Source organism: Cibotium barometz, chromosome 62 (assembly GCF_041138505.1).
Source record: "Cibotium barometz isolate CiBa-2024 chromosome 62, ASM4113850v1, whole genome shotgun sequence".
In the NCBI taxonomy this organism is placed as follows: Eukaryota; Viridiplantae; Streptophyta; class Polypodiopsida; order Cyatheales; family Cibotiaceae; genus Cibotium; species Cibotium barometz.
In genome coordinates this window covers 33,398,997-33,543,175 of record NC_141107.1, presented here as the reverse complement: position 1 = coordinate 33,543,175, position 144,179 = coordinate 33,398,997, and the positions used below count along the sequence as shown (strand labels likewise).

General features: G+C 41.1%; 2 protein-coding genes across 7 annotated transcripts; both read right to left on the bottom strand.

The window, feature by feature from the left end:
- Window positions 1–18,516: 18,516 nt before the first annotated feature.
- LOC147604389 (uncharacterized) lies at window positions 18,517–24,183 on the bottom strand. Its single transcript, XM_086795394.1, has 7 exons — window positions 23,431–24,183; window positions 22,926–23,325; window positions 22,527–22,729; window positions 19,943–20,115; window positions 19,642–19,725; window positions 19,442–19,523; window positions 18,517–19,345 (listed from the first exon to the last, which is right to left on the bottom strand). The coding sequence occupies exons 2-7, from the start codon at window positions 23,273–23,275 to the stop codon at window positions 18,906–18,908; spliced, it is 1,332 nt and encodes a 443-aa protein (XP_086651520.1). The 5' UTR covers window positions 23,276–23,325; window positions 23,431–24,183; the 3' UTR covers window positions 18,517–18,905.
- A 48,059-nt stretch (window positions 24,184–72,242) lies between these two features.
- LOC147604388 (magnesium transporter MRS2-I-like) lies at window positions 72,243–139,502 on the bottom strand. 6 transcript variants are annotated; one of them, XM_086795076.1, is made up of 12 exons: window positions 138,615–139,502; window positions 138,019–138,293; window positions 92,515–92,544; window positions 92,244–92,430; window positions 91,947–92,068; window positions 74,326–74,400; window positions 73,426–73,650; window positions 73,240–73,284; window positions 73,007–73,051; window positions 72,878–72,907; window positions 72,627–72,746; window positions 72,243–72,499 (listed from the first exon to the last, which is right to left on the bottom strand). In XM_086795076.1, exons 2-12 carry the CDS (start codon window positions 138,259–138,261, stop codon window positions 72,323–72,325), a joined length of 1,299 nt encoding a protein of 432 aa, XP_086651202.1. In that variant the 5' UTR covers window positions 138,262–138,293; window positions 138,615–139,502; the 3' UTR covers window positions 72,243–72,322. The 6 variants fall into 6 exon arrangements, with proteins under 6 accessions (XP_086651202.1, XP_086651206.1, XP_086651204.1 ...); XM_086795080.1 differs by having other exon boundaries at window positions 72,243–72,489; XM_086795078.1 differs by having other exon boundaries at window positions 138,621–139,262.
- Window positions 139,503–144,179: the final 4,677 nt, after the last annotated feature.

The following is a 144,179-nucleotide window of genomic DNA, read 5'->3' as shown; positions in this document are numbered from 1 at the left end:
GCCTTGCTGCTGAAATGGAATGGTCACCTTCATGGAGATATGTAGTTTTAGGACTTTAAATATGTCGATTTGGAATTAGTTCTTTCTTTGTGGATATGATTGATTTAGATATTTCATCATAAAGGATCTTCGATGGAGAGGATGGGTCTTCAACAGGAGTGGCTCTCCTAATGTGTAGAATCCAGTTATCTCTTTCGAACAAGGTCATACAGAGTGTTGAGTGCTATTTCTTCCATGTCGCATAATGGCACCACCACTTCTTCTTCTTCATGGCACATGTCCAACTGATGAAGTTTGGTATAGCTTGTACCAATGTAGCCCAATGCCTTCCTAGGATAAAATCCTCTTCCAACACATATTCTAACACATAAATCTTACATTTCAAGGGGTTAGACTCCATATAAGTTGTACCAATGTAGCCCAATCCCTTCCTACGATAAAATCTGCTTCCAGCACAATCTAACACACAAATCTTGCATTTCAAGGGGTTAGACTCCACATATAAACTATGCATTCAAGAGATCCTAGACATGGCATGCTTTGGGTGTCAATCCATGGAATCTATTCATGAGCCTACAAGCTTGGCTCTCCTACACAATGCCATCACTCATATGTCATGAGATTATTTTGTCGGTAAGGATAGATTTGAGATTGGATGGTTTGGACTCCCAAGACTCCCAAGCTCATTTCAAAGACAATTTCTATTCTAGGGATCCATTGTAATGGTTCGGGTTCTAGAACCATAGGATATGAAGATTCAAGTTGTTGAGCTTTTAGCTATTTTGACTCTGGCAAGACATATTCAGACTCTACAGTCTCACTTTCAAGTAAGGACTCCTTTGGTTGTAGGATCAATGTAAAGGATGTTTCAGAGGTTTCCAAGAGGATGGTTTGCTTGTTTTCATCAATCGAGTACCATGTGTTGACTAATCGTCGCTACCAAGGACAACCTCTTCTAGTTCCTTAGAAGTAACTTGAAATTCACATTTAATGCTATCATCTTGAGTAAGAATTGTGTGTGAGAAATAACCCTAGACTTTAAGGTCTTGGCCATCGGTATCTCGCGCATTCATTTGTGTAGGAGTGAGCATGGGTTACCCTAAAGATGCCCAAATTTGTCTTGAAACAATATTGTGAGTAGCATTAAGGCTAATCACGGCTTGTTTTGGATGAATATTTCTAGGAAATCTAGCCCAACATTGATTGGATCCTCAAGAGGTAGCATAAATGTTTTGGTGGATGTACCCATTCACTTCTAGATTCATTCATTTAAACTTTAGCTCTCAAGTCATATTCTCCTAGAGCACTTTCTCACTTACATTTATTCGTCGAAGATTGATCAAGAGTTTGAAAGTCATTACCTTGGTCCAAAACACTAATTATGTACAAACACTTATCACCATGCTCTCCCACATTCCACTCTTAGTTGGGTCAATTCTTCTTAAAAGGGCACACGTGCTTCTAATCCCTTGTTTTCCCGGGTGGTGGCAGAGGATAAAGTTTTATTTTGGGCTTTTATTTGTGTCCCTCCATGTAGCACTTGCATCCTAGTCTCTTTGAAAGAAGCTTGTTTTTTGCTGTCAACATCAATAGTTTCACATGCAAGTTCTAATGTTTCTTGTGCAAACGGATGTTCCTGCATTGAGAATTTTCTTGAGTCCCTTTGGTGAGAGCGTTTTGATTTTCTTGCTCTCATTTGAGCTTATTTTGTCCTCTACATTTTGCTTGTTCTTGTTCTTGTTCTTGTTTGGTTTTCCAGGTTCTAAATCCCTTTTTTGTGTGGAGTTGAGCTTTTGGTTGGTTCAAGGCTTGTTTGTCTCCGTTTAGTTTTTATTTTGATTTTTCAGATTCATCCTTCAACTTTGGATCCTTGTTAGTCTTATGTGTCACAACATTTTCTTCGAACCATTTTCAAGTTTTAGCATTGATAGATTTTGTTTTAGTTTGCACCTTGGCTCATAACTGTATTAACACATTGAATGGTGCAGTGGTTAACCATCCACCATTATACACACTAAAAATGTTGTGTGGTAATGATTTTGTTGTGTTTGGAATGTCAGTGTTTAGTTTTGGACATTCTTTGAACAAGTGGTGTAACGCACATTGCTCATATAGGGGTTTCAAAGTGTTGGCAGGGTATTCCAGATGGGGCAATCTATTGTCTTGTGTGGTCCACGATAGTAAAAGCACTGGAGTGACGATCTTGTCACATCCTTAATAATTTCTATCCCTTGTTTGTCTCAACCCTAACAGCCGTGATTTGCAAGGAATCACGGTCATGCTCACGGGTCGTCTCATCACGAGCATGATTCTATAGTAAGCAGAATCACAGCCATTGACTCTGCAAGTTTTGATTTTTAGCTTATATTTGGGGAGTGCAAATGTGAGTATTTCCTGCTCAAATGATCAAACATGGATCCATGCACTTTGAATTTTATGGGAAATTATACCATGGGATCCAACGGCTTCTATTTTTTCTAATTTTCTAGTTTTTTTAAAGGTGTAAAATATGGAAAAAATCTTGCATATCACAACGTGATTTCACAAGTCTTGCAATGTCGTAAATTATATTTTTTTGGTTTTCTTAGCTTGTTTAATACATACAAATAAAAAAACAACAATAAAAAGTGCAAAAATTGTTAGTTTTCTCTTCCTTTTCTCCTTCCTTTTCAAACTATCCACTTCTCTACCACACACATTGCTTCAAGAAGCCATGCTTCTAGGAAAAGGGGCTTGAGGTGGTAGTACGGACTCAAAAAGGAGTAGAAAAAGAAATGGTTGCCTCCCCGCCCGCAGAAGTGGTGCCAAAAATATTATGGCTTGCACCACTCCTTGTGAGATTGCTCAAGCATCGTCATGCTTACCTTAACCTATCATGGAAAATTATCGATTCTTCCCGAGCTCGTATCTCTTGAAGACTCTAACTTCCACTAGTTATTGCTTCTTCTCCTTCGAATTTCACTCCTTATTGCCACCCGTAAGGAGCTCCATATACAACTCAAAGGGCTCTCACTTCTCTCACTCTTACTCACTCTCACAAAATGGACAAAAGGCACATGCATAAAGAATCATGCACACTGCTCTCAACTCTCTCCCTCTCTTATAAGACCAGAGAACAAGAAAGCAAGTAGACAACAAGACTCAATTAACACAAAGGGGGATTGTCCCTTGATTATGAGAAAAAGTTATTTATATACATATGGCCCTTGATTAGCACAAAGGGAGAATTATCCCTTGTTTATGAGAAAAGGTTACTTGTATACATATAGCCCTTAATTTTAGCACAAAGGGAGGATTATCCCTTGTTTATGAGAAAAAGTTACTTATATACATCTGGCCCTTGTTCACACTTGGGCACCCAAATTCTTATAGTGAGCTTCATCATTAGCCAGTTTTTCTCATTATACAACATTTTATAGTGTCGTTTATGACACTTATTATGACAAGCCATCTCTCATGTGTGGAGAAGAGATGTTTTGTTAAACCAAAATGGGCCTACACCAAGTTCTCATACTATTTATTTTTCTTAGAGTAAAATTGACCTTAAATCTAGATATCATCAAAGTAATAATGGTTGAGATGTGGATATCATCAAGTCAGAATGGAGAAGGAAGATATATACAAGACTTCTTTTAGGACATAGACCATTCATTATGAGTTCTTGGTTATGCCCTTAGGACTAACCATTCTATGATGAATCAGATCTTTCTCAAGCATCAAAACTTTGTGGTTGTTTTCTTTAACGGTATATTAGTCTTCAAAAAAAATGTAGAAGAGCATAAAAAAGCATTTGGAGTTAGTACTCTCTTCTGAAAGAAAACCAACTCTTCCTCAATCCTGAGAAGAGTAGTTTATTTCAAGATCAACCTAAGTATCTGGGCCACATTATTTTAGAATGAATCCAAGTTGATCCTAAGAAAGTTGAGAGTATGGTTACTTGGCCTCGGCCTCATAACATACACAATGTTTGATCATTCTTGGATTTGTGTAGTTACTATAGGAAGTTTGTAAATAATTATGTGTATATATTACATAACCACTTATGAAACTCTTAAAGAAACTTAAACCTTCAGTTGGTCCGAGCGATAAAAGAAATCCTATTAAGCTTTGAAATCTCTTATAAATGCACCTGTGTTACAACTACCTGACTTTGGTATACCCTTCTTTGTAGTTGTAACCCGTGCTAGTGCTCATGGCATTGGGATAGTTCTTATGACTAGTACCCTAGAGTCTATGAGAGCTATAAGTTAAAACCAGCAGCATTTACAATACTTATGATAAAGAGTTGATTGTTGTAGTGCATACTCTAAAGATTTGGAAACACTATTTGATGGGATCAAAATTTCTAATTAAGACAAATTAGGTGTAAGATCCTTGTCCCCACCGTGCAACGGATTCGGGGTGCTAGCAGCAGAAGTAGCACATCTTGCGCGCGGGGCAGGGTCCCACACTCGGGGCCTCGCCCACGGATATCCGAACAGGTGACTAATTTCTCGATTCTTCCAAACCGAACTCGGAAAAACTTCACTTGCACGAAAAGCACGGGCAATTCCACCAGGATAACTTTTCCCTAACGTAGACAAAAGCCTTAACTAACTGAGCTCATCTGACCGAACCCGTAAGTCCCATAGTCAGATCAGGGAAAAAGACTGTACTTGGATCATAGAGACCAACGCTTTTTTCCTCATTGAGAGGCAAAGCCGTTGATTCTTTTCCATAAAACAATTTTTGTACGGGATTTACTTCATCTATCGAACTAAACAGAATTTGAGTCTCAATTTACGGATCCATCAGTCCAGCCTAACCCCATCCAGTCCCATGGGTTAGCCAACTACCCAACCACTGTAGTGATGGGATCCAATTAGGAATTTGGTTAGGTTTTGTCCTGGGTACCAGGGAAAAGAGTTCCCAAGCCCCCTAACCGGATTTTCAAGCAAATTTAACTCCAGTCACACCACTTACACACCCAATATGAAATTGCCTTTTTCCTAGATTCAAATGTATTTAATTTAGTCATTTAATGAAATCATAGTGTTATTGATCATAAACTTCCAAGTATCCGGTTGAATCTTAATTTCCAATCATTCTTTCATCGGAGTATCTATGGCATCATTGGCAACCAGAACGCTCACCACCTGTTCACTCAGGGGCCTTTTCTATAGTTCCTAGCTCATAGTACCCGGCAGATAATCACTTATAAAAATCAAGATGGAATCCTCATTGAAGATCAGCAAGATCAACCAACAAATCCATATAAGAGAGCTATGGACTCATCAGTTGAGGACCAGCAAGGTCAATCAACTAGATCCATACTCGGTTTCAGAAAACAACTCTTACTCCTTGTTCCAATATCTTCCACGAAGCACGTGTGGGTATCTTCGGCGACCCAGATCCCGAGCACCGTATGGTCAACACCCTTTAGGATCCTTCGCAGGTCACCTAGCGCTTCACTCATAGGCCGCTTCCTTGGTCCCTCATCCACCGTACTGGAAGCTCACCATTTAAATCGAACCGAGGCTAGTCAAGACCTCGACCGACCTTGCTACCCAAGACGTCCTCCGTTGACTCTCCATCAGCTGTTGCAACTTTATCAGGTAGGTCTCCACGACCACATTCTCAAGACAGTGAAAATGCTTCCCCAGCATTCTTGACATAAAACAGTCATTTACAAACAGTTCACAAATACAGTTTCTATAATGAACTCACATCTTTCCAGATTGTTCCACATCAATCCATATGACTTAATCCAAATCCAAATCATATGTGTATCCATTCTTGACCAGATACATCATTTTCCATCCCATCACATCAGATTCATTCACTTCACATAACATCCATTCCTATATTTCTTAATTTACATTACGTCTCATTCGTTCAGATCTTATATTATTCATTCACATTCTGATTCACATGACATCTCATCTCATCCATTCGCTCATATCGACTTCATATCCATTCACATTCATATTTGTATTCATTATTCCACCTACACATCCACATTCGTACATCCACATTCACATCTACATCCATACATCCACATTCACATTCACACCCATATATCCATATCCACATTCCACATTCATACATCCATATCCACATTCCACATTCACCCATCCACATCCACATTCACATTCATACATTCATATCCACATTCCACATTCATACATCCACATCCACATTCACATTCATACATCCATTTTCACATCTTCATTCATACATCCACATCCGCATCTACATCCATACATCCACATCCACATCCACATTCACATCCATACATCTATATCATACATTCACATCCGCGTTCACATTCATACATCCACATCCACATTCACATCCAAACATCTATATCATACATTCACATCCGCGTTCACATTCATACATCCACATCCATACATGCACATCCACATTCACATCCATACGTCTATATCATACATTCACATCCGCGTTCACATTCATACATCCATATCCACATTCCACATTCATACATCTCCATCTATTCCTCGTTCATTTTCATCTATCTGATTCGTTTCACACCCTCATATCTATTTATAGAATACAAGAGAATTCTTATTTTTGATATAAGATTTCTTCACGCATCTATTTATGCATAAATTCCATTTTAAGGAGAATAACACTTTCGAAATAAAAATCAATCTTTTATGCATCTTCCTATGCATAAATTCATTTTAAATGAGAATGACACTTTTGGATTAAAATAAATTCTTTATGCATCTTTCCATGCATAATTTCAATTTAGTAGAAATTACACTTTTAGAATAAAAGAATTTCTCTTATGCATCTAATTTATGCATAAAATCCATTTATGATGAAAATCACATTTTTAATATTAAAAAAATATCTTCTATGCACCCATTTATGCGTAAAAATCATTTATGATGAAAATCACACTTTTAATATAAAAAAATATCTTCTATGCATATGTTTATGCATAAAAATCTTTTATGATGAAAATCATACTTTTAATATAAAAAAATATCTTCAATACATATGTCTATGCATAAAAATCTTTTATGATGAAAATCACACTTTTAATATAAAAAAATCTTCTATGCATATGTTTATGCATAAAAATCTTTTATGATAAAAATCACACTTTTAATATAAAAAACATATCTTCTATGCATATGTTTATGCATAAAAATCTTTTATGATGAAAATCACACTTTTAATATTAAAAAAATATCTTCTATGCATATGTTTATGCATATGATGAAAATCACACTTTTAATATAAAAAAATATCTTCTATGCATATATTTATGCATAAAAATCTTTTATGATGAAAATCACACTTTTAATATAAAAAAATATCTTCTATGCATATGTTTATGCATAAAAATCTTTTATGATGAAAATCACACTTTTAATATAAAAAAATATCTTCTATGCATATGTTTATGCATAAAAATCTTTTATGATGAAAATCACACTTTTAATATAAAAAAATATCTTCTATGCACCCATTTATGCATAAAAATCATTTATTATAAAAGTAACACTTTTCTAATAATAAAATAATCTTTTATGCATAAATAATACTTATTTTTAAATTTTTAAAAAATTTCGCTATAACCTCCTTTGTATGGCTGACCATTTTTCAATTTTAAGTCTCTAAAATTAATTAGAAATGCATCAAGAGTATTTAAATCATTCTAAAGTAACATTTTTCTACTTATCTAAGAGAAACATTATGAAAAACTTGATTTTATTCATTAATCATTCACGTAGGATAAAGAATGGTTGGATTTACTAGAGAAGAGAGGGGAATGCCTTTTGCAATGAGGCATAACATCATTCGCAATGTAGAGAAGACAAAAATCATTTAAAAAAAACCATAAAATGAATGGGAAAGAGAAGAATCTCCAACTTACATAGATAATTTGAGAGCTTTCCTTTGGCTTGATGGTTTGAAGGTTCAACTCTTGTTTGAAACAAGAGTGGCCACCAATCTTTTGGAAGAGGGAAGGTCAAAAACTGATGAATTATGAGTAAAATTCACTGTTTTTGGCACTTGGGAGAGGCAAGGTAACAGTGCAAAACACTATTAAGTTTCAACAAAGTGGAGAGCTTCTATTTATAGGAAAAAGTGAGCCTCTAACCAAGCAAACTGATTCTAGAATTTTTTGGATCAGTTTGGTCACTTTTTGACCATTTTTAGGTCAGTTTTGCTCACTTTTTGGATCTAGTTGAAACAGGAGAGAGGAGAGATAAAAATATCTCATTATTTGGGAGTTTAAAACTCATTCAAGCATGTGAAATAGGTGCCTCCTTCATGAGGGGAATTCCCCCATACTGTGGTGTCAAAAATGCATCATTTCACCTAAATATCTCTCTTTTTTAATTATTAACCTTGTCCTTAGTCAACTCTTCATCTTATGTGAGTATTTACTCATTTTTGGGGGATTTTCCTTTTATTCTTCTATTTATCTCCTCCCTACATTTGGATGAATCTTATTGGTCCATAGGAACCTTAATTTAAAATTTTGAAAAAAATCTTCACCCCCAGGAGGATAATGCCTCTTGAACAGATTATACTTAATTTCTAATGCACCTTCTGAAAATCTTTTTTAACTTCTATTTCAGGGGAACTTATTTTAATAAGATGAGATATTTTTCTATCCAAAAATATTTAAAAACTGAATTACCACTCTCTAGAAGATTCTCTCTCTAGGCCAAAACTGGTACAAACAAAATCTTTTATATTTCTGAAGAGGGATTTGACTACAGGGGAAGATACTGGACATCCTGAGAGGCTGGGGGAGGAATCTTACATTCTACCCCACTTAAAAAACGCGAGATGTCCTCATCTCGTAGGTGGAGTATGATCTCTTTCATCTTCTTCTTCTTCTTCAATCACTTCCAGCGTTACTGCCTTGGAAGTGGACGGTAGATTTGGGAACAACTCTCTTTGACTTCCCCTATTCTGAGATGGAGGTCTTGCATTACTTTGGATTGAAACTGCAGGTTTGATAGAGGGTCTACCTCTGGGATTTCCCTGATTTTAGCGGATAGAACCCTGATTACTCTGGAAGGAAGGGGCTGGAGTCTAGAATCTTGACCCCTGATTTCCTTGCCCTGAAAACCTTGATCCAAAAGGAGTTGGGAATCCATACTGCGATGTCGAAATCCTTGACAGTTATAGCATTTCACTCTCTTGTTCAAGGGTGGAATTTCTGAAGTTGAAATCCAGGGGGGGATTGAGTTTCGAGAAAAGGACATTTCTTCCATTTTGGAACTTCCCATAACCTGGGTTTGACCCTGATATCTCTTAGGTGGAGGAAGATTGGAATCACTCTGGGAATAAAAACCTTTTGAAAGGTAATGGTGCTTGCTTTGGCGGGACTTTGACATCAAAGACTTTGGCGAATCCTTCGCCATTCTTACTGCTTCGGCCATTGAGATAGGTTTTGCATTCTTGACTAAAGTATCCAATGGCTCGTTCATTCCCCGAATGAACCTGGCGATCAGCTGCTCTTCATCCAATTGAGGGGAATATTTAAGGAGAAGGGCAAAAGCCTGATGGTACTCTTCAATTGACCGGTTTTCCTGCTTTAGTTCCAAGAACTCATTCATCTTAGTTTCAAGAAAGCCTGGGGGACAAAACCTCTTTTTGAGGTAAGCCTTGAGATCGGTCCAGGTTTGGGTATTTCGGTCGAGACGGTTTGTCTTGCAGTGGTTTCTCCACGCCACTCTAGCTGTCTCCACTATCTTCAGCCTTGCAAGAGCCATTTTGCTCTTCTCATTGTACCCGGTGACATCGAAGTATTCTTCCATTGATTCGATCCACTTCTCCATAGCCTCGCCCAAGTTTTCCCCTTCACCCTTGAAAGGTCCACGCTGCGAACTATGAAGAGTTTTACAAACATCCAAGTCGAGCTCTTCTTCATCGAGTTGGGGGTTAACATTTCTACCACGATGACCTCGATCCATGTTCCTATCAATACAAAAATTCTTGTTAAGCTTTATTTATGATTCAATCTGATTTTTGATTCAACTAATTCTGGGGTTCTTTAAATAGGTCGGCTTCCCACGTAATCATGGGGAAAGATACTCATATAGAATGTATTATCAGTTAACAATTCATTCAGAATTATCTCATTCATATCTTTAACACAATAATGGTCCATCAGACTGAATTTTTCTATCTAAACAATCCTCCATGGGGATTTCAATTTTTCATATTTTCAATTTATAACTTGATCCACTGATCAAAAGTTAATAGTAATAATCTGCCAGCACAATCCACTAATCTCATAGTGATTGGCTGAAGTCATTAATGTCATTCTAGTTAAGAACATCATCACAGGGACTCATCCCATTCATCCTCATTGTGGTTTCGCTCAGCTTATTACATTTCAACCAATTTTCAGGGATCATCATTTTTCAATCAGAATCCAAATCAACTCATCAGTTCTCAACCAGAATTTAAAAATCATATCAATCACATTCGAATTCATCATCTGGATAGCATTAATGCTTATAATTCCAAGTCTTAGATTTACACGAATATAGTGCCAGTAAAGAGCTGCAGTTATACCCTCGGTATATACGGGTAGTCATGGTCCTTGGAATTATAAGGTAAAGACCATCATGTCTAGGCCTCAAGCAAGTCAGGGATTTCATACAATTTTGGTACTTCCATCTGAAGACCCAATTACCAATTTACAAATTTCAGTTTGAATATCAAATTGTATGAATTTTATCACACAATTACAACCTTTTAGTGCTTCTTGATAAATTTTTGACATATTTGGCTTCTCGGTTGATCCTCATTAGCCAATTGGCTCTGATACCAACTGTAAGATCCCTGTCCCCACCGCGCAACAGATTCGGGGTGCTAGTAGCAGAAGTAGCACATCTTGCGCGGGGCAGGGTCCCACACTCCGGGCCTCGCCCACGGATATCCGAACACGTGACTAATTCCTCGATTCTTCCAAACCAAACTCGGAAAAACTTCTCTTGCCCGGAAAGCACGGGCGATTCCACCAGGATAACTTTTCCCTAACGTAGACAAAAGCCTTAACTAACTGAGCTCATCTGACCGAACCCGTAAGTCCCATAGTCAGATCAGGGAAAAAGACTGTACTTGGATCGTAGAGACCAACGCTTTTTTCCTCATTGAGAGGCACAGCCGTTGATTCTTTTCCATAGAACAATTTTTGTCCGGGATTTACTTCATCTATCGAACTAAACAGAATTTGAGTCTCAATTTACGGATCCATCAGTCCAGCCTAACCCCATCCAGTCCCATGGGTTAGCCAACCGCCCAACCACTATAGTGATGGGATCCAATTAGGAATTTGGTTAGGTTTTGTCTCGGGTACCAGGGAAAAGAGTTTCCAGCTCCCCTAGCCGGATATTCATGCAAACTTAAAGCTAATCACACCACTTACACACCCAATATGAAAGTGCCTTTTTCAGATAACTTTAAAATAATCTTTTAATGAAACCATAGTATCACTGATCATAATCCTCCAAAATATTCGGTTGAATCCTAATTTCCAATTGCTCCTTCATCGGTGTATCTATGGCATCATTGGCAACTAGAACCACTGTAGTAATGGGATCCAATTAGGAATTTGGTTAGGTTTTGTCCCGGGTACCAGGGAAAAGAGTTCCCAGGTCCCCTAACCGGATTTTCAAGCAAATTTAACTCCAGTCACACCACTTACACACCCAATATGAAATTGCCTTTTTCCTAGATTCAAATGTATTTAATTCAGTCATTTAATGAAATCATAGTGTTACTGATCATAAATTTCCAAGTATCCAGTTGAATCTTAATTTCCAATCATTCCTTCACATCGGAGTATCTATGGCATCATTGGCAACCAGAACGCTCACCACCTGTTCACTCAGGGGCCTTTTCTATAGTTCCTAGCTCATAGTACCCGGCAGATAATCACTTATAAAAATCAAGATGGAATTCTCGTTGAAGATCAGCAAGATCAACCAACAGATCCATATAAGAGAGCTATGGACTCATCAGTTGAGGACCAGTAAGGTCAATCAACTAGATCCATACTCGGTTTCAGAAAACAACTCGTACTACTTGTTCCAATATCTTCCACGACGCACGTGTGGGTATCTTCGGCGACCCAGAGCCCGAGCACCATATGGTCAGCACCCTCTAGGATCCTTCATTCACATTCACACCCATATATCCATATCCACATTCCACATTCATACATCCATATCCACATTTCACATTCACCCATCCACATCCACATTCACATTCATACATCCATATCCACATTCCACATTCACACATCCATATCCACATTCCACATTCATACATCCACATCCACATTCACATTCATACATCCATTTTCACATCTTCATTCATACATCCACATCCGCATCTACATCCATACATCCACATTCACATCCATACATCTATATCATACATTCACATCCGCATTCACATTCATACATCCACATCCACATCCACATCCACATTCACATCCAAACATCTATATCATACATTCACATCCGCATCCACTTTCATACATCCACATCCATACATCTATATCATAGATTCACATCCGCGTTCACATTCATACATCCACATCCATACATCCATATCCACATTCCATATTCATACATCTCCATCTATTCCTCGTTCATTTTCATCTATCTGATTCATTTCACATCCTCATATCTATTTATAGAATACAAGAGAATTCTTATTTTTGATATAAGATTTCTTTACGCATCTATTTATGCATAAATTCCATTTTAAGGAGAATAACACTTTCGAAATAAAAATCAATCTTTTATGCATCTTCCTATGCATAAATTCATTTTAAATGAGAATGACACTTTTGGATTAAAATAAATTCTTTATGCATCTTTCCATGCATAAATCCAATTTAGAAGGAATTACACTTTTAGAATAAAAGAATTTCTCTTATGCATCTAATTTATGCATAAAATCCATTTACGATGAAAATCACATTTTTAATATAAAAAATATATCTTCTATGCACCCATTTATGCATAAAAATCATTTATGATGAAAATCACACTTTTAATATATAAAAAATATCTTCTATGCATATGTTTATGCATAAAAATCTTTTATGATGAAAATCACACTTTTAATATAAAAAATATATCTTCTATGCATATGTTTATGCATAAAAATCTTTTATGATGAAAATCATACTTTTAATATATAAAAAATATCTTCTATGCATATGTTTATGCATAAAAATCTTGTATGATGAAAATCACACTTTTAATATATAAAAAATATCTTCTATGCATATGTTTATGCATAAAAATCTTTTATGATGAAAATCACACTTTTAATATAAAAAAATATCTTCTATGCATATGTTTATGCATAAAAATCTTTTATGATAAAAATCACACTTTTAATATAAAACAATATCTTCTATGCACCCATTTATGCATAAAAATCATTTATGATAAAAGTAACACTTTTTTAATAAAAAATAATCGTTTATGCATACTTTTATGCATAAAAATCAAATATGATAAAAGTAACACTTTTATAATAAAAATTTAATCTTTTATGCATACTTTTATGCATAAAAATCAAATATGATAAAAGTAACACTTTTATAATAAAAAAATAATCTTTTATACATACTTTTATGCATAAAAATCAATAATAATGAAAGTAATACTTTTATAATAAAACTAAATTTCTTTCATCAAAATGCATCTTCTATGCATGAAAATGACACTTTAGAATATAGAAATCATAAGGATTATGCTTTTAGAATAATGAAAGATAATACTTATTTCCAAATTTTTTAAAAATTTCACCATAACCTCCTTTGTATGGCTGACCATTTTTCAATTTTAAGTCTCTAAAATTAATTAGAAATGCATCAAGAGTATTTAAATCATTCTAAAGTAACCTTTTTCTACTTATTTAAGAGAAACATTATGAAAAACTTGATTTTATTCATTAATCATTCACCTAGGATAAAGAATGGTTGGATTTACTAGAGAAGAGAGGGGAACGCCTTTTGCAATGAGGCATAACATCATTTGCAATGTAGAGAAGACAAAAATCATAAAAAAAACCATAAAATGAATGGGAAAGAGAAGAATCTCCAACTTACATAGATAATTTGAGAGCTTTCCTTTGGCTTGATGGTTAGAGGGTTCAACTCTTGTTTGAAACAAGAGTGGCCACCAATCTTTTCGAAGAGGGAAGGTCAAAAACTAATGAATTATGAGTAAAATTCGCTGTTTTTGGCACTTGGGACAGGCAGGGTAGTAGTGCAAAACACTATTAAGTTTCAACAAAAGGGAGGGCTTCTATTTATAGGAAAAAGTGAGCCTCTAACCAAGCAAATTGATTCTAGAATTTTTTGGATCAGTTTGGTCAATTTTTGACCATTTTTAGGTCAATTTTGCTCACTTTTTGGATCTAGTTGAAACAGGAAAGAGGAGAGATAAAAATATCTCATTATTTGGGAGTTTAAAACTCATTCAAGCATGTGAAATAGGTGCCTCCTTCATGAGGGAAATTCCCCCATACTGAGGTGTCAAAAATGCATCATTTCACCTAAATATCTCTCTTTTTTAACTATTAACCTTGTCCTTAGTCAACTCTTCATCTTATGTGAGTATTTACTCATTTTTGAGGGATTTTCCTTTTATTCTTCTATTTATCTCCTCCCTACATTTGGATGAATCTTATTGGTCCATAGGAACCTTAATTTAAAATTTCGAAAAAATCTTCACCCCCCCAGGATAATGCCTCTTGAACATATTATACTTGATTTCTAATGCACCTTCTGAAAATCTTTTTGAACTTCTGTTTCAGGGGAACTTATTTTAATAAGATGAGATATTTTTTTATCCAAAAATATTTAAAAACTGAATTATCACTCTCTAGAAGATTTTCTCTCTCTAAGCCAAAACTAGTAGAAACAAAATCTTTTATATTTCTGAAGAGGGATTTGACTACAGGGGAAGATATTGGACATCCTGAGAGGCTGGGGGAGGAATCTTACATTAGGAGAGTATCAAGCACTTGCTCTCTTAGTCCATATCAAATGGGTATCATTTATTTAGAGTTTTTTAGCCCATGATACAATATCAACCTAGAAAAGAAAATGTAGTGGCTGACAATCTTAGTAGTAGGCTTAGAATTAATCATATTTTTACAATTGAGAGTGAACTATTTAAAGCTATGAAAGACATATGAGAATGATCCAGATTTCCTTGAGATTTGGATTAGTATGTGTGATAATTGTTGGAATTTTTCTCAACATGAAGCTTATCACTTTTATGAAGAGTAATTATGCGTGATGCAACCATTTAGACATGTGACATTGAAGAGATGCATCAACCTCTGTGCATGGGAAATAAAGGTGTTTCCTCCTCTTGTCAAGTTGTTGGAAAAAGAATTTGATTAGCCTTCTACAAAGAAAGATAATGCTCAATTTGTAGCCAAATGCATGGTATGCCAAAATATTAAGAGCTACAAGGGTAAGACTCAAGGACTTTTAATGCCTCTACCAATACCTATTGAGTTGAGCAAATATCTATAGATTTTATTATAGGCTTATCTACCATAGCTAGTCAAAATGAAATAATTTGGACTATAGTGGACCACCTAAATAAGCAAGCCTATTTTATTCCATACAAGAAGACTGTAAAACTCCCAAACAAGCTACGAATATGTTCATTAAATACATTTTTTATAGCACAACTTGCCAAAAAAGATTATATCACAAAGAGATTCTTAATTTTGTAGTCTTTTTTAGAGAACCTTGTTTGAGAATTCAAGCACTAAGTCGTATTTCACAACTACTTTCCATCCGAAAGCCAATGGTCAAACTGAAGTGACCAATAGCATCATACTAGATTTACTTAAAGCTTATATGTCATCTCAACCAAAACTTTGGGATCATTATACTCACCTTCTATAGTTTGCTTATAATAACACACCTCACACAGCCTGTGGATGAGCACCATTTGAGATTATTTACAAAAAATCCTTACCCATTTTGACTACGAGGCTTTTGATTTTGATTATATTCTCTAAGAGGTATGTGCAGCTATTCATTCCGCATAAGAACATTACGCCAAATAAGAAAACAAGGAACATAAAGACATTTCCTTTAAAGAAAATGATCATTTACTTTTGAGGATAGAAAAGAGATGCTTAATAAAGTGTAGAGAAACACCCAATTGTGAAATTGTCACCGAGGTTACTTGTGAGAGTTGATTTGTTAAAGCGAGTCCAAACAATTTCATATTCACATGAAAGTAATTAGTTTTGTGATGAGTGAATGGTACCACATGTTAGTATTATTTTGTTGAGTGATTCCAATATAATTGTGACCTAACATTGTGGATTCTATGAGTATAGACTATGAGTATGAGGATGACAATGATGGTGGACACTAGAGGTGAACACCTGCCTAGGTGTCTCAATTATTTTTTTCTAAGTGCACATCTGTGCACCATTTTCATTTATTATGGTTAGGCCCATTGTACATAATCATTGGGCAAAGGTTACATTATTTTAATTCCTTAGATATTCAACAAAGGTTACTTTTTATACAAGATCAATTCTAATTTATTATGTTTAGGCCCATTGTCCATAATTGTTGGGCAAAGGTTATGCTATTTTGCTACGTTAGATATTGGACAAAGGTTAATTTTATACAAGAAAAAGCCCAATTTTGGAAAAGCGTACCGCATGTGGGAGAAGGAGCCACACACGTCGGGGGGATGGGGGTGGAGATTGTACCCAATCTTGTGTATTTGATTATTATCTTATGTGTTTGTTCTATGTGTTTATGATTGGTGCAAGGTTGGATGTTTCGTTCGTAGTATTCTTTCATTTACTTGGTTAATATGGGCAAAGGCAAATCTCCATGTACAAGATCCTTTGACAACTCCACCTCTCCTACACAATAGGTTGAGGTGTCTTGATAAATGGAGATTCAAGGCATATAGGAGAGCCACCCAGCCCTAACACTAGAACTTTAGATTGAGACCTTTATCTAATAATCCTCTAACGAGTAATGTGACCTTACATCATAAGGTATAGATGTAGATCACCCAAATTAAATGTGAAATCTAAGAACACGAGTGATTTTGCATAGTAAAGAATAATGAAATTTAAATGGCTTTTTAGTGACAGCTTTTTTAAAGGTGGTTTTATGATTTATGCAATCACCAACTTCATTTACCTTGGGCATTTTTCCACATATCCACTAAGGTTTTCAACGTTAAAGATATAAAGCCTCTTATCACTATAGTTAACTTCAAAGGTTACTACCTACGATGCTTGGAGCTGCCTCGATGTGACAACCTGAGAAGCAACCTTCTGCACACGAAGGTGAAGCTCCATTGACAGCTTGGTAAGTCCTCGATGACTCTTGCACACATGAGGCTAAACACACACACTCTCTCTCTCTCTCTCTCTCTCTCTCTCTCTCTGCACATGATGCATCTAGAGTGTATGAATTTGTCCTTTTACTTCCTTCAACAACCATGCCGGTCAAGCACACATAATGATCCGATCATTGACAAAGAACATGTTTCAAGCCATTTTTGTACATGCATTAGTGCTATAACATGCAATTCCCTTATGTTTTAACATTGACAAGCCTTAGCTTAGTTATAACACGAAGTTCTGGTTATAATTTTGCCTATGTTAAGTACTTAGGCTCTAGAAGTTGGTGTACAGTATGGTATATCCATGGCAATGGCATAGATAGCTATCCCATGGGCTAAGGGCGTGTCACGTTAATATGCATATTAAATGACTTTGGGAGTCATTTAAGGATCTCCACAATTACTTTGTAATCAGGTTCTTATGCAAAAGAAGTGATCTTGGAGAGGTTAACTGTCACTTGAAGGTATTTACTGCATGGGTTACGCAAAGGTTGTGCATTGCCCCTTTTTAAGGAACATTTCAGCTCAAGAGAAGTGAACGCTTGATACTAGTCATAGTGTTTCAAACCATGAAAATTCTCTTTTGAGGGAGGAAATATAAGGGGGAAAGTGAAACCAAAATCAATGGTCTCTGTATTGGGGATAGCGATCTTATTGTCCTCGTTAGCTAACCATCAGACTCATCAAGGTAATGGAGATTGCCTAAATCAAGTGCGGACAAGAGGTTCTCTGAAATAACTACCATAAAAAGATAAGTGATATGGTATTCACTAACCACTGAAGGGCCTTTGTTATGGTTCATGAGGAATGCTCATAAGTCATTGGTTGAGTGTAACTTCAGTGGGTCTGAATCTAGACTGACCCTGATGTAGGTCAACAGCCTACCAACCTTTCAGGCTGGTAACACGGTTGCATGGGACACATCATCTGGTGGCCCAACGCTCTGAAGGAGTAGGTGCACATGTCTCTCTCCCACGCTCAGGGGTGCGGGGTACTCTCCCTTCATTTACTAGCAGTTCTTTCAGCACATAGTAAGAAGCAGATATTGCTGAAGAATTCTGGCTGCACAGCAGCTAAGAAAGATTATAAACTGCACAAAAAAAAAATGGCAAATACTCTATTGAGGGGAATGAATATGTCTCAAGTTGACTCGCTCCACAGGCCTTTCCTACAGGTCAATGAGTTCAAAAGCAGGAAATCTGCTTGCACCAAGCATGCTCAGCACCCCTTCCCTACATGTCAATTCAAAATCAGGAAACCTGCTTGCACGGAACAAAATACATGTCACTACAGAAACACACTTCTTATTGGCATGAAGTGATCAATTGACCAATTAACCTGAAGACCTCCACACAAGGCCACTGCGTGAATTCCAACATGTGAACCAGCTCTGCCTGCTACACAGATTTAAGCATTGCAATTCCCCTGTGGTGGTCCCTGTGGCGGAAAAGCTTGGATAAAATAAATCTCAAAGAAACTGGATTGTCACAATCTTCTACCAAGCTTGCTAAGCCTTCTGGCCACACCAAAGACTATGACTCTCCCCACAACTCCCCTGTCCAACCCACAAGCAAGGACAACAGCTCCACCAACTACGAGCCACTTCCAACCTTTCACATGCTGGTGCCTTCCAGAATCCTCATTCAATTCACTTTTCCGCACAGTTGCAGCAGTCACACCAGAATCCTCGAAAAAGCTCTCGGGTACGCTCGTGACCAGCTGTGCCATAGAAGCACTGTAAGAAAGAGTACATGAAGACTTGCGATGCGCCTGATATTTTCGAAGCCCCGGTTCCATCTTCTTCACACAGTTCCACATCCCTTGTCGCACCCCAAGCTTTGCAATGTCCCTTTGAATGCCCATATCTTCCAAATGCAAAAAGGTAACCTCACATGCTGTCATTTGCCCTGTCTGTGGGGACTCAACTGCATGCCAAATAAAAATAAAAAATAAAAAAATTAGCCATACCAAGAAAGTTGCACACAACTTAAAGCCCCTATCAGCAAGAAGATATGCCAAACCTGCTCGAACACACCAACTTGAAGAGTAAACATCAACTCTTCGAGGCTTCTTTTGCCGAGGAACTGCAGAATAAGGTACACCCTGCATTCACATCAACAATACACAAGTTTAGGCATTAAAAAAGGCAGGCAGCCACATTCTTCCACAATAACGAGGAGCAAACAAAGTGGAGCTTCAAGAGATGTCTTCGAAGGTTCACCTTAGTAATACAAAAGAAAGTGCCCCCAGACTCATAAATTCTTCGGCCAATCAGATACTCTCGATCGCTACAAAAAAAGGGAAACTGCAAGAACACCACAATAAATCATTAAACCCCAAGTGGTACAAAAAATAGGTCAAGGGTGGAATTCACAGACAGATCCCGTGCCCATGGGGGGGAGAAAGGGGGGGAGGGTTGATCTCCCCTGCCCATGATGGACATAAGGAGATCTCCCCTTTTTGTGGGCAGGGGATTATATCTGTAAAGACCCTAAATCTTAAGGAGATTATTTAAATCTTACCTTCCTGATCCAATGTGCAATTTCTGCTCCTGTCTCAGTACATCCTTCCAACGATTTCATATATATAATCATATCATCCCATTCATGCCGAAACTCATCATCCCAATAGAAGTCTTTCACCATTTCTGGAGTGGCATCCTCAAACACAGTGCGGCTCCTATACTCTGTGGGACCTCCCTGCAAAACAAACTTCCCGTGAGCCAATCAAAGAGCACATTTCCTCAGAAATGCTGCATGTTTACTGATTAGAAAGCTTGTCAACAACACCTCAGATCAATAGACAGAAGATTACTGCTGCTAAATGATCCTAGGAAAAAAGCAAAGATAACAAAGCAAAACATGAGTAGGTGCCACACAGTCCATAGAGGCTAGTTGTGCAAACTCGAGCAGTGCTCAGGAGGATTGAATGTGTAGGACTTGAGTCAAAGACCCTAACTGCTAAACCTACATGCACTCATCACACTGATAGAAAACAAAAAACGTAAGCTCCGGGGTTCGCATTTATACCCAACCTTACTTCCATCTATGGGCACCCGAAGCTCGGGTCCAATCCCTCCCTCTGAAGGTACCTCACATGGAAGCTTGTATTAACTTACGCATGAATGGCCCACACAAAAGCTTATAAGAGCTTGAAATTTTGAGGGGAAAGAAAACCTATAAGAGAATTTGAATAAGGCCTTACACTTTGAGAAACAAAAAAAAAAAGAACCTTTAAGAAATGACAAAAAGGTCCTACTCTTTCAGAAGACTCTCTCACCAATCCTTGAGACATTGCCCAGCAAGAGAACTACCCGTCTTTCCACAGCATTCTTTGTCAGGATTCAGACTCCGACTTCCCTCACATTTAACAGAGGGACAGATCTCCTCGCTTGGCATTTATCCAAGGAGTTTCTTCTTTGCAATAGGGCATATAGTAATATACCCTTTTGGCCAACTAGGGCAAGGGCACCGGTGTACATGAACACCATGACTAGGTGCACCATTATTATATAGTCCAACCCCCTGCTTTTTTCTCCAAAAGGACAAAATTTCACTCAATTATCTTTCGATCAAATATATTTTAAAAAATTGCTGCTCAATTGCGTCCCTCCTTCCTTGTGCCTTCTTAAGCCCATTTGCGGCCCAATTTTGCACACCATTTCATCCCGATCTCATGCTTGAGGAGCCCTCCCTCCATACTCCTTCCATTTTGCTCATCTCCTTGCTTCTACCTTATTCTTTACTTCTTTGCTCTCCTTTTCTAATGTTTCTCCATTCTGTTTTCTTCTTTGCCTTCGCTCCTCTTTCCTTTTCTTCCTTTTCTCCCTTCAATTTCCTCTTACTTCTACAGACATTCCCATACCCCGTTTTCAACAAATCTCCATAATTTTCCCAATTCCCCACATTGCCTTACCAAAATCTGAGTGAGTGTACTTGCAATGTAAGGGACGACACCGTTTTCATTCATGAATATGGTACTTCACATAGAAAATGCACGGTTTGCAAGTACTGCAACGACACATCGCAAAAGCACTGCACCTGAGAGGGTACACAAGGAGCACATGAATGCTTTTGCATCAATGAGCGCATCTTTCCCACACATGGTGGTTCAGAGTAAAGATTCCATAAAGTGCAAGCTCTGTTACACCCTCTGTTTCCCTTGATGTCATGGTGAAGGCATGAACACATAGCAGAGGCTAACAGGACTGAGAGGGGAGTTGCACCTACACCTAGCTCACCACCAAGACTCAAAAGCAACACTTCCCAATGCAATACCAGCCCAGGAACTGGACAAGTCTTTTCTCCTCCAAACACATAAATTTCACCTTGGATCTCTCCTTTTTCGCAGCAAGTTTCTGCACCTGATCAGGGCAGGAAGTCTCCTGGGGAATTCTGTAACTTAGGAGAGGGGCTTTAGTGAAGATGATTGCAATAAGGGGGAACCCTTTTGGTGCCCAGCCCCTGGTGGGGGGGCTTGAGCGCCTGATCGGGGCTGGTCTCAGGCTGCTTGCGGCTCCAAACCTGAAAATAACATATGCTGATAATTGCCCCAAATCCAAGGTCCCATGACGCATTCCACCTATCTGGCATGTTAATGTCTTAGGTCTCTGCCTCCCTTCGTAGGCGTACTGACAGACTGCCAGTCAGCATCCCTAAACCTTACATATGCTATATGGCCTCTGTCCCTTAATCAATTAAGGGTCACAAATGACCATCAGCTACATGATTACACGTATAGTTCCTTGTAGTATGACACATGCATCCATGCTATGGATGATGTAACAAGAGAGATGAGACAGCAAACGAGAATGCAGACCAAGGCAAATTCCATCCATTACGAGGAATCAAACAACTGTCAACAGTCGTATATACATACGAGTATGTGCGTGTGCCCCTAACACACATTGTATATTCGCTTTCCATTGTTGAGGTATACAGTATTGTGAGCATAATAGCAATCTAAAACACAAAAGATAGAAACTTAGAGAGAGCCTGAGTAAACCAAACACAATTAATCAATTGGAACTTCCTAAAACCAAAGACTAGACCAAGTGAGTCGCAATCATTTTTGGACTACACAGAATGTCAATCATGGAGTAAATACATGCCTGTGGATCTCTACGCCAGGCTTGATAAAACATTCCAGGAATTGAGTGTTCCATCATCGGCTCCCAAGGAAGGCCTCCATCCTTGTAATGAAACCTGCGATAAAGATCCCGCAAATCCTCGTCTCCGACCCCAAAACGAGCAAAATTAACTGTAATGGAATTCCCATTCTCCAAGGCTTGAGGTGAGGGAACTGCACCTCTGCAAATCAACAAGTACCTCCATGACTGGAAAGCTAAAATCTCCAACGAAGTTTGGTTGCACAAAAACACAAGCAATAATTTCACGCCATGTCTCTACAACTCTGAAGGTGCTAGTAGAGATTACCATATGCAGCATTCAAATCTTGCTGGAGTTCATTTTTTTCACATTAAGTCAATGACAAAGAAGAACCTACCTTTCCTGGCTTGCATGCTCAAGCTGTGTCTGCTGAGGATATCTCCATGCTTTAAATTTCAACCAACATTCCTTCAACATTTGAACTGCAGTAACTGAGGCAGTCAAGGCAAACCAAAAGCGCCGAACACCTAATCCAGGAGGGCTAGTCCAGACCAGTCTGGGTCTGCTTCTGATCCCTAAAAACAGCAGGCTTACCCATCTTGGCTTCCAAATCCATCCCACAAAAAGGCCCACCAGCACAGCCACCCACAAGGGCACCAAACTTGCAGAAAGTTCCAGCAATGTCTCCAGTAGGGAAGGTGACTTGTCTGTAAAGAAAGGGAAGTAGTCTCTGCTCTTCAATTCCATCTTTCAATGTGGTGGTGGGCACCTACGTTAACCCTCCAAGGCAGCGCAGCCTGCCCACATGTATTGGAAGTCATTCAAACTAAACCTGATGTGCAGGATAAGGTTACAAAGATGCAGAAAGGCAGGCATATGCAAAATAATGCAAAGATCCAAACCTGCTAGGAGAAAGGCGATGCTGAGATGCTCCCCAGGTACAAGTCCGTCCAACAGAAAGCTTTCTTTTCCACAGATACGGCTCGCCCAGAACACAGACCAAGGATACAGACAGCGCCCAAATGTGATAGGCTACAAAACACACAAAATGGAAGATCGCCCAGCACAGGTCAAGGAAACAAACACAGGCATGGGGATCGCCCTATAGGTAATTCTGCTAAAATCAGGGGGGCGGCATGTGAGGGCAGAGCGCCCACATCCAAAGAGGAAGCCCTGGCGACAAGCAACCCTCCCCTCAACACACCACAAAACCTACAGGCGGACAGCAAAGGGGATAATCGTTCTCTCTTGCGCTGGATGCGGCGAAAAAACTATCGCACCATCTCTTGATTTTACGGGTAAACCCACCGTCCACCCGCAGAGGTTCTTACCGACACGAATTTTTCCAAATGCACATGTCACATGTGTGTTCCAGGACTGTTTGCTTTGCGGCCAAGCGTTTTTACGCCAAGCTCGACAATCCCAGCAACCCACCATAGCCACATATGCTTGAATGAGCCAGGTCGGATTCCAGTAAGATTTAACCACACAAATTCGAGTGATCCATCAGATTACATTCAATTCTTGCCAATTTGGATAAGACCCATGTAAGCTTCAATCCCTTGGATCTGTCAGCCCTATCCTTGCCTCATCTTTTAGTAGCCCTCTCATTGGAGCTTGAAAGTTGAAAGTTGGATCTTTCTCTCTCTCTCATGAATTTTGCAAATGATTTGATTATAAGTCAAAGTGAAAACTCTAGCTCAAAGAATTTCCAAATGTGTGGGGTGAGGAGTTAGCCTACTAGTGGAGTATTAGGCCCTTTATAGACCGCGTGGTGCCCATGCAGGTGTGGTGCACTGGGCCAATGAGGGACACCGCCATACAACCCATCTTTACACACCGCCATGTCTCCCCCTCTCCGCTGGGCCACGCTGGCCTCCACGCCATGCCCGCATTTCACCTGTGTGTGGGCAGCGGGACCTGGCTGCCCAAACTTGGGCACAACTCCCTCCACCCAATCCTGTGGATTGGCGCGTCTTCGTTGCTAGGCTTCCCTCCAAAGAGCAAGGATAAAAGCGGACTGACGATTTTCCAACATCAACATCTCTGCATTTCTTTTGCAAATCAATATCTAGAGGTAAGCCTGCTTTTCTTCTGCAGTTCGATTTACGTGATAAGCCTGCGTTTTTTTTGGGCGAGCTCTTTGTATTTTCTGCAAATCAACATCTCTACATGCTGTTTTTGTATTTTCTACATCATAAACATGTGCATGTTCTGCTTATCTATATTTTCTGCTCTCTGCATGCTGTTTTTTTTGCTACATTTTTTTACAAAATAAGATATGCAGAGAGCAAAAAAAATTGAGGTCTTTGAATCAAATTGATGTATTTACATGTTAAAACTTGATGCTGCTCATTATTTTTTGCTCCATGCTTATCTGTTTTTGCTGCATGTTCTGCTTATCTGTATTTTCTGCTCTCTGTTTTTGCATGTTGTCCCTCATTGGCCTAGCGCACCATGTATGAAGCATCAAACCTTTGAAACCCATTTGATGCTGTTTTTACTGAATGTTGTCCCTCATTGACCCTTTTCAAACCGCTCTACCATGGGTGCTCATCAGTGTGTAGTGCTCTTTCTTTAATACCTTGATCACACACACATTTTTCCCCTCACACTCACTACAATACATTCCATACTTCTTGCTACAATACAAGCAACATCTGCTCTCTGTTTTTGCTGCATGTTGTGATTGCATGCTGTTTTTTTTGCAACATGTAAAAACAGCATGCAATCCAAGATAACAAAATAGAGCCTGCAATGTTTTGTGCAGTGAAGGTACAGCTTGATTAGAGTGATAAATTGTGTGTTATGTAGCGTGATTATGTGTTATACATGACGATGTCCCTCATTGGCCCAGCGCACCACTAATGGCATGGGCTCTGCATTATGTGGCTCTACAGTGAAGGTACAGCTTCATTAGAGTGATAAATTGTATGTTATGTAGCTTGATTATGTGTTATGCATTATGTGGCTCTACCATGGGTGCTCAGTGTGTAGTGCTCTTGCTTTAATACTTTGTAGGCTACTTGACTAGCATCTAATTGACCCCTTTATTTTGACGTTCCAGTAATCCCCCAATGGATTCCCAGGACTCGCAAGACAGCGAGTACACGCCCTTATACTCCCAATATTCTTAGGCATCCTACTTTCCGTTGTCCGCATTCGATGGTTCACCGTTTGTGTTTACACCATACCAATGGCCCAACCCAATCAGCTACCAGTCTCTGCATCAAAGTCTGTAACCCTCACAAGCAGAGAGACGGACATCTCATCTTTGACTCCGGAAGGGAAAAGTGATGTGGATGGGGTTTCTGCTCCAAAAAAACTTCCAGTAAAGCGTAGAGTCCAACAATCAGATGATGCAGAGGTGCAGGAGGTTGAAGTTTCCAACAAAGCCCCCGTGACCAAGAGAGGTAGAAAGGCCTCTACACCAAAGACCAATGTAGATGAACAAACATGGAAAAGGGAGGTTTGGAAGGATGCATGGGTTGTTCAGCTCATTCACATTCGGGGTTCAATGCACGATGAGTTTGGAAAAACTCGTAAGCAAGGGGTTGATCTATGGTCTAAAGTTGCCACTCAACTTGCAGGGCTATTCCCAAAGTGTGACAAAGACTCTGAAGGTTGCAGAAAGAAATGGGGTCGTATGTATGCAGACTACAAGAAGGACAAGGCCCATAATTCGATCTCTGGAAATGATCGTAAGGTAACATGTCAATGGTTTGAAATCATTGATGAGTACATGCACAATCAGGCAAACGTGGTTAGCTTCACCCATGCGTCAGCTGTGGGTGGTAACACCGACGGCCCAATTGGGGAAGTACACGAAGGAGAGGGCACACAATCCTCTATGAAAACAGAAGCGCCCCAGAGCAATGTCCCCAACCTACGACCACAAAAAGATCAGAAGATTGAGGATTCCCTTCTTGACATGGCCAGCACGGCCAAAGTCATGGCAGATCAGCACAAAGACTCTCTTGCGGATCGGCAAAAGCAAAAGCCCAAAAGTTGCAAATGCTTGGCCAGCTTACTTCAGTTGTGACTGGCCTTTTGGATGTAGTGAAAAGTTTTAAAAAGGAGTGATTTCACTTTGTTATCTCTGCAAATTATGGTGTTTTAACATGTTTACTATAAGTGAATTTTCCATCAAGTTTTTAGCTAATTTCAAGTTTTAACATGTAAACACACTAATGTTATGTAATCATAGGAATTTAGCCATTCTTCCATGTATTGCAGGGGATGGAAGACGAGTTAATTCTTGTACTTTGTATCATCTCAATCATCATTTCTTTGATTGCAATGATTGAGATGATGGATTCATATTATGATGAGGAAGATTTACGCATGCAACATGTATCCATACTGAGTCAGTGCATGGCTCGAGTTTGGCCTACACGGCAGTCTCGGATTGCTAGAAGGAGACATGAGCGGCGGTCATGTTGGGCTTATCCTAGACCCCAAACTTTTATGGAGCATGGTTTGCTTGGAACCTACTAAGACAGAATGTTCAAGAGTAGGCTCCGCCTAAGCAAGGAAACATTTCACTTCTTGACTGCACGGCTTGCTCCTCGCTTGCAACGGTCTAACACTAACTATGGAAAGGCAATTACTGTGGAGAAGCGTGTATGTGTGGCTTTGCACCGTCTAGCTATAGGATCGAACTTACAAGTAATAGCAGATTTGTATGGGTTTCCACGTCTTCATGCCAGAAGATCATTCTGGAGTTTTGTCACATGCAATCTCCACATCAGGTCTTCATGACCTGTGCATTAAATGGCATTCTTCTTATAGAATGTGTATCATGGCTAAAGGATTTCAGGCAATACATGGCATTCCGTTTGTTATTGGTGCAGTGGATATGGTAGCCATGTTCCAATTATTGCCCCTCATGTGCACCATGAGGACTACTTTAATCGGAAGGGGTTTCATTCTATAATTTTATAGATGACCGTTGCTTCTAACTGCTTGGTTTGGGATTATGACATTGGTTGGGCAGGTTCTATGCAGTTTTTTCTTTGTGAATAGAGCAAGTAAGAAAATCTTAAAGCACACAAGCAAGCAATCCATTAGCAGAAGTAGGGGAAGAAGAGGTGCATAGGAATAAGTTTCTCTTGGGAATTTCAGATCTTTCTAATTTGGCTAACTTTTTCTTCTTATTTGTTGGGTCTTCTTCAGCATAAAGGCTTTAATTCCATGAGCTCGTCTTTTGAGCATTAGGAGTGATTGATTCTTCTTAAGCAACAAGTGTGAGAACAAGCTTCAAAGCGGAGACTGAGAGCTTACGCATGAGCTCTTGTGCATTAGCATTTACGTATAAGCTCTTGTATGTATGTAAGAGCTCGCGGTGTTCTTAGCGCATAATCTCATGATGCTCATAGCTCATAAGCTCTTAAACTCATGAGTCTATGTGTAAGCTCTTATGAATTATTCACAAAAGCTTAACTAGCCAAAAAAACGGTGACTAGCTATGAGGTGTCAATGCAATAGTCTCACAAATGCCCTTACAAAACTTGCAAGGGTTATTGTGAGGGGGAAAAATTAACTAAGCCTCATTAATTACGAGCCTTATTAGCATAGGATCCATAGTGAGGCTTACTATCAAACTTTTGAAGTTGACATAATTTTTATTCCAAGTGTATTACCCTTGTTATAAGCCTCGCACTGCCCATGTACTATCATAGTGTAGAACTTTTCCATTGAGTAGCTTGGGACTTGATAACATTACATTTTGGTGCAAGTTATTGTAACACTACAATCTATATTGTGTTGTCTTTTTATTATTCTTTCATTGTTACTACTATTAGAAATTTGATCTCATAATTTTATATGGATGAAGGGGAACATAACTCTTTATATTTGTGGGTGTATGTTTGAAAACTTAAGAGGTCTAAATGGCCTTGGTTCAAAGGTTATCTTGTTAAGTTTAGTGAATGTAAGTTGGTGAGAAAAAATTAATAGTTGTAGAGATTCTATAAGTCATAGACGATGTAAAGGGTTTACATGGAAAGTGCTAGTCTCACAACATGAATTATCTTAGCCACAGAAAGTGTGTTTGTGGTTCATGCTCCTTGAGCTACAAATGGACACACTTAGACTCATATTTGAAAAAAGAAAATCGAAAGGAATTATAGATTGATGTGTTCTATATTAGGTTTATCTTGATAAGTTTCTTATTAAGTATCTTGATTATCTTATTGTGAGGTTTATTATTTACTTTCATTCTCCCTAGCTATTAGGATTTCCTAGTTGGTATTGGTGTCACCTAGGGTAGGATTTGGCTAAGGCTTTTTCTCCTCTTTCTCCTATTCCATGTGATTAGGGCATATTCTCCTATGTGAGACTATCTAAGAGCAAGGTGCAAAGTCTCTTCCACCCAAATAATATGTAATCCCCCTTAGTTTATCAAGGTTTCTTATGGCCCTTTGGACTTCCACCATAGATATTACTTTGATCACATATTACCTTAATCACCACCCACTTCAAGGATCCAAATTGTGGCCGGATCATGGTTTCACTTCATTGCTTTAAGCATGACATCAACACCAACCTTTTTATATAAGCCTTGTAAAGCACCAAAAAGCTTTAGCAACTTTCTTAGTAGTATTTTGTTTTATGCTCAAGTGTAATGATGGTGGTTTGAATGTTGATAAGCCAAGTCATTTTGTAAGATTATAGCGATTTTGGTGGTAGAGCAATAAATCAATCGTTTATAATTCTTGAAGCTTCACACCTATTCACTGTGAGGAGTAGTTTATTGGACATTACTAAGGTCAAGTGCAAAGCTCAAGGTGTGTGGATAGAGGCTAGAATTAAAAATATATTTGATATAGATAACTAGTATAATTTGATATAGATAACTAGTATAATTTGATACTCTAGTCAAAGAGGTAAAACTGTTGATATAATTTGGTACTCAAGGTAACGATAAAAATAACTAGAAGAATCACACAAGTCTTAGCTATTTTGGGCTAATACTTTGTAAATGAAGCGGAGTTTCCCTTACCATGGCATACATCCGTTTGCCTTAGAGCTTGTCTTCTTATTGATCTTAATTAAGATTTAATCATGTTCTTACTTATTGCATAATCCTCCACTCCACGGCTACTTTTAGGCTTTTTTATTTTGGTTAGCCTCCAAATTTCAACACTTAGAGTGTATAAAATGTATATAAAATGGTGGCACCTACAACTATCGTCTTTAGTACCTACCGTCTCTTTATATGCATGCACTTTGTCTATTGCCAATAGCATAATAGTGGGGACCTTGAGCACTTTGTCTATTGCTAATAGCATAATAGTGGCGACCTTTAGAACTTTTTCTATTGCCAATATCATATAGTAAGAATTGATATTGCAACATTCCACTTTGATGCTACAACCTACGTTGTGTCAAGTAATCAAAAGTAGGGATGATCAAAATTTATGTGTGATTTGTGAAAAATGGATGGATGAATATAGTAATGTTCAAGTATGTATATTAAAATGTGAGTAAAATGTATCTTAAAGTGCATTGTGGTCTTGACTAAAATTTTACTTTTTTTTAACTTTCTTATTTTAATGACATAAATGTGTTTTTTATATCCTTTTCCATTGATTACATAATCCTATATGGATGAAAAGGGAGTATAACTCTTTGTATATGGGTGTGTATGGTTAAGAATTCAAAGGTTTAAATTGTTAGAATTAATGAGGTCAATCTAATGTGCACAATGCACAATGGACATTAATAAATGTATGGACATGAATAAGTGGTACAAAACCTTTGTAAGTGGTTATGACTTTTTATTGATAATAATAATATATGCATGAAGGGAATCGTGGGATTTCACATCCCTACGGTTTTCATTTCTCAACCGCTCTCTTCCTTCTCTCTCACGTGTGATCCTCATGCACATTTCAGCACTTAATCTTTGCACAATTTCATGGTATCAGAGCAAAACGTGTAGAGGAGAAGAAGGGGGTTCCAGGGATAGCAAAAACGCAGGAAAGAGAGAGCATGGAGAAAAACGATTTCTGTCCAGGGGTGACCAGCATTGATTTAGAGGGTTCAAATCCCTAATTCAAGTCCCATGCAATCCCAGGAAAGAGGCGATTTGAAGGAGCAAGCACCATAGAAGCAAAGCGACCTGTTTTGATGCAAATCGATGGAGAATTGGGCCCCAAATCAGAGGCGATTTCTTGCATGAAGAATTGGAGATGATTCAGCCCTCAAAGGTGAGCAAATCAGTCCCAAAACGAAGCCAATTTGATCAATGGAAGGTATGAAAATCTGAAATTAGGGTTTCAGCCCTGTTTTTCTTCCAAAATTTGATGGAAAACTTGCCCAAATTGGGGCAAATGAATGATTAATTGATGGCCCTATCAATGGGTTTCCAAATCATGGAGAAAGTTGAGGCAAATGTTGCCCAAGTTGCTGTCCAAGAAGAAATTACTGCTCCAGCCATGCATGTGATGTTCAAGGGACCACATACTTGCTGATTTTTCAAGCCAAAGTGGAGCATTTCATGTTTGAAGTGTCAAACTTGAAGTTAGGACCTGATTTTATGTCAAAAATGGAAGTAAAGTGCTGCTGTCCACAACCCATGTGTTTGGGCATGTCAAGGCCCTTGAAGACTTGAAGAATTTTGCATTCAAAGGATTGCCCGGGAAGAGGGCTAATGGCATGTATGACCAGCAAAGAGCAAGGTCAAAGATCAACCATGAAGCTGATGGAAAGCTGCAACATGTTGGTAATGTATGTAGCATTTAAATTATGACAAATTAAAGGTCATTTGTGGAAGAGTGGTGCTGTCCATTGTGTGGTTATTGAACCACATTAATCTCCATTGTGTGGAGAAGATTTCCTCACTAAGTGTGTGCTGTCCAAAAGCCTACATGGCAGAGGCAAAGCTTGATATGCTGATCCTACCGGAGAGTGGGAAGTTGGATGGGAAAAATTATCCCATTTGGAAGTTCAAGTTAAAGAATATTCTCAAGGTGAAGGACTTGTGGGACATCACGAATGGCAAGGAAGAAAGACCAACCGTGAGAAGACCCATGATCACCGAGGTTCTTGAAGAGAATCAAAGACAGCTTGAAGAGGAAAGATATGAAAGAGAACTCCTTCAAAGGGAGAAGTATGATAGGAGAGCACAAATGGCTCTTGTCTACATCAACATGAATGTGAAGGACAGCATTATTCCACAAATAAGTAGTGCTTCAACCTCAAATGAAGCATGGGGCATACTTCAAGGCCTTTATGAATCGGTAAACACAACAAGGTTGCTGTTTTTAAAGCAAAAGTTACACACATTTAAGAAGGAATCTAGTGAGTCAATCACATCTTATTTGACTCGTTTAAAGGATATTACTGATCAGCTTGTGTCGGTGGATGAGATGGTGAGTGATGTAGATATGGTGAGCATTGCAATGAATGGGCTCACAATGAATGAGCCTAACTCCCCATGGCAACAACTAGTTACTTCTCTCATGGTGAGAGAATCTACACCATCATTTGAAGAGCTGAGTGCTTTTCTTCTCCAAGAAGAGCTAAGAAGACAAGGGAATAGCACAAAAAGTGTCAAAGCAAAGGATGAAGCTTTCAATGTCAAAGGCAAACCATGGCGTGGCCGTGGTAGAGGAGGAACTTGGAGAAACAATGAAAGGCAAAATCAGACCAGCAATGAAGAAGGGGGAGATTCAAGCTCTTCCCATGATGATAGAAGAGGCTACACCTCTCGTGGAAGAGGTAATTATAGAGGCAATTCAAGAGGAAACTTTAGAGGAGGCTCAAGAGGAGGCTTCAACAACAATCCAAGAGGTAAAGGTCCCTGTTTTTATTGTGGTAAAGATGGCCATATTGAAAGTGAATGTAGAATCAAACAACATGCACAAAGCATGAGAGGTAGGGGGAGAGGCTTCTCCAACTACTCAAGAAAGCAAAACAGCAATTATGTGGAAGAAGATAGCCCACATGATGGAAGACAAAGCAAAGATGAGTTCCTTTTGATGGTTGAATCAACTCACTCTCATTACAAAGGAGAATGGTATGTTGATTCGGGAGCTACAGCCCATATGACGGGCAATGGTGATTGGTTTTCTTCTTATGTTGATGAAGGCAACAAAAACAAAGTGGTTTTGGGTGATGATAGCACTCAAAGCATTGAAGGACATGGTGATATACCAATCAAGCTCAGAAATGGTGACACAGGTATGCTTAAAGATGTGCTTTGGATTCCTAATCTTGCACGAAATTTGCTTTCCGTTGGCTGTATTACAGACCAGCACATGTCCGTGGAGTTCTTTAAGGACCATTTTATCATAAAAGACCTTGAGAAGCATGGTGAAGAGGTGGCCCGTGGCATACGAAGCAATGACAAGCTGTATAAGCTGATTACAATGGGTGGACAGCAAGTTCTGATGACTCAAAAAGCTGAATTATCTCATTTATGGCATAGGAGGTATGGTCACTTGCATATTGAAGCATTGAAGTATCTTCATGACAAAGGCTTGGTGACGGGCTTACCCAAGATTGAAGGAATACCGGGAGTATGTGAGCCTTGTGTTCTTGGCAAGCATGCAAGGGCTCCATTTCCAAAAGCAAGCTCATTTAGAGCAAGGAGGCCACTTGTATTGGTTCATAGTGACTTATGGGGACCAGCCCAAAGACCTTCATTGGGTGGTTCACGGTATTTCCTCTCCCTTATTGATGATTACTCAAGGAAGTGTTGGCTGTTTTTTCTCAAACATAAGTCAGATGTACTTGAAGTCTTCAAAGAATGGAAAGCTCAAGCTGAAAATGAAGCAAGACAAAGGATAAAGATACTCCGGACTGATCGGGGAGGTGAGTTTAACTCGGAGGCTTTTGATTCTCATTGTATGGAGCATGGCATCTTTAGGCAATTAACCGCAGCATATAGTGCACAACAAAATGGAGTGGCTGAGAGAAAGAACCGCACTCTTGTGGAAGCGGCAAGATGCATGTTGAAGGATGCAAATATTGGATCAAATTTTTGGGCCGAAGCTGTCCAAACAGCCGTGTACCTCCAAAATAGATCACCAACTAAAGTGTTGGATGGAAAGACACCCGAAGAGGTATATTCCGGATATAAACCCAATGTTTCTCACTTGAGGGTTTTTGGTTGTGTTGCATATGCACATGTTCCCAAAGAAAGGAGGCAAAAGCTTGATGATAAGTCAAGAAAGTGTATCTTCATAGGATACTCTACACACTCCAAAGCATATAAGTTGTATGATCCGGTTGCAAGGAAGATCATAATCAGCCGGGATGTGATCTTCAATGAAGGTACCTTTGCTGTCCATAATGATGAAATTCATGAAGTTGATGATCAACTAATCTTTTATGAGATTGATGAAGACACAGGTGCTCGTGTTCTTGATGAAAATCAGCAAAAGCATAAGGGACCAGCCACTAATGATGATATGGGACATCCTCAAAGTCCTCAAGGGGCTGTCTCAAACAGTCCAAGGAGAATCTCACATGATGGGGGAGGTGAGACAGCACCTACCCACGTTAAAAAGCTTCCAAAATGGTACATAAAGACCATAGAAGATGGTCAAATGAAGGAGCAGCCAGAATCTAGTATTGAAGGTGAAAGACGAAGCCAAAGATTGAAGAGCAAACATTCAGCCAATGTCAATTTAGCACTCATGGCAAGAGTGTTAAGTGAAGAAGAGCCAGATTCTTTTGAAGAAGCCAACAAGAGCAAAGAGTGGAGGACAGCCATGGAAGAAGAATATAATTCCATTATGAAGAATGATACGTGGAGTCTTGTTGATCTTCCACATGGGAAGAAAGCCATAGGAACAAAATGGGTATATAAGATCAAATACAAAGCTGATGGTACTCTTGAAAAATACAAAGCAAGGCTGGTTGCAAAAGGCTATGTGCAACAAGAAGGTATAGATTATGAAGAAACCTTTGCTCCCGTGGCAAAGATGAATACTATAAGAGTTGTTTTGGCTGTAGCAACTCATCATGATTGGGAGATTGCTCAAATGGATGTCAAGAGTGCCTTCCTCAACGGCATTCTTGAAGAGGAGGTATATGTGTCGCAGCCAAAAGGATTTGAAGTCAAAGGCAAAGAAAAGCTGGTATGCAAGCTCAAGAAAGCATTGTATGGATTAAAGCAAGCTCCACGTGCATGGTACTCAAGGATTGATGAGTATTTGCTGTCCAATGGCTTCATGAGAAGTAAAAGTGATCCAAACTTATATATATTTCAGCATAATGAAGATCTTTTGCTTCTAATAGTGTATGTTGATGATCTAGTTATCACAGGAAGTAATAGCTCTCTTATTGACAAGATAAAGAGGAGCTTATCCATGGAATATGATATGAAAGATTTGGGCCAACTTCATTATTGTCTTGGTATTGAAGTATGGCGTCAAGAGAATAGCATGTTTCTCACACAATCAAAGTATATCAAAGATGTGCTTGAGAAGTTTGATATGGCTGATTCAAAAGCTCTTTCTACTCCAATGGAAGTCAATGAAAAGCTCACATCAAGTGGAGATCAAAGAAAGGTGGATCCTACCGCTTATAGGCAGCTTGTGGGCAGCCTTATATATGCAACAATAACTCGGCCAGATTTATCATATGCAGTTAGTATGCTCAGCCAATACATGGCTGATCCAAGAGAACCTCATTTAAAATCAGCAAAGCGGGTGTTGAGATATCTTAAAGGTACATTCAACTATGGTATTGAATATAATTCAGCATGTACTCTCACTTTGGCTGGCTACTGTGACTCAGATTGGGCCAGCAGTGTTGAAGATAGAAGATCTACTTCAGGTTATTGTTTTTCTCTTGGAAGTGGAGCAATATCATGGAAAAGTAAGAAGCAACCCACCGTTGCTTTATCATCTACTGAAGCTGAGTATATTTCAGCAAAGAGTGCAACATGTGAAGCTATATGGCTGAGAAGAATCATGGAAGAAATCAAAGTGAAGCAGGCTGATCCAACAATAATATATTGTGACAATCAAAGTTGCATACAAATAGCAAAGAATCCAGTGTTTCATGCACGTACAAAGCATATTGAAATACAATATCATTTTGTACGGGAAAAGGTGCAATCAAAGGAGATAGAGCTGATTTATTGCTCTACTGAAGACCAAGCAGCGGATATACTCACAAAAGCTCTCTCAAAGGATAAGTTTGAAAAGTTTTAGAAATATGTTGGGTGTAAAAGAAAATAGATTGATCATTAAGGGGGAGTGTTAGAATTAATGAGGTCAATCTAATGTGCACAATGCACAATGGACATTAATAAATGTATGGACATGAATAAGTGGTACAAAACCTTTGTAAGTGGTTATGACTTTTTATTGATAATAATAATATATGCATGAAGGGAATCGTGGGATTTCACATCCCTACGGTTTTCATTTCTCAACCGCTCTCTTCCTTCTCTCTCACGTGTGATCCTCATGCACATTTCAGCACTTAATCTTTGCACAATTTCATAAATGGCCTTTGGTTCAAAGGTTATGCCATTGGGTTTATAAGTTGATGAGAAAAAGGCTAAAAGGTATAGAGATTCCATAGGTCATGGATGATGTAAAGGGTTCACATGGAATTGTACTAGTCACATGGACTATGTATGTGGTTAATGCTCCTTTAGCTATAATTGGATGTACTTAATTGGAATCACATTTTAAGAGAGGATAATGGAATAGATTGATGTGATTTGCGATGGACATATCTTGCTAAGTCTATTATTAATAAAGTTATTAGATATTTTCATTATCTAATGATGAGGTTGATTATTTGCTTTAATTATCTTGGAGCTATGAGGATTTCCAAGTTGGGCATTGTTCACATGGAGATTCCATATGTCATGGATGATGTAAAGGGTTCACATGGAAAGTACTAGTTACATGAATTGTACTAGTCACATGGAGTGTGTTTGTGGTTAATGGATTGTACTAGTCAGATGGAGTGTGTTTGTGGTTAATGCTCCTTTAGCTACAACAATTGGATGTACTTGGAATCACATTGTAATAAGAGAGAAAATTTAATGGAATAGATTGATGTGATTTGTGTTGGACTTATCTTGCTAAGCCTATTATCAACAAAGTTCTTAGATACCTTCATTGTAGGTTGATTATTTGCTTTTTTATCAATAAAGTGCTTAGATACCTTCATTGTGTAATTAGGAGGTTGATTATTTGCTTTATGATAAATAAAGTGGTTAGATAGCACCTTCATTATCTAATTATAGGAGGTTATTTGCTTTGGTTATGAGCCCGAGCTATGAGGATTTCCAAGTTGGTGTTTCAACAGAGTGTGGGCAGCGTCTACTATTGTCGTCTGGAGCTCCTCTCCACGCACATGCACTGTGTCTATAGAAAGCATACTGCGCCATTGCTGGCACAGCTCTCCTCCTAAGCTCGCCAGCAAACATCAGAAGCACGACGGGTTTCTTTCCGAGCAAGCAAATGCACTGCAACTCTCGACATTAGCATTCAACAGCAGCTCCAACGCTCACAATTGTCGTTGCCTGCACTCGAAGGCAAGCGACCTGCAGCAACTTTTACCTTCGTGTATCTCCCCCAGTAGCTGCTGCTGGCACAGCAACTCCCTCCACTTGTAGCATCAATACTGTGGCGCGTCGCCAGACATGCCCAATAACTCCATCCTACGCAGAACGCAGGCGCATCTTCCATCGGCGGCTTCGCCTTCAAGCAAAGTAGCGCCTCCTCCAGCAGTACACGTTTCTTCTTCTTTTTAAAATTGCGCAACTAATTCCTAGTTTACAAACTAACCTAATTCCTTGTACATGACTATACTTAACCTCTATATTAATTATAGATAAATTAATTATAGGTTATGGCTGTACTTAACCTATAAATATAATTATATTTATGTTTCAAAAAAAGAAGAAGAAAACACCACACCCAACACACACCTGCGGGCGGGGGCAACATTACAAGATAGCATCATTTAGGACACCCAGCAGGGTTTGACCGCATAACCTTGAGCATATCAACCAAACTGAGCTACCACTCGATGAAATGTTATGGGAATATATTTTAAGCCCATTTAAAAATATTATTCTACCCTCTTACAAGATAGCATCATTCGAGGTAGCCAGCACAAAACCTCGAGCATATCAACCAAACTCAGCTACCACCCGATGAAATGTTGTGGGAATATATTTTAAGCATTCTACCCTCTTAGATAATTCGGAGATGCTTGTATTATCTTTGCATCGAGCCAAATCATGTTAATATCATGGGTGATGTCATTTTAAATATTAATACATTTGGTGTATATTGACGTATGGTTGGGGCCTCCAATGTTTGTTACAGTTTGGTTTATATGGAAGGGTGACTCTTGGGTTACTTACACCTAGCAAACATATGTGTGGTTATAGTTTGTACACTTATGAAATATTTATTTGCCAATTTATTGTTGGTTATTTTATAGGTGAAGAGGATTCTAAAGATTGAGGAGAATTCGCACATTATTATTACTTGGCACACATTTTTGTAAACAAGCTTTGTATATACATGTGCTAGCTTCTGCACATTTTGATTTATTTTGCAAAGCCTTGGCTTATCAAGCTTGGACTTAAACCGTGATATGCCTTAGCCCTAGCCTCAATTTATGGACACTCTATTTTGAGCATAAGAGAGTGTAGTGCAAGAAAAAGCACCTTTTATATTTGTTAATCCCAGCTAGGATTAACAATTATGCTCCTCCATTTGAAGACATTAATAAGTGTCATGTAAATGCACTATAAAGGTTGTAACATTATGAGAGATTGGCCATCCAAGGCCTTATTTAGTAAGTTTTGGGTGCCCAAGTGTGAATATAAGGACCAATTGTATATAAGGTATTTTCTCATAATGAAAAGACGCAATCCCCCTTTGTGCTACCAGAGTTCTTGCTTTTGTTTTGAGAGAGAGTGTGTGAGTACTCTAGCACATGTGCCTTCTCTATACTAGTATGCTTGCATGCTTGTGTGTTGAAGTGAGAGAGAGAGATTGCCTTGTGTGGTGGTGTGAGCGACTCTACGGTGACAGCTTGGAGGATTGGAGATTCTCAAATGGGCTTGGAGACCTCAAGGGACACGAGCTCAAAGCATTGGTAAGTTCCCTTACGACAGTTGTGTTCTATTGCTTCTTCCAAAGGTGAATGCATAGAGTTAGCTCTCGTTACACAAGTTCCATCATTGCCTTTGCATTCTGGTATTGCATTATGTATGGAATGAATGGATAAGGTTTGAGTGGAAGTGAAGGTTGGTGAGAAATTGGTCGTTTTTGTTGTGTGGGTGTGTACTTAGGTGACCTTAGAGGAAAGCTCCACTATTTTTTCCTTTTAATTTTGATGTTTGTATCACCAAATTCGTGAATGTGAACGAGCAGGGTGATACTCTGTTTTTGTTTCTTTAAAAAAATCCACAAAAATCATAAAAATAAGGAGCCATTGGTTGTGTTTTGAACTCTCATTACATTCCTTATGTCTAGCACAATTATTTTGGAGTATTTGGATAGGTAATTTATACCCAAACTCCTGTCTATCGACGTGGGAACTTCACACGGTGAAAGTGCGGGAAAACAATTCATGACGTGAACTACTTCCTGCTATCTCGCGGCGTGAACCGCTCCCGATCAGCACCATAATTAGCATCGCAAATCACGAGATTACCTTGCTAAAAATAGGTCAACTTATCCTCACATCTCTAACACAACGGGTCCAACAAAATTGTAATCCGTGAACTAGTAGAGAATGCTTCATAACATGAAACACTATATAGTTCACGACGTGAACAATTTAGATCTCACGACATGAACGGTTCTTGGACATCTCACGACGTGAACCAATTGGATCTCACGAATATAGTTTCACGACGTAACCAGATCTAGTTTACGAACCTAGTATTGTCAGATTAAGGTTAGAAGTGCCTTAATTGAACACATTGAGACCAATAAAATTAGATCAAAGTAAATGCTGGTTTGTGAATCCGAAGTAATTATTGGAGCACGTGAGAGTACAAAAATTAGTTCACGACGTGAACTACTTACCATTTCACGACGTGAACGATTCTCTGACATCTCACGATATGAACTGTTATCTGCAATCTCATGACCACATAAAACAAAGAAAATCAGATCGATAGTACCTTACCAAAATTCAATTAGGGTAGCAAATTAGCTTATCAAATCACATTCACTTGCACTTGAGGTCTGAAAATCTCATCGGAGACGACCTCACTCCCGATGGCGACAGTGCATCAAATCACCCAAGATCTTCCTATCAAAAGAGTGTTGGTTTAGGCCACTCAGTGTGAGCACTCAATTAAGTGTCTTAAGGAATCTAAGTACCGTCGAGACAAGTAGTGAAGAATCCATGGAAGAAGGACTACGACTCTCTGGGTTTGGGGAAGAGGAGAAACCACCCTCCCCTACAAGATCTAGTGGTATCATTGATATAGCTCGGGATTTTTCGGTCTCCAATCCAGCAACGATGAGGAAGCGCAATATGTGGGCCACGGGTCCGTCAACTAGCATTGGACTAGGTCCAAGGCAAGAATTACCAACCTAACCTTCAAGTTCTAGGTTGTCTAACACTGGCACCCCCAAAATGAGAAGAGACTTGGAAAGCACAGCCAAGACATGTTAAGTATTCTTCCCAACCTCATAGGAAGTGGAATTAGATTTCAAAAGGGTTGAAGTAGAATGACAACTGCAAGAATTGAGCTTAAGGAAACAAGAGCTCGATACTTGAAGGTCTAGGGCTAAACAAAAGGAAATGGAAAATGTGAATCTATTTCAATCACGTGGCAAAGAACCAGAAATAGTTATGGGCAGGATTGAGGGAGACATTCCAAATTTAGAGCCCATTAATGAAGAGCCAAGAGCAGAGGAAGGGTTTGTGACCCACGATAAAGGGGATAACCTACCGAGGGAAACTGGTGAAGTAGAGGACCGCATGTACTTCAAGAAGGACATCGAGCAAATGATCAATCATCCCACGTTCTTCAGGACACGGAGCTCTTAATTCTACAAAGGCGTACAAAGGCTACTAATGATGAGCCAGTCCTCCATAATAAAGTGGCCGAACTGACCTATAGACCAGAAATGCCTAGAAGAGCCAATGTTGAAAGAGGACGAGGTCTAGGTAGGGGGGGAGTAGGGTAGATCCAAATGTAGATCTTAATGCAGCCACAAGGACAGGTTTGTTCAATATGGTTGCAAAAATGAGCCAAGGAATGGTCAAGGAACTAGGCACTACTCTAGAATCCATACCATCCCAAATGAAGCCACACATCATTTCAAAGCTCATACAAAAGTTATCAGGGATGGAAACCCAATCCAACATGTGGAGATCTTTGAGTCCACATGTGAAACCCGTGGGGGCCAGAAAGTGATGTAACCATGATTCATGCCTTCTCACTGACCCTAGAAGGAAAAGCTCATCAATGGTTTTGAACCCTCAAGCCAAAAGATAAGATCAATTTCACTCGGCTCAAGAATGTGTTTATGCCAAGATTTTTCCAAAGTGGAAACAAATGGAGTCTTGTGGCACAACTACATAACATCAAACAGAAAGAAAATGAGTCGATGCGAGACTATGTGTCCCGGCTAAAGCACTTTCAAGAATTCAAGATGTAAACTACAGGAGAGGCTAACTGATGTGATCAGTTATTGCCATGCTTCCGGAGAGAACTCCGAGATCACAAAATGCATGATTATCTAGTATTAACCTGACCGGCTACTTTGGATGCATGTTGTCAGTTGGCAATCGAATATGAGGACAATATGCTAGAATTGCCACAACGTGAAGATGTCAAAATATCTTCGACAGCAATGACTTCGTGAGTTTCGAGTCACCAAGAAACAGGAACTCGGAGGCAAGCAAGTTGGGAACATGATTGTGGACGAACTCAGTAATGCCATACTAGACAAATTGAAGGTGAAGGATGGAAGAGAAACATCTGGGCATGGGCATACCCATCTTTATCCTTGTAGAGATTTGGTATGGTGTTCAATGGTGATTACTATGAGGAAGCTGCGGAGATTGCACCAAAATTTTTTGTCTTACAAAATAGACGATTGAATGAGAATGCATTAGCCGAAAGGCTAGTTGACTTAGAGAAACTTGATGAAAACCGACTAATTACATCACATGGTCTTATGGTTGAAAAATTACAAAGAAAACATTGGGTTGATAATAACTTGAAACAAAAGGAACTAGAAATGGGGTCCTTGTCCTCATGTATGGTGCGGGAGGCACCAGGAAAAAGAAACTCAAGTACAGAGGATTAGGACCTTTCCGAGTGTCTGAAATCACACCTCAAGGGTCGGTTAGAATTGAAACAATTAAGGGCGTACAAATGGAGGGTTACGTCAATGGAAGCAAGATTTAAAAATATTATGGACCACTGACCCAAGAGATGCTCGTGCAAAAGCATCTTTTAAAACAATGGAAGGAGCTAGCAAAAGAAAAAAATTAAGCAAGCTCAGGAAGAAGGTAAGGCAAGAGAGGCCAAAGCCAAACACATACTCCAAAAAAGAGTATTGCACGTAAACATGGCTTTACTAACCCTCCTTGATGAGGATGAGTTGGTGGACATTGAGCCAGCATGGCTCGTGGTGAAAGTCTTTATGACTAAAAGTCATACGACAAGCATTGCATTAGATACGGGATCAAGTCATAATCTGATCTCTTATGAGACATGGGTAGCTCCAGACAAACCACACCTTGAGGCCACCAATGCACAAGTACAAAGTGTCCACTTGTCAACTACGAAATCTGAGGGACCTCTAAGTGTTAATGTTTCCATATCAGAAATAGTCCCTTGGTTAGAAAGATATTTATTATGCCTACACGATCTATGGAGGAAGAAACGATCCTCGGACGATCTTAGATTTGCACCAGTAATTATAATATCCAGTGGGAAAAGAGGACGGCACAACTGGACAAGGGCAACAATGTCATTACCGTGTCCTTATGGAGCCTAATAAACAAGGGGAAGCAGGCTATGACTCATCGTATGGAAACACCAAGAGCGATAACAGCAACTCTCGTATCATAGAAGACATCAACCCCACAATCCATATGCAAAAAATAGCCAGTCACTAGGTATTCAGCAGTGGGTGCTTTCTTTTTGTTTATTTCCATGGAAACCAAGGTGATACTTTGGCACTTCTGGGCATTTGTTGTTGCAATCATTTTAACTTCGTGTGAGAGTGCTTGATCTTTCCTTCCATCCAACTGAAGAGTGCCTCTACTGAATCTTGCTGTGATTGGGATTTGTCTCTGTCTCCATTTGTTGCACCTTTTCTTTTTTCTTCTTGGTGGGTGCAATTGGCGGGATTGTTATCTTTAGTTCATCATGTTGAATTGGCTTCTTTCTCCACACCAATGTTTGTGCATTCCTAGCATTTGTTTTAGCCGAGAATTGGCTTTAGTTGCTCTTACTATCCCTTTCTTTGTTTCTGAAGGTATTTGCAACGATGTACTTTGGGTGGGATTTTGGCACCCATATTGTTGTATTGCCATGGTAATAGCCTTGTGCCGCTAGCAAATCCCTTCGAATCCATTTCTTATGAGTGCCTTGTGGATTGCGGCTTTGTTTGGAATACTGGTAGCAGCAGAGCTAAAATTTGAAGGCCATCTCTGTCCCTTGTCTGTAATTTGAACTTTTTTCCCTGATTCCTTTATTACTCTCTTCGCATCATTGTATAGCAGGTTTAAGTGGATACAAGGTAAAAACGGTTTAAAATGAAACATGATCATTCACTTCATTCAATTGCATAATCGAGTGTTTGAGCATGAAAGGAATGTAGGGTATCAACCTTGCACGCACTCTATACAAAACAGTTCACATCATGAACTGGTTCTAAAACAATTCACACCATGAACTGGTTCTAAATGGTTCATGGCATGAAATGATCACCTTTCCTTCGACCAATCGCCATACTTCATTAAGGCAACCGCCTAGTCCAACGGCCGTGCCATAAAATCAAATTCCTTCCTTTTTTGTGCATTTGAGATTCTTCATCGTGTGACATCCCCAAGCATTGCATCTCCCCACGCTTGATTTCCAACTCATCGTCTTCTTGCATATTCCACGTCCTCAAGTTGGGCTACGATCTTGTGCCTTGCTTTTGTATTCTTTTCGTTTTTCCATTTCCTTCCTTCTTTTACATAATCAAATTGCATGGTAGGATTAAATAATGTAAAAACCTAAGTGTGATTGACTGCATGCGCATGTTTGCGTCCCTTGTCTACACAAACCTACACTCTTATGGTTTCAGGAAACCTTGCAATCACAATGTAGCTCATCAAAAAATAAAATAGAACTGGGTGTGTGCACCTACTATCTCACGAGTTTCGCTCACAGTTCTAACCGTTTCACGAATTATGATTGCTGCATGTGCATGTTTGATCCTTTGCTCCACACACAAGCCATAAATCTACACTCATCAAGTACATCTTTAAAAATGATCAAAAAATGCAAAAAAAATATGGGTATCCTGCACTTTCACAGTTCCAAACTGACTCACGGGTTTCGTACCCTGCACTTTCACGGCTTTAACCTATCTCATGGAATAACTGTTTCACGGTTTTAGCCCATCCCACGATTTTAGCCCATCTCGCAGTTTTAGCCCATCTCACGCCTTCAACCTATATCACGGGTTTAACCGTTTCACGGTTTTAGCCCATCTCACGGCTTTAACCTATATCACAGAATAACCGTCTCATGATTTTAGCCCATCTCATGACTTTAACCCATCTCCACGGCTTTAACATATCTCAAGGAATAACTATTTCACGGTTTTGGCCCATCTCACGAAATAACTGTTTCACGGTTTAGCAGGAAGAAAAGACCCACAAGAGGCCCAAAATTAAGCTATTTAGGTCATTATGCACAAGCATTTGATGGATCAATCATAAGCAAGGAAGTCCAAACTACCTATGGGAAGATAACTCTGTAGTACCAGAGCCCAAAATGCTTGCAGATCTTGGAAGAATCAGAAGTCAAAGACAAACTAGAGAAAGTTGGCCTAGGACGAATGGCAGAATGTCTCCCCCAGACCATCAATATAGAATTGTGTGCATAGTACCTCAAGTCTTATGACAAGGCCACTAAGAGAGGAAATGTGACCAAAGCAGATGGAACAACAGAACATATACTAGTCTCAGAGGATTTGATATAGGAAGCTCTATAGTTACCACCACTTATCAAAATCCGCTCACAACTTTGAGAAGATGCCCCTGGACGCCACGCTGAAGAAAAGCTCTTACAACTCCAAAATGGGGCTGAATATGACAATATCAGAGATGAGGTGACAAAGAAATCTTGCAGAGCCATGTCCCTCATAATGCAGGTGAAACCAGTGGATAGGTACAACAGGGTCTCCCTAACAGAATCGCCAAAGTACATGAAGAAAAAGAGGATGATTGGGCATGGTACATCTATAGGGAAATGGAAAACTATGTGAAGGCACACCAGTCAAAGGTCTGCAATCCATAACGATAAAAGTTTTGAATCATGTGGCACAACTGCCTCTTCCAAGTCCAGAACAACAAGAAGAATAGATGTAGCAAGCAACACAGATAGAACCACCATCACTTACCTCTGGAGAGTAGTTAGAAGGACAAGAATTATTGAAGGACACCAAGGAAATCATGAAGGAACTCAATAAAAGTAGAAGGAAGAAAACAGACAAGAAGATGTGGGGAATAATGCCTGGTGTCACGGAGGAATCACAGCAACTAGAGGCAGAGCTAGCCCAAGAGATAGCATCTTATCAAGAATTATTGGAGCAACAAGAAGCAAAAAGATTAACTTTATCGGAAACTCTAGTCAGCACAGTAGTAGAAACACATCAACAAACCTCACCTCCTAGCCCAACACGAATTATTTTCAAAAACCTTTCCTCTCTTCAAAATTCTATCATATCAGATGCACCTGCATCCAATGAGTTGGGTACAAAGAGAGAAACAGAACATGAAAAGTTACAAGAAGAAGGGCGCCAAAGCCAAGAAGAAGCAACCTCATTACAGGTAGAAATCCCCGAAGAACGATTGGATACAGGGAAGAGAAAGAGAAGTGAGGAGGCGACCAGCCCCAACAAACATCAACGACTAGATGATGCAGAGAAAATTCCAAAAAAGTATTTTCTTCATAGCCTGGATTACGAGAAGTTCCTCAATGAGGACCTGGACAGTGTCTTACAGTTACCACACTCCGAATTGGAAGGAGCAGCTAGAACAAGTGTTTCTATTCGGGAACAAGAGCAGAGGGTGTAGCGATGCCATCTTTTGACCACTCACATGCTTCAAGACAGGAATACAACACTGTGGAAACAGGTCCAGGACACCATCAACCAAGTTCAGATGCTCCAGGAGCATTTAACAGCAACAGAAGCAACTCACCAAGATGTAATCTTGAAAAGCTTAAAGGCTACTGAAGAGCAAGAAGTAAGGTATCAAACACTCAAAAGTAATAATCTCGTTCTCAACCAAACATTGGTACAAATAATTAAGGAGAATATAGACTTAAAGGCACAACTACAGCAGGCTAAAGAACAGATTCAAAGAGAGGCACACAATAAGGAACAGGCCAGCATCCAGGCTCAACAGCTTTAGGAGGACCAAAATGCAATCCGTGCTAAAGAAGAGTTACAAAACAACTTGACATCAATATCCACAGCTCTTAAGGATGCTGATCACAAAGTGCTCCAACTTCAAAATAGAAAGGGAACAAATCAACAAAGCCAATGTAGAAAAAGTACGGGCACTGAATGAGAGCATCAATGCCAAATCCTTGGAGATATAAAAGTTGATGGACACCCACAAATAGGAAATGCTACAGATTATCCAGCAGCTCCAAGCTAGTCAAGCTTTGGTCGCTGAAAGGCTTCAAAAGATTGCAGAGACTCAAGAAATGGAAACTGTGGCCATCTGAGCATAGGAAGTTGTCACAACATGCTTTGAAGAATTAGATGCAACAAGAATGGTATGAGAAACAGCCATCTCCAATCTTTTAACAACCAAGGATTCTCGGATATAGGAATTGGAGCGGCAACTAGCGATCCGGGAACGTAGCGAAAGACAAGAGCCTACTGATGAGTTGTGTGTACTTCTTGAGTGAGCCTTGGAGATACGATCGTTTCCAGTAACTCCTCGGGCCCCTCCTCAAACTTTGACTCTCTAACACTCTCTTTACTACAATATAAAATCAATCTATCTGATGACTTGAGCCTAGGATATTTAACACTCATTAAATAAAATACTGAGCGTGATCTGCGTGCTGACCCTACTATTATCATGGAGATTTTCTGGGGGGACCTAGTACTAACTGATCAAAAGGATATTTTATTCTATCCATTATACCCTATTGTGCTCAACCTTCGTAGTTGGTGTCGAGTGTTACAAAACTCAAACATCCTGGTGGACAACAATGTCGACAAATTAGACCTATTTATACCAGATGATATTCCTGAAACATCGGCCAATTATACGAGGTTGTAGCTCATAATTACCAATGGATCATCAGTCATGGGTGGTTAGAAGTGTATAATACCCATCAACATTTTAATCTCTGTGAGTCTACACTCTATCATCCTTTTGGTATTCTTAAACTTTATCACAATATACACAAGCATCTAGAAGCCATGCTGACTATAGTACTCTATAATTTTGATAAAATACACATTGAATATCCTACAATATCTCTTGAGGATATCCTGGAGCTACAAGAATTTATGAAACTCAACAAACCCACCCATCCACCCCCTAGTTCTGGAGAGGGTAAAGAGGAGGAAGATACCAAGCTCATCTAATCTTCCTACTTATCGTGTGTTTTCATCCATAGCGAGTGAGTTACTAAATCCATACCCTAATATTCCTCCTACTGATAAATCTCAGGAAGATTGTATTTTCTCATGTCTTCCTTCTCTTCCATTAGAATTTCCCACTAACACTCTTGCCCCCCGAGGAGTTATCGGCACCCAACCCATCTCCACCACAACCAACTCAAGAGGTTAGTCACACTCTACCCCAAGATACTCTTGAGCTGTTTATTGATGATACTATTCTTGAGTCATTGTCTGTCTACAGAGTACAAAGGCTTCATCAGAGTAGGGAATCCTCTCCTAAAGCCAAAGTTAATGTTCAAAGTGTTAATGTAAATAACACCTTTTGAACCTATCTAGAGGATCCTACCGAAGGCATATTCTAATGTGACTTCCACAAAGCAACCATATGTACCATACCCTCTCCGAGCACCAAAGCTAGAATTAGAAGAATTATTACCCTTGGCTGGAGAGGGCCCTTTATGGTCAAATGTGGTGCGCCATACAAAGCTCACTAGCCTGCACTTGGTAGATTTACTTGACATCAGAATTGTTACATTCATGATCAGCTTCCACAGGTGGAGAAAGGCGAATCCAGTCCATACACAAGGGGGATATACAACCATGGTCACAGACGATGCCAACCCCAAACTTGAAGATTTTGGTATACAACCAGCATGGCGGCAGGAGTACCTGACTATTCTAGAATATAGTCATCAGTGTATGTGTGTCCCACCCACACTAGGAGTAGACCCTTTGTATATGCCAATGAAAAGAAGATGGACACCATTGGAATTCCCTGAGGCCAAGTAAAAGGATTCACATGTCTGCTACAACTTTTCTTTATTCTTGCTAGCAACATTTTCAGATATAGGACAACAAAGGAAGCAATTGCTGACTTGGGTACATGCATGGCGTCGAATCCCAGACCCTGCTCTATTGTAGCCAGTGTCCAATTTTTGAAGTTGATTGTGGTCCTAATTGATCAACCTAAAGAGAGAAATGATGGATTTGATGCCTATCAACTATAATTCGACATGAATCAAGGCCCTACTGATAGAGGCATGATGTTATCATCGCCTAAGGTGTTTACCAACATATATGCATGTCACATTTGAAGATATGGTAGACACCGGGTTCTAGAGATCACACTCTGCATTCAAAAGAACTTGAAAAAGCTTCAATCACGCCATAACTTCTATCGTCACATGAGTTCAACGACCAAGTCTTTAGGCCTCGGTGGACAAGTTGTGAGGACAGAACCTACATCAGGTAGGGGGGATGTTAATCCCAGTTAGGATTAACAATTATGCTCCTCTATTTGAGGACATGGGATGTTAATCCCAGTTAGGGGGGATGTTAATCCCAGTTTGTTTAACAATTATGCTCCTCTATTTGAGGACATTAATAAGTGTCGTGTAAAGGTACTCTAAAGGTTACATTATGAGAGATTGGCCACCCAAGGCCTTAGTTAGTAAGTTTTGGGTGCCCAAGTGTGAATAAGGGCAAATTGTATATAAGGTATTTTCTCATAATGAATAGACACAATTCCCCTTTATGCTATGAGAGTTCTTGCTTTTGTTTTGAGAGAGAGAGAGTCTGAGAGAGTACTCTAGCACATGTGCCTTCTCTATACTAGTATGCTTGCATGCTTGTGTGTTGAAGTGAGAGAAAGAGATTCCCTTGTGTGGTGGTGTGAGCGACTCTACGATGACAATGTGGAGGTGAAGCTTGGAGGATTGGAGCTTCTCAAGTGAGCTTGGAGACCTCAAGGGACACGAGCTTGAAGCATTGGTAAGTTCCACCAAAACTGTGTTCTATTGCTTCTTCCAAAGGTGAATACATAGAGTTCCTTCTTGGAGGTGTGGTAGCCCATAACAGTATTTTTGGAGACTATGGCCTATTTTGGAATAAAGTATTATGTAAATACTCATGTGTGGGGAGAGGCCACACACATGAGGGGGATGATTGCACCCAATGTTGGAGTCGTGATTTTTTAGCTAAGTCTTATTTGTTATTCACTCAAATATTAAATATGTTGAGTTTGAGATCTTTTGATATGTTATTTGGCTTGAATAATCAAATTTCTTGCAAGTTACTTTTTACTCTATTTTTCTAGAATTGGATCCGTGTTAGTTTTATTCAAGCTTGGGTATAGGAAGATGGAGGCAAGATTTGAAAGCTTAATTCAAAGGTTTGAAGAATTACAGTCTATTAACCAAAGGGGCAAAGACCAAGGGATAAAGGGGGTGACAAACCACTCTGCAGAGCAGAAAACCACTAAACCACCTTTCTCTTGAAAAATGGTTTCTCCAAATTCATAGCCTCTCATGGATCTAACTGTAAGTCACTTCTGAAGAAGGTTTAGGCCCAATAATCGAATTGCTAAACCACTGCAAGATGAGCAAATCCATAATGGAGGGTCAATGATTATCTACAAATCAACTCTTGTGAAAATGTATTAAAACGCAACTTGTAGGGAGATTCTCTTTTTAGAGAAAAAATAAATAAAAAGGGGAGCTTAAAATTGGCTTTCTCTCTTCTTCTCCACAGCGGCAGCGCCTACTACAAGAAAATTTCATGTCTTTTCCTCTTTCTACACGTTGCATGGATTTGCTGAAAAAAGAGAATCGTTGTTTACTTAAAAGATTTTTAAGCTTTAATACAAGCTCAATGTTATAAGCTTACAAACATTAAAAAAACCTCATAATATTAATAAACTTAATTTCAAAGGAAAAGGATTTCAAGGATCTCAAAGGAGAAAGGGCCACAACTGAAGAAAATTTTAGATTTTCCAGGCTGGAAGAAAATCTGCAAGAAAAATTACATAAAAGATTTTATCTCTCTTTCAAAAAATTGTGGGCATCAAAGAGCATCAAAAATTGGAAATTTTTGGAAGGTGTTATTTTTTGCTCTGATTCCTTCATCACATCAAGTTTCGGCACGATTCTTAAGTGACTTTAAAATTTTGCCAAAGTCGATGGAAACTCAAGCTTCTTGACCACGATCGGATTTTATTCAGAATTGGACTAAAAGGACAGTGTCAAGATCAACCATTTGAGGACTTCAAACCCAAATTCAACACGGTTCAAGAGCTAAGTTTTCATATTTATTTATTTATCTACATTATTAAATTGCACCTTCTTTATTTATTTATTTATTTACAATGGCCACTCCACCTACACAACCCACTATAAAAGAGCAAATTTTAGCACTTCAAGAGAGAATTGCAAGTGAGCGTGAACTCCGACGCGAGTTAGAGCATCAGGTGAAGCATTCTAAAGCGTGACTCTTCTGACTCTAACGAGGAGGAAAGTGATCATGTTAGGCGCACTATCAAAGCTACCTTGCATGCACAGAGTTCTCGAAAAGATTCACGGATTAGCCGAAAGGCGTTCGCTTAAGTCCGAACATGGTCAAGAAAGGACAAGATTAAATCCGAGCATGGTCAAGAAAGGACAAGATTAAATCTGAGCATGGTCAAGAAAGGACAAGATTTAAATCCGAGCACGGTCAAGAAGCTTGAGTTTTGCTTGAATTTGGTGAAATTTTTAAAGCCACTCAAGAATCCTATCAAAACTTGATGTGATGAAGGAACTGGAGCTAAAAATAACACCTTTCAAAAATCTCCAATTTTTTATGCCCTTTGATGCCTAAAATTTTTGGTTGAATAAGCCTTCCAATTTTTCTAAAGAGATATAAAATCTTTTCTATAATGTTTCTTGCAGATTTTCTTCAAACCTCGAAAATCTGAATTATCCTTCAGTTGTGGCCCTTTCTCCTTTAACATCCCTGAAATCCTTTGAAATTAAGCTTATATAAGCTTAACAATATTATAAGCTTTCTTTATGTTTATAAGCTTATAACATTAAGCTTGTATTAAAGCTTTTAGGTAAACAAAAATTCTCTTTTTTCAGCAAAGGCATGTAGTGCGTAGAAGGGAAAAGACATGAAATCCGCCTGTAGCCATTGCCGCCACCATGGAGAAGAAGAGAGAGAGAGAAAAATAGGAAACTCTGGATGCTTGCGCTATTGCTGCCATGGAGAAGAAGAGAGAAATCCAAATTTAAGCTCCCTTTTTTTAAAAAAAAAAATCCAAAAAGAGAATCTCCCTGCAAGCTACGTTTCAACACTTTTTCACAAGAGTTGATTTATAGATAATCATTGACCCTCCATTATGGATTTTCTCATCTTGCAATTGTTTAGCAATTTGATTTTTAGGCTTAAACCTCCTTCAAAAGCAGATTACATAGAGGCTATGAATTTGGGAAAACCATTTTTCAAGAAAAAGGTGGTTTGGTGGTTTTCTGCTGAGTGCTTTGCCACCCCCTTTATCCCTTGGTCTTTGCCCTTTGGTTAATAGACTGCTACTCTTCAAACCTTTAAATTAAGCTTTCAAGCTTTTAAATCTTGCCTCCATCTTCCTAGACCCAAGCTCTAATACCACTGACACAGATCCAATTCTAGGAAAGTAGAGTAAAAAGCAACTTATAAGAAATTTGATTATTCAAGCCAAATAACTCATCAAAAGATATCAAATTCAACATATTCAATATTTGAGTGAGTAACAAATGATGCTTAGCTCAAAAATCACTACAACATTGGGTGAAATCATCCCACACACATGAGTATTTACATAATACTTTATTCCAAAATAGGCCATAGCCTCTAGAAATACAAAAAGGTGCTTTTTCTTGCACGACACTCTCTTATGCTCAAAATAGAGTGTCCATAAATTGAGGCTAGGGTTAAAGCATATCATGCTTTACAAAATATTAAAGTTCAGGTCTAAGCTTGATAAACCAAGATAAATCAAAATGTGCACAAGCTAGCACATGTATATACAAATCTTATTTACAAAAATGTGTGCCAAGTAATAATAATATGTGAATTCTCCTCATTGTTTGGAATCCTCTACACCTATAAAATAACCAACAATAAATTTGTAAACAAATATTTCATAAGTGTACAAACCATAACCACATGTTTGCCAAGTGTAATTAACCCAATCACCCTTCCATACAAACCAAACTGTAAAAAACATTGGAAGACCCAACCATATGTCAATATACACCAAACGTATTAATATTTATAGTGGCATTACCCATTATATTAACATGATTGTATTGATGCAAAGATAACCCAAGCGTCCCCTAACTGAAGCGGTAGTTCAATTTAGTTGATATGCTCAAGGTTATGGGTTCAAACCCTGTTGGCTACCCTAAATGATGCTATCTCGTAATGTTTCCCGCGCAGGTGGTTGTTGGGTGTGGTGTTTTTTTCTTCTTTTTTGGAACATAAATATAATTGTATTTATAGGTTAAGTATAGCCATAACCTATAATTAATTTATATGTTAAGTACAACCATGTTCAAAAGTTCTCTTCTTACAATTGTCACTTACTCCTCCTAAACAAAATATGAGTGTTCTCAACTGCATACATGCCACAAGTAAGGACTGATTAATATTAGTATATCCTTCTAACATGTGGCAAGCTTAATTGCTTCTTCTCACTAGTGGCATGATGGCAAGAGATATCCTTGCATGCATAAAAACACGCATACATGCCTACATCGTCAACACATAGATACACAAACATTAATTAATTGAATTGAATGAGACACTCTATAAGCAGTATAGTTGTTTTCCTATATCAACTGCTCATCTTTCAACACTTGAGTAAGAATAACCTCCATAACAAAATTTATACTCAATAGTCATATATTTGCTATCCCTCTGTCTCACTAATTATGATTACTCAAATAAATCGCCCCCAAAAAAATGTAGCCAAAAAAGTATTCATAAACCAAAAATATCCTTCCACCTAAGCCACATTAAAATGCCAATAGTGTCAAGTTCTTAAATAGCACAAGACACTCTATAGAGCTCTATTATCATTGAGATGTACATAAATAACTTTATAAGTCATATATATACTATACTTTATTTTTGTTAATCTTGTTAAGAGAAGTGTTGTAAAACGAACTTTCAAAAGAGTCTTTGAGCAAGCAAATTCCTTCTCCTTGGAGGCGTTAATCATCATGTGCACCTACCCAGCCAATATTCTTAAAAAAATATTGTTAACGATTGTAAGACTTCAATGCTTAAGAAGGAAAAATTTACTGAAATTAAAACCTTACTTCAAGCAAAGGGAGGTGTATGTATAGGTGACATGATAGGCCTATAAATCTTGAATCCAAAGGGACCATATTGTCCAGAGCCCTTACAATGAAGATCAAAGCCCTCGGTAGTCCATAAATGTGATAATAACATGGAGCTGATTAGCAATGATCTGCAGGCCCAAATTGTAGAGTCCAAGGATGCCAAATCTTTCTATCCAGAGGTTTTATCCATACAAGTCTAGCAACACTCTTGGCTCAAAAAAATAAAGATATAGCATGTTCCAAAAATAAGTTACTCAAAAAAATACACAAAAAATGTTGACATATACCACATACACTTGTACACTCATGGTGAACTAGAAAATCCCCAGGTCCAATCGTAAGAGATCAATCAATAGTGATGCACTTGCTTGTCCTTCCCACATAGGAGGATCTATATTATATAAACAATAAGGATTATTAGCTTATAGAAAACAATGAGAACCATATTGGCAAATAATATGAAATAATGATTAATTGGATTAATTAATACCTTGGATCATGCCAAATATAAATGTCAACGTTCTCCTTAGATCTGTTGTCCCTCGCCAAATATAAATGTGAATGTTCTCCTTGTCGATGATATCCTTAGTGCTCTTTAAATAGAAAACCCTCTTAAATTTCTCCTATATGTCAATCAACACATAGAAAACTCTCTCGCTCTCTCTCTCTCTCTCTCTCTCTCTCTCTCTCTCTCTCTCTCTCTAAGTTCATAAGTAAGTGCATATATATATTACACTTTACTTCTTTTCAGCAATAGAGGTGCACTTCAACACAATTCACAAACATCACATCATGTGTTAAACATCTTAACATAAATTCATTGAATATATCAAAATATTTTCACCTTCATAGAGACAAAATACCAACATACCATTTTGTGTAGTCCAAAGCAATTATGAGAAAATTTATCAATATCGCATTCACTACCTTTTGGGTGCATGCCATTTGTATTCATCTTTGTACACAACATTAACTATATATACTCCATCCAAAATTACATATTACTACTTTCATTGTCCACATTATCTCACATACACTTTCACTACATTTGATGATCTGGCACGTGACATAGCAACATATAACTGTCCATACGTAAAAACTTGGGTAGCTAAGTAAAGCCTCAAGACACTCAATGTCTATCCTTGAGACTTATTAGTAGTCATACCAAATGCTAGCCTCACTAGAAATCGTTTTCTCCTCATATCAAAAGGAAGCTGAAGCGTAGTTGGTATGAACATTATCCTTGGGATAAAGACCCTATCACCAATGTGAGTGTTGTGATAATTTTTTCTTCGTGTGAAATTGTTTGCATATTAGTCTGGTCCCATTACACGGTCCTCGTCGAGGATCCAAATTGTGCAGCAAGATAATAGGGGCATTTATCTTCAAAATTAAGTGATGGGGAGGATAACCACCACCCAAATTTAAATTATTTAGGTACTCAAATGTATATAAAAGACTATTATGTGTAGAAGAAGCCATTGAATTAGCATTAAGATAGCATTAAGATACTCCCTTTCTTGTCCAACCATTACACTCAAGTCAAGATTATTGATCTCTTCAACTGCTTGGTTTTGGGGTGCAAGGATAGCACAGTCTTTGAAGAATCGTGCATAATCTTGCACTCTTTGAAGATATCTATAAATCCATTCAATCAAACTCTATAAAGAGCTTCTAGCATGAAACATTCATTGTGGAATTACCACCATAGCTTCATTATTCGGCCTGTCTATTGTACCATTTCCAATTTCTAGAATCCATTTACTTAATTCTTATTCAATGTGATCAAAAGCACTCTGATAGATATGCATATTTTTGGTGAGCTTTAGAACATTAATGTATCTCCATATATATGAGCAGCACAATGTTGCACCTAATATATCATCACGTGATCCATAACGCACAACTAATAAGATTTCCCCCTGAAGTCACCACCTAGAGCATGATTTTTCCACCACCCAAAATCCTATTATTTTGCATTGTCTTTAAGTGTCTTGTCTAGCACTTCAAATGTATGACAATATGTCATAAGGACCTCATCCCAAATTATTAATTTAGCGAATTTTAGTACAGCTACTAATGGGTTGTTCACCTTGATACTTTACATGTTAGATAAATTCAAAACCAATGGAATTTGAAATGTGAGTGAGCAGTACGTTCATTTAATAGTAGAGCAATGCAACTATACCAAAAGATGTGCATGCCAAAGCAACATGATTCTCTCCATGTAGTCGAGATATTGAGGCATGAAAAAGATAGGTTTTTCAAGAACCACCAGGACCATCATGGAAAAAACACCACCACTATTCCTAGAAACACCCTCAAGATTACTATCATATGCCTTTTTGTTGATAATTGTTAAGACTTCTTGCCATTAAAAGAGCGATATCAACATGTTTGTACCTGTAGGCTCAAACAACATCTCTTTCATCATCAATAACCATTGGTAACTGTGGGGGGGCAACACTGGATCTATTCGCATCCCTTGAAAGTCATTAAGACATATTCCGTGCTGGGGCGAAGGAGGTCTTGGAAGTGTAACAAACCTTTATTTTTACTAGAGTTTAGCAAGCATTGACATTATTAAATCTTCACTGTAAACCATGAAAGAAATCCTAAAAAGTTCAATAGAAAACTTGTTCCAAAGTTAACCAGGATATATAGGCTCATAAAACATTAAAATAACCACAAATAACTAACGCAGTTGAGATCCCATTTTTTGGAATGCAACCTCTTGAGGACAGGTATACCACTCCTCATCACTCTCCAACAAACCTCTAGCTTCACATGTCACCTTGAAATTAGGATATAAATGCCCATTAATTGTCTGTAACTCTTTAAATGACTTGCAACCCTTACACACAGTGAGTAAAAAGTGTAAGAAGTATTGCTCTCCTATATACGGGGCTCACATTCTACATCTGACCAATAGTATTTTCCCTTTTTCTTCTAGTCCAAGTTCTTGACCTTTTGTTCCACATCCTATTTTGCAAGGAAGATCAATGTATAGCAATCTATTTACATCAACATGCAATTGGTTTGTAGTAAACCATTATGTGAGCATAGTTTTTTGGTTTTTTTCTCGATTAATTACATCACACAGATCATCATGGTAATTGAATGTGACATTATTTTGCATAGGAAGATGAACTTAGAACCTTTGTATACCTAACTTTTCTTTGTGCATAGCATATTGGTATATACACCAACATGCCTCTGATGTGGACACATACCGAGCATCTAAGTACTAACTAACCTCATCAATAACCCCATTTGTATCTGGCAATTGAATAGTAGCTCTATCATGAACCTTGTATACATACTTATATAAATATTTCACATCTATAATGATAGAGCGTACTTCAATGTAGCCTTGTACCTCATTGACAAAAAAGGATTGTATGGTATAACCCAACTGCTATCCACTCTATGTCCCTTCACTTGTATGCGGGTATTTACACCTTCCAACCATCTTCAAATTCCTTTAAAATAGAAAAAGAAAGGCAAGGAGATAGAAAAAAAAAGCATTGATAAGTGCTACACATTGTTTTGTGCCTTAAGCAAAGGTTTCTCTTTTGAAGCTACAAAGCTACAAAATAAAGTGCCATAGCACATGTTATGTAGGCTACGGGCACCCCAACAATCTCATATATATTTTCTTAATCATATATATTTATTCTACTTATTTCTTTTAAAATTTCTTTAACTTTTTAACACTTCAGTATTTACATTAAGAAATTTAAAAAAAGACCAAAAAGTAAGTTTGTTTCTCTAAATTTTTTATTTAAATGTGTATGTTTTTTAGTTGCATTTCAATCGCCATCATGCCTACCCATTCTTTTTACTTCTATTTATCTATTTACTCTCTATTTATTGTACTTCTTTCTTTAAAATTTTCTTTAATGTTTTTTAATGCTTTAGTACTTATAATCTATAATCTATAACTAATATAAGATAAGAATAATCTAATTTCATTCTATTCTACTATAATATTTAATAATCTCAATAATAATTCTATAATCTATAACTAAGATTACTATAATTCTTTTTTAAACTTAATCTCTTATCTAATCTTTAATCTATTTTGAATGCTCTTCCAAAAGAGCATATTCTTCACATCAGATGCATGCTCTAATTATAGCACAATTATATAAGAGACACACGTGATGCATCTAAAATTTGAAGATGAACAGCTCGACTTAGGGATTTACATTTCAATATTTCTTACACTTTGAAAATATTAAATAAAATCTTTTTTTTTCATGAAAGATAGAGACCAAAAAAAAAAAGATGCACTAGAACTTCCACATAATAAGTGCTAAACATACTTTTGTGCCTTGAGCAAAGGCATTGCTTTTGAAGCTACAAAATAAAGTGCTATAGCACGTTCAAGTTAAGTAGTCCACACACATTTCAATAATGTTATCTCCAGGAAGAGGTCCTTGAGGCTAACAAATGACTCATTTTTTTTAGTATGGCATTGAGCCAATTAATGAAAATCCTTAGATTCATTACCTCTGAACCTAGAATATGTACCTACTCTTTGAGAGCATCAAGTTGTTTACATTCTTCACCGCCACGCCTAGATGAATGTTCATCAATTTCGACATGCAAATTTTCCATAATGGAAATTGAGTCCGTTTGATTCAGCTCCATGCAAGCATTACCATCAAGGAGGCAGAGAAGCAGTTAACTCATCTCTTAGCATAATGTGACTTTTGTCGCCACTTCCATGAATTTTTCCCACAAAACATTTAAGTATTCCTTGCAAGTATTTTGGTTTTGCTTAGTGCGCTCACACATATCTTTAATTGTTTCAAGATACTTCGAGCTCTATTCTCCCGATGGTGACCTTGACCAAGCAAGGTTTTAGCAGCTCAAAGGTTAATGAGCTTCGGAGGGGTTGAGAGAGTTACATCAGAATTAGAAGCAATGGCATGTGAACCATTGTTAATATTCCCGTTCTCCATTGTTACACTCCAAAATAACATCTTAAGGCTCTAAAAATCTATATAAAATATTAGTGAGTATAAAATAATCATAATAAATTAGAAATCGCATCTACTTTTTGGTTTATCTACCTATTATAACTAAAATTACTATTCATTTATAGATACATCCTTAAATTCAAAGTTGCATAATAAATTTCTCATAGGCCTACCTTATCCTCTCTCTAAAACTTTCAAAGGGAAAGCACTAACATAGCATACGCTTCTTGCTATCACATGTTACTATTACCTTAAGGCTAATATGTCTTTTTGTTTTATACATTCATTAGCATTATGTAATATGAGAAAATCACTTTAAAAGAAAAGAGATGAGAGAGAGAGAGAGAGAGAGAGAGAGAGAGAGAGATCTCATGTCTTGCACTCTCTTTCTCTCATTGTTGATTTTTGCTAACATTATTTAAATATTCTCTCTTAATAAATTTTAAATATTGAAGTGTTAGAAAACATTAAGAAATTCTAAAGAAAGATGTAGAATAAATAGAAGTATGAAAAAATTTAGAGAAAAAAACTTCCCTTTAAAAAAACTAAAAAATGTAAATATTGAAGTGCTAGATAAAATAAAGAGATTTTACACAAACTTTACCTTTTACAATTTAAAGGTAAATATTGAAGTGTTAAAAAACATAAAGATATTTTAATGTAGATAATTAATGTATTTTTTTAATTAAATTAGATTATTAGATTATAAGAAATATTAGATTAGATATTCCAATATATATATACATATATTTCTTCTTACAAGGGCGTTAGTAAAGATAGATAGAGAAAAGGTTGAGTAGATAAGATGTTTATATAAATTTGTTCTTACTCTCTCTCTCTATATATAGGGGCGTGAGGGCACGGCACCGGGGTGTTCGGGCACGGCTCCGCGGGGGCCGGGGTGGGGTGTTCGGGCACGGCACCGCGGGGGCCGGGGGGCGTGAGGGCACGGCACCGGGGTGTTCGGGCACACGGCTCTTCGGCGGGGGCCGGGGTGGGGTGTTCGGGCACGGCACCGCGGTGTTCGGGCACACGGCTCCGCAGGGGCCGGGGTGGGGTGTTCGGGCATGGCACCGCGGTGTTCGGGCACACGGCTCCGCGGGGGCCGAGGTGGGGTGTTCGGGCACGGCACCGCGGCGGTTTCTGGAATTGCCATTCAGAGCCCCCGGGGCAGCCACTTCCGCCGCCTCTCGGGGGAGGCACAAACTCTTTCAGTTGTGCCTCTTTCTCATGTGCTATTTTTAACTGCTGCTTCAACTCTGCATTCAGGTCCTTTAACAAGTGTAGCTGGTTCATCTTTTACTTGTGAGTGTTTTCGCCTGGGGCTGCTGGCTAGTAGCTTTCCTCTTATGGGCCCTTGTTCTCGTTTTCTCTATCTATCTTTACTAACGCGAAATATATGTATATATATATTGGAATATCTAATCTAATATTTCTTATAATCTAATAATTTAATTTAATTAAAAAATACATTAATTATCTACATTAAAATCTCTTTATGTTTTTTAACACTTCAATATTTACCTTTAAATTGTAAAAGGTAAGGTTTGTGTAAAATCTCTTTATTTTATCTAGCACTTCAATATTTACATTTTTTAGTTTTTTTAAAGGGAAGTTTTTTTCTCTAAATTTTTTCATATTTCTATTTATTCTACTTCTTTCTTTAGAATTTCTTAATGTTTTTTAACACTTCAATATTTAAAATATATTATATTTTATATATGTAATGTACACATAATTTTGTATCTATATGTATAATATAAGTACATACATATAAGATCTCTATCTCGAATTATTAATTGTCAACATGTAATGCTCTCTCTCTCTCTCTCTCTCTCTCTCTCTCTCTCTCTCTCTCTCTCTCTCTCTCTCTCTCTCTCTCTCTCTCTCTCAAGCTATTCACGTGCCTACAATAATTACATGTATTTGTGCTCGTAGAATTTTTAAGATATTAGTTATTTCATTCATAACTCTATGTGTGTGCGTGTGTGTGTGCCTATGTCGAATCTCCATCCATTGTCTAAAAATCATTAAAACTACTTTGAGATCCTATGTCTAATCTCCATACAGTCTAAAAATCATTAAAATTACTGAGAGAGAGAGAGAGAGAGAGAGAGAGAGAGAGAGAGAGAGAGAGAGAGAGAGAGTTATTGAGAGATGTTTTTGCAAGCTTTAAAAGGTTTTTTATTGCCCCTTGCCACATGAAAATAAATGTTTCTAGATTTTGATTTCTATTAGAATACTTGAGAGAGAGAGAGAGAGAGAGAGAGAGAGAGAGAGAGAGAGAGAGAGAGAACTAACCAAAAAATTTGAGAAACGGGAGGAGGAAGAGACCACCAACTTTGAGGAGGGGAGGGAGAGAACAATAAACAAGCTCCCTACCTAACACACATGTGATTATATATATATATATGTATATGTATATATATATATATATATGTATGTATGTATATATATATATATATATATATATATATATATATATATATATATGCTACCTCTCTCTCTCTCTCTCTCTCTCTCTCTCTCTCTCTCTCTCTCACACACACACACACACACACCATCTCCAACTACCAAACAATTGTAAATATATAGCCATTGGTTATAGATTGGTAAACACCATCTAAAGCTACCCTCACTATGGTAAACAACTACCAATCTATAGCCATTATTATTTTGAAAAAAAAGTGTACATTAAAACTAAACCTGCATCTCGCAAGATGTATGTGACTCCCACAGGTACCCCCACAATATGCAATATGTGTGGTCCGACAACAAGTCTTAAGTAAGTATGTACACAATGCCCAACCACTATTCCTAGTCTTAGCATGTATGTATACAAAGCCCTTAAACTTTCCCTATTTGACATTAAGCTCATGTTAAGGCTAGTTTATATGTTCCAACATTGTCTTACAAAAGGTAAGTGCCCGTGCAAGTGAGTAACATGACAAAGCGCCTCTTATGGATACAAGTCCTATTGGAGATTAGCTTTGGGTAGCCTCATACGACTTGCTAAGGCTACATGAAAGGCATGTGCGGTGTCAAAGTTCTTCATGTGAGTCCTTCTATTTTGTGAAAATGGTTTGGGCCCTGCAAATGTAGCCAGGTGGTGGAAGCGCTCTTGACCTTCTTGGCATGATAGGATAATATGCCGAGACCTCACAACGTGATGCTTAAAGAGTGGGCTTCTTCATGGTTAATACGTCGTCCAAGGCATTGTTGGGTTGTGTGGAGTTGAAGTGGTTACTTGCATCAAACCTCTTAGAGGTACCAACAAGGTCAATGGTTTTCTAGGCGATGGTTGAACCATGGGCCAAGCTTCTTATGCCATGGTTCCCTTATCCAAAGATATATCTGGAGGGTTGGCATTGACGTTAGTCACAGGTGCATGTGTCCAAGTGCTCTGTGAGGTGCAAGATGTGAAAACAAAAACGTTATGCCATGCATGGGAAATGGACGAAAGGTCTACCGTCTTTGTGTACTTTCTTTGACTCTCTTTAATGCTTTCCTTGACAACCCTTTTCTTAGGGAATCAAGATAATGAGATGTTAATGCATGGCAACGAGCTTTTCCCCTAGCAACAGAGCTGGGCGGTATCTCTTGCTAGGGGAATTTGGCGTTATCAAGCATTGGGGATATAGGCTGTTTGGAACAACAATTAGTGTGGTAAAAGAAGAGGCCATGGAAGGTTCTTGTTGATTTGAGGAAGGTCCATGCGATGAGTTGTACCATAAGCCAGGCTTATGCCCGTGATGTTCCCCTATCCAAAATTATACATAGACAGTTGTTGTCGACGATGAGGCTTAATGTAAGTGCTTTAACTAGCGGTGCCTATTCTTGCTAGATGTGTCTACTAAATGGAGAGCCCATGTGTGTATTAAAGGTGTCATTATGCATGGGCATAGGGCTAAAGGTGTGCATGTGTAGAAGCTAAGCTCCTTCTAGTGAAAATTCTAGCATTGCCTTCTTGTTGATTTGAGGAGGAAGGTCCATGCGATGAGTTGTACCATAAGCCAGGCTTATCCCCGCCATGTTCCCCTATCCAAAATTATTCATAGACAGTTGTTGTCGACGATGAGGCTTAATGTAGGTGCTTAAACTAGCGGTGCCTATTCTTGCTAGATGTGTCTACTAAATGAAGAGCCCATGTGTGTATTGAAAGGTGTCATTGTGCATGGGCATAGGGCTAAAGGTGTGCGTGTGTAGTAGAAGCTAATCTCCTTCTAGTGAAAATTCTAGCACTGCCTTCTTCAACTCAAAGTCTTTTACTTTCTTTGACTCATAGTTTTTTGCTTTCTTTGACTCTTTTCCATGTAGCTTGTTTGGGACACCCCTAGATGATGGTTTTGTACCAACTTTTAGCCCATAAACAGTAGATGGGGCTACACATGGAGTTAAATACACCTCCAGTCTCAGAGAAGGATGCAATCAAGGGCCTATAGGAAAGCCAATTGGGCTAGACTGCTAATGATATCAAAGGGTTTCTAGAGCCCGATATTAATCATATCTTTGAAAGTGACCACCCTGTGGCTATGGAAGTGTTGAACTATGTCATAAAAACATATGTGCTAGCAAAGGTTGGGACCTTCTTTGAGTTCAAAGACTAGCTACTTTTTTCTTGTCCATTGATGAGCACCTTTTCAAGGATGAGGATGATGAGATGGAAGAACCGGCACGTGTGGCTACTCTATATTAGTAGGGTCAAGGAGCTTGGTGTAGTAGAGGTTCCTCATTCAAAGTTGCATCCATGGTGGTGTGGTGTGGCTTTTTCAATGTATGGGAAGCTCTAGATGGTCCCTTTTCATTCCATTCCTATGAACTTACACTAGGACCACCTGCTTTTGATGGGTATGAACTTGGGGTTAATGCGGACTTCTCTGGGTGCATCCATATACTCTTGCCACATTTGGTGGTCATTTGTGCAAATAAGGCATGCTCCACTCAAGTTGAACTCCAGTATGACTTTTCACTAAGTATTCCCTAGGATCAACAAAGTGCCAGCCTCCTCTAGTGGCCAATCTTCCACAGGGCAAATAGTTTATCCATGTGTTGATTCACCATACAGATTTTAGCCATGTCAAAGGGTGTATCAAGGTTGTTATGGAAGTTTCCTTGGAATGTGAGATCTTGCACTTTGGGGGCAAGGATGTGAGGTGTTATTCATGGATAGGTAGGGACACCCCTAGGTCCTTCCCATCATCTTCATTGGCTTCTTAAGACCTAAGTAGTTGATGTTGGTGCCACATTCAAATGATCCACCCCCTCATGGAATGATTTGATGATGGGAGGCTCATGGATACATTGATGAAGTGGTTAAGTTGGGGGAGAGCTCTAGGATGGGGGGGTTTGAGCTATGACAAAGTAGGTAATCTCATGGTGGATGTTGTAAATGGATATGATGAGATGTAGAGTTGGACCAGGTGGAGTAGCTTCGAAATCATTCAGGCGGGGTTAGGTTTGTTGGCTCTTGGGAATTTGCTTTATCGCCCAAACTACAAGAAGAGTGTGCCTCATCGGTTTGCAGATCGTCTTCTCTCTGGAAGGTTGAATCTCATCATGTTTTCCTTCAAAGAAATCTTAAAGGTCATCCTCTTCACATCTATAGTCTTGCCCCTAAGAGGCAACCTCAAGGCTAACCCATCCAGTTCCACCTACACTCATTTCCACAGAGAGATATGGTTTGGTATGCAATTTGCCCACCAACATCATACAAGTATAGAGTGTCAAATGCTAAGGCCTAGACAATAACAAATTTGTGCCCATTGCCAATGTTATGAGAACCGTGACACATTTCATTGTTGGTACCAAGGAAACCTACTATATCAAGGTGGACTTCAGCAGCACAACGATGGATGCTCCCTGTGTGCTAAGGTAACCATTAGCATTGCCAAGCCCACCAATCATTCCTTAACTGGAAAAATCTCTAATGCCTACCTACAAAAACCCCTTGTCAAGAGATAGACCCCATATCCACCCCTCCGATACGACCACCTCAACTGGTTCCTCTAAGAATTGCACATGTACATTCTGCACCATAGAAACCCAAGAACAAGAGAGCTATGAGTCTTATGAACAACAAGACCCATGTGAGCACCATGAACCCTATGGGTATCTTCAACAAGCTCAACCATAGGAGCACCATCAGTATGATTCCTATGGGTATCCTGAACATCTCAACCATAGAACATGTCTCTCTCTTTGAAGCCATGGTGCAACAAAGACCAAAAGACCTCGTTAATATCCTATGTAGGGGCCATTGATGCAATGCTTCCAATGCAAAGAACCACACCATATTGTAGAGTGTCATCACAAAGACCCTGCACCAAATCATCCGAGTGCTTTAAGCACTCCAAATCCCATGCCAAACCCCAAGATCATTCCATATGGAGGCACATCTTACAAGTGTGGACTTGACCATGCTTCTTACAAGGATTGTCCCAAAGAGATAGACACTTTCCCCACCAGTAGTGGTAGAAGCATTACCCACCACATCGATGAGCCTTAATTTGTTGCGTATACAAGAAGGACTTATTCATAAAAAATCCCCCCTTAATGGCAAAACAAGGCTCCAAGCCAAGACAAGGTTAGCAGCCAAGGGAAGACTTAAGGTTGCCATAAGAGCTACGTAGGCAGCTTGGGTATTGGCTTATTTGCATTCTTGTAATGCAGGTAAAGCCACTAGCTTCAACTTCGAAGCAAACTACAAAAGACATGGAGGCATAAGCCCCAAACGCTAATGAACTTAAATGAACCTGAACGAGAGGTCCAAAAGATTAAGACCTCAAAGAGCACACAAAGACATAATATGTAATCAGAGGCGACGGCAACCTCAATATCAAAAGTAGTTTGGATGAGAGATCTAAAGCTGTCTCCCTCGCCTCATCATGTTAGAGAAAGGGAGAATGAAACAAGCACAAGATCTTGGAAGGAAGGTGCAAGCTAAACCAAAACTAATACTTGATTAAGTGGTCAAGTACAAACCATTGTCCCTTACTAATACTTGAGCAAGTGGTCAAGTACAAACCATTGTCCCTTATCCTATTCAGGAACCAATCACATCATAGACCCAATGAAGGAACCTCAAAGCATGCCAAAGGTCTTGTCTGAACCCATAACCATTCTCAAGAGCCATAAAAAGAGCCAATTCTAGAGCCTCTCCCTCTAGAATTCACCTAGACCCCACATTACAAGACGCAACAAAGGAGAACTAAATGGGAGGCTTTCCATGGGTCATCATAGTCACCGTAAAATTTTCTACAAAATTCAATTTGTCCCCTTGAGAGGCACCGCCAAGTCCAAGCCCACCTCAAAGTGAGTATGAATTAAGCGAGTGCAAATATCTTCCCACAGGACATAGCATGCCTCACATCCTTCTTGTCATCAAAGTTCGAGTTCTGATAAGTTTTCCCTTGCAAGGAAACTCTCAACTTTTGAGAGATTTATCTAAATTTATAAATGAGAACCTAAGAGCTCACATAATTGTACCTAAAGAGGAGGATGAGCCATGCCACATTGAGCACCCTTCCTCCATAACCAAAAACAAAAGATATTCAAAAGTGTCCATGAACAAGTTGGGGTACTATTTTGAAAGCGAACAATCGCCATGTTACATGTTGTGTACAAAGGAATGATGGTCTCCATGACCTTGGAAGGTTGTGCTAGTGTCAGCATAATCACCAAGCATTGCTAGGAGGCTTGGGGAAGCCCATCACTCATAAGCACAAGCCTCCTGGTCAAGCTTGCTAATGAAAACACAACAAAAACCTTAGGTATATTGCTAGATGAAAAGATTAAGACCTTCGGGCTAAGTTTCTCAGGGTGATGGATTTTCAGAGAAGAGAGTCATACACAATAGTCCTTAGAAGGCCTTACATGAGAGAAGCAAGATTGGTTTTTCATCATTGGGAAACCAATCACATTTACATATGCAAAAGTAACCAGTCCTTGAAAGTTATTTTGAAGAAAGTGAAGACTCCTATGGGCGAGTCATTCTTGCCAATGAGTCTGACACAATTGTCTGAACCACTTCGGTCTTAACATTTCGGTCTTAACATGTGCAAAGGTGGTTATTGCCTAATGAAAATGAGAACTAGGAAAATCAGCCTCTTTTACATCCTCACAACTTTGAGGATTGGCTTCATGTCTAAGCAACCATGGACACTCTTCCACAAAAGCGTGGAGCAAAGTTTCTAAGACTAAATGAGATGAAAATAGCCTCTCTATTCATGCTTAGTGTAGCGTCCCTTTTAGAAGAAAACATTGACTTTAAACTAGGAGTAAGCCTAAGAAGTATCTCCTCATCCCCATGGAGTGAGCAGGGACTCCTCCATGGACGGATCAATTTATGGACAATCACTCGGCCAAGAGGGAGAAAACCACATAGAAAACCTAAGAAGTATCTCATCCCCATGGAGACATTTTCATTGGCTTCAGTACGTTGAGGGCCGTGGATTCACATTATACGTACTCCAAACAATGTTGGGAAGATAGCCTAAACAAGATCACTCTTTAGCCAAGACTATGGCCAATAATGGTGATGAGGAGCCTATGAGCTCCAAGCAAGCCAAGCTCTCTCTAAGCTGCCAACAATAGACGCAATCTCAATAAAGTCAAGGCTGAGGCTTAGCGGAAAACCAAACTCAAAGCTCCTCGAGCCTCAAGAGGAGGCAAGGAGGATTTGAGGAGGCAAGTGCCCAAGTACTTTAAGTCCTACAGCATCGAGGATAGAGTGGTACACACGACAAGAGAGCTCAAAAAAGCCCGGGCGGAGAGTTGCATGCCTATTATCCCACATAGAGGCCAAAGAAGTAAATCTCAGTGGCCCTAGTGAAGAAACTAAGTCAATCTTTATTTTCAAATACCTCACCCCTCATTGATAGCCTTGCTCAATGCTTTTACCTAGGAACACATTGGCATGAAAGGAATGCCTCTAAAAGTGGGAACACACGATCCCTCTCCATGTGACACAAAATCGTCCAAACAAAGAGCCTATCACCACATGAATCCAAATGGTCCAAAAAGAGTTAGAGAACTCATCACGCGGGATTTGTGTATGAAATTGAGCACATTGAGTGGTTGTTGCCAATAGTGATCATTCCCAATAAAAGAATAGAAAGCCTAGAGTGTCTGTTAACCACCTCAAAAACGTCAATGCCACCATAATTTATGATCACTACCCCTCGACCATATGCTGGAAAGAGTCATTGGAGCCAAAGATGTGACCTTCTTGCATGGCTTCTCGGGCTATAACTAAGTGACAGTCAATCCATTCCATCAATATAAGACAAAATTTTATATGGAATGGGGAACCTACACTTATCATGTCATAACATCTCTTTTTATGAGGGTCAGGGAGCTTGCCTTGTACTTTCACAAGCATGATAGGTTAATTGGTAGAGCTTATTTCAACTCCATATATGCATTTAAAAAGCTAGCAAGTACCTACTCAAATAGCTATTTGGATATGGCATTGTACTTACCTCTAGATTTATAAATGAACCAACAAAGTCCACCAATACCAAAATTCCTAGTTCATGAATACTAACTCACAAAAACTAGATTGTTGGCTTATAATTTTGATTACCACATTATATCCTTTTTCAATAAACAATTACTATAACTCTAAAATTATAATCTTAGAAAAGCTAACACTATTTCACTAATGCAAAGTAGATAGCTTAAGTGGAAGTATTCCACCAAGCGGTGTTTCTAAATGGATGAACTAGAAAAGCTAACTCACAAGCTGACTCCTTCACCACTACTAGTATGTTGGCTCACCGATGGCAACATGTTAGCCCTACAACATATTGGCTTTGAAGTGATACTCGACCAGATATAGTATTTGATTGTTTATAAATTTGGCATCACTGTGTAATCACTAGCGTGTTCTAGGTTGCTAGAATCATCCCTACAATATAGTATCACATAGTGATATCTTTACTAATATAAATTTCCTATATTACCGAATGTCATTTGAGTATGTATTCTCTTAATTTGTTATTTACTGCTCCCCTTCTTTACACTAAGGAGGTAAGATACCATCCATTCCTATTGTATTTTGTTTCTCTTCCCTACTGCTGATCGTGGGTCCTGTGGGATGGCCATGAGCGGAGCAGGTGAAGCATCCAGGGGGACATGACTATTCACGAGGTGGATGCCCTTGATTTATGTTATTCAGATGATGTGTTTCAGTTGGCAGGACAAAGCTTTCTCGTTGCTCTCTTAGCTTCTGTTTCAATTGGCAAATCCTTTGAATGAACAATCGAGGACGATTGCTTTGTTTTAAGAGGGAGGTGTGTTACAGGACAGAGTTTTTTACCTTTTTATCTTAAGCATTGTAATCATGTTTTAAACTTGTTTAACATTCACTAATCATGTTTACTTGTAAATGCATGTGTAAGTTTGTACACGTGTTTACTTGTAAATGCATGTGTAAGTTTGTACACGTGTTTTTTTATTTCCATTCTTTCTTATTAGATTTTGATACTCTTTCCACTTTCTTTTTCTTCCTTCTAATTGGATTTTTGGTACTTGTGTTATATACTACTTTTTTTTCTCTCTTTTTAAAAGGATGTGTTTTTGTTTAAGAGGGATCTTCAACAACACTTTATTAGTTTGTAAGTTGGTCTATTCTTGTTTTTTTGTTTTCAATATTGTTTTTCCACTCCTCTTTTTCTTGTTTACATAATTATCATTTATCTCAAGATTTAGCATGAAAATCACAATTTTGTTTCACTTACACAATTTATTTTTTATGGTTAAAAATCTAGATAACAGTCCACAAAAGTAAAAGCAAGGTTTCCTTTTGTTGAGGCATGGAGCTAAAGCAAACTCCTCAAGTTTACTAATCCTTATATTCTAGCAACTCTTCTCAACTAAGTCCACTAAACCTTATTCCTTCTTCTTCTTTTTTAACTATTGAGACTTAAGGAAAATTAACAAGGAGACTAAAGAAAGAAGCATGGATTCTTCTTCACTGCCATCACAAGAATTCTTCTTCTTCATAAGCTTGTGAAGAAGATGGAGACCTCTTTCTTCCTTCTCCTCCTCCTCCTAAAGACGAGGAAGAAAAAGAAGGCAAAGAAACATGTCTTGTTCTTCATCACCTTCTACCAAGAGGCTTAGAAGAATAAGAAGAGGAAGAACAACAAGAAGACTACAACTCCATCAAGTATATTTACTAGTGACTCAAAGTAAAATATGAGGTGCATTTGGAGGAAGAGATAAACACACAAAGGCAAATGCAATGGAGGGAGGTGTGTGAGCTTTAATTATGTATTTGATTGATTTTTTTAATTAGAACCAAATTATCACTGATTATAACAGACCCTACAAGTCGTCTAATCCACAATTTTGAGACAATCGCATAAGTAAACTAATTTGTTGAGAAAACCCCCAAAAGATGAATAGGTCATAAAATTCTTTTGATAAAATTGATTATTTCAAATAAACTCTCCTCTCTCTCTCTCCTCTCTCTCTCTCTCTCAAATTGTTGGCTCTTTGACACTATAATATGACCAACAAAGCTATGCATGGTTCAACTGTCAAGAGGCCAAGCCTAGTGAAGGATAAGTGGAGTATAGAGAGGGTACATGTGATAATGTTGTCACACGTGATCAAAAGTAGGCCACCCGTACCACATGAAATTAAATGTGCACAGTTTAGGTAGCCCCATTAGTTGTAGATGTCCTCTTTTAAACCGTCACTCAAGACTCTCCGAGGATGAATTCATGCAGATCATGTGAAACATACAAATACACGTCCTATTATACCTATGGCGATTAGCCAACTCGGGTATCCTCCCACTGCCTCGATAGTTATCATTTGAACCGAGAATATCCCACCAGAGGTGAGGATTTGCATAGTACGCACCACAAAAGCAGTAGAAGATGAGGACCCTTATATGTTTAGATTATGTCTTACTACAAGATACGAGGGAGATTCCAATGTCCTTAAAGGATGTAGGGCACTTGCACGAGTGATACAATGTGAGGTTCAAAGACGCATGGACATGTACTTACTTGATGGAGCTCAAATGACACAAGAAAGTAGTGTTGCAACATGCTAAGAGACAAGCCCAACCCCGACAGAGGACACCTCAAAGAGCCATCACACATTTCTTTGTTATACACAAGTCCACATCAAAGTACCACCACCCTTAACAATACCTCTACTCCGACTTCAAAGCCCACTATCCTTGCTCCTACTCCGACTTCAAAGCCCACTATCCTTACTCTACTCCAACTTCACACCTCAGAGGAGTTCTTAGAAAGAAATCCCAAGCCATTCTATGAGCCGATTGCCCTATCCATTTTATGACCCAGAGCATCAAGAAAATCCACCACATGGAGACCGGTCCCAAATTCTCTGTTGACCTTAAATGCTCCCATTAGAGAGGCTTGACCGTCTTTCTACCATCATAATTATCTGCTATTAGGATGGTATATTTTCCATTTTTTCATGTACTTCTCAACTCATTCATGGTTCAATATATAACGATGGCACCATTGTATTAATATGGTCTCATTGACCCCTAGGGTCTTTCCCATAGACATTATTACTTTCTTTCCCCCTCTTGCAAGGATACAGGCACCTAACATTTAGTCGGCTCATCAAAAACTGAAATTGAAGTTTCTTGGAGTGTAATAACACTCTCCCTTGCCCGACAGATTTTAGGGATTGAGACCTCATTAATATTTTATTTAATTACTTAAAGGGAATGGTGAAAGTAAGAATAACTAATGTTCATTATCATGGTGGTCCTCCATGGGTCCTTCGAGGAAAGGGACCAGCTTATGACCACGGCCTGACATTTTCACCAGGATAATATACTATAATTTGGAGGTACTTCTATACCTCACCTGTAATATGGAGGGCCTCTCAATTAGGCATTATTCATACAAGCAGCTATCGCTGACCACCGAGAACCTGTGTGTCAAATGCTACCCACGATTGAACTTCAGAGCTGAGGGCACAGCACTTACGTAGCCCGAGGCTGTCACTAGTGTTCATGTAGCGCCCACTCAAATTAAAAATGGCAGACATGTGGAGCATAAACACATGCCATGAACTCCTGTAGAATAGGAATAATGGATTCTAGTGCGCATTCAAATGAAAAGTGATGGCTCATTTTGGAACATAACTTGAAGGCGTGTCATGAAAACTAGTGTACAATAGGAATAATGACAGGTTCTATTGCACATGATATGCATTTACATTAACAGGAGAGTGCAACAGCTAATTTTATGGGAAAACAAAAAACCATATGATTTAAACGTCTTACCTATCCACAGTGGCTGCATGTACAAGATGGAAAGGTTTACAACTAAAAACAAGCAGCCTGAATACGAACCGTGCAGTTGTTCAGGTGTTCAGTCTTGTTTCCTAGATTATGTAAAGCTGATTTCATCGATGCGGTCCAAAGGGCCTATCACGTGCAACAATACCTTCTAGAACAGAGTCGCACTAGCATCTAGTGTACCATTTAAAAACGGATACATTGAAGCTACGGTACTACCATACTCATGCAAATATTTCCCTTACTCGAATCGTCATTGGTGATGTCTGGATATGAAATAGAATGTGAAAAGTTCCTTATTGAAACTCTGTACATGCACATGTCATAGGTTTGTTGAAAACATAACATAAGTAGATATCTAGAAATATTCTCAATTAATGCGTCTACATGGGAAAATGCTAATGTGCTTATGTGCACAAACGGGCAGGCTCTTAAATGCACTTCAAATTGTGTGCAATATATTTCCGAAACTGCATTGAAAGATTTCCTTTCGGAAAGGCACTAAATATAAAAAAAATCTAAAAATCTCAAACTACATACAAAAACGTGGAAACCAGAATCCCCTCTACAAAAACAAATTTCCAAGGGGATTGAATGGCATAAGTTCTTAATTTCCAATAAGTCCCTTGTAGCGAGCATAGAACAAGATCGTGGAAAAAATAATAAGACAAACTACCCCAGTGAGAAGAACCACCTGCACGACACTGTAAACTCTTCAGTGAAGAGAAATAAATGATAAGAGGCACAGATGTAATTAGCAGGAAATGTGCTGGCCTACACAGACAGGTTACTGCACATTCACATATAAAAATACAGAGGGAAACAAGTTACCCATTTGAACACATAGTTATATCCCTTGTTCCAAGTATAGGGGACATTCATGCCAAAAATTCCAGCAACTGCTGCATAGATAGCCATGACCACAGTTCCTGCGCTGAGGACTAGCTCCAGCTGAAACAACTTCCATTATTAGATGAGGAATGCCCCACCCACCCCATGCACCTAACCACCACCGCTTCCGTTAAGCTAAGAGCACTACAATGCTAGAAGACTATACTTCACAAGCTGGTTGATGGTCTCACCTGGATCAGTTGATTTCGGTGATTATCAAGCTGCAAACATGCAGTTAAACTTAGTAAAACCATGCTTCACCACAATCGACAAATACAAACATTATAGACTTTGAGAGGGAGCTCTTTCAGTTAGCTGACCTGGATATTAATGTAATCCTCTGTGTCATCTATGTACTCTCGAAGCTGGATAACCAAAAAAAAAAAAAAGTTTTGGTAGCAAAATCGGAGACAAAAAAGACATGCACTTCCTTACATCTATACAGGTTGGAAATTTACACTTAATTGTTGTCAGTAGCTAAGGTGAATTACTATTCTCACATCAAACCTACGCTTCTTAAGGGGCCATGTCGACGTGCAAACATATACTTAACTGTTATGAGTTTATTCAGAGTTCCATCAATCTGCATGAAGTATGCCTGCAATACGGTCTCACTTCAAAATATGTCAACTGTACACTACACAAATTCAGCAAACAGTACTCACACACAACTGCATTACCTAAACCTTGCACATAGTGGAATTGGAATTAGTCAAGGAAATAAAAAGTTTACACTCACCTCCAGAAGCATTTCAAGCTGTTCAACGTCATTATCTGAGCCACATGTTCCAGCACTAGCTCTGCTAGCTCGAGAGATTCGTGAGCCAATAGTAGGAGACGCAACCGCCCAATTTGGGAGCACAGAACCACCTCCAGGTGAAGATGAGCTTGCTAGTTTCCTTGTAAGGAAAAGATCAGCCATATCGCCATCATCATCCAAAAGCTGTTCCAACTCATCCCGAACCTGAACCCGCAAACCCACTCTTTCTGAGTCCACCAACCAGGCAACGAAAAAAGAGCACAACATATACCTTAAACAAGATACTGAAACAAACCGACGTCACACCCAAAAAGAGGCACTACTCCTTTTGACAAGAAATGAACCAAAAAAACAGTGCAAAAGTATGTCTTATACAAATAATAACACAAAATCTATTTAACAAGCTGGTGTCTTTTTTAAAAGCATGTTCCTGCTGCTGTAATCAGAACATTATAAGTTCCCACCTGCACAGGAACACACACTAGGATTTGAACTCAGAATCTCTGGGATGAGAAACCCATCAGTTGAGATACATCTTAACTGTGTTGTTGTGCACCCTTGCTAGTGCATGATACCTCCATCTCACAGTGGCTCCGAACATACTCGAACAAGGCTCACAATCATGTTATATATATATACCATCTCCTTAAAAACTATTATTTATACCAATATGCAAATTGGTTATTTTTCTAAATCACTTTGTATCTCTGTATATCCAACTCACATATACTTTACAGAACTAATCTCTTGGAAGATTACACCATTCAAGCACTAGAAGCCATTTCAAGCTCAAAAAATATCAGAAGCACAGCAGCCCTACATGTACTTCATAACTTCATGAACACCATTTGAAGAACTCAAATTTCTAATGTTGTTTACCTTTTGCACTCGCGCTGTGAGCCTTGTCATCCCACTCTTCAGCTTTCGAACATGATCCAAATTGCGGCTACTTATCTGTCAGCATAAATCATTCAGCCATGTATGAACTCAAACAATCAGCATCCAGAAGAAAAAATTTTGACAATAAATTAAATGTGAATCTACATGATGTTTCTACTTCTAAACATTCCTCAGGAAAAAGCAAAGCTAACCAACATGCTGATTCTGCTAAGGAAAAAACTTGGCAAAAGAGCAAGGCTAATCAAATGATTCCAAAAAGATGGAAAGTTTTTTAGTCGAAACAACCAAGAGTTTGAATATTTGGATCATCATGGCTTCACTCATGCATAGCCTACCCACTACAACTCACTTCCTAGCATTGAAAGTTGAAACCCAGAATAACTAAACAGGCTGTACATAATACAAATCAGTAATTTAGGACTCTTGTGTGCGTCGTCGTGTGTGGATGATTCCACCATGCTCTTCTTTCTATCTCTGGAAAACCCAGCACATTGGCAAAAATGTAGGCAAAGTGAACAGTAGGTCACAGGGCTGTGATTTATTCTCGGCCACATCTTGTACATGAAATTCAATTGTATTACTTCTTGTACATGATACAAAGCCACAGTTTAGGACTCGTGTGTGTGCATGGGCACAAGTGTTCGACAGTTGGTATTAGAGCCTAGAGAACTTGCAAATATCATTTCTTCTTTGGCACCTGTGTGCGTTCGGATTTGGAAGAAGTGAATATTTGGGTTCTCTTCGTTGCACCTGGGTTATTTGGGTTACATTGTGCTTCCCTGCCTCACCAAACCCTTACCTCATCATGAGGGGCTGAAATCCTTCACCTGGTCCTTGATCACTAGATATTTCTCATGGATTCACAACTCACGGATTTGCTTCTCAGCATGAAGACATCCATGAAAGCGGGTAAAATGGAGGCTATATCTTCCCGTCTCGATAGGATGGAGTCGCACCTAGTATTTAGGATCTAGAATCTACGACGGCCCGTGCTTTGAAGCAAGTTTTGGACGATTCTGAGGACAAAGTGGCAAAACTTTTTGAGGGATGAATTTTCACTCCTTTGGATGCAGGTAAGGTGTACTGGATAAGCTGAGGACAAAGTGGAAAACTTTTTCGGGGATGACTTTTCACTCCTTTGGATGCAAGTAAGGATGTACTGGATAAGCTTCGCTCCCAATCAGGGAGTCAGCATTGTGCATCGTGCACCTAAACGTAGTCAGCAGGAGAGACGTCGTTCACATCACCGACAATCTTCTTCATGAAGTCCCTCTCCACTGGATTCTCCGTACAATTTCCGCTCGCCTTCATCGGCTCGACGTTGGAGGACTACCGGTTTGCCGAGTTCTTCCACCATGCTTAAGAAAGAGCTCAATTAATGAAACTTCAAAAGCCTCCCAAGTTCAGCGGGACGATGGATGGAGAAGTCGTAACCAACCGGACCCACAAGATGGCTGCCACGTTGGCAATAGCAGCTGGTTCAAATATTTTTCAGCTCCATTTGGTGCATACAACCTTGACAGGTGCCTCTCTTGTGGTGGGATGACCACCTTGAGCACCACTCCATGACTTGCTAGGATGACTACCACAAGTCGGTCTTGAAGCAATTTATTCCCATCGATTACCAACGTAAATTGAAGAAACAGTGGGAGAGTTTTACCCAAAAACATGGCGAATCGATAACCAACTATCTCGCTCGTTTCTGGAAGCTTTTGCTCATGCTCCCAAGGACCGCCTGACTGTCAGGGCAAGATAAGCGATTTCTGGATGGTAATCGCAAATATTATGGTGGCTGGTGGAGAGCATCACTTTTGGTTGATTGAGAGGTTTTAGCTTTTGGGACGCTCGCTATGTGATCGCGCCATCTACGATTGCTCATAAGGGTCAAGGTCTTTTTATTGCACATGATTTACATGTCCCAGTTCACTCTAAGGTCACTCTTATGACATTTTGTGGACCTATGTATTCATGGGGTCTATAGCATCAGCTTCTTCACTACATCAAGAGTATGACCACATATGGGCTATGTGCTTATGAAACCTCCAATTACAGATGCAATCCCAATAACATCTTTAGAGAATAACCTAAAAATTTGGGAATCTTAGAAGAACAAAAAGGTCCTTTTATGGGATGAGAGCAAGACTAAAATGATGTACAAGGGGTTGATCCTGTATGTGTTTCCAAACAATTGTGTCAACTATGAGCAACTTGGTGAGGACTGTGTGGGTGTGGTTATTAAAAGGACAGGATCGTATTTGTCAATCGAACCTGGACTCTCTCTCAATTTTCACTTGCATCATCTAGCTAAGATTTTGAATAGTTGTGTTTGATAGCCCATCCTTCAGCATCCAAGGTGGACAGATCAAGAAATTCGGGCCTCCTCTTCTTCATGGTTACTTTTGAGCTTGCTACAGAGCTTTCGTGAGCCATGGTAGAGCATCTTTGCATACGGATGTGTACCGAGAGGTACTTGTCAAGTGGAAGGACAAAGAAGAAGCGTCCACTAGGGAATGTTTAAGTACACATACCAAAAACTATCCTCAATTTGTTTTTACGAACAAAAACTCTTCTTAAGGGAAAGGTAATGTGTCATGTAGCTTGTAATCGGCTACGTAGGGCTCAATCAAACATAGAGCCCGATCGCCGGAGAACGATCAGCGATGGTGTCCGAGATTCAAGGGTGAGGTGCTCGAGTTGGAGGACCGCAGACGGCCGGGCAAGTGTGGACAGCCAAGCCACTACATAAGCCCGGTAGTGTGTATTCTTATCCACACTCCTCTATGGTTGGATGAAACAAGCCTTCATAAGGATTGTGGCACGGGTACTTGGCTTATCTTCAAGAAAACAACAATTTCACACGTAAAACTTTGAGAAAATCTGAAAATAAACAAAAGAGAGTAGAGAGAGGAGGCACCACACTAGGGGCAACCCCTCGCCTCCTCCAGGTAATATTGGATAAAACTCCTTGGAGAAGTCTTGAGTACAAGATCTGAGAGCTAAAGAGCTCTCTTGTCTTTCAACATGTCTCAACAATGAGAGAATAACTGAATTTATAGTTCTTGCCCAAAAGCACTCAGAAAAGCGCTTTAAAACTCACTTTTAGTCCAAAAAGCATCTTTTTAATAATAAAAACTTCTCTTTTTTTAGTTTTTATAAAGTTTTTACCTCTTGCTTTCCAAAAGCTAGTCCCATCATTCCAAGCATGTAGGGTGAGCTTGTGTTGCTTTCCTACCATGTGTCAGTGCCAAGTCACCTTCACCACGTCATCAATGCCACGACATTTTTTCCCAAAAGGTGACGTGTCAATGCCACATCACCTTCACCACATCATCAATGCCATGACATTTTTTCTCCAAAAAAAATCGAGCTTCTTTTTTTTTTCAAACCGCACGGACATTGTGTTTTTGCATATCACAACTTGTATTTTAATGCTTTGGTGACATCCCCCAAACTTATTAAACAGTTGTCCTCACCGGTTAGGTGTTGCTTTTCTATGCGTTTTTTTTTTGTGGGCTTAGCTCTTTTCTCTTTGGCTCTTGAGACGTGGTTCTTCGTGCGGAATGTTCTCTTCTCTTGTGCTAGGCTTTGGGGAGCATCTTACCCTCATGGTTTTCACCCTTCACATAGAGTGATCTTGGGTTTGACTTCTCTAGCAGATACTCCTACCCCTTGCACCTCTAGAGTCGCCCTTAAGCAGGAGTTTCCCAGCATGATTCTCTTCCTGTGAAGATCAACACACACTTGTTATATGTCAGAAGACACAAAACACGTACACACATGCTCGTCCTTGGGTTTAACCGGGAATCCCCGACCCTTGGCACACATACACAAATATGCTTACAAGCATAAATCAAATAAACAAATCAATGCACAAACAGGTCCTTGGTTTTGACACCAATTTCTTGGTTTTTACACCAGTTTCTACTGTAATCATACTATCCATGTTAGTGTTTGACTATGGTAGACTAACAATATTCATATCCGTGTACTTGGTTCTAATTTCCTTCACTAATAAGCAATGCCGCCATGAGATGACTAGTCCCATGACTCTTGTGCAAAAGATTTAGTGTTGTTCAATCTCAAAGTTGCTCCTTTTGGATACAACTTGGACAACAACCCTAGAGTTCTAGAATACTCAATTCCCTACAGTGGAATATAAACCTTGAGCATTCTCCTTTGTTCCTGGTTCCTTGGATGTTAAAATACAAAGACCACTGACATCCCCTCCACTGCAAATCAATTGTCGTCCAATTGAAAAGCTTCCTAATATGCCTGTAAAACCTATGGATACTCCGCAAAGAAGTTCTCATCCACCCACTTGGCATCCATAGCCGAATAATTCTTGAACTTGACAAGATACTTTCGAGTAACCTTGCCATGTGATCCCCTTCTTTTCTTATGAAAGACAATCTTCTTTGGTTGAAGAACTTCCTCTAGTTCGCCAAGTGGATCCCCGTTCATTGGTTCCAAAGGTTCGTGACTCTTATAAACTCTTAGGAGACTCAAATGAAAAGCATTATGAATCCTCCAATGATCGAGTTGTGGTGTCCTAGATAGAGCATCTGCAACCACATTCTCCTTTGTGGATATAATCTAGAAATGAAACATGCACAAAAAATTTGCCCACCTCATATGCTTCTCGGAAAGCTTAGTTTGGGTCAGAAAATATATATACCTAGATGAATCCAAGAGCATGCCCAAATTCATCTTTTAGGAACGTGCATGTTATATACTCATGGTAGTCAACCCACAAGACTATATAACTAAGCTTCTCGGAAAGCTTAGTTTGGGTCAAAAAATATCTCAAACTTTGATGATCCGTCTTCACCATGAAATCAGCCCCAAGCAAATAACGCTTCCATTACGTAAGAGCATGAATCACGGCTTGAAGTTCTTTCTCATAAACTTGCAAGTGTTTCTAGGCATGTTGCAACCTTCGGCTCTCAAAGGCAACCACTATAACCATTTAGTCCCTTCACCAGTCTTGACCAGTGTTTCACACACTGAGAGGAGCCAAGGTGTGAACGGGGATTTCTACAGATGTAGAGATTGGAAAAGGAACACAAAGTGGCAAACACCCGTGTAAAGCCAAGGTTTGGCACAAAATGTTCTTGAAAGGCTTACACACCTTTTTTGAGCTTAAAGATTGACCACGTAAATTAATTCTATGGATTTTATTCATTTATATGGATTTATAAGGTTTATAAGCATGTGTATCCACTCACTGAAGTTGGTCCGACAAATTTATAAGTGAGTACACACCAGAACTGCACTATTTTAATGATAACCAGCCAAAACCCAGACTTTGAACGCCTGGATGCATGGAAAAGCTACATGAGTTGCTGTTATGAGCAAGATAGGGCCAAAAAAGCTATGCGAGTTGCTAAACGCTAGAACTCATATTTTTGAGAGGACAAGGTTATTTTCTGGTGGGAACTGGCTTGATCCATACACTCCTCTATGGAAAAGTTAGCGCATCTCTTTTGGGGCTGTCTTTTCAGCAGACCAACTTGCTACAAGTGCTCCTCAAGGCTGGTCACAAGGGTCTGTGCATGAACAAGGCAGAGGCATTTCCTTCTCTGGTGCCTGCTCCCTCTGGTGCTGATTTGGGCCTCTTTTGTGTGATGTTTTCTCTGTCCGACAGCGTACGAACAGGCTGTACAGCAGTACCTATGGCGGACGCATGGTCTAGCAACCTCGGGGTACGTGCTACAAGCATAGGCGACCTTTTGGAGAGTCATCTGTAGGGCTGAAAACAGAGATTCGGGGCTGGACAGCATGGATTTTCCCAATGAAAGTGTGTTCTTTTGGGTGCAGAGGTGTTTCTCAAGTGGCCCATGCATAGACGGTGATACCGTGGATGATTTTTGAAGGGCATGGCAAAATGTTTTGTGGCTATGTATTCTGCTTACCTTATATTTGCACGTTTGCAACATAGTTGGCTCTTGTGCATGTGTCTAATTATTATTAGAGTTGTTGACTCAGCATATGATTAACGTTTGTTCTCGATACAGTTGGCTCTTGTGGCTATATCTGCCTTCAGATTATTGATCTGGATTTATGGCTTTAACGTCGGAATTATGAAATACTACTGATTGCAAGTGCACCTGCTATACTTGAAGGGGCAGTTGCGACAACTGCTTTATAAGGCGGAGGAAATGTCACCATTTGGTCCCTTCACCAATCTTGACCAATGTTTCACACACTGAGCGGAGCCAAGGTGTGAATGGGGATTTCCACAAATGCAAGGAAGATTTGGAAAAGGAACACAGAGTGGCAGACACCTGTGTAAGCCCAAGGTTTGGCACAAGATATTCTTGGAAGGCTTGCACATCTTTTCTCGGCTCAAAGGTTAACTTAAAGGTTAACCACGGAACATTAATTCTATGGACTTTATTCATTTATATGGATTTATAAGGTTTATAAGCATGTGTCTCCACACTCACTAAAGTTGGTCGGCCAAATTTAATAGTGAGTACACCAAAACTGGAGTATTTTAATGATAACCAGCCAAAACTTAGACTTTGGGCGGCTGGTTGCATGGAAAAGCTACATCAGCTGCTATTATGAGCAGGATAGGGCCAGAAAAGATACACCAGTGCTATACAACGCTAGAATTGATATTTTTGAGAGGATAGGGTTATTTCCTAGTGGAAATTGGCTTGATCCATACACACCTCCTCTATGGAAAAGCTAGCGCATCTCTTCTGGGGCTGTCTTTTCAGCAGACCGACTTGCTACACGTGCTCCTTAAGGCTGGTCACAAGGTTCTGTGCATGAACAGAGCAGAGGCACTTCCTTCTCTGGTGCCTGCTCCCTCTAGCACTGATTTGGGCCTCTTTTGTGCGCTGTTTTCTCTGTTCGACAGCGTACAAACAGGCTGTACAGCAGTACGTATCGTGGACGCATGGTCTAGCATGTAAAGCTATTAAAGCTTTATTAACATTATTAAGACTTAATTAATGAACATAAGACAAATACTGCAAGAAAAGACTGCATTGTTTGCATTGTGACAGGGGTCTTTCTTAAATAGAGGCCGAAAGGTTACAAGTGAAGAGACACATCCCTAGGAAGGGGGGTGGCTCTTGAATCAATGGTTATGTCCTTTGGACTTAAGGGTGTGTCTTTTAATGAATAGACATGTCCTTTGATAGTGACCCATGTGTAAGGGTGTGACCCTTCACAGGTGTCCTTTCAATTAATAAGGAATTAAGGAGTAATTAAGGAGACATTAAGAGAGTTCGTCACAATCGTGGCATTCCCTCCCACTTAAAATAAGACTCCGGCTAAGAAGAGATGGTTGTTTTTGAAAGAATTCCCGAAGAAGTTCAGGATATTCCTGTAAGTCTTCATCACTTTGCCAACAAGTAGGGTCGGAATCATCAAGATCTCTCCATTTAACCAAAAGTTTTGTAGTCAGCTTATGTTGTGTTTCTTTCTGTCTGACATCAAGAATTGTCTCTGGAATTAGGAGTATGTGTTCATCTTCGATTTCTGGAACATAATCCAAAATATCTAAAGTGAAAAATCACCGTCCATAAACTTCTTGAGCCAAGAAATATGGAAAGTTGGATGAATTCTACCCCAAGAAGGCGGTAACTCCAACTTATAACTGTGAGATGAGTTCTTAATAATACGAAAGGGTCCATAATATCTTGAGCGAAGCTTTGGGAAAACTGATTTCACTGTCTTGTATCGATGAGGGGCAATATATAATAATACCAAGTCTCCTCCTTGAAATTCAATGTGACGACGATGCTTATTAGCTGTGCACTGATATTGCTCTTGGACGCTGACCATCTTATCCTTAATCTGTAATAGAATATCTTGCATTTCCTAAATGAGTTGGTCTGCTAAAAAGCCACTTTATGTTGAAGCACAAAGTTGGCAAGAACAAGGAGAGTATGGCCATAACCTGCTTGAAAAGGTGTCATTCCAATAGCTGAATGATAAGAATTATTATAAGCAAATTCCACCAAAGGTAAATATTCTTCCCATGAAGCTAATCGAGACTAAACATAATGACGCAACATTTCTTCCAGAATCTGATTAACTTGTTCCGTTTGTCCATCTGTTTATTGATGATAAGCAGAGCTAAAGAGTAAATTTGTACCAAGAGACTTGAATATCGAAGTCCAAAAATGTCCTGTAAACTTTGGATCTCGATCAGAAACTACTACAGATTTTGGCAATCCATGAAGTTTGAAGATATAATGTATGAGCAGTACCGCAATATCTGAAGCCTGGGCTGCTTTCTTGCACGCAATAAAATGTGCCATTTTAGAAAATCTGTCAACCACCACAAGAATCTGTGTATTGTCTTTAGAAGAACATGGCAATGAAGTGATAAAATCCAAACTAATACTTTCCCCGCGTTCATTGGGAACTGGAAGTGGTTGAAGAAGACCAACTCGAACTTGTCTGCTAGCTTTCATACGTTGGCATGAGAGACATGCTGTAACAAACTTAATAACATCTTGCTTCATTTGAGGCCAATAGTATGTAGCTATCAAAAGACGATATGTCTTGTTGATACCTGGGTGTGCAGCATAAGTGACCTCGTGATGTTCTTTCACCAATACTCTTCGAACATGAGTATCATGAGATACACAAATACGGTCCTGATTATATAATAAACCATCCACTATTGTATATGCTCCATAAATCTTCAAGTCGAAAGGAGTTACATTTTGAGAATTGAGAATTCGAAATGCATTTTCAAAATCACGATCCTTTGAATAACGGTCCTTGAAACTTTGAGGTATATCCATTTCAACTGTAGAAATAGCCAAGACCGAAGCTGGCTGCATATGACTGAGGGCATCCGCAACCATATTGATAAGACTAGAAACGTACTCAATTGTCATATGAAAAATGGCTAAGAATTCGACCCAATGCGCTTGCCTAGCATTCATAACTGACTGCGTGAAGATATATTTCAAAGAATGATGATCTGTTTTCACCACTAAATCCGCACCAAGGAGATAATGTTTCCATGCACAATAGACATGAACAATAGCCAAAAATTCCTTGTCATATACCGGGTATCTTACTTGAATTTGTTGCCATATATATATGGCAGTGATGTGTGTGAACACACTTAGGACCGCCGGGACACTTTTTCCCTCTTTAGGAGGTTTTTTCCCCTGGCTTGTATATACGCCCATCATTCTAGGGCTAACTTATCTTTTGTACATTGACACAATCTAATACATTGAGTGTTGTGTGCATTCTCACTTCTTCTGCTCCAAGCTTTGTGTGCTTTCCTGCAACCCTAATTCCAACAATTGGTATCAGAGCAAGCATCGGCTCCCAGGGCTACGCCGCCAGCACCCTCCGACTCACGTTCTTCGATTGAGGTGAGCTTTCACGAGCGCTTGGAGGTCCCTATACTCTGCAAATAAGCCCGTTGGGCATTGCATTCTCAAAAATTGCATCTAGCTGGTTTGTATGCAGGTCGTATAACGAGACAAAAATCTCTTACCTGCGTAAAGAGCTAGAATCGAAGATTATGCAAGAAGATGATGACATGAATGTTTTTCTTGCTGAGATTAAAGATCTCAAGGAACAGTTGATTTCTGCAGGTACTCGCATCGTGATATGTTCACTTGTCTTGAGGTTGTCCCTAATGGGAATACTGTCACATGTGCCAATAATGCTTCTCACCCAGTGAAGGACATTGGTAAAATTATGCTTATTGCTGCAAATGGCAGCGCTTTCACACTTTCAGATGCTTTGTATGTGCCAGGGATAAAGAAGAATCTATTGTCTGTCTCTGCGCTTGCTAGACTTGGACTTGTAGTCAAATTTGTGGATGACAGATGTATTGTTCATGATTTGACTTCTGGTGATACGATTATTGTATCTGGCACCTTGTTTCGTAGGCTGTATAGGCTCAATTCTTATGACAAGTGTGTGGAAGATTCAGCAAATGCAGTTTCGAATGAAAAGGCGGTTTCAGATGCAAAACTATGGCATGCTCGTTTTTGGTCATCTGAACTTTGCTAGTTTGCTGCGTTTACAGAAATTTGATATGGTTGCTTCATTGCCCCCTCTTGAGGCACCATTGAAACATGTTTGTGAAGGCTGTATTTTGGGCAAAATGCAACGTTCTGTGTTTCCAAAGGATGGTTCTGTGCGGGCCACTCGCAAATTGCAACTTGTATATAGTGATGTATGTGGGCCTATGCAAACTCCGTCATTTGGTAAACACTTGTACTTCGTGACTTTCATTGATGATTACTCAAGGCATGCATGGGTATATCCACTGAAGGCAAAGTCCGAAGTGTTTTTGTGCTTCAAACAGTTTATGCTTATGGTTGAAAATGTATCCAATTGTACTGTGGGCACCCTCCGTTCTGATCGAGGAGAGGAGTACATGTCTAAAGAGTTTGATGCATTTCTGGCTAGTCGTGGGATAAAACACCAATGTACAGTGCCGTATACCCCTCAGCAAAATGGTGTTGCTGAGAGGAAAAACAGGTCACTTATGGAGATGACACGATGTATGGTCAAGAGCAAAGCTTTGCCACATGCCTTTTGGCTTGAGGCTGTCATGTGTGCTGCATATGTACTCAACAGGCCTTGTAGTCTATCACTTCATACGAAGCTTGTCATGGCAGAAAGCCTTCTATTGGTCACTTGCGTATCTTTGGTAGCTTGGCCTATGCTTTGTGTGCCTGTGCAACAACGCAAAAAAATGGATGATAAGGCTGTCAAATGCATTTTTGTACAGTGCTGAGAGCAAGGATTACAGATTGTATTATCCGCAGTCAAAGCGTATCTTGATTAGTCGAAATGTTGTTTTTGTGGAAGATGCTGTGCAGCCTTTGTTATCATATACCAAAGAGACAGGTGTGAGCTCACGGGATGTATTTGATACGTTGTTGCCTCTATTTACAGGTGGGAATTCAAATGTAAGTCCTAATGAGGCAAATACTCAACCTATGCAAATTTCAAACAACATCATAGATCAGCCTATTTCTGATGCAGATTTACAGAATGTAAGTCATGAGGATAGGGCTGAAAATGAGCAAGCTAGAGGTATGCCTAAATGGCTGGTGCAAACCTTGCGTGATAGTAAAATTGATACACCTATATCTAGTCGTACTCGTTCAGGTTTTCAACATGCCTCTTATACATCAGATTGTTATGCTTTGGCTGTGTCTAGTATATGTGAAGAGAAAGAACCTCTTTCATTTAATGAGGCACAAAAATAAAAAAATTGGTTGGCTGCAATGCAAAGTGAATATGATGCTATAATGAAGAATGGTACATGGTCTTTGTGTGATTTGCCTATTGGTAAAAAGGCCATTGGATGTAAGTGGGTTTTTAAGTTGAAACGAAAGCCAGATGACAGTGTTGATCGCTATAAAGCTAGACTTGTTGCAAAGGGTTATGCTCAAGAAAAGGGCATTGATTTTGATGAGACCTTTGCTCCCACTTGTCGTATAACTACCATTCGTAGCATTTGTGCATTGGCAGCTCATAATGGTTGGAATGTACATCAATTGGACATAAAGACTGCGTTCTTGAATGGAGATTTGCATGAGGAGGTGTATGTATCGCAGCCTCGTGGTTTTGTTCAAAGAGGGCAGGAAAACAAAGTGTGCAGGTTGAAAAAGGCTTTATATGGTTTAAAGCAAGCTCCACGAGCTTGGTATGAAAAGATACATGCATATTTGACTGCACATGGTTTTCAGAATAGTCCAACAGAAAGCACTTTGTATGCTAAACGTGTGGATGATGTACATCCAATCATTGCTCTCTATATCGATGACATGCTGCTCACAGGACCAAATGAGAGTCATATTGCTGATTTTAAGGCTGATTTGAATGCCTCTTTTGAGATGTCAGATTTGGGACATTTGCATCATTATTTGGGGATACAATTTAAGCAGTGTGATGGAGGTATTGCTTTGTGTCAGACAAAGTATATTGAGACATTGTTGCGGAGATTTGGCCTTGAAGACTGCAAGCCTATTGCTACTCCAATGGAGACAGGTTTGAAGTTGAGTCTTCATGATGCTGGAGATCACTTTGATGTCACACTCTATCAGACAGCTGTTGGTTGCCTCATTTATGTATGCATTACAAGGCCGGACATTCAGTTTGCAGTCTCACAGGTGAGCAGGTTTATGCATAGCCCAGGGTCTCAGCATTGGAAGGCAGTTAAACGCATCTTTCGCTACTTGAGTGACACCATACATCTTGGGTTGTTTTATCCCAAGGAGGGATCATTGCCGCTAGATTTACATGCTTTTTCGAACTCAGATTGGGCTGGTTTCTATGACACAAGAGTGTCCACAAGTGGTTTTTGTTTCATGCTCGATAGCTCATGCATATCTTGGTTGAGCAAGAAGCAACCTACTGTGGCCACTTCTAGTTGTGAAGCTGTTTACAAGGCAGCTTTCACAGCTACGGTTGAGTGTGTGTGGCTCAGACGGCTTATGGCTGACTTGGGTGTTGGACAGGAGTCTGCCACCTCTATCTACACTGATAGTCAGAGCGCATTGGGAGTTGCGAGAAACCCAGTTTTTCATGCTCGCACAAAGCACATTGAGGTGCATTATCACTATGTCAGGGAGAGACTCTCAGCAGGAGAGATCAGCTTGGTCTAGGTGCCAACACAGGACAACCTCGCCGATCTTTTCACAAAGGCGCTTCCTCGTGAGAAGTTCGAAGCTTTCCGCAAAGCTTTGGGCTTGCTCCCCTTTGTGGACTGATCTACTTCGGGCATGGCACTTCCCTATACATGAGTGCCAGCTCTCGTTCACACCATCACTCCCAGGGGGGATTTGTTGCCATATATATAGGCAGTGATGTGTGTGAACACACTTAGGACCGCCGGGCACTTTTTCCCTCTTTAGGAGGTTTTTTTCCCCAGCTTGTATATACGCTTATCATTCTAGGGCTAACTTATCTTTTGTACATTGACACAATCTAATACATTGTATGTTGTGTGCATTCTTGCTTCTTCTTCTCCAAGCTTTGTGTGCTTTCTTGCGACCCTAATTCCAACATAATTGCAGAGTGCTTATGATTGTCAAACGCAATAGCATGTCCTTATTGCATCAAGACGGCACCAGCTATTTCGGAAAATCGATGAACCTTTGTGTGATAGAAGTTGGCAAGTCCCAAGAAAGAACGAACATCATGGATGTTTGTGGGAGTTGGCCAATTGACAATAACCTATATTTTCTTTGGATCCACGAAAATACCGTCTACTGAAACAACATGTCCAAGGTACTCCAAGGATGTCTTGAAGAATTCACTTTTGCCTGGATTAATATAAAGAGCATTGTCACGAAGCACCTGGAAAACGATCTTAAAAGATATGCCTTCTGTTCTTCCATATTACGACTGAACACCAGGATGTCGTCAAGATAGATAATGATGAACTTGTCCAGAAAAGGACGAAAAAGATCATTCATCAGACTCATAAATGTTGCAGGGACATTGGTTAACCCGAATGGCATGACCAAGTACTCGTAATGACCATATTTTGTGTGAAAAGCTATCTTATATTCATCACCTTCGCGAATGTGAATCTGATGATATCCAAACTTAAGATCAATTTTGGAGAAGACCTTTGCATGGAGCAATTGATCAAACAATTCATCAATGTGCGGAAGAGGATACTTATTCTTGATTGTCAACTTATTAAGGACACGATAGTCGATGCAAGCAAAGACGCATAGACTTATCCTTCTTTTTCACCAAAAGTACTGGAGCTCCAAGAGGGCTTTTGCTTGGTCGAATATGTCCTTTCTCCAAAAGTTCAGTAAGTTGTCGTTGTATCTCCTGAGATTTCGTAAAAGAAACTCGATATGGAGCACGAGTAGGTGGATCACTGCCAGGAAGGAGACCAATAGCATGGTCGACTTGTCGCCGAGGTGGGAGAACCGCGAGAAGCTCCTGAGGAAAAAGATCCAAGTATGGAGCAAAGAAAGGTTGCCTTAGATACATCACCTTTGTATCTATGTCCTCGGGAGGATCGTTGGCTGAATAGACCCTTAAAAGTGCTGAGGAACAACCACTCTTGAAGACCCACCATTTCACTTGAACAGCTGAAAGGGTTGGTGTAAAAGGTTGGTCTTTGATTCATTCTAGTGCCACGAGCATATCATTTTGAGCAAATTGTATGGAATGGCTCTGGAAACTGATCATGGCCATCTCCTCGGGTTTGATACCCAGTTGTTCTACAAGCTCTATGGAAATGAAATTATATATGGCTTCCATGACAAACAACACTAGAGCATTCTTGTCCCGCACTTTGTCCCAAGAGACATAATCGGATTCTGAAGTGTTTCCCAATACATTGGGAATCCCACCAACCATAGGCTTAGAGTTTTCCTTGGACTTTACTTGCTCTCAAGGTCCCTTAGGACGATCGGGACATCGGGCCGACATGTGTCCCTCTTTGCCACATCTAAAGCATTTCCCTTCCTCGTGGTAGACCTCTATTTGCCCTTCCTTGTGGTAGACCTCTATTTGCTCATCGGTGAAGTTGTGCTTTCCTTAGGAGGAGTTTGGAATGCCTCTCGGCTTCATAGGTTGAAACCTACTCTTGGAGTTATGATTCTTCTCAAGTACCGAAGATTTTTTTCTCCAATACTTGTCTTTTTCTTTGGTTCGTCTTCCATCTAGACCCTGTTAGCAATTGAAGCTGAATGCATCAAATCTTGGATGGTATCATTCAGACATAAATTCACAAAATCTCAAATAGAGTCGTGCAAACCAGCCCGATACTTTCTTAACTTAGACTTCTCAGAAATCTCTTTAAAAGGAATAATCTTGAGATATGCATCCCGAAATTTCTTGTTGTAATGATCAACTATCTCACCTGTTTCCATCCGCAATCTTTCCCATGCAAGGTGCACATCATCTTCAAACTTCTTAGATAAAAACTGATCATAAAATTGCTTTTTGAAGTCTTTCCATTTCTCGGGAGAGGTTCCCGAGACCATGAGTGCACCCCACCATGCATTGACTCTCTCCGTAAGATGTAAAGTAGCCATGCGAATCTTGGATGACTCCGAATAGTTTTCAAAACCAAAAGCAATACCAAATCCGCGGATAAAAGTGAGGGCTCTGTTTCTGTAACCATAAGCTCCATCATATGGTGTAAACCGCACCGTCCTTTCTCCTCCTCTGAATTCCTTAGCTTTGCGCTTACCTTTCATCCCTTTCTTTCCATGCCATGGAGAGGGTGACCTAGAAGAAAAAGAAGAAAAAGAAGAAGAAGAAGATGAGGAAGATGAAAGGCTTGATGAAGAAGACGGGCTCCTGGACCTTTTCCAACCATGTCAACTCTTCCCACGATGAGATTGGGCTGATTTGGAATGGCTCCTCTTCCTTCCACGAGATGGTGGAGGACTGGGTGATCTCTTTGAGAGAGATCTCTTTGATGCAGACTATTTATTTTCAACCGCATCCTGCTTTGTTAGTTGCTCATCTCCTTTCTTCATTTGCTCAATCATCTTAGATAGTTTCTCAAAAATTCTCATCAAGTCAAGATCTTGGAACATAGTGGTTGAGTACTTAAGGTACGGTGCGGTATGGTACTCAATCATCTTAGATAGTTGCTCAAAAATTCTCATCAAGTCAAGATCTTGGAACATAGTGGTTGAGTACTTAAGGTACGGTGCGGTATGGTACGTGTCCGATACGAGTACATAAAGTACACATCAAGATAAGTACTTTAAGTACGTTCACATTTTCTATTATATATATATATGTATATATGTATGTATGTATGTATGTATGTATGTATGTACGTATGTATGTATATCTGTATGTATGTATGTATGTATGTATGTATGTATGTACGTATGTATGTATATCTGTATGTATGTATGTATGTATGTATGTATGTATGTAGATATACATATACATATATATATATATATATATATATATACATATACATATATACATACATGTACACACACACACACACACACACACACACACACATACATACATACATACATACATACATACATACACACACACACACACATATATATATACATATATATGTATATGTATGTATGTATGTATGTATGTATGTATAAAATAAGGTATATCTAGCATTCATACAAAAATAGCATAAAAGACAATGGTAATACTAAAATGAAAACTAATCTATAAACTTCTGAGCAATGACCGCGGACTAAGATAATTTAAAAACGGGCCAAATAAGTGTTGTACATTGAACCTCTTATTTGGTACGAAGACCTTATCCGTACAAGGTACGGTACATATGGAGTGGTACGAAAAGTACTGAAGGTACACATCAGATGAGTACAGGTACGGAATGCAACTATATCTTGGAGAATAGTGTCCAAATTGGTCATAGTTTCTTTTGACCATGTGGGTTCTTGGATCTTATTGGGATTGCTTCCCATTTTTGGTGGCTTGGTCATCTTCTTGGTGCTGAGTGCTTCCCATTGCTTGAAGAACAAGCAAAAAGCACAATGTATAAAGATCATTATCCCTCCTAGAAGAGAGATATAACCTTCGCTCTAATACCGATGAAACAAGGCCTCGTAAGGGTTGTGGCACGGGTACTTAGCTTATCTTCAAGAAAACAACAATTTCACGCATAAAACCTTGAGAAATTTTGAAAATAAACAAAAGAGAGCGTAGAGAGAGAGGACACCACACTAGGGGTCGAAATAGCCTTGGGCCGAACCCCCCGTCCGAGTTATATATTAGATAAAACTCCTTGGAGGAGCCTTAAGTACAAGTTCTTAGAGCTAAAGAGCTCTCGTCTTTTTACATGTCTCAACAATGAGAGAATAGCTAAATTTATAGTTCTTGCCCAAAAGCACTTGAGAAAAGCGCTTTAAAACTCATTTATAGTCCAAAAAGCATCTTTTTAATAATAGAAACTCTTCTCTTTTTAGTTTTTAAAAATATTTTAATCTTTTCCAAAAGCTAGTCGCATCATTCCAAGCCTGTAAGGTGACTTTGCGGTACTTTCCTGCCCCATGTCAGTGCCACATCACCTTCGCCAAGTCATCAACGCCACACTACTTTTTTTCCCATTTTTTCCGAACTTTTTTTTTTTTTTGCATATCAGCAACCTATATTTTGATGCTTCGATGACACTGAGTGGTGAACAAGAGTCCTTCTCTCCTCCCCATCTTGATGGCTATGGTGACTTCTTATGGGAAACGCAACACATGGTGTATTGAGATTGACGGTGAATATTTTTTGCACTTTGATGAGGATTTCCAAAGGAGTTGATACTTTTGTACTTCAATGAGGATTCTCGAAGGGGTTTTGGGACTGTGCCAAGGTGGTTATCAAGATTTGTCATGATTCCAAGTAATATCCACAGTACTTGTACTCCAACTATGTTTGTGTACACTAGGTGTGTGAGGATTCCGCGCCATGTGCACAATTATTGGAGACACATTTGTGTCGGGATTTATATGTTTGTCTCATTGATATCCACTAGAAGCTTAGCTTAGAAGGTGTTCAAGATAGAACACAATATTATGCTAATCAAAAGCGCTCTCCAACACTTTGTCTAAGAGACGATGGGTTGCTTGTTAGACAGCTTATAAACTGGAATGTTGACTTCTTACCTTTGATGTAAGCTCATCAAGAGCTGGATAGGCGGCAGTCTCGAGCTCGGTTGTGCGAGCATCCAAAAAACTGCAAATAGCTTCTAGTGCCACCTCCAAAGCTCGAAACTCAAATGGAGGTTCTGCAACAGAAAGAGATATGAGACAGCATTCTTCCCTGCATGAACAATCAAAGCTAAGCACAAAAACACCTAACTGCAACTCTTTACTAAATCCATCATCTGACCAGATTGCTACATGAGAACAGGGCACAAACCCCCCCCCCCTAATAGACACATTTGATACATATTGTCTCACCATCTTCTATATCCTGATTCCCTGACAATCGTGATTTAGAGGGCACCCTCAATTTTCTTGATTCCACAGCATTGTCTTCAGCACTGTTATTGCTAACTATTCCCACCTCACGTTTCATCGGTAGGCGGCGACAGAGCTCCTCCACAATTGGTATCACATTCTCATCAGTTGGATTGCGCAGAAATACCTGTACTGGTTTTGGCTTTTATCAAATAACAAAACGTGGTCCATGTTCAAGGGAAAACTAGTGAGTGAAAAACAGCAAAGGTACCTCTTCTGCCGTAATTATCGCCTTGATATGCTGCATTCATTTAGTTAGATTAAGCCACAAATCCACTGCACTATCAAAATCTATCACTAATCAAGCCCAAAAAACTAATATAGAGAAGGCCTTTAAGTGCGATACATACAAATTAATCAAAGCACCTTGAAGTCTTCCTAATATTTCAAACGAGTATGTACAATTCTGGTTACAGCATTTAGCCTAGCTAGGTATGACCACATGAACATTCTCGTGATTATTGTGAATGAACTGAGAGAGAATTGGTCTAGATTCAGAAAGGCACATCGGAGTGCTTAGCCGGAAAGGGGGTCTGTACAGGCTATTAATAATGGGAGATTGTCCAAAACAACTAGTGCATTGCATCATCCATGTTTTTCTAATGTTTGGAAATGATTCAAATGAGTAAATTATTTTCTGATATGTACGTTACTGGGCTTTTACTGCCTGTTTGAAAAAACAAGTTTCAAAAACGTTTTGTAAATTTGAACCTTTTTGAAGCATTTCATAAGAAATTTTGTACTGGAGTAGGGTAAAAAGAATGCAGCCTAGCCCTTGTATATATAAAAATGTGATGTAGTAAACACATAGATGATACCAAAATAAGCGTTCAAAGCATGCAAAACATTCATTATCATGTTTGAGAATTGAAATCATCGTTGAACCATAATACCATTTTGGGAACAAAGAATTTCAGGAATAAGTAAAGTTAGGCAATTAATTGAGAGATCCTACATCAGTGAAGTTTTTTCCCCGCCCCCCATAGGCACGTAAAGAGCCCCCAACCATAGGTGGTCTAGAATCCTGTTTGTGGACGGTTTGGTGCCTTTGTGTAAGCATTGGGGAGGCTCGAACCCAAGACCCCCGAACCACACCCCCCCCCCCCAAGCGCCCCCGGCCGGGGTCCCAGGTGAGACGGCCAACCACTTGGCTAAAAGTCCATCGGCAATCAATCCCAATTTTATGAATGCATTGCAAAACTTTTGTGGGAATAAAACTGGAATCAGTCTTCAAAGAATTAAAAATTAGGAAGCCTTGGTGAAGCGCAGAGGATGGAGAATGCAGCTACAAAGATATAGAAGGAAGTAAAGGCAAGTACTCGCAACTCTTGCATGGGCTCGAGCAACTTCAAGGAGCGCAAATCAGCCTCACATCAAAAGTACATTTTCTTTAATGCCTTAAAATAAAAACATTGCCAAAAAAAAAAAGAATGGAAAACAAACGCATTTGAAATGGCAAAACGTTTCGTACGACTTCCTCTTGAATGAAACGTGTTTCAATGCAACTATGATCCCAAGATACCTTGGATTGCCCCATGGACACATGCGCATGAATTGTCTAAATCTAATTAGCTTCTCACGTGCATTTTTTGGTAATATGGCTCAAAACTCATGATTTTACACTAAAATATTTTATATTTAAAGTGACTTTTGTGAGTTCAGACAGTGGGTGAACAGTTTCTAAGTTGGATGCCCGACTCATTAAGGGGTGTGGATACCCCCAAGAGGGTGGCCACACACTTGTGTGGAAAACCCATGCCAACTGTAGCGTGGCCACCCAACACTTGGCAGTAAGGTGGTGGCTACGGTGCATGACCACCCTCTTCCACAACAAGGGCAACCCTTCTCCATTTTTAGGCATCAAAGCAAGGGCACACACATACTTATCATGGCCACCTTCCACCATTGCACTCCCCAACAAACCTTGTATTTCTCATGCTCCACCATTGCACCACATATGCAACACACCCACTCCGCCCTACAAAACTCTACTCCACCATGCTCCCCATGTACAATGCCCAACTGCGCATCTCTCCCACCTAGAAATTCGGATGGTGACATCTCATCATCCTCAATATGATGGGCAGACGGAGAGGGTGAACCAAGTTCTAGAGGATATGTTTCGTGCATATGTAAGAGGGTGGGACGTGAGTGAGTGAGTGTGGGTGGACATAGTGGCTAGTTGGGAGGACACACTTTATGGACATGGATAAGTGACTATATAAGACAACTTTTGGTAGTGTGTACGCATCTTTTGGACATATAATACACTTTTGGAGCTTTGAACTCCTTCCTCCTTCAAGCTTTCATAGCTTTCTTCATGGACATGTGCACGGACATGTGCACGCTACCTACTCGAGTATTGAACTATGTGGTACCTCGTGTGGACTATGTTTTGAGTTTGAATCTTCTTCCTCCCAAACAATTGGTATTAGAGCGATGCTTTTGATCCAATTTTCAATTTTTGCATAATCTTTGCTTCAGATTTCAGCCCTAATTTCTATGCAAGAACTCCATGGCTCAATTTTTTGCTGCTAGTTGGAACAATTGTTGATTGCTTGCATTTCTTGCTCAGTTGGCTGAGAAGGAAATGGTGCAAATCTGGTTTTTTTTTAATTTCCAACACGTTTTAAATTTTGTTTTTGATCTGCTACTCTAATCTATCGTTTTGATCTATCGTTTGGATCTTTATAGTTGGCTTTGACTACAATGCAGTCCCGTTCAAGCCATTATTCTGGCTGTATATCATCCTCAACGGGCACGATGTTGTAAAATTGCAGAACCGACGGACGTGCCATTTGAATTATTTTACCTTCTCGCACCCATGTGCAATCTGTCATGGGGCATGGGTGCAATCTGTCATGGGGCGGTGTTTCCACTTAACATAGAATTCTGGCATGCCCTGCCCTTACCGAGATTTCAATATGAGTTCTGGTTCAAAAGGCATAGCGGCGGGGGTGGCACCATCGGCAAGTATCGGTACATGGCAGCCAAAACAGGTATCGGGTACAAACCTCTTGAGTAGGCTGATATGAAATGCATTATGAATGTGCACAGTTGCAAGCAAATCTATTTTGTAGGTAGCGCCATTATAAGATTTAAGAACTTTGTTTGGACCATAGAAGCGATGGTTGAATTTCGGCGTGAGCTTTGCAGGTAGTGCAATGTTTTGGGCACTAACAAGGACCAAGTCCCCCTCATGAAACTCATCATCACGTCTCTTTTTGTTTGCATGCTTTACGTATCTGACTTTACTCTTTTTCACGTTTTGCTGTGCAACCTACATTCTCTTCTGCCATTTCTGCAAGAAATCCTCTGCATCTGTATCTTCGGCATGCACATCTCCTATAGCAATTGCTAGAGGCGTAATGACCTCTTCCGGTGGCCAACTCAAACGGCCTATACCCGGAATGAAATGAGCCTGCTTACTGAACCTTTATATGATAGTCCAAATACCATCATTCCCCGTTTATGTCCGTGGAAGATCAAATATAAAATCCATGGCAATGCTCTCCAATGGTCTATCTGGAATAGGTAAAGGCTGAAGTAACCCTGGTGTCTTTTGACGGTCAAACTTCACCTTCTGACATACGATGCATTGCCTAACGAAAGCATCAACATCTCTTCTCAAGGTTGGCCAATAAAAGAAAGTCTCAACTGCTTTTACCGTGGCGTCAATACCTCTATGACCTGCATACGGTGGAGCATGACTTTCAATCATAACCTTGAGTCATGATTGCCTGGTAACACACAATCTACCATGCATCAACAAAAAACCATCTCTGAGAGTATAATGATCATGCCGCTGACCCTCAGACATCTAATCATAGAGCCTTCCAAAATCCTCATCATGGGCATACTGCTCTTTCATTTCATCAAGCTCATGATGATAAGCAAGTGAAACTGCTGAGACCTGTGGCTTGCGTGACAAAGCATCTGCCACAACATTCTTTTGCCTTCCACATGCACAATCTGGAAGTGGAACATAGACAAAAAATTCGCCCATCGCATATGTTTCTCAGAAAGTTTAGTTTGCGTGAGGAAATATCGCAAGGTCTAATGATCTGTCTGCACAGTGAAATCAGCCCCAAGCAAATAGTGTTTCCATGTAGAAAGAGCATGAATTACAGCCATCTCTTTCTCATAAACCTGCAAATGCTTCTCGACATTCTGTAATATACAACTCTCATAGGCTATCACATGTCCTTCCTGCATGAGAACTGCCCCAATGCTGTTTCCACATGCATCACACTGGACAACAAAAGCCTTTCGGAGATCCGGTAATACCAATACGGGATCCGAAGTAAGCTTTTCTTTAAGCTTTTTAAAGGCTGTAATTTCCTGATCAGCCCATCTAAATGGAGTTGCCTTCTTTGTTAAGGCATGAAGGGGCGAAGCAATCTCAGCAAAATACCGTATGTACCGCGTGTAATAGGAACACAATCCCAAAAAGCTGCGTACATCATGCACGGTCCTCAAATCTGGCCAATTAAGAATTGCTTCCACTTTCGAAGGATCCATATGGACTCCATGCTTAGACACAATATGCCCCAAGAAGTGAATCTCTTCCAAAAAGAACTCACTCTTCTTACCATTAATGACCAACCTATGCTTCCGGAGTTCTTCAAACACAATGGCCAAATGCTTCCTATGCTCCTCCTCAGTGTGTGAATGCACAATCATATCAGCATAACTAAGAACTCATAGTAGCTCTACCTTCACCTGGGCTTCACCTGTTGGACCCGAAGGTACCTTCTCTTCGGCGTTTTTCCTCATATGAGGTGTGGAAGCTGGTCGGCCTGTATTTTGAGGTTTGCAGCCCCCTGGTTGGCTGTGTTTTCTTCTCCAATGGACACATATCACTTATAGAGGGGGTCTTGTGTGGATTGTGGCTTTGGTGGCAGTTCGGTACCTGAGGTGGACACTGAATTTCTGATTTCAGTCAACGTTTTGCTGATTTCTGGAGCATCTATACCTGTGTTTTGTTCCTGGCCTACACAAATCCCTCGTTTCTTCATGTTCCTTGCCTTTTGTTGGCGGTGGAGTGCTGTTTTTTGCTGGACAGCAATGTTTTGGCTGCATTTTGCTTCCCAAAGGCGTTTTCTACACTCAAAGGGGACCATCTCCAGCTACTTCACTTGAGGATCGTTTTCAAGAGCTGTTTTGTATCTGTGGAGACTTTCTTCTGTTGCTCGAGTTTACAGATTTTTCGGAGAGTAGTTCTTTCATGACAAGGGTCGTGATCTTTTCAGAGATCACGAGCAGAGTTTATTTTGTCCAAGCCTATGTTCTTTGCAATGTTTGCAGAGAAAGGAGGGTGTTTTGACTGCGAGATGTGATCCTTTCACAAGTGTCAAACCCCCAAAGCATCACCTCGTAGAACGCTCCTGGTTCGAGACTCGAAACCTGCAAACAAACGAATAAACTAGAAGGGGGTGCAGGCCTGACTCACCTCCCAACCACGACAGCCGTGGACAAGCCCACAGTCTTGGCTGTCCCCACCGAGCCACGAGCTGAGCTAGCTAGGTTGACGTACCGACCAATCTCTACCTCGCGACGTCCCATACTGCCACGAAGCTACCCTCGCGGGTTACGAGATTGCTATCGGCCTCGACTACATAAAGCAGGTGCACGTCTGCACTTGATCCGGGCTCCAGACCATAGAGCTCTCACAAATCACGCGAGACTCTATATCACTAATGACTAGCCTTGGCCACCCTTTTATAGGCTCTTGGCTGGTCATCGGACGTCCACACTTGGGTGGCCGCCCGTCCATACTTGGATGCCCGCCCGTTAGTCTATCCCTAACTGAGCTCGCCAATCAACCTACCTAGCTCCAAGCTTCCCCAAACCTCGAAGCTAGTCTTGCGTGCATGTAGTATATGATAGATACACACTGTGCACATGACATACTCCCCTTCCTCTTGAAGGGAGCTAAAGAAGCTCAGCTGAAACAGTTAGGGTTTCATGTGGGAGACACACACAGAGAAGAAGGGAGAGAGAGAGAGAGAGAGAGAGAGAGAGAGAGAGAGAGAGACATGTGGGGATAAGTCAACTCACCAAGTATGAGTGTGTGACTCCCCTATCACACATGTATATTTGCTCTAGTACACATAGTGCACTTAGTACATTTAAAGTACTAAGTGTACTATGTACTATAAAACTTATGGGCTTGTACACACTATAAGGGTGGGCATAATGTCTTTACCCCAACAACCTCCCACTTAAAGGCAGTGTGCCCTTAAGTGAAGGAAAAGAAAAAATCAGCATGTACATGATAATATACAAGGCCATATCAAGGCTGAAACTGGCCTCATCCAATGCCCATCAAGTGTCTGCAATGAGCAAACCGCTATGGAGGCAAACTCTTTGTCAACAGATCAGCCGGGTTGTCATCCGTATGAATCTTGACAAGCTGAATCAACTTGTCCTCTATCACCTCTCTGATGAAGTGATACTTCACATCCACATGCTTCGTCTTTGCATGAAAGACAGGGTTCTTTGCCAACTGGATGGCACTCTGACTGTCACAATGCGACAATGGAATATCCCCTGTATAACCCAAATCAACCACTAACCGAGATAGCCATAATGCCTCCTTGCAAGCCTCTGTGGCTGCAATATACTCGGCCTCTGTAGTAGATAAGGCAGTGCACTTCTGCATCCTGGATATCCATGACACAGCACCTCCTGTGAATGTAAACAAATAACCGGTAGTAGACTTCCGGTTATCTGGATGACCGGCATAATCTGAATCCGTGTAACCATGCACTAATGCATCCTGTTTGCCAAATGAGATGCACATACCCTGTGTGCCCTTCAAGTATCTCATGACACCTTTTACTGCTTCCCAATGCTTCTTGCCAAGGTTGGCCATGTATCTAGTAACCACTCCCACTGCAAATGCAATGTCCGGCCTGGTAGCAAGCATGGCATACATGAGACTGCCACAAGCTGAAGTATACAGAATCTTGGCCATATCAGCCCTGTCGCTATCCGACTGTGGGCTGTCCATAGCACTGAGTTTCACATATGGAGGCAAAGGAGTACTAGTCTTCTTCCCCCCCTCCATATTGAACCTCTGCAAAACTTTGCCAATGTATTCCTTCTGAGACAAATACAACACATGCTGATTTCTGTCCCGAAGTATCCGCATACCCAAAATGTGATTTGCATCACCCAAATCCTTCATATCAAAGGTCTGATGCAGCCTCTTCTTCAAGGCATCCATCTCTTTACGAGATTTCCCGGCAATCAACATATCATCAACATACAAGATGAGGATTAATAGACTGCCATCCAAAGCTTTCTTGGTGTATAAGCAATGATCCATGTCACTCCTCTTGAAATCCTGGGATTTCATGAATGTATCAAATTTATGATACCATTCCCTTGGTGCCTGTTTGAGCCCATAAAGACTCTTTTTCAGCTTGCATACAAGCTTCTCCTTTCCATTCACTGCATAACCCTCTGGCTGTTGCATATATATCTCCTCATGGAGATCACCGTGAAGAAAAGCAGTCTTCACATCCATCTGAATCAAATCCAGATCATCATGAGCAACCAAAGCTAATACAGCTCTAAGTGTGGTCATTTTGACCACTGGAGAGAAGATCTCATCAAAATCCACACCATATTCCTGCTTGAAGCCCTTAGCCACTAACCTGGCTTTGTATCTTGGCTTTGCATCAGGTGCAACTTTGAGCCTGTAAACCCACTTGCATGGAAAAACCTTCTTGCCTGTAGGCAAATGCACCAACTTCCATGTTCCATTTTTGTGCAGAGAATCCATCTCTGACTTCATAGCACGCTCCCAAAGAGCCTTGTCTGCCCTCTGTAAAGCCTCCTTATAACAAGAGGGCTCCCCACAGTCAGTGAGCATTAAGTAGTCAACCCCTGGAACAAACCTGTCAGGGGGTCTGGAGGGTCTTGTGGACCTTCGTACCCAATGACCATCATTTGCAGGTTGCTGTCCAGCCTGCATATCACCCATTGGTGGCTCCTGTTCCATGCCATAAGGCTGAAAAATCATGCCCAGTATCTCCTCTAACTGTGGTATATCCATAGGGATATCTTCTGCCATCTCTGGCTGTCCATTTGGACCATTTTCAGCACCATTTAAGGGCTGGTTTTCCTGCTGTAATGGCTGATTTACAGCCCTTGGTTGTTGTCCATGATGTCCATCATCATCAAAGATGACTCTGCCAGGCTCCTGTTGCCTTGCAGGCTCCTTATACATGCATGTTTCATCAAAAATGACATCATTGCTACGTATAATCTTTCTATTCACTGGATCCCAAAGTCTATACCCCATTTCACCTCTGTCACCATATCCTAGGAATATGCATTTGTGAGACTTAGGATCAAGTTTGGTGCGTATTTCCCTGCGTATGTGCACGTACGCAACACAACCAAACACTCTCAAGTGCTTGTAGGACAGAGGCTTCCCTGTCCATACTTCCTCTGGCACTTTCCCACCAAGCCTCGTGTTAGGTGACCTGTGAACAGCTGTCATAACAGCTTCAGCCCAAAAACCATGAGGTAACGCAGCATGTGACAACATAGAACGGACCTTTTCCTGAATGATCCTGTTCATCCTCTCTGCTGTCCCGTTTTGTGAAGGATCATAAGGAGCAGAGAGCTCCCTCTTGATGCCTTTAGCATCACAAAAGTCCTGAAACTGTTTAGACATATACTCTCCACCATTGTCGGAACGCAAAGCCTTCAGTGCTTTGCCAGTTTGATTCTCAACATGAGCAACAAACTTCTCAAACACTGAGAATGTATCACTCTTCAAACGAAGAGGATAAACCCACACCTTGCGTGTGGCATCATCAATAAAAGACACAAAATATTTTGCCCCTCCCAAAGAAAGCTGAGGCATCTCACATACATCTGTATGCACAAGCTCTAACTGAGCTTCTTTCTGTCCAAGAGCTTTCTTGTGGGGGCACTGGATTTGCCTGCCATATATACAATGCTCACAAAACTGAAAACTTGAGAACTTTAGAGAAGGCAAGTAACCAAAACGAGACAATTGCTCCATTCCTTTGACACTCATGTGTCCCAACCGGCTATGCCACACAGAGATTTCCGGCAGCTCGGTTGCATTTACATTAGCATGGTGACAAACACCAGCATGCATGAAGTAAAGAGTGTCCACCTTAGAGCCTCTGGCAACAACCAGTGAGCCCTTACTAATCTTCCACTTTCCACTACCAAATGTGGTAACATAATCAGCATCATCAAGCTGTCCAGTAGAAGACAGGTTCTTCTTGATCTCAGGCACATGCCTGACATCATGGAGCATAAGCTGTGAGCCATCTGAAAACACAAGCCTCACATCACCTCTGCCAAGAATCTGGCATGCATGGTTGTCACCCAAATAAACTACTCCTTCATTGCCAGCAGTATACCTGACAAACAAGTCTCTACAACCTGTGACATGAAAGGAGGCACCTGAATCAATGATCCACGAGTACATACCATGACCATGTCCTGCATGGAGTGAATGGGCATCAAGTGAAGACATGAATAGGACTTCATCCTCACTGTCACCTGCATGTCACACATTGACTTCTTCAATCTTGACTCCACTTTTGCCCTTTGGCTTTGCATCTTTGGCTTCATCTTTGTCTTTGTCTTTGTCTTTGCCCTTTTCCTTTTGATCATTCTTCCATTTGTAGCATTGCTTTTTGAAATGTCCCTTCTTGCCACAATAATGGCATTCCAAGTCCTTTTTGGAGCGGGACTTGCTCCTTTCCCGTTCTTGGCTTTTACCCCTTTGCTGGGATCTCCCACGTGCATTCATTGCATTGGACTTTCCAACAGAGCTGTTCTTCCTGTTCATCTCCTCTTGAAGGAGAGCACCCTCCACATCTGCATATGACAGCATAGCATTTGAATTGCTAGTGGCTGTCCTGAATGTGTCCCAACTCTCTGGCAAAGTGCATAAGAGAAAGGTGGCTTTGAACTCATCGTCCATTGCCAACTTTTGATTGATGACCTGGCTGACAACACCATTAAACTCATTTAGATGCGCTGTCATAGACGCCCCTTCCTTCATTTGAAGACCTATGAGTTTCTTCAACCAATACACTTTGCTTGAGGCACTTTGCTGGGCATACAAGTCCTGCAATCTTTGCCACATTCCCCAAGCTGTCTTCTCTTCACGTATGAAGAAAAGTAAAGAGTCTGACACAGACAACATGATGGTGGATCTTGCCAGCTCATCCATATCTTCCCATTCTTCAGCAGTAAGAGAAGCGAGCATTACACCCCTTTCTTTGATAGGCTTGTGCTGCTTCTTTTGGAGCAACACATTATAGCACTGGGTTTGCCAAATGTCATAATTATGTGAGCCTTCAAGCTTCTTGATGTGAAGCAATGAAGAGCTCTCACCTGTGGTTGCCATAGCAATATGCAACCTTTGACACAGTCAATGCCTGACTCCCTGCAAGATGTGCAAACACTGCACCAAAAGCACACAAAGTGCTCACAGTTGTTCTCCCAAAGTTTATCTCCCACTACGAAAGCACGAAGGCAACTCTCCTCCCACTGAATGAAAATCACCAAAATCTGGTTGCTGCAGATTTATGACAGCACCTTAGATGTGCTCTGTTCCCCTTCCAAAATACTGTACAACAGTACTAAGTGCTCACCAATGATGTACCAAATCTGTACCGGCAAGTACAGCAGCTGAAAATGAGCCTTTTCCTCACTCAAATCAATGTACAGCCATGCCAAAATTTGTACAAAGTTGTACCAAATCTGTACCAACAAGTACAGTAGCAATAAATGCTCTCCTGGCTGTCCAAAAGAGTGAAAATCAGACCTTGACAGTCCCCACCACTGCATACAACAGTCCCAGACAGAAATTGGGCAAAAGCCCCTTGACTGCAAGTGAATTTCTGAGGGTTCAAGGCATAAAAGTCTTCCCTGCTGCTTTGCCAAGCTCAACAAGCACAAAATCTTGAAAAGCCCCTTGTTTCAAGATCAATTTCTGATCATGAATGGTACACCCCTGGCCACATATACATCCAATACATAAAAGCCCCTTGATTTACTGGCACATTGAGTGCTTGACAGGCATCAACACATTGCCCAAAGCATCAAAATGCCAGTGCCTGCATGCAAATCAACCCAATTGGCACAAAAGCCCTTTGATTTGCACTCCAATTTCCTGCAATTTAGCCCCGAATGTGAGATTGCTCACATCATACAGCATGTATGAATGCCCAATGGCACAATTACATCAAAAGCCCCAAATGTTAACACCCAATTTCTTGCCAATTGAACCGGAATGTGACCAATGTCACCCAATGTTGCCAAATGTGCTCAAATCTGAGCCATTAGGACCTGTACCTGCTCAATTGATGATAATGGACATGCAAATCCCAAAATTGAAGCAAATACCTCTGAAATTTCTGATTTCTGTTGCAGAAAGGGGGGGGGGGCATCGTATTTGCGGACTCCTGTGATGATGTTGCTGCTGCTGTGCAGGTACGGATGCTCCTGTGTTCGTGCAGGTGGGCGATAGCTGAGGAGCTCTACAGCAATCACGCCATGGCGGCAATTTGTTGCAATTCTTCGTTGGATGCACAAGGGCATTAAGCGGTGGCTGCTCCGTCTAATAAACAGAAAGCGAGAGCGGACGTCTTGTGCACGGGCGTCTTCTGTCGTACCCATGCATGATGCCGTTGTTGTTGCACTTCATCGACGTGGGCACTGCGTGTGGCGCTGCTGGGCGAATCTATGTCGCGGCTGCAAGTGACAATGGTGGCGAACCTTGCTTGTTTAAGCGCAGACAAGCTGGCGCACTTCTCCAATATCTACAGCGTTCAACAGTTGAGGACATATGGCTCTGATACCAGTTAAAGGGAGCTAAAGAAGCTCAGCTGAAACAGTTAGGGTTTCATGTGGGAGACACACACAGAGAAGAAGGGAGAGAGAGAGAGAGAGAGAGAGAGAGAGAGAGAGAGAGATGTGGGGATAAGTCAACTCACCAAGTATGAGTGTGTGACTCCCCTATCACACATGTATATTTGCTCTAGTACACATAGTGCACTTAGTACATTAAAAGTACTAAGTGTACTATGTACTATAAAACTTATGGGCTTATACACACTATAAGGGTGGGCATAATGCCTTTATCCCAACACCTCTGAGAGCTCACTCCTGAGCTCACTAAAAAGCCAAGGTAATCTCTCTGAGGAGTAGTGAATGTCTCCTATGTAGCGTCCTCCTCAACACGATCTCTCCACTTGATCTTGTATTCCGTGATAGGCGTATTACGCAATCTTCTTTCACGAAATCCAAGAATCTTTTCAGGTTCGTGTGGAACAAATGTCATGTCCTCGACATCTATGAGTTCTTGAGGAGTAACTAACTGGTCTGTTCCACCCAATACTTCCTTAAGTCTACAGACATAAAATAGAGGATGAACTTTCACATGGGAAGGCAAATCCAGTTCATAAGCAACTGAACCAATCCTTCGTGTAATACGAAATGGTCCACAGTATCTAGGGGGTAATTTCGGAGATCGACCTGTCCGTAAAGTCTCGGAATCTTTCAGAACTCGCAAATACACCATCGTTCCTTCAAAGAACTCTCTGGGTGAACTATGTCTATTAGAATAAAATCTGTCTCGATCTTGAGCACTTCTAATAGATTCCTTCGCAACTTGTAACATTTCTTGCATATCTTGCAAAAAATTACGTGCTGCATCATGCTGTAGTCCTGAGAATCCCATTGTAACAAGTGATCTAGGTTGAAAACCATACATAAGCATGAAAGGACTAAAACCTGTACTCATATGCTTAGTACTATTATATGCAAATTCTAACATAAAAAGATAATCCTCCCATAAACTCTGTCTTTTGGATACATATGCTCGAAGCATATCCTCCAAAATTTGATTCACTCTTTCTGTCTCGCCATCAGATTGAGGATGATATGAGGAACTCAAATTCAAAGTTGTTTTCAACTTCTCAAAAACAAGTTTCCAAAGATCACTCGTAAACTTAGAGTCCCTATCACTGACTATGTCTTGCGGTAACCCGTACAGTCTAAACAATTGCTCGATAAACTGCTGTGCTAATGCGTAGCTGTAATAGTCTTCCGGATCGGTAAAAATCTAGCCAATTTCGTCAAGCGATCTACCACAACCCAAATAGAATCGTGGCCTTGATACGTTCTTGGCAATCCGATAACGAATCTCAAAATCAAAATCTTGCATTAACTCAACCCAACGAGCTTTCCTTCCTCTTAAATCATCCGCATCACACACATACTTGATTGACTGATGATCAGTCAATACCACAAACTTGGAGCCATATAAATAATGTCTCCAAATCTTGAGAGCATGAATCACAACATAAAGCTCCTTCTCAAGGGTTGACCAACGAGCTTTCCTTCCTCTCAAATCATCCGCATCACACACATACTTGATTGACTGTTGACTGATGATCAGTCAATACCACAAACTTGCAGCCATATAAATAATGTCTCCAAATCTTGAGAGCATGAATCACAACATAAAGCTCCTTCTCAAGGGTTGACCAACGAGATTGAGTATCGTCTAGCTTTTTACTTTCAAAAGCAACAGGTCTACCATCTTCAAATAAAGCAACCCCGATGGCATAGTCACTAGCATCAATTTCAAGAACATAAGGCCGACTAGGATCAAGTAATGCTAAGATAGGTGCTTCCTTGACTTTTGACCTTTCAACAAGTCGGTCATCGGTAGTGTGAGGTAAGAGTACTCCCGCACAGATTTCCGAAGAAAAACAACAAAACCGAGAAAAGAACGAAGTTGTTTCACTGTTCGAGGTATAGGCCAGTCCATAACCTTCTGAACTCGATCATATGCTCAATCCATCTCTAGTGATCTTGTGTCCCAAGTAAATGATGTCTGTCAATAAAAAACTCACATTTACTTAACTTCGCATATAGTCGATTCTGTCTTAAAATAGATAAGACAATCGTGAGGTGTCGAACATGATCCTCAAGAGTACGACTATGTATCAAAATATCATCCAGGAACACCACCACAAATTTTCCCGAATGTTCACGAAAAAGATCGTTCATCATTTGCTGGAAAGGAACTGGAACATTGGTTAACCCAAAAGATAATACGAGAAACTCGTAATGGTACATAGTCCGAAAGGCGCTTCTTTCGACATGCCTTTCATGAATACGTATCTGGTGATAGCCAGTACGTAAATCTATCTTCGTGAAATATTTCGCTCTTGCTAACCGGTCAATCAGGTCATCTGATCTAGGGAGAGGATAACGGTTCTTAATTGTCAGCTTGTTCAATCTCTTGTAATCTATACACATTCTCCAAGTAATGTCCTTTCTCCTAAGCGACACAGGTACACCCCAAGGTGATTTACTTTGACGAATCTGGCCCATCCTCAAATAATCTTCAAGGTTGTTTAGCCAACTCATCTTACTCAGCTTGGCTCATCCTGTAAGGTGAAATACTGACAAGATGAGCACCAGGGATGAAGTCAATACGATGATCTACTGCCCTTTCAAGTGGTAAACCCGATGGCAGTTTCTTAGGAAATACGTCTCGAAACGAATTAAGTATCTTCTGTAATTCGTTGCTTTCAAACACACTTAATTCATTGACATCCATGGAAGGTATGAGAAATGAAGAAAGTGGAATCAATACACAATGGAAAGCGGTATACAAAAAAGAATCCATTATATTTGCAAAATCAACTGTATTTACAAGTGGTCCCTGAGAGAGATGTATATACAATCACCTAAAATACTATACTGGGTGTTCCTATGCTGAAAAGAAAAAATATGACTAGACCAATCTATCTGGACTTGAATCTTAAACCACTCAATTCCTAATAACAAGTTTACATGTTCTAGGTGCATAATATAGCATTCAAGAATATCTTTGTAGTCCTGAATCTGTATTGGTAGCATCTCCACCTTTCGATCCTGTACTTGCCGACCCACAGGTAGGCGTACCTCATAGGTATGATCGCTGGCTGTCGTATCAAGACTCAATTTTTGCACAAGTTTATAGTTAACAAAATTGTGTGAGCTACCAGGGTCTAAAAGAATGTGGATTCTATGGCCATTCACTTCTCCATAAACTCGGAGAAGATCATGCAAGCCAAAAACTTTAGAGTTGAACAAACAATCAAAACATGTACGAGGACGAGGAAGTACAGTAGCTGACGTACTTGTCAAAGACAACTGGTTAGCTGCCTTTGGCTTGGGTCCTGCGTTGATCTTTGCACCCTTTTGCTTCGGACACTCGTTACGCATGTGTTCTTTTTCTTCGCAGATAAAACGTGCTCTCTCCTTCTTGAACTTAAAAGCCTTAAGGAGCCGTTTCTTCTTCGCTAGGTGTCGAACTGAAATTCTTCGAAGGTTGATCCAAAGACTTTCCTTCAGTCGTGTTAGCCATTGGTGCGGAGAACTTCCTTTTGTGCTTGTTTCCTGCTCGGTAACGGGTTTAGCCTTGGAAGAGACCATTGTATCATCATAGATACGAGCTGAATGAATGGCCTCGTCCAAAGTTTTGCATTTGTTATTTTTAACCTGTAAACGGTATGAGTCTGGTAAACCGGCTACGAAGAACCCCAAAAGAGTAATGGGATCCATCTTTGTAGCTTTCATCTGCAAGTCCCTAAATTTCTGGAGGTAGACCTCATAGGTGAGGTGCTATGAGATCATGGTCAAAGCGGTAAACCGAGCAACATCATCATAATCATCCTCTTTCTTCAGGGATTCCTTCTTGAAAAGAGTTTATATAATCTTCCTCAAAAGCAACTTGAGCTTTTTTGCTTTTGTGTTTTTATATATATATATTTATTTATTTATTTATTTATTTTTATTCTATTTTCTTTTTAAAAAAGAAAATAAAATAAATAAATAAATATATTTATATTTATTTATTTATATTTATATTTATATATATTTTGTTTTCTTTTAAAAAAACACCTTTAAAGCTTAGGGAGCCTTTAAACTCTTTTTTTTTAATTAATCTTTTAAATTAAAAAAAACGAAAGCAATGAATTTAGTGTCAATGCTGTTACTGGTTTGTTTTTCCACCCCCCTGAAATTAGCGCCGCCGGCCTATCTTCTGTCATCACCTGCGCTGCTACCGTCACCGACCATGCTACCAGCACTTTCGTTTCTGTCGGCACCGCCTGCGCTCAGGTGATCGCGGTTGCTTGCTGTCGTCGCCGACCGTGGCTGCCGACGCTTTCGTTTCTACCTTCGCCTGCGCCTGCACGAGCCTGCCTGCGTAGACGTGGCCGACTGCCAGCCTGGCCACCTGCATAGACCTGGCTACCTACACGCCTTCGCCTACGACAGCCGGTAGCAACGCTTGTATCCGGCCAAAAGTACTCGACCAACACTCGCAATCAACATCGCCAATAATCACTTCTTGCGCTCTCTCTCTCTCTCTCTCTCTCGTTCAACCAAAAGTAAACTTGCTTTTTCTTTGTTTTCTCTCTCAAAACTGTTCATGCAACTGCACAAACACCTTCAGCCTTCTTGCAGAGCAAAGAACCTTGCTAACCACCTACACCCTCATCACAGGTTTCTTTGATGAAAAAAGCAAATACTAATCTGAAAAAACAGCACTATGCATAAACAAAACAGCAAGCTTCTTGAACACGTACCTTTCTTCGATCTCATCTTCTATACCTACTGACTTGCTCGTTCACGAGGCACGCTCTGATACCACTGTCAAAACCCCAAAGGATCACCTCGTAGAACGCTCCTGGTTCGAGACTCGAAACCTGCAATCAAACAAATAAACAAGAAGGGGGTGCAGGCCTGACTCACCTCCCAACCACGACAGCCGTGGGCAAGCCCACAATCTTGGCTGTCCCCACCGAGCCACGAGCTGAGCTAACTAGGTTGACATACCGACCAATCTCTACCTCGCAACGTCCCATACCGCCACGAAGCTACCCTCGCGGGCCACGAGATTACTGTCGGCCTCGGCTGCGTAAAGCAGATGCACGTCTGCACTAGATCCAGGCTCAAGACCATAGAGCTCTCACAAATCACGCGAGACTCTATATCACTAATGACTAACCTTGGCCACCCTTTTATAGGCTCTTGGCCAGTCATCGAGCGTCCACACTTGGGCGCCCGCCCGTCCATACTTGGGTGCCCGCCCGTTAGTCTATCCCTAACTCAGCTCGCCAATCAGTCTACCTAGCTCCAAGCTTCCCCAAACCTCGAAGCTAGTCTTCGTTGCATGTAGCACGCGATAGATACACACTATGCACATGACAACAAGGATCATTTGTTTGTTACTGATTCTTGGGATCTAATTCTATGGAAGAGTCTTCTACTCTCAATGATGCTTTTGAGGACTTTGTTACCACTGCAGTTAATATTCCTCCTTTCCTTCCTCATTGTGAGGTGTCTACCTCTGCCTCTCTCTGTGATCCTTCTCAGGCTGCTCCTCCCCTTGCTAGTTTTTCATTAGGTTTGATGCGGTGTGCAGGGTTGTTGTTTTGGAGGATGGACTTTTGGACCCGGTGGGATGCTTTGGATCCGTGGTTGCTAGCGGTGCCTAGGGCACAGTGGTACTTCCAAAGTTTTTTGGATTTGGATCAGAATCGGGTTGGGCTTGTTCCAGTCCGACGACCTTTTTTTTTTTGAGAGAGGGATGTGGAGTCCTTTCATATGGCGATGCCCACCTCAGTGGAGTGTGCTTGTGTACAACATGGGCAACTCATGGTACGGAGTTTGAGTAGATGTACCCCATCTTTTCTACAGAGTCTTTACATCTTGCGATGCCGACCTTTTTAGAGGACGCTTCTTGTCAACGTTTGGCAACTCTTGTTACATAGTTTGAGGAGATGGACTCAGAGGGTTCCAATGCAGAGCAACCTGCTTCTCCCATAATTGATTATCTACAGGATCTGATCTTGGTTGCTTATGAGGTTTTACAAACCTTCTCCAGGCTAGAAACACAACATTCGACTTCGAGGAGTGTTCTTACACTTGGGAGTGGAACCATTATTTGGAGCGGCACGTTGCAACCTAACATGTGAGAGGGGGCATTAGACATCATCATCCCCTTGCTGCTGGCTTCCTTTGTGGTGTCCTATTTTAGCCTTTAGGGCTGACCATGTTAGCTAGAGGGACTGGTCACCCCTCACATTATATTCCCATTTTTTCCATTTTATGGCGTCTTGCCTTTTTTCCCTAGTCATGAGAGAGCTAGTCAGCTGTCCCTACTTTGGCATATATATAGCCGGGCCAATCGGGCCAATCCCTCCTCACACCTGACTTGGGTATTTGTTTCTTGCATGCCTTAGTGACTCTGCATATTGGCAGTCCCTCACATACGAGGTCTTATTCCCCTCTTGCTCGCTTGCTGCAATCCCTCACATACGAGGTCGTCTTCTTCCCCTCTTGCTCGGAACTTGTATTCTTGTTTGGTAATACTGAGAGCAAGTATACACATCTGTTCTCTCTCTCTCTCTCTCTCTCTCTCTCTCTCTCTCTCTCTCTCTCTCTCTCTCTCTCTCTTCCACTTTCCCATCTTCCGTTGTGCATTCTATCACTTGATTATCCAGTTCCTTGGGAGTTGGGAAAACAGAAAAAGCACGTTGCTTTTGGGTGAACGTGAACGAGTGAGAGAGAGAGAGCACGCGTGTGAGAAGGTGGACACGCTGCCGAGTGGGCATGCTGGCCGGGTGCTGCTGGTCACGTGCAGTTGGCCGGGTGCAGTTTGATGCTGCGGGTGGTTGAAGGCGCAAGTGAATAGGCGGCCAGGGCCAGTAGGCTGGCAGGTGCCTAGGCCTACGTAGCTAGGCAGCCAGGCCTACGCAGGCGCCTCGGCCAGGCGGACAGGTGCCCAGGCCAAGCCAGGCCGGCGCTCAGGACAGGCAAGGCAAGCGCCCAGGGCCACGCAGCCTTGTGGCCAGGCCTATGCGAGGCTGGCACAGGCGCAGGTTGGCGCAAAAAGCACCGACAGTAGCAGGTGACGGCAACAACACGCTGGTGGGTTAATCCAGGAGGGAAAAAAAACATGGAAAGCACTCGCCGATTGGGCCTGCTTTCGTTTTTTTTTTTCAGTTTAAATTTTTTTAAAAAGTTTAAAAGTTCCCTCCTCCAAGGTTTCAAGGTGTTTTATTTTTTTTAAGAAAATAGAATATATATATCCATATATATGTTGGGTGTTGGACTCACACACACACACACAAACCTGCACGTTAGGGTTAGGTGCAAGGTAGAGAAGCTCACACACAGAAATGAGAGAGAGAGAGAGAGAGAGAGCCAAAAGTGCGGTATCCACAAAATGCAAGTCAACCCTTGCATGTGTGCCACATCCATATAATATAGAAGTACAAAATATATATTGTGTCCTTTCACACTTGATGTCCAAGGGGAAAAACCACATGGGAAAAAGTGCCCTTGGTTAAGCCCTGTTCACACATAGCACTACCATAAGTGTTCACACATAGCACTACCATAAGTGAGCAGCCCTGTTCACACATAGCACTACCATAAGTGAGCATATGCCTTCAAATCCCCCCTGTAGTGGAAGTGTGAACCTATACAAGATAGCAGATCACTCTCTGTATGAGAGTAAGCCCAAAGCTTTGCGGAAAGCTTCAAAATTTTCTCGAGGTAAAGCCTTTGTGAATAGATCTGCAACATTATCCTGTGTAGGGCAATAAGATAAACTGATCTCCCTTGCATGTAGCCTCTCTCTGACATAGTGATAATGAATCTCTATGTGCTTGGTACGTGCATGAAATACTGGATTTCGTGCCACGGCCATAGCACTCTGGCTATCAGTGAGAATGGTGGTGGGTGTCTGCTGACACTCACGAAGATCAGCCCATAGTCTCCTCAACCATACACAATCTACTGTAGCTGTAAAGACTGCCCTGTACTCAGCCTCACAAGTAGATGTAGCAGCAGTGGGTTGCTTTTTACTCAACCAAGATATGCATGAACTGCTAAGAAAAAAACAATTCCCACTGGTGGATTGCCTGGTATCATAATCACCAGCCCAATCTGAATCGCTGTATGCATAAAGCTACAAGCTGCCCCCCCGGGATAGAACAAACCAAGATCCAGGGTACCCTTAAAATAACGAAAAATGCGTTTGACTGCTTGCCAATGCTTTGTGCTTGGGCTGTGCATGAATTTGCTCAACAAAGACACCCCAAAAGATATGTCTGGCCTCGTGTTACACAAGTAAATGAGGCATCCCACTGCCTGGCTGTAAATGCCGGCCTCAAAAGGCTCTCCAATATCATGCATAGTAAGCCGTACACCTGGTTCTACCGGAGTAGAAATGGACTTACATTCATCCATGTGAAACCTTTTTAGCAAACTTTTTATGTACTTAGTTTGCTGCATTACAATGCTATCATCTGTATGCATAAACTGTATGCCGAGATAGTAGTGTAAAGGCCCCAAATCTGACATATCAAATTCAGCTTTCAAATCAGCTCTGAAATTTGTGCTTTGCTAGTACCTGTAATGAGCATGTCATCTACATTGACTATGAGAATATCGGCATCGGTTTTCTTCACATACAATGTGCTTTTAGCCGGACTATCCTCATAACCTTGGCTGGTTAGATGAGCATGTATCTTATCATACCAAGCTCTTGGAGCTTGCTTTAACCCATACAATGCTTTGTGTAACCTGCATACTTTATGTTCCTCACCAAGAACTACGAAAGCAATGGGATGATTTACATATACTTCCTCTTGTAAATCCCCATTTAAGAATGCAGTTTTGATGTCCAATTGATGCACTTTCCATCCTGTATGTGCAACCAATGCAATCACTGATCTTATTGTGGTCATTCTCGAAGTAGGAGCAAAAGTCTCTCTCTGAGTGGAGCTGCAAGTTTGCTTTCTTGCAAAGTTTTCAGCAACCATCTTGGCACTGACTTGGCTGTGTCTATGGCTGTTTGCTCTTCCCTGACAAGATCTTCCACTTTTTCCATAGAAGGGGGCTGAATGGCTGGCTGTTCCACATGTTCTACATGAGGATTTTCTTGTGTAGGGGCTGGCTGATTTGAATCCCTCCTAATTGCAATGGATAAAAGTCCATGTCCTGTATGCCTGTATCATTGCTTTTATACAAGCTGTACATGGGCTGTTCTGAATTTTCAGCAAATACCACATCCCTACTGACAAAAATCCTTCGTGTAGTTGGATTATAAAGACGGTATCCTTTGCTTTCATTGCTGTAGCCCACAAAAATGCATTTAATTGCTTTGTCATCTAGCTTTGTTCGGAGTTGTTCTGGCACATGTGCATATGCCAAACACCCAAATGTACGCATATAATCCACTGTTGGCTTTCGGCTATACCAAGCCTCAAATGGTGTTATGGTTTTCAAAGCTTTTGTTGGATACCTGTTCAACACATGAGCTGCACACATTATAGCTTCCATCCAAAATTTGTGAGGCAACTTTTGTGCTTTCACCATGCATTTTGCCATGTCCATGAGAGATCTATTTTTCCTTTCAGCTACACCATTCTGCTGCGGTGTATAAGGCACAATACATTGGTGTTTGATGCCCTTTTGAAACATATAATCCTTGAATGCATTTGACATGTATTCTCCACCTCTATCTGAGCGGAGTGTTTGGACTTTACATCCACACATATTTTCAACCATTGCTACAAAGTGTCGAAAGCATGTAAACACATTTGCTTTCGCTTTCAAGGGGTAAGCCCAAGCAAACCTGGAGTAGTCATCAATGAATGTGACGAAGTAAAGATGCCCCCCTATGGATGGTGTCCGCATTGGAATGTTAAAATGTAGTATCTCATGTGGAAACGAGTCGTAACAAAGGGCATAAGTTATTATGCTACATGAGTCGGCCATTCACAGCATGAGGGTATAAATACCCATGCCCACCATTGTAATAATCATCTATTCATTGCTAAATAGTTCAAGCGCTGTTCGCCAACCCCTCTCTCTCTCTCTCTGTGCGTCAACTTCTCTCTCTCTCACAGCGTGTATTCAAGCTTCCGCATGCACGACTTTGACATAGTATCAGAGCTTTGAAGTGCGCATCTCTCCTCCAGCGCTACTCTCCCTTTCCCTGCTGCGTTTTTTGGCTGGCGTTAGTGTTCAGTGAATCTCAGTAGCATTTCAGCCCTGCGTTTTGTGTTTCCAGGCAGCATTTCCTGGCTGCCCATGCACGTGTGAAGACCTGCTTCTATAGTGCAGTAGGCGATCAACGAAGCAGTCTTTTTGCTGCGTTTTGTGGGCCAGGTACAGTGTGGACAACAGACGGCTTCTTTGCTGCGTTTTCAGGCCAGGAGGGCACCGGTGACGCAAGGGTGGAGCCTCGGGAGTGGAATCCAGGACGCGGCCAAGACTTGCAGGTCAAAGTGCTCGAGGACTCGGGACGAGATTTCAACTGTGTTGACTGTTACAAGAGGAGGAACGAGAAGTGCGTCGGCTACGGAGAGGAGGTTTGGATCGACTGAGAAGATCTTGGACGGAGTTTATGAGATGGGTCTCCCGTGTTCAAGCAAGGACGACAAACTGAATGGCGACAACTATGCGCATTGGAATTTGATCATGAGGCTGTGGTTTAGCAGAAAAGGCTTATGGGACATTGTTGATGGCTCGGAGGAACGTCCCCGAAGGTATAGCAATCGGTTCACACGTCTTCAGGAGGAGGAGTTTCTCAAATCTCTTGTGGATTGGGAAGCTCACAATACGAAGGCGATGTCGGCGATTGCAGAATCTCTCACCAAGGAAATTTCCCCTGCCATTCAGACTTTAAAGACTGCCAAAGAAATGTGGTCAAAGCTTGCAGGAATGTTTGATCAAGACTCAACAATGCGAGCAGTAACCCTTCTCGGCCAGTTGTTTTCCATCAAGTTTGAAGCCGGGACCTCTATGCAGTCATTTCTAATGAAGGCAAAGGTTATCCATGATCAGTTATCGGCTATGAATAGTGCATTAACTAGTACCCAGTTTGCTGCCTTGGTTCTTACGAAGTTGCCTGAGGAGTATGAGATGGTCTCGAGGGCATTACGCTTACAAGTCACGAAGGAAAAGCTGGAATTTGATGATCTCAGCTCTTTTCTCATTGAGGAGGAAGCAGTGCTCATTTCCCAAGGCAAGATTCGAGTTCCGAAGGATGTAGAATCGGCACATACTGCATAGGAATCCAATAAGAAGTCTAGGAGCCGTTGTTATAAGTGCGGAAAGCGAGGGCATTTGGCTCGGGATTGCAAATCCAAAGCTAAAGCTCAAGGCTCGACAAATGACAAAGGCAAAGGCAAAGCTGACGAGGATGACAGTGACAGACTACAGTGATTCTACTAGGGATGCTACGGCGTCTGCCGGTGTGGCGAGGACTACACTGGCACATGCTCCAGCATTCTAGCTTGGTGGATGGATGCTACCACGTGCTTCAGCCAGAGAGAGGCATGTGAGTGGCAGAGAGGGGCAGTCTGTGCTCCCGTTTTGGTGATTTGGACCCGTGTGTCGGAGTTCAAGGCACATGCATCTGGCATGGAACAGCTTGACAAATCTATGGACGTGATGTGTTCGTAGTTCATTGGTAGCAGACTATGGATGGGATGAGTTCCTGGTTCATTGTGTAGCAGAATTTTGGGCGTCGTGTGACGACAGTTCAAGGTTCAGAGGATTTTTTGAACGTGATGTGTTCGCAGTTCAACGAATGGGGGATCATGAATGTGGAGTTGTCTGCAATTCATTATTCTATGTGGCAGCTAAAGCTCAAGATGGCATTTTCTTGTGGAGACAGGTTGATTGGTGCATTATCCGAGGTGTACCTAGCAAAGGCCACGCTAGGGTGTCCATGGTTGCATCTGCATCGACTTGGTTTCTTCATCTATGCCCACTATGAGCTACAGAGAGGGTGTTAAAATGTAGTATCTCATGTGGAAACGAGTCGTACCAAAGGGCATAAGTTATTATGCTACATGAGTCGGCCATTCACAGCATGAGGGTATAAATACCCATGCCCACCATTGTAATAATCATCTATTCATTGCTAAATAGTTCAAGCGCTGTTCGCCAACCTCTCTCTCTCTCTCTCTCTCTCTCTCTCTCTGTGCGTCAACTTCTCTCTCTCTCACAACGTGTATTCAAGCTTCCGCATGCACGACTTTGACATGGACCACATACATCACTATGTATGAGCTGTAATTTACTTTCAGCTCTAACAGCTCCATCTTTGGGGAATGGTTTTCGTTGCATCTTTCCCAAAATACACCCCTCACATACATGTCTTGGTGGAGACTCAAGAGGCGGCATATTATCAACCATATGATGCTTCTGCAAAAGCATCAAACTCTGAAAATTTACATGCCCAAAACGAGCATGCCATAGCTCTGCATCATGCATAGCAAGAGTGTGGGCAGCCACTGTATTTGCATCATAAGTGCACTTGTCATAGCTGTCCAGCTTATACAAGCCTTTGTATCGTGTTCCAGAAGTGACTACATAACCCTTTGATGGGTCTTTTATCAAACACTTCCCGTCTTCAAATTCAACCTTTAAACCTTGGTCGTTTATGGCTAAGACGGAGAGCAGATTTTTCTTTATCCCTGGAACATACAATACATTTTTCATACATATATTGGCACCATTGGCTACAATAAGTATGACATTACCAATTCCCTTTACTAGATATGTGGTATGATCTGCACATGATACAGTGCGGCCATTTGAAGCATAAACCAAGTGCTGAAATACATCTTTGCGTGAAGTGACGTGGCTCTTAGCACCACTATCAAAATACCATGATGCATTCTGTCTGTCAGATGCAATGCAAGACATATCGGTGTGTCACTAGTGCATAAGACCAAAAAAGTGTACTCTTCTTGGATTACATTAGCTGATTGCTGTGCTTTGTCATCAGAAGAGTCTGCTACTACATTGCCTGCTTCTTTCCTTTTCTCTTTTGCAATCCGCTTCCTACATTCACTGATGTAGTATCCAGGCCTATGGCAGTAGTGACATTTGCCCTTCTTTTTGGGCTTGTTTGCATCCCCTTTGTCAGACTTTTCACCACCAGAAGAGGGCTGTCCTGACCAGCCTTGCTAGACTATTGTCCCCCATGCCTAAACCTCTTTGCTTTACCCTTATCCTTGGCTGTAAATGCCTTGTCTCCACCACGGTTGCTCGATAAGTTTGCTCTTGTTTGCTCTTCCTGCAAGAGTAAACCCACGAGCTCTTCAAAAGTGACGAAATCACCACCTCCTCTCATTTAGAGGTTGAGAGAGGTGTGAAAACCCAAGTAAGAAGGCGATAAAGAATGAAGAGTGTGGGTGACCATCTATCTGTCTGGGATAACCTCATCAATGTTGAGCAATTGTTCCTGCAAATCTTTCACTTTGGTGAGATGATCTGCCATAGAGTCACCCTCATCCATAGAAAGAAGATCCAATTGCCTCTTCAAGTAGGCAACTCTTGCCTCGTTGCGTACCTGATACATTGCTTCCAATGTGTCCCATGCAAGCTTCGATGTCTTGCAAGAACGAATGTGCGGAATAATAAGTCCTTTTCACTAGAAGGGCTATCAATGACATGGCCTGTGCATCTCTAGAGTCCCATCTCTTCTGCTCTTGTGTGGGAGCAGGTTCTACATCAGGAGCTCTTTGAGCACCTCCCCTTTGAGGCGTGGCTGGCTGTATGGTAAGTGGGCGTGTGTCATCACCACACACACTGCCCCAAAGCCCTTTGGCTACCAGCAAATTACGGATCATGAAACTCCAGAGGGAGTAGTTAGATCCATCCAGCTTGTCCTCCTGGGTGAGCACACCAAATACATCTGTAGCATTCTGTGCCATGTCAACAAAATATACCTGCAAGCAAACCAAGCACCAATGTGCATTGCCAGGCAACCAAATGTCCTGTCCAAATGTATGCCTGCAAACCAAAGCAAGTGTAAACCTGCACCAAATTGTCCAATTACACACAATGTGTATACATACGCGATAAATCGCAGCTGTAATGCCCAATTACATGCTCCAATCTGAAAATCCCCAATTTTTATGCACTCCAATCGCTTCAATGTGCATCTAATTGGCCAATTTTCACAAAAGCCTCAAATTTCTGCAAGTGAAAGAGGTTCAATTTGCTGATTTTGACCTCAATTTTGAAAAACCCCAAATTGCAGGCAAAGCAACATGCCCAATTTTTTCAATTTGTCCTGAAATTGAGAAATCCCCCTAATTGCACCTGTAATTTTCCTTTGAATCTGACTTGCACAAAAGTGTCTGCAAAATCTGCATATGACCTCCACTGAAATGGCTGCAAATTTTGTATTTGGGTTTGACCAAAAATGTGTACTAAGAAAACCTTGTAGTTGCAGAGTGTAAATGATGTTAGGCGGGGAGCACACAATTGAGGGGCCTGCAGATGTTGTCGAGGAGCACAGAGCTGCATACAAGCCTCAGGTACCACTTGGAGTTGCAGGCAAGTGCATGCACGTGGCAGCTGGCGGAGGCGTGCAGAGGTTGCTAGAGCTGCAGTGGTCCAGGAGATCTGCAGAGCTTGGGCGTTGAGCAGGCGTCGGACCATTCAGAGGCGGGCCCAGGTGCAGAGGTCGGGCCCCAGTCAGAGGCGGGTGAACGGCAGACGAAGGCGGTACGAGCACGGCGCTGGAGCCGGAAGCCGCAAGCAAATCGGAACGGGCAGGAGCCGTCACCTAGGCACGAGTCGCTGGCGGGAGCGAACGGACGGCCGTAAACGAAACGTCGAAGGCGAGTGCAATGAAGCGGAGAGGCGACGCCGGACGTGATCGGTCGGAACGGAACGGCGAGGGGGTCGAGACGGAGCAGAGAGGGCGGCCTGAACAAAGGAGCGACGGCCGAAACGGAGGGGCGACGCCGGACGACAGGCACCTCTGGCGGTAGCGGAACTGGGCGCCGACTGGAGAGGGAAGAGCCGCCCGCGAGCTGAGCGGCGGTGGTGGGCTCCCCACGCCGCCCGTTTCTGGTGGCCGGACGATGGAGCAGCGACGGACCCGTCGGACGGAATCCACGAACGAACGGCGACGGAAAAACAATGTCAACGAAAATTCGTAGGCTTTCTTCCAGCAGCAGAATTTCAAGGCCAGCTCCCAGCTCTGATACCAAATGTTGGGTGTTGGACTCACACACTCACACACACAAACCTGCACATTAGGGTTAGGTGCAGGGTAGAGAAGCTCACACACAGAAATGAGAGAGAGAGAGAGAGAGAGAGCCAAAAGTGTGGTATCCACAAAATGCAAGTCAACCCTTGCATGTGTGCCACGTCCATATAATATAGAAGTACAAAATATTATACGAGTGTCCTTTCACACTTGATGTCCAAGGGAAAAAACCACATGGGAAAAAGTGCCCTTGGTTAAGCCCTGTTCACACATAGCACTACCATAAGTGAGCATATGCCTACAATATATATATATATATATAAACACACAGAAGCAAAAGCTCAAGAAGCTTTTGGGACAGGCTATATAAGCCCCTTAAGTGGACTTCTTGCCACACATCTCTCAAGTTTTCAAGCTCTCAAGCTCTTAAGTTCACACGCACTTTTATTGTGCAAAGATCGAATTTTCTCTCCACTTACCCTCTTCACGATGTCAACCCAAGAATCGGAGTTGGAGCCCCTTGTGGGACGCGAAGGCTTGCCGGCTACGGAAGGTACCGATGCCGATCTTTTTGACGATTTTGTGTCAAAATCAAATTTCCAAGAGTTCAAAGAAGCTCTCAAAGCTTGTTCGTCGGAACGTCAGGCACAAATCGCAGCCCAGATGCAAGCTTTGCAGAACTCCATCGCTCTATTGACCAGTAAGCTTTACCCTGGCTTTTTAGTGAGCTCAAGAGTGAGCTCTTAGAGGAAGGGGAGTATGTCATGTGCACAGTGTGTATCTACCGTGTGCTATACGCACACAAGACTAGTTTCAAGGCTTGGGGAAGCTTGGAGCTAGGCAGGCTGATTGACAAGCTGAGTTAGGGATAGACTAACGGGTGGGTACCCAAGTATGGACGGGCGGGCGCCCAAGTGTGGACGCTCGATGACCAGCCAAGAGCCTATAAAAGGGTGGCCAAGGTTCGTTATTGGGATATAGAGAGTCTCGCGAGTTTGTGAGAGAGCATTTTTGGCCTAGGATTAGCTGCCTCCTAGTGGAAAATGTTACGTCTTGTCTAGCCTAAGGCTAGGGCGGGTGAAACTACACTAGCTATGTGTGAACATCCTTGGGTACCGTCTCGTGAACAATGCACACGTCACAATATGTAAAAGCCACATCGGCACATAACAATTGAATGATACATCATTGCACAATATAATATGCAAAAGAGAAGCATTGCACAGTACACCACCATTGGGGCCGTGAATGGGCCAAACCCCCCCTCAATACTGAAGTATATTATTGGAGTATTTAAATGTGTACAAAGTTCCAAGACAAGTTACCTAAACAAAAGTGCATCAGAGTAGTTTGTCAATGCCGGCCTCATCGAATGAGTCTAAATAGCTTGGCCACCAGTCTCATATACACTTGGAGGGAAGTGAATGACAAACTACCATTCCGAGACCACGCACAAACAGGCGCTCTCTTACTAGGGCCTTGCTCACCGCCTCACAAAGACCGTGGCTCAAGCCTCCTAGGTATAGTAGTTAGGAAACGCGTTTCCTACAGGGAAGGAAACTTGGAAATGTTTCCTTGTAGGAAATGCGTTTTTTTCAAGCAAATTTTTTTACTTTTTTTTTGTCTGTCGAAATCCGTGCGAAAGTTTTTTATGTAGATAATGTTTTGACATTGACGATGGATGATTATATGGTTTTTGCTATTTGTGATTCAAAGACAGCATGCTTCAAATTGATGTTTCCATGTATTCTATGCATTTAGTGTTATTTTTACATATTTTATTCAGTATATATTTGAAATTTTGTACATGCAAAAAACCTGTAGGTAGGAAACTTGTAGGAAACTTTGGGTTGATTTTACGAAACCCATTTGAAACGGGTTTGAAACTTTTAGGAAACCCGTTTCAAACAACCCCCTAACTACTATGCTCACAGGTACGAGTACACAAACAAGTACGAGTACACGAACAGGTACAAGTACGCGGTGTCAATAGCAGGTACTCAAATAGGTATGCTTGGCGCCGGTTCACAGCACATACATCTGGTACTGTAGATGTAGGATGATATTCAGCAAGTGCTTGCAGGTACAGTAGGGTTTTCAGTATGTACTTGCTGCTGATACAGTAGGGGTTTCAGCATGTACTAGCAGGTACAGTTAGGGTTTCAGCATGTACTTGCATGTACAGTTAGGGTTTCAGATTGTACCTGCAGGTACAGTCAAGGTTTCAGCCTGTTCTTGCAGGTACAGTCAGGGTTTCAGCCTGTACTTGCAGGTAGTCAGGGTTTCAGCTTGTACTTGCAAGTACAATTACGAGTTTCAGCTTGTACTTGTAGGTAGAGAATCAGGTGCAGCAGGTACAATAGGCAGCTACAGCAGGTACACTACGGCAGCAAAGAGAAGCATACTGAAGCTAGTCGACTTGCAGATAGAGAGGTCTGGGGAGATGCGCATCAGCTGCCAATTGAGAGCAATCGTGGGAGAGGGTGGTGGAAGAGGGTGGAAGGTGTCCAACCCCCCTTTGACATGTGGCAGTGCCCACCTTTAATGAAGGCGGTCACCTTCATAAAAAATCCCCCCCCCCAACGTTAAAGAGGGAGGTGCCCATGGCCCCTGCTCGTCCAAGGTGCCCCAGGCACTGGCCAGTGGGTGGTGCCCGACTTTCATGAGGTGCGAATAGTAAAGTCTTTACAAGAATAAACAAAGGTTTAAGTGAATGCTTACCATCTAAGTGAATACTTACCATCTGTTCACATGCCACTTGTGAACCGCTTGCACGGTTCACAAGTGGGCATCCCCTGATCGTGAACTCAACACGTCATAGCAAGCAGTCACACAAAAACAAGTAGAAGGATCGCTTCTCTATTCTATACATTTTTCCCTTGTTCTGCTTTATTTATAAGCTTTTAGTCATTATTAGCCCCTAGTTATTATTATAAGCTTTTAGTCATTATTTATAAGCTTTTAGTCATTATTAGCCCCTAGTTATTATTATTAGCCCGTGGCTATAGGCCAGGGAGCTTCGTCTCGCTCTTACTGAGGCCAAGACTCATGTCACCTACGAGGGCCAAGCCTCTGTCAAAATACGCAGCGGAGATGATGACCAAATCTGGGGCAAACGCAATGCAGAAAAATAGCGCGCGCTAGAGAGAGAGAGAGAGAGGCGTGTAACTCTGCTCTATATACACAAAGTAGATCCCGAATACAAGACACAAAATGACAAGAGGCTGTGGGGCCATTATATATGGCCCCAACACTGCAGTCGGCCTGCTCTAGGACAGCCGACAGGTGCATGAACTCCACGACCAGCACCTACACCAAGTCGGCCACGTGTACTGTCGGCCAATATGGAAGAAGTCCACGACCTGTGCAAATACAGTCGGCTACCTCTAGTAGGAACACTGGAGCAGTCAGCCAACAACTAAGACCTCCTGCCAACACTGGGCATCCACCCAAGAAAAATAGGGAAAAATATGGTAAAAATACGGGGAGTGAGGAAAATGATAACACCTACAAGGGAGGGCACACCCACAACAAAGGCCCTGGTGTCTCAGTAAAGAGAGGAGATGACTTCTAACACACCCTCTCAACTCCTGGCTGTAAAACCAACCACAGGGAGCTGGGGTGCCGCCTGAGCAAATCTTGAGATAGCGACTTCGTGAAGAGGTACACCGTACTGTCCTCCGTCGAACAGAACTCTAGCAAGATGTCATTAGCAACGAACTGTTCACGAACAAACTGCCTCTGGATGCGGGGTTCCTCCAAGAAGCCCAATCCTGCCATGCAACCTCTACAACCTTACCACCTCACAAGCAGCATCACAAACAGCCCGGTACTCTGCCTCTGTCGACAACAAGGCAAAAGACGACTGCCTCTTACTGCTCCGTAAAACTGCTCCTGGGCCAGAAGTAGATCTCCTCGTGTCCGGATCTCCTCCACAATTTGAGTCACTCCAACCGTGGAGTCAGACTCCATCCATCAATCCCCCTCCTCTGTAAAAGAGTCCATGATCCTTCACATGCTGCAGAAACCACAAGATACGCAATCCTGCCTCCCAAAGAGTCATCTGCAAACACGAGCTCAACAGCCTCATCAGGAAGCTCCCGTCCAATCTGGTATCCATCAACCAAATCAATGAACCATTCTGCTTCCGAGTCAAAGAGGCATCACACTGCTCACAAGGATCAACACCTGTTACGGTGGAAAGCCAAGTCCTAGAAACCTGTTGAAGACCACGCAAGGCCTTCTAAAACCTGTCAACCATCCCCTCTGAATCCGGAACCACAAAGCCTGAAGAATCCACCTCCTTCTGCAAGTAATCAACTGGTCCCCATGGAACGAACATCCTCATCTACAAGAGTTTCTGTGTCTGGAATACTACGAGACATCAGAGCATAAGTTACCTGTTCAGATTCCTCTGACTGACGAACGCAAGAACCACCAACATCAATACTGGAAAGTTTCTCCAACTGTTGCCATCAACTGGCAAGCTATCCTCCATCTGGTCCCGGAGAGCCTGCACCTGCAACGTATCCACACTTAATGGCCATTACAAGACTACCACTCATCACAAACCTGAGGACCTGGGAGAGAGAGTGCTAAAAGCTTGTAAACTCCATTCTCCACTCCGCCTTCCCACAGCACTTGGCCTGTTGCCTTGTCCCGAAGAGCTACAAAAGGCTCATCAAACTCCACCCGTACGCCAATCTTACAAACCTGATGCACTAACAACAGATGAAAACCAAGTGACGCAATATACAACACCTGGGAGAAATGCTTCCCCCCTCTACCATCGAGAACTATCTCCAACCTGCCCTCAGTGTGAACTGGGATAGTGGATGTATCCCCAGTAAGAATGTGACCAGAATACCTGCAGAGATCCTGTAAATTTGAACGGGAAGGAGTCATGTGTGCCTGGAAGCACCACTGTTTAGAATCCACTCCCGAGTATCCGTTGCGGAGGGTCCTCCAACCTCCTCCCTACCTGAAGAAAATGAAACATCGGAGTCCATCACCTCCAAGTGCACAAAAGCCGGAGTCTTCATGATTGCTGCTGAGGAATCATCACCCTTCTCGGTCTTCCGCTTGGGACACTGCCTCCAATAGTGGCCTTGCTCGCCACAACCATTACAGGTCCTCTCTGCCTTTAATTTTCTCGCGGTCAACGTCGGACTTCTTCTCAGAAGACTTCTCCGATGAAGCCTTCCCTTTGCCCGCATTACGGCCTTGCAACCGTTGGCCAGTTAAGGCCTCCGAACCTCCACCCTAAGAAGGGTTCGTGAATCGTTCCTCCTGGTCCAAGACCATGGACACAAGCTCCTCCCACGTGATGGTGCTGAGCCTGCCACCACTGGTAATCAAAGACGAGTAAAATGCTGAGTACTGAGAGGGCAAATGCGACGACAACGTTATGGCCATGTCCTCTGACAATATCTCCTTCCCAACCTAGAGAACTTCCTGTTGAAGAGCCTGCAGCTTGTTAATATGCTCCCGCATCGTCGACGACTTTGCAGGGCTCATAACCCGCATCTGTACTTCCAAGGAAATCCTCTTCATGGGTGATACCCTATTGTAAAGAGAAGCCAAATGCTGCCATATACCTCTGGCCAGCATGATTGATTGCATGCGCTGTGCAGTTGAGGAAGATAAACGAACAGACCCTGGCATTGACACGATCCCACAATTGTGCATGTGTCCCCGGTCTTTTCGGGTTGATAGTAACTCCCCTTCCACTACTTCCGACCATGGAACCCCAACAACGATGAAATCAGCAAGGTCGTAAGACTCCAGAACAGATTCCATCATAACCTTCCACATGACCTAGTTCTTCCCATCCAACTGACGGTCCACCGGGAACGTGGGGAGTGTAGGGATCTTCACATGCCTCTCGGCCATCTCTAACAAATCTGCCATTGCGGGGATGTACTCTGAAAAAGGGTGGGTGTGTGGGAACAAAGAAGAACTTACACCTGCAAGTGGCTGTCCAGCAAATCAGCCCGCTGTCCTCTTGCTTCTCCTCTTCCCGAATAGTCCATAACAGTCTACCAATCAGCAACGCAACAGTCCCCCTCTTTCTCACACAACTCCCAAGATCTATCAAGAGCCTAGGGCTCTGATACCATGTCGAAATACGCAACGGAGATGATGACCAAATCTGGGAACATAGGAGCAAACGCAATGCACAAAAACAACACGAGAGAGAGAGAGAGAGAGAGAGAGAGAGAGAGAGAGAGAAATGAAATGAAATGAAATGAAATGATATATTAACATCTTCAGAAGGCCAAAAAGACCTATGAGACCAAAAAGGTTACAACAATTGGTGGATCTGATACAATGTCTGTGTAAGAAAAGCTAAAAACAACTAAACAACTAACTAAAACTGAAACAACTATGAGAAAAAGTACGGTACTAGGAGCTCCTAATGGATAACAGCTGGGAGAAAAACTCCAGCAACAAAGGTAAGCATCATACACATCACTATCCAAAGATGTCTCTCATCGATCGATGGCAGATATCCTCAATGTCCTCCATGGTGAGTACTCTGACTGGACGTCTTCTATGCCGTGCTAGTATGGTCCTGATCCTCTGTTGTAGTCTTCGCCGGTATCGCGATGGGCCTCTCATCTTAGGGCGCCTGGACCGCCCCAGCTCTATAGCCCGATCAATCAATGTACCTCTGGTGCGGCTATACTCTGGGGCTAGCTGCAATGCCTGCTGGCCTGACTGCTCAATCTCTGGTCGAAAGAAGTCTGTAATCTGCCTTTGTAGGTGGCTCTCCCTCTCTGATCCCCTCCCTCTCAAGAGACCCTCTCTATGTCTACGAAGCTCCAACAAGTACAATCCGAGGCATCTCTGATCCTCGTATCTCATGACTCTAGAAAGTGGTCCGAAGCCCTCTCTAAACAGGCAGTGAAAACGGCCTCGTATCTCATAATATACTGGACAGTGACATATGTAATGTAACTCTGTCTCTGGCTCCATCTGGCACAGCTAACAAATCCTGGCCTCAACTGGTACTCCTCTGAATTTGCCAGTCTCAAACTCTAGCTGGTGTGAGCATGTGCGCATCTGACCAATAGCACACCGTACCCCATAAGAAAGATGAGTATCCATGTAGCTGGGTCTAATCACAAACCCATCCTGCGTGAGCTGGAGAAGATGATCTCTATAGAAAGCCATCTTCGTACCAAGCTCGTGTGTCGGCTATATCCATGTCCTCCTAGTGTCCAGCTGAATCAGGTCCTGCCTGATAAGTCTGGTAATCTCTGCCCGTGTGAGAGAGAGGGAGGGTGCATCCAGGGAGTACTGAAATGGAGGTAGCCTGTCCATACTAAAGCCATGCAGCTGGAACCAAGCTGTCATCTGTGCATACCAACATGATCCGTCTCCCTGTGATGCCAACTGTCGTGAAGACTCTAGGGCTAAGCGAGCATATCTATCTCTAGGGAGAGCCCAAGTGCTATGAATAAAGGAGACTGATCGAGTGAGTGCCTCTACTACCAATGGGGAGGCAGCCATCTCTGCACGGATAATATCATGTGGTACGGAGGCCTTGGCCCTAATCATCCGGGAAATCATAGAAACCAAGGGCCTCTCCATACGTCTCCATTCATCAGTGCTACCAGCTCGGCTGTGGTGATCCACTGAGGGTCCCCATATCTCCACTCCATACAGCATGGCTAAAGTGACCAAAGTGTCAAAGAGCCAGAGCTTTGTTCGAGGTTCCTGAAACTAAACCTGCGAACACATCCTCTCGAGTCTCCCCAATGCTGCATAAGCTCTGGTCAATCTAGTCTCTGCTGCTCTCCTCAAGGAAAATAGTGGGCCACTAAAAACCACACCAAGGTAAGTATATGCATCTGTATACTCCACTGTCTCCTGACCATATGTAAAGGTGGGTACTAACCTCCTAACCCACTGTGCTGTGGTGTTAAACACCATCACCTTGGTTTTACCGAGGTTAACAGACAATCCACTGTCCTGTGCAAACGTGTGCAATGCATCCAAATGACGCTGCATCCCCTCTGGAGAATCTGAGATCAGCACAATATCATCAGCATACAATAACAGCGGAATCCATGTCCCTGCTAGCTGTGCTTCTCTATCACCCTCCCGCTCTACATAGTCTGAAACCTCATCCACGTACATCCCAAATAAGGTGGGAGAAAGGGGGCAGCCCTGTTTCACCCCAATAGAGAGAGAGAGAGAGAGAGAGAGAGAGAGAGAGAGAGAGAAGCATGTAACTCTGCTCTATATACACAAAGAAGATCCCGAATACAACACACAAAATGACAAGGGATTGTGGGGCCATTATATATGGCCCCAACACTGCAATCGGCCTGCTCTGAACAGCCGACAGGCGCATGAACTCCACGACCAGCACCTACACAGTCGGCCAAGTGTGTACTATCGGCCAGCATGGAAGAAGTCCACAACTTGTGCAAATGTAGTCGGCTACCTCCAGTAGTAACACTGGAGCAGTCGGCCAACAACTAAGACCTCCTCCCAACACTAGGCATCCAACCAAGCCAAGAAAAATAGAAAAAAATATGGAAAAAATTACGAGGAGTGAGGAAAAATGATAACACCACCTACAAGGACGGGCACACCCACAACAAAGGCCCTGGTGTATCAGTAAAGACAGGAGATGACTTCTAACAGCCTCGTGTCACCCATAGTGTGGCTAGGACGTGTAACCACTGTAAGGGACCCCACTTTGGGCTTCCCACTGAGCCAATTCCATGCTCGAGAAGACTGCTATTTACAAGGTTCCAAGAACAAGGGATATATCCATTACATAATGCATATGCACGGATCTCTACTTGCTTGAAACTGATTTCGCATGATTCAACTATTGGCCAAGAGTTGGATTGACAGTAAGCAATTGGATCTTTACAGCAAGTTCTGCAAGAGGAGTCTTACACTCGCTTAGATAAGAAGCAATAGACTTGAGTAGATGCTATTAATGGATACTCGGATCTGAGGATTTGCGTACAAAAGCTTGTTCTCCTTATGCATTTGCAAGGGCACCAATTAAATTAAGGGGGGAAGTATGTTACATCCCGACCAGCCCAAGGCTAGGACGGGGAACACGTGGACTAACCCAAGATTCAGGTTAGGGTTAATCCAAGATTAAGATTAAGATTAACCCAAGATTAGGGTTGAGGCTTAGCCAAGAGCCAAGGGACTTGGAGGGTTCATGCATAGGCTAAGGGCACTAGCAAGAGGAGGCCTCAGATGGCCGTGGGATTGGAAATAAAAGCCACAAGCTAATAATAATAACTAGGAGCTAACAATGGCTAAAAGCTTATAAATAAAACGAGAAAGCTTTATAAATAAAAGCAAGCCACTTATAGCGAGGTTATTACTATATAAGCGACTTTGGGTCACATAGTAGCCACGAGATCAAGAAGCCACACGGTAGCCTAGGGCTACTATATAACATGCAAGATCTCATGGCCATGGAGCTGTCAGTGGGTGGCTACAACTTGGTGGTATGGGATGCTAGGTTGGGGTCATCGATGACTAGCAGGCTCGTGGCAATCTGACCTCAGGCTTGGAGGTGCTTCGAGGTGCCGAACCTATGGTTGGGTGGTGCGTTGCTAGCCACAATCTATCGCGGTCACGCAACATGTTCACGTCTATGGAAACTCTCTCGAGAATGTCCTCTACCTTCATCCACATTGGTTCTATGTCTGATAATCCTTGGGCTTGATCTTGTGTGGACCTTACAAAAAACACCTCTATGACTCTCTTGGAATTCGTGTGACTTTGCCTTGTTATCTTTGGAAAGATATTCTACAATATCATCTTTGTTTGTATTCGTTTCCTCCATCAAAGTTGTATTTGAAAATCTGGCAACACTAAAGAATATCCTCAAAGCTTGTGCTAGATTAAGTACTCCTTTGGATGATAAATATCTCAAAGGAAGGGTCAGCCATCTCGGCCCAGTGCTATGTCGTCATTTGCTTTCATGGTTTATGGTTTTGTGATGTGGCTATTTAAGTTCTTAATCTTTTTTTATAGTTGAGTGATTCAGAGATCTGCACACTGGATCACACTCAAAGAGCAGACTTGTAAATAAAGCAAACATTGGTTAGAGGAACAACTTTTAACCTAGCTAAAGGAGTAGACTTTTGCAATTTGCAAACATTTACATTAAGGCCAGCATTTCATGGTTTTGAAAACATTTGCATAACCATAAAGAGCTATTGCCAAACTTGCAAAGCAAGAGAATGCAATCTTGATTTCATGAACATCTACTCATAGAGCTTCATACCATTGATTCCATCATGCACATTGCAAATGTATTAATGGACAATTATTGTAACGGGCATGCGTGTGTTTCGGAATCATATTAACCATAAACAAGATTAAAAGCATATAAAAAGTTTTGTGATGATCTCCAAATGCTTCTTGCGCTGAGGGCTGAAGACTCCAACAAATAATTGTATTCACCCTATATGTGTGCAAGGGCTGATGATTGTTGGGGTAAAGGCGTTATGCCCACCCCTATAGTGTGTACAAGCCCATAAGTTATAGTACATAGTACACTTAGTACTTTTTAATGTACTAAGTGCACTATGTGTACTAGTGCAATATACATGTGTGATAGGGGAGTCACACACTCATGCTTCATGAGTTGACTTATCCCCACAACTCTCTCTCTCTCTCTCCCTTGCTTCTCTGTGTATGTCTCCCATGAATGAACTCTAACCCTAATTGCTGTTTTCTCCCCATCAACTGGTATCAGAGCAGAGGTTAGTCCATCAAGCTGTCTTCTCCTCATAGAAAGAAGCTTCTCTCTCTTCGACGATTTACAGCATAGAGCAGAGGTGTGTGAAGCGAAGGCTAGCTTGGGTGTTGCAGGTATCAGCTGACAGGCAGCGCAGCAAAGCGCTGCACAGCTGGTAGCGATAAGGAGCATTAGCCAATCAGGCGCATTTCCCTGGCATTCAGGCGCATACCCAGGCGGGTGCTCGTCAAAAACACCCGTAGCGCTACTAAGCGAAGCTAGTCCACAGAGCGAGCGAAGACAGCGTAGGCGACGTAGCGCTACACAGCGCCAGGCGTCGAGCGTGGAGCAAACAGCAGCTAGGCGCTAGGCGACACAAGCGGACACGTAAGCCAAGCTTTTGGTCGCTAATCGGCTGGCGAGCGTTAGCCACTAAAGGAGGCCAGCGTATTCAGGCGAAGCAGTAGGAGGCGGCATTCAACAGGCGAACACGCCTACGTACATACCCGTAGCGCGAAGAGGAGTCGGCTTGTGCCTTCACGACTCCTGCAGCACGCCTGAGGAGTCCCTCATCTGCAATCAGATTTCTGCACGAATACAGCTGTCGAGCGCCTCCTTGGCCTGCCTGCATCAATACAGCAGCAGCATATTCATCACGCCCCCCCCCTCTCCTGCAACAGAAATCAACCTGCAAATCAGAGAAATTCAGAATTTCATAGGTACTTGCCTTTAATTTTTGCGAATTTCTTATCAATTAAATCAATTGAGCAGGTACAGGTGCCCAATTGCTCAACATTTGAGCAAAATTGGCAAAATTGGGTGACATTGGTCACAATCAGGATAAATTTGCAGGAAATTGGTCAAATCAGGATCAATTTGCAGGAAATTGGATGTCGAAATTTGGGGCTTTTTGATGTAATTGTGCAATTAAGCACTCATACATGCTGTATGATGTGAAAAATCGCACATTTGGGCAAAATTGCAGCAAATTGCAGTGCAAATCAAGGGGCTTTTGTGCCGATTTGGTTGATTTGCATGCAGGCAATCGCATTTGATGCTGTGGTTAATGTGCTGATGCCTTACAAGCACTCAATGTGCCTGTAAATCAAGGGGCTTTCATGTATTTGATGTATATGTAGCCAGGGGGAAGCATCGTGAACACTCTGGATGCCTTCATGTGCGCAAATGTACCATGCATGATCAGAAATTGATCTCAAATCAAGGGGCTTTTCAAGTTTGTATGCTTGTTGAGCTTGGCAAAGCAGCAGGCAAGACATTTATGCCTTGAATCCTCAAAAATCAGCTTGCAGTCAAGGGGCTTTTGCCCAATTTCTGTTCGGGACTGTTTTATGCAGTGTTCGGGACTGTAAAAGTCTGATTTTTACTCATTTGGACAGCCAGGAGAGCATTTATTGCTATTGTACCTGTTGGTACAGTTTTGGTACAGATTTGTACATGTTTTGGCATGGCTGTACACTGTTTTGAGTGACCAAAAGATTCAATTTCAGCTGCTGAAATTGCCGGTACAGGTTTGGTACATTATTGGTGAGCACTTGGTACTGCTGTACAGTACTTTTGAAGGGCAACAGAGCACATTTAAGGTGCTGTCCAAAATCTGCAGCGACCAGATTTTGGTGATTTCATCACAAAAAGTGGGAGAAAAGTTGCATTCTTGCTTCCGCAGTGGGAGATAAACTTTGGGAGAAAAACTGTGAGCACTTTGTGTGCTTTTGGTGCAGTGTTTGCACATTTTGCAGGGAGTCAGGCATTTACAGGTTGCATATTGCTATGGCAACCACAGGTGAGAGCTCTTCATTGCTTCACATCAAGAAGCTTGAAGGCTCGCATAATTATGATATTTGGCAAACCCAGTGCTACAATGTGTTGCTCCAGAAAAAGCAGCACAAGCCTATCAAAGAAAGGGGTGTGATGCCCGCTTCTCTTACTGCTGAAGAGTGGGAAGATATGGATGAGCTGGCAAGATCTACTATCATGTTGTCTGTGTCAGACTCATTACTTTTCAGCATTCGTGAAGAGAAGACAGCTTGGGGAATGTGGCAGAGATTGCAGGACTTGTATGCCCAGCAAAGTGCCTCAAGCAAAGTGTATTGGTTGAAGAAACTCATAGGTCTTCAGATGAAGGAAGGGGCGTCTATGACAGCCCATCTAAATGAGTTTAATGGTATTGTCAGCCAGGTCATCAATCAAAAGTTGGCAATGGACGATGAGTTTAAAGCCACTTTTTTGTTATGCACTTTGCCAGAGAGTTGGGACACATTCAGGACAGCCACTAGCAATTCGAATGCTATGCTGTCATATGCAGATGTTGAGGGTGCTCTTCTTCAAGAAGAGATGAAGAGGAAAAACAACTCTGTTGGCAAGTCCAATGCAATGAATGCACGTGGGAGATCCCAGCAAAGGGGGAAAAGCCAAGAAAGGGGAAGGAGCAAGTCTCGCTCCAAAAAGGATTTGGAATGCCATTATTGTGGCAAGAAGGGACACATCAAAAAACAATGCTACAAATGGAAAAATGATCAAAAGGAAAAGGGAAAAGGCAAAGACAAAGAGAAAGATGAAGCCAAAGATGTAAAGCCAAAGGGCAAAAGTGGAGTCAAGATTGAAGAAATCAATGTGTCACATGCAGGTGGCAGTGAGGATGAGGTCCTCTTTACGTCTTCACTTGATGCCCATTCACTTCTTACAGGTGGTCATGGTATGCACTCATGGATCATTGATTCAGGTGCCTCCTTTCATGTCACAGGTTGCAGAGACTTGTTTGTCAGGTATACTGCTGGCAATGAAGGAGTGGTTTATTTGGGTGATAACCATGCATGCAAAATTCTTGGCAGAGGTGATGTGAGGCTTGTATTTTCAGATGGCTCACAGCTTATGCTCCATGATGTCAGGCATGTGCCTGAGATCAAGAAGAATCTGCTTTCTACTAGACAGCTTGATGATGCTGATTATGTTACCACATTTGGTAGTGGAAAGTGGAAAATTAGTAAGGGCTCACTGGTTGTTGCCAGAGGCTCTAAGGTGGACACTCTTTATTTCATGCATGCAGGTGTTTGTCACCATGCTAATGTAAATGCAACCGAGCTGCCGGAAATTTCTATGTGGCATAGCCGGTTGGGACACATGAGTGTCAAGGGAATGGAGCAATTGTCTCGTTTGGGTTACTTGCCTTCTCTAAAGTTTTCAAGTTTTCAGTTTTGTGAGCATTGTATATATGGTAGGCAACTACAGTGCCCCCACAAGAAAGCTCTTGGACAGAAAGATGCTCAGTTAGAGCTTGTGCATACAGATGTATGTGAGATGCCTCAGCTTTCTTTGGGAGGGGCAAAATACTTTGTGTCTTTTATTGATGATGCCACACGCAAGGTGTGGGTTTATCCTCTTCGTTTGAAGAGTGATACATTCTCAGTGTTTGAGAAGTTTGTTGCTCTTGTTGAGAACCAAACTGGCAAAACACTGAAGGCTTTGCGTTCCGACAATGGTGGAGAGTATATGTCCAAACAGTTCCAAGACTTTTGTGATGCTAAAGACATCAAGAGGGAGCTCTCTACTCCTTATGATCCTCCACAAAACGGGACAGCAGAGAGGATGAACAGGACCATTCAGGAGAAGGTCCGTTCTATGTTGTCACATGCTGCATTACCTCATGGTTTTTGGGCTGAAGCTGTTATGACAGTCGTTCACCTTATAAATAGGTCACCTAACACAAGGCTTGGTGGGAAAGTGCCAGAAGAAGTATGGACAGGGAAGCCTCCGTCATACAAGCACTTGAGAGTGTTTGGTTGCGTTGCGTACGTGCACATACGCAGGGAAATGCGCACCAAACTTGATCCTAAGTCTCACAAATGCATATTCCTAGGATATGGTGACAGAGGTGAAATGGGGTATAGACTTTGGGATCCCATGAATAGAAAGATCATACGCAGCAATGATGTCATTTTTGATGAAACATGCATGTATAAGGAGCCTGCAAGGCAACAGGAGCCTGGCAGAGTCATCTTTGATGATGATGGACATCATGGACAACAACAAAGGGCTGTAAATCAGCCATTACAGCAGGAAAACCAGCCCTTAAATGGTGCTGAAAATGGTCCAAATGGACAGCCAGAGATGGCAGAAGATATCCCTATGGATATACCACAGTTAGAGGAGATACTGGGCATGATTTTTCAGCCTTATGGCATGGAACAGGAGCCACCAATGGGTGATATGCAGGCTGGACAGCAACCTGCAAATGATGGTCATTGGGTACGGAGGTCCACAAGACCCTCCAGAGCCCCTGACAGGTTTGTTCCAGGGGTTGACTACTTGATGCTCACTGACTGTGGGGAGCCCTCATGTTACAAGGAGGCTTTACAGAGGGCAGACAAGGCTCTTTGGGAGCGTGCCATGAAGTCAGAGATGCATAAAAATGAAACATGGAAGTTGGTGCATTTGCCTGCAGGCAAGAAGGTTTTGCCATGCAAGTGGGTATACAGGCTCAAAGTTGCATCAGATGCAAAGCCAAGATACAAAGCCAGGTTAGTGGCTAAGGGCTTCAAGCAGGAATATGGTGTGGACTTTGATGAGATCTTCTCTCCAGTGGTCAAAATGACCACACTTAGAGCTGTGTTAGCTTTGGTTGCGCATGATGATCTGGACTTGATTCAGATGGATGTGAAGACTGCTTTTCTTCACGGTGATCTCCATGAGGAGATATATATGCAGCAGCCAGAGGGTTATGCAGTAAGTGGAAAGGAGAAGCTTGTATGCAAGCTGAAAAAGAGTCTTTATGGGCTCAAACAGGCACCAAGAGAATGGTATCATAAATTTGATACATTCATGAAATCTCAGAAATTCAGGAGAAGTGACATAGATCACTGCTTGTACACCAAGAAAGCTTTGGATGGCAGTCTATTGATCCTCATCTTGTATGTTGATGATATGTTGATTGCCGGGAAATCTCGTAAAGAGATGGATGCCTTGAAGCAGAGGCTGCATCAAACCTTTGATATGAAGGATTTGGGTGATGCAAATCACATCTTGGGTATGCGGATACTTCGGGACAGAAATCAGCATGTGTTGTATTTGTCTCAGAAGGAATACATTGGCAAAGTCTTGCAGAGGTTCAATATGGACGGGGGGAAGAAGGCTAGTACTCCTTTGCCTCCATATGTGAAACTCAGTGCTATGGACAGCCCACAGTCAGATAGAGACAGGGCTGATATGGCCAAGATTCCGTATGCTTCAGCTTGTGGCAGTCTCATGTATGCCATGGTTGCTACTAGGCCGGACATTGCATTTGCAGTGGGAGTGGTTTCTAGATACATGGCCAACCCTGGCAAGAAGCATTGGGAAGCAGTGAAAGGTGTCATGAGATACCTGAAGGGCACACAGGATTTGTGCATTTGCTTTGGCAAACAGGATGCATTAGTGCATGGTTACACGGATTCGGATTATGCCGGTCATCCAGATAACCGGAAGTCTACTACCGGTTATGTATTTACATTCACAGGAGGTGCTGTGTCATGGATATCCAGGATGCAGAAGTGCACTGCCTTATCTACTACAGAGGCCGAGTATATTGCAGCCACAGAGGCTTGCAAGGAGGCATTATGGCTATCTCGGTTAGTGGTTGATTTGGGCTATACAGGGGATATTCCATTGTTGCATTGTGACAGTCAGAGTGCCATTCAGTTGGCAAAGAACCCTGTTTTTCATGCAAAGACGAAGCATGTGGATGTGAAGTATCACTTCATCAGAGAGGTGATAGAGAACAAGCAAATTCAGCTTGTTAAGATTCACACGGATGACAACCCGGCTGATCTGTTGACGAAGAGTTTGCCTCCGGAGCGGTTTGCTCATTGCAGACACTTGATGGGCATTGGATGAGGCCAGTTTCAGCCTTGATATGGCCTTGTATATTATCATGTACATGCTGATTTTTCTTTTCCTTTACTTAAGGGCACTTTGCCTTTAAGTGGGAGATTGTTGGGGTAAAGGCGTTATGCCCACCCTTATAGTGTGTACAAGCCCATAAGTTATAGTACATAGTACACTTAGTACTTTTAATGTACTAAGTGCACTATGTGTACTAGTGCAATATACATGTGTGATAGGGGAGTCACACACTCATGCTTCCTGAGTTGACTTATCCCCACAACTCTCTCTCTCTCTCTCCCTTGCTTCTCTGTGTATGTCTCCCATGAATGAACTCTAACCCTAATTGCTGTTTTCTCCCCATCAATGATATGAGATGCCTAAAACGAACTCTAAACTACCCTTTTATAGGGTATCATGTTGTTGGTCAGTTTTGGTCAGCCAGCCCTTTTATGACCCCAAAAAGTTGTCCAAAAGGTCATTACTTGTGTTCATACTGTGCCAAACTTGTGTCCCAACCATTCTTGCATGTCGCACCTCTGGGCACCTATTGAGCTGCCAAAACAGCCCCAAACAGGCCATACTCTTGTGTACTTTGCCTAGAAAATGGCTGCAAGTAGGAAGCACGTCAACATGGCACTCTCATGCATGATGCACATGACACTTTTGGTTGCAGATAGGTGATTATCTTTGCATGATGTTGGCACTACTTTAAAACTGATTCTGGCTGCTGGAAGTAGCTCAGAGAGTTTCTTAGTATTTTTGGGATTGGACAGAAAATTCTTAGGTGATTATCTTTGCATGATGTTGGCACTACTTTAAAACTGATTCTGGCTGCTGGAAGTAGCTCAAAGAGTTTCTTAGTATTTTTGGGATTGGACAGAATTCTTTACATAACTTCAACTAAATACTTTTGGGCATATTCTAGGAGAATTCTCAAGAAAGAAGGGACAAAATTACACTGTTGCCAGTTCCTCATGCAGTGTCCCACTCTAAACCCTACACTGTGTAGTGTTGTGATCAATCCTTTATTTCTATAGGCATGCCTTTGTATTGAAATTATAAATCTAGGAAGAAAGGGACTTCCAAAGACATTCCAGGGAGGAGGGGAGGCAGGAGAAAGAGAGCAGTGACAATTCAGGCAAAAGGGCACGGGCAAAGGGCAGGAGGGATGTGATAATGAAGTCAATCATGATAAAGACAAGTCATTATTTGCTCTTATGAACATAAAATAAAGTTATTTTTTAAGCAATTTGACTCCACCAAAAAGCAAGTTTGATGCCCCCACAAGATCATATACCACTTTAAAAGCTTTACCAGAAAGAGCTTCGAGCCAAGGCTCTGCAGAGGGTACTTGAGGCTTAAATTACAAAGAGCTACATGAAACTGTAGGCTAACTCTGACCGCTGCTACAAAACATAAAGGGTTCACAATGGATATATTAATTCCAAGGCCCACCACCAACAATAGCATCAAGGAGGAAACACAAGTGGCTTGCACAATCATGGGTGAAAGCCAGAGGAAATTTTGTCAAGTTTTCTGGTTCGAAGCTTTGCAAAACAAACCATCAAAATTAGTACACCACCAAGCAGACTTCATGACTCTAAACACAGCAAGAGAAGCACAGTGGACTGGTTCCATGCAAGGTAAAGGCCTGTCTACAGTGCAATGACTAGCCAGAACCTCGCCAACCATTTCCTTGCTAGGTCAATTCTCATAGGGAACCTCCACTTCCCCCCATTTGGCTGCTGTTTTATAAAGATAAATGGCTCTAAATCAATGCAGGAATACTATGTTCATGCCACCAAAGTACACACGATCACACAGGAACAACACAAGGAAGAGAGCAAAAGGCATCAGGTATTAAAAACACATGGAATTTGACATTCATTTCCACTAAACCTAAATACAATACAGCCTTTCGTGTACAGACTGTAAAGCAACAAAGTGGCCGTACAGAGCAACTTGATAATGCAGCGTGGAGACTCTGAACTCACCTCTAAATTAATAACGATGGCATGTTCACGGCCTAGGATGGTGGAGGGGTAAGAGAGCAGGGGGTCAAGAATTCGAAGGTCACGAGCATGGATGCCGACGCGGTGCATGATGACATACTTGTCCACCTCTAGCACCATGGATTCTCCTCTCGAGTCCAGGAGCATCCACTGCCGGGATGCAGCTGCCTTCTTCTTGCTAAAGCCTTGCACATCAGCAACAGATGGCAAGATTGCCCTAGCCATCGTAGGAGGGGAGCTTCACCTAAGCGCATAATCTGCAGAAGCCAAAACAAGGAAACGGAGATGCAAAGCAAGACGTCAGCAAACGGAAAAGACATTCTGGATCAAACCATCGCTGAGGCTGTGCGAGAGAAAAAGAAGCGCAAGGGGCTTTGGGCGATCTGACAAATTGAGGGGACAAGGGGAGCAAGTAAAAGTGCTTCTCTTTACTGCTTAATTTATATTGCCCTAGTTAAAAAACTTTACCGTCGCCCTTTCTGCAAAAGAGTGTGGTTTCGTGAACGGAAAGGACAACGAAAATACAGTACATAGAAAACTACGCCCGTGCTGTGCTGGGAAAGGAGACCTGAAGGTACCTCTACCGTATTCTAAAAAGTGCTGCAGCTGTGCAGCATCGTCTCTGCCTCCGCACAGAAATCAATACCGGCTTGCATTCTGCTGCAGAAAATGATGCTCCGCTTCTGACCTTGTTTACACAGACATTGATTCCTTCTGCTGCTTTATTGCTGCTCAGATAACTGCAGAAAAAAATGCCGCTGTTCTTTCTTGAAACCCTAGCTATGGCTGATGATGCACATAAAGATAATGCAGACGCATCTGATAACGTGGAAACCGATGCTGCTTCTCAGCTTTCTGCAAACCCCGTCTATGGCTGATGATGCTGCAGAGAAAGACGGAGACCGTGGTGCCGAGGAGATGCCGATGATGTAAATGCTGCCTCAGCAGCCCGTGCAGATGCTGATGGAGGGACAAGATACTCGAAGCATGGATCGAGGAAGGCCCTAAGGAGAAGCGAGGAGGAAGAGATTGACAAAGCGAAAGAAAAAGGGCGGCAGGCCGTTGTACAGCCAGGCATGACAAACGAAGAAGGTGCTCGTGCTGGTGCAGGTCGGATATGGGACAGGACACAAGAATAAGAGGCAATACAGATTAGCCTCTCAATGAAGTGTTGGAGGTTCAGCATAAGGCAAGAAGCAGCTACCGCCAAGAGAGCAAAAAGCTTTAGGTGTGACTGTGGCTATGGCTATGGCTATGGCTATGGCTATAGCGGACACACTTAGGGTTTCGATTAGGAGACCCACTAGCGAGAGCGCACCTTACTCAACCTTTATCCTACCTCCTTGGCGGTGTTCTCATGACATTATCTAATAGTTACTGTTTAACGCTTTCCTACCTCGACTGCACAGCTCCAAGCATTTCTTTCTAATTTGAACACATAACATGGTGAATTTTGCAACGCCAACAACTAAGAATGAGTTGTACAGAACTTGTGAAGCCATGCACAGAGGAAACGTGTCAACTCATGTGCCAGTCTACAGTAATACACGCCAAGAAATTAATAAAACCTCAAAAATTGTTTTGGGTCCTTATTTGGAGCGATCATACGTTACTTCAAACATGGTGAATTTGAACACATACATTTCAATATTTTGAGAATGAAAAGTTGCCAATCCATTACCAACAAGTTTGATCAAACAAGTTGCAAAATGACATTTGTAAATAGTCTCTCTTCTTTATGGAAAAAGTTAATTCCACTAAACACAAGTTGTAAAATGCATTTTAATTTAAAGACTTTAAAGACTCTGAAGGTAGGCATAGGGTAGAGAGAGAGAGAGGTAATAACATCAGTAGAATGCAACACGAGGGCATATACGACCAACAGTGGGACTTAAACTCAAGTGGATCGTGGCCTTCATATAAGGGCCCTCGTACTAGCCAATCTGCCCCACTTGTGGGTGGCAGAAAGGTAGTGCAAGGGTCCTCTTTTATTACACACACACACACTAGAGAGGCCAATAACGAGACGCGTACCAATAAGGAGGTATATCTACCCTGAGTAATGAGTCCAAAAAAAGAATATTCCTACAATATCTCTCATGTGGAGAAAGATAGTCCCAAAAAAATAATATTCCTTCAATATTGCTCATGTGGAGAAAGATAGTCCAAAAAAAAGAATATTCCTACAATACCGCTCATGTGGAGAAAGATGTTTCACTAATTCTCCATTTCGTACTTTTGAGATTTTCACAGGTAGAAAATCTCAAAAAAAAATCCTCAGTCAATATTGAAATATGAAAAACAAATCAACTATGTAGTTTAATTGTGGCTTGAATTTGAAAAACGCATTTTCTCCCAAGCTATTTTTCTATTAGGCCTATAACCTAATGCATTTAAAAAGACTCAAAAGGTAGGCGTTTGTTGAGGTCTTCAATGAGAACCCATACTTTTAAATTCAAAAAGACTCAAAAGGTAGGCATTTATTTCACTTTAGGACTTCTATTGAAAAAATGAAGATGTTAATTGCCCGAGCCATGCTACTCTTCACTGTGTATTGCAAAGGCAAGAGCAATAAAATGGCAATTTAAAATTTAACAAGTTTGAAAGGTGAAAGGGAAGAAGAAAGGAAGTAGAGAGAAGGTTGTTTGCTAAGAGTTGCTAACTACAAACAATTTAAAATTTAACAAGTTTGAAAGGGAAGAAGAAAGGAAGTAGAGAGAAGGTTGTTTGCTAAGAGTTGCTAACTACAAACAATTTACTGCTATTAGATAATGTTATTACATTCTAGCAGGGAGCTAGTTTATAGCACCCCTTCTTTGCTTTAGGAGTATGGCTCTTTATTGAGCATCTTTTTTAAGTGTTCATACCACAATTTTGATTGTTTCGGACGATGGTTGTGTGCCCAATATTTTGGACTATGGTCGTGTGCCCAATATTTTGTATACATGTGTTGGCAATATATATATGAGCTAGCCATTTTTTTTGGGTTCACACATTATTTTACTAGTTACACTAAGGTATGTGGTTAGTCTATCTATTTTTGTAAACAAGCCCACTTTCAGAAAAGGTATGCTATTAATGCCTCCTTGTTCTATTTTTACCAATACATTACTAAAATACTCTCATAAGGAAGGAGGAGCCACTTACGTAAGGGGGGAGATTCAACCCAACAGTGGCAACGGTGACGTCTGCTTTGATTTTTATTTTTATGCTATGTTATGCTTGATCTTCTCAATTTGTTTTAAGTTTAAGGTTTAGTTCCATTAATACATTTGTTGTGAGAGATTAATTCTTCAAGTTGTACAAATATCTTAATACTTTTACATGCTACTTTAATCTTTGGACCATACATTATCATTTGTGTAACTCTTCTCTCTAGCATGCTCGCCCTTGATGCACAAAAATTGTTACACCCTTCATCACTTGACTTCTAACAATGTGGGAATCCTCCCCCCACAAGATTAAGATTATAAGCACACCACTCACTTATATAGGCTTGGAAAACACTACAATCATATAATATGTCCTTCACACACTTTGCATCCCCCAAGGCACCTAACCTCGATCTTAAAGGCAACTCGTTTTGGCCTTTTGGGCTTAGTAAAAACACTCCCCTATCATTACAATATGTCCTTCACACACTTTGTGCCCCCAAGGCATCTCTCGCTTAACCTCAACCTTAAAGGCAACTTGTTTTGGCCTTTTCAGCTCATCTCTCTCTCTCTCTCTCTCTCTCTCTCTCTCTCTCTCTCTCTCTCTCTCTCTCTCTCTCTCTCTCTCTCTCTCTCTCTCTCTCGATTGCTTTTCTTGTACACCTATGCACAAATATACATCTAAACGAGGAGCAATAGCACTCTATATTTAAACATGTGGATATAATGGTAGGTGGGAAACTACTTGTACTATCATTGAGAAGTTTTTTGTAATGTTGGATGCATCACTTGAGAGTGTGGTGGTGTATGACTTGTATTGTAGAATTATTAAAAGTACAACATATATGTTACTAATGAGTTGATTTGCTAAGGTGTTCAAGTATGTTATAGACTTGTGTTTATAGGCTAATTGGTCCAAACTAATTATTTGCATGCAATTGTTAAAACATCTAGTTATTGAATTGAGGTGCATCCTTGTTGAGCTTTAGAGGGGTTGTTGTTGTTGTGTGTGTGTGTGTGTATCTTTTTATTGATCTAGGGCAGCTTCTAACTTCAATAGATGACCTCCTTGCTTTGCATTTGCGTTTTAGTCAAGAACTCTAGGATGGACAAATGATTTCCTAATCACCCTTTATATAGGGTCATAATAACAATTTTGTAGAGCCTTAAAATGTATTTTCACGATCGATCCAAAATATTTAAACTTTTTGGATGATCCCATCACCGTATTTAATCATTTCATACTGCCTTACTATCACATTTCCATCCTTTTGTTGCTGCAAAGGCCATGTCTCCATGTAGGGAAATTAAGGCCATAGATTCTACCAATCTAAAGGCGAGGCAATGCAATGCACCCTTTGTGCAGGTTCTAATTCCCCTTAATTTCTAGTCTTTATTGCTTGCTTTCTTCCTTTTGCAACATCGATAGTACTTGAGAGTATAAAATGTAGTATTATGCACATGGACTTCTTGGGCTCTTTGGAAGTTCCAGTTTACTTTCCAATGTGTTCTCCAAGATGTGGATAATTCAAATTTATTGTGAAGCTTGTAACCCAAACATCAACAATGGAAAAAAAAAGCCCCTCCTATGGTTTGATTTATAACTTTGTTAGAAGCTAAGGAAGTTGATAAAATGTGTACGAAGTCACTCAGTTAAAAATGACTTTGATTTTATTGGAACTATCAACATGACATTTACAAAGTTTTGTGCAAGTTTCTTTTTATTTATTTTGGCCTACATTGAGTTTGGAGGCCTTTTAAAGATGCTTCATTACAAACATGACTAGAGTTGATCATTAGTCACATTGTAGCAGGTCCTAGTGTGGTAGGCAATGTTAAGCATGTTGAAACTTATTTATGGACCCTTCGCACGTTCGATTATATATGCTGGACTCAAACACCCTCTTATACGACACACACATATACCAAAAATGTTGGGAGACTAACTCAACCACGCATAGATCATCACCCACGGGAGGCTCACTTCGCTCGCGGGCTAGCATCAATGGGAGACACACTACAACCATGTGAATACTCACTGCTTATACACCTACTCACAATAAACAATAATGTTAGTTGCATCGCACATAAATAATCCTGCGAGGATAAAACACAAATAGCTAGGCTCGAAAATACGAGTCAGTATCAATCATGCATATACTATCCATGCAAAATATGTGGAAATTACCCACTTGTGGAATGACCCACGTACCGTAGGTAGTACAATGGTATCACAAGCATCCCCAATCGACTGTAGAGGTGTGTAGCTAACATCCCTCTTGCTCGTATGAGATATGGGTAATTACAAAAGAATCACTCACGGATCCATCTAGAATCTTCTCTTGGATGGTTTGTAAAGCTCAAAAGGTACTTGGTGTAAGTGTTGCCATTGCGTGTAATGGTGTGTAAATCCACTATTGCTTCATGTACTAGTTATTCTTCATTTGGGGTGCGTCTTCATATACAGGATGAGAAGGGATTCGTAACAAAGGGATTTTAGGCTTACACATACACATGGGGCTTAGGGGCATTTGTGGTGTTAGGGCATGACGGCCTTGGGACTATAAAAGGCACTAGCCCTAGGTTTATTGGACCTTTTATATACCTTTGACATCTTTGAAATATCATTTGATATCTTAGTCACTTAGATATCTCTAGCTTTCTCTGTAATCAAGGCTAATTATCCTTAGCTAGGCTAATCTCAGGCTAATCTAGGTGTAGCTTTCTTCTAAGATTGGTCCTCTAAATGGCCCCATAACAAGCTAATCTAAAAAGAATTGTGCATTCTCCAATGAGAAGGTAAGTCTAGCCTATATGCAAGATCATTAATCTTTTCGATAATTTTAAATGGTCCATAAAATCTAGGAGCTAATTTCACAACAGGGCTCCTTTCAACATTTTTTCAATCTTCGTTTCTCAATTCGTAAGAAAATAAAATCACCAACATGAAGAGTCATCTTTTTACACTTTTTGTTTACTTATTTTGTGAAT

Coding starts and splice junctions, on each gene's coding strand:
- LOC147604389 (XM_086795394.1), bottom strand. CDS start 23,275: ATGGAATTGAAGAGCAGAGACTACTTCCCTTTCTTTACAGACAAGTCA. Junction 20,116..22,526: donor GCGTAGAGATCCACAGGCAT/GTATTTACTCCA, acceptor TTTTGCAGGGAG/GTCCCACAGAGTATAGGAGC. Junction 19,726..19,942: donor TTGCACATTGGATCAGGAAG/GTAAGATTTAAA, acceptor GTGTTCTTGCAG/TTTCCCTTTTTTTGTAGCGA.
- LOC147604388 (XM_086795076.1), bottom strand. CDS start 138,261: ATGGCTAGGGCAATCTTGCCATCTGTTGCTGATGTGCAAGGCTTTAGC. Junction 73,285..73,425: donor AGCTTGAAATGCTTCTGGAG/GTGAGTGTAAAC, acceptor ACCGTATTGCAG/GCATACTTCATGCAGATTGA. Junction 72,500..72,626: donor ATAACTATGTGTTCAAATGG/GTAACTTGTTTC, acceptor AAGAGTTTACAG/TGTCGTGCAGGTGGTTCTTC.